The sequence below is a fragment of the Camellia sinensis genome, chromosome 9 (assembly GCF_055761805.1).
Source record: "Camellia sinensis isolate YWXY chromosome 9, ASM5576180v1, whole genome shotgun sequence".
NCBI lineage: Eukaryota > Viridiplantae > Streptophyta > Magnoliopsida > Ericales > Theaceae > Camellia > Camellia sinensis.
In genome coordinates this window covers 8,761,260-8,905,438 of record NC_138969.1, presented here as the reverse complement: position 1 = coordinate 8,905,438, position 144,179 = coordinate 8,761,260, and the positions used below count along the sequence as shown (strand labels likewise).

Genomic DNA, 144,179 nt, shown 5'->3' with positions numbered 1-144,179 from the left:
TGTCATAACCACAATCTCTTCTGAATTATACGTCATCATAAGTCCTGCCTCAACAAGGGGGAACACTAGCTATTCTGTATCAATTCTCTAGACACTCTGAACTGAAAGGAAAAACAAACAGCATTTCAGCCCAAACAGATCAATCACTGGTGTAGCCGAACAACTGCACTCTATTACTGATCACTGTTCCCTAGAATCACTGTCTCCAAAACTGAAGTTGATACCCGCAGATAACTGATTTCTCGACAACACTGATACTGGTGCCCTCGGGCCCGATACTCAAATTTGCAAACTGATATGTACGTTCCTGTAGAGATGCACTCTAAAAGCACATAGCAAATAAAGAGAGCCAAAACACCCCTATGGAGGGGTAGGGTTTCCCTGTCCTATTTTGTCAGGAGCTAGGATTTCACTATGCACGCAGCAGTTTTCAAACAACCTAACGTCGGGTAAGCAACCTGTCCTAGCTTGGAATGGTCACTATGGATCCGAATATGCACTAGGTCGAATGGTCGAAAAGGGTGCCCCGATAAAACCGAGGTTTGTGTTCCCATACTGTCAGAGCCCACAACCGGTCAGCCTTATGGTCATGTCTTGACAAGACTAGCCTCCGGCAAACCGTTCAGGAATGGCAGATGGCAAACACGGTGTCCTAGGCGCACCAATGCACATGCAATGCAAAGAAACACAAAAATGAAATCAAAATAGGATATCATGAGTTCGAGTCAAGCTCTCTAAAATCCCCAGCAGAGTCGCCAGAAACTGTAGACGCGCCCGCGAGGGGCCTCGCTACAGTTTGGACTCGATTTTTGTCACGGTTCTTAATCTGAACCAAAGAGTCCAAATCCGACAAATCGTTTTGAGAAACAGATTTTTGAAAAGAAGTGCCAAACATGGACTGCTTTGCCAGATACAGAGTCGCCACCTAAATATTTTTTTATGGGGGAATTTAGGAAACCCTGACTCGGTGCCAAAGGCCACGTGTCCGTCATCACCGAAGTTGCCTCGGCTCGGGAGCTTGGGTACGATTGGGGAAGGTCAGCTATGAGCACCCCCTCTCGCCCGATCTGAAGATCGGCCTCTACTAACCATGATATCCGTTTTTGAAAACGTTATGTGTTCTTAATCCGGTTGTTAGCCTAGAATTACTATGTTATGCGCACAGCAAACAAGTCTAGACTAGATTGCCTAATTTGGGAATAAGCACTGCATATCTGTTTGTTTTGAAAAAATGTTTTGGAATTTGCTACTCGCAAGTAGGCTAAAACACGGATTTCAATGAGCTATTCCAACTCAGACAACCCAACCTTCACCCACAGGCATTCAAGCAGTTATAGCACATAAGCAGCTAGCTTCATGGTAATCATGCTATCATGGCAACACTCACACGCGTGCAAGGGTGCTAAAGCATAAATACTTACATCGTACTCCGTGCCAAAACAAAGAACTCGTTAACAATCAATGCATGATCCAAGTCCATGTTTAAATGTCTAATGCAACGCATACGGAATGTCACTAGAGTAGGCTCGGCTATTCTATGAATGACATGTGAAAATGCACAAGTAGCATGTATTCAAGTTAGATTTGAAATACTATGCAGTTAGCATGATGCGCCGAGCCCGGTGCATGCAATACTGATGAATGATGCACGCATGCATAGTATAAGGTATGCTAATTTGAACATGACCTATTACTAACCATCAAAGCAGGTAAGTAAAAGGGAGAAAGAAGTGGGGGTTGGAAGACATGCACACACTCACCCACATTTATTACAAATTTGCCCTCGCTCGGAGGGACCAAAAGAATAATACAATTCGAATAATGAATTAACTATCCTGGCTAATTAATTATTACAGGCCAACTAAATTAATTAAACAAATTAATTAATTTAAGAAAACAAGAAAAAGGGGCCTCGGGAAGAGGGCTCAATGCACGCGCGCTCGGGTCTTGCTCGGAAGTGCACTGCCATGCATAGGCTGCCTCTGTTTTCCCTGCTCTGCCTCTTTGAAGACTTCCAAAGTCTCAGAATTGCTTCCCTAGACATTGGGAGACACCACCGGCTGAGGAGAGTGCCGACCGGCAATCTATCTGTGGCCGATGGATTTATCTTCAGCCGATGATCACACCTTACTGTCGGCGGCCATTCTCCTCAGCCGGTGGTGTCTCCCAATGTCCAGGGAAGCAATTCTGAGACTTTTGAAGTCTTCAAAGAGGTAGAGCAGGGAAAACAGAGGCAGCCTATGCATGGCAGTGCACTTCCGTGCAAGACCCGAGCGCGCGTGCATTGAGCCCTCTTCCCGAGGCCCCTTTTTCTTGTTTTCTTAAATTAATTAATTTGTTTAATTAATTTAGTTGGCCTGTAATAATTAATTAGCTAGGATAGTTAATTCATTATTCGAATTGTATTATTCTTTTGGTCCCTCCGAGCGAGGGCGAATTTGTAATAAGTGTGGGTGAGTGTGTGCATGTCTTCCAACCCCCACTTCTTTCTCCCTTTTACTTACCTGCTTTGATGGTTAGTAATAGGTCATGTTCAAATTAGCATACCTTATACTATGCATGCGTGCATCATTCATCAGTATTGCATGCACCGGGCTCGGCGCATCATGCTAACTGCATAGTATTTCAAATCTAACTTGAATACATGCTACTTGTGCATTTTCACATGTCATTCATAGAATAGCTGAGCCTACTCTAGTGACATTCCGTATGCGTTGCATTAGACATTTAAACATGGACTTGGATCATGCATTGATTGTTAACGAGTTCTTTGTTTTGGCACGGAGTACGATGTAAGTATTTATGCTTTAGCACCCTTGCACGCGTGTGAGTGTTGCCATGATAGCATGATTACCATGAAGCTAGCTGCTTATGTGCTATAACTGCTTGAATGCCTGTGGGTGAAGGTTGGGTTGTCTGAGTTGGAATAGCTCATTGAAATCCGTGTGTTTAGCCTACTTGCGAGTAGCAAATTCCAAAACATTTTTCCAAAACAAACGGATACGCAGTGCTTATTCCCAAATTAGGCAATCTAGTCTAGACTTGTTTGCTGTGCGCATAGCATAGTAATTCTAGGCTAATAACCAGATTAAGAACACATAACGTTTTCAAAAACGGATATCATGGTTAGTAGAGGCCGATCTTCGGATCGGGTGAGAGGGGGTGCACATAGCTGACCTTCCCCAATCGTACCCAAGCTCTCTAGCCGAGGCAACTTCGGTGATGACGGACGCGTGGCCTTTGGCACCGAGTCAGGGTTTCCTAAATTCCCCCATAAAAAAATATTTAGGTGGCGACTCTATATCTGGCAAAGCAGTCCATGTTTGGCACTTCTTCTCAAAAATCTGTTTCTCAAAACGATTTGCCGGATTTGGACTCTTTGGTTTAGATTAAGAACCGTGACAAAAATCGAGTCCGAACTGTAGCGAGGCCCCTCGCGGGCGCGTCTACACCTACTTAAACTGTAGCATTTATTGTGTATATTTGCTTCATTACAGCTTTCTTTGCATGATCATAAGTTATGTTCGGCATCTTGCATGTCTTTTGCATTTCGACCCTGCTTATGGGCACATCTCTTTGTTTATCTCACCTGTTTGTCCAAGTCCTCGGCCTTGTCAAAAATGGGTCGTCTCTAGGCTTTGACATTCACTCCCGTCACTTATGACTTTTGAGTTCTGTCAAAGAGGGGCAACTGTAGACACCCCATTTTTGACCGACCTTAAGACTCAGACGTCACTGACTGAGCGCTTGGTGATTGCGCATGTTGTGCTCGGTTAGACGTTTCGGAGGTTTGGCTGAGAGCCTTGCCTCTGGGTCTCTAAACTCTTTTGTGCTTCGGCTCGGTCTGAGGAACGCACTCTGTTTCTCTTCCCGGAGGGAGGGAGAGGTCTTGTAGACCATCTCTCAGTGGTCGTAGACTACTTTTCGTGGTCGTAGGCCATTGTTCCCGTTTGGAGACTAGTTTCCGATTTTTGAAGTCGTCGGCCGTGCACCTCGGTTTGGGACCGGTTAACATTCTCCGTTTTGCACGTTTTTTGGAACACACCTTGTTTCCTCTATCTAGAGGGACACTGTAGTCCAAGAGACTACTTTTGTGGTCGTACATCACTTTTTGTACTCAACAGCCAGCTTTCGAGGCCCCCGGTCGCGCGCTTTGCCTCCCAAACTCTCGTTTTGCATCCGTGTTGGTTCATTTTTGGCATGAACCTTGTTTTCCTTGTTTGGGAGGTGGTACAAGGGTGGGAGACCACCTTTTCTCCTTGGAGACCGCTTTTCCCCGCCAGCCAGTTTTCTTGTCGGGAAACTGGTTTTCTTGATCTTTCGACCACATTTACTGGTCTCCCACCACACTTTAGGCTTGCTTTCAGTGTGGAGACCATCAATACCCTTGGCCGACCACTTTTTATCTGGGAGACCACTTGTCCTGGTTGGCTGGCCAGGGAAAGTGGTCGGCCGACCACCTTTTCTGGTCAGCTAGTTTCCTCCTGTTTTGTTAGATTGTGTGGATCCCAGCTGTGCCAGCTGGAAGGCACAGACTGTATCCTCCATACACGTGTATGGAGGATTTGCATCCAAGCTTTTAGTTTCTTGAGGAAGCTTTAGCTTCAAACCTCTATAAGAGAGGCCCTCCCTCTCCTTTGCACAGGTTCTGAAATTTGCTAAGGCAAAAATATATATATATATATATCTCTGCATCTTGGGTTCAAAGTATGTATTGTTCTTGACCTATTGCACCACACCTCATAGCCATACACCTCCACTATTGATCTGAGGTTCTTGGAGGGTATTTTCAGAGGTTGAAGAGTTGGTTTTTTGTCCCAAAACTTGCTGGTTTTGTTGAGCTTCAAGGGTAACTCATTTTCTCTCTTTTTAACCTCTATCTTGATCATTCTCTTAGCCATACCTGCATGCATATTTAAGCTTTGTTGTCAAATGAAAAAAGCTTCATATTTAAGTGTTTTTCATGTTTGTTTAAGGCTCTTTTGGTGTTGAGGGTCATCTACCCTCTTGCATGCTCTATTTAGCCTTGTTTTGTGCCATGCCATGAGACCTTTGTGTTGATCTTTGCTTGGCCTTTTAGCCACTGAAATCCAATGGATTTTTAGTGGTTGGCATGTGGTTTTGAGGGCCTAAATTAGAGAGGGGAGACCCTCTCTCTTTTGGCCTTGTTTGTTTGCATTTTTGGCCTTTCAAAGGAGCACATACTTTCATACTTCCAAGGCTTGGTTCAGGCCCTTTTTGGTGACTTTTGGGACCTGCCTAGACTCTATCTATGGCTGGTTTGGTCACCTTGTGTTTGCCTCTTGCATGTGTAGAATAATCCCTTTCATGGCTTATCAAAGTAGCACCTCATTCTTGCATGTATTGGTCATGTCTCAGTGGGTTTTTGGCCATCATTTGGCATGCCATGATTCTGTTTTTGGCTGGTTTGGTAGCCTCTCATATGCTTCATATGCTTGTAGTGTAAATCATGTTTACTAGCTTGAAATGCATAATGTTTTGGCCCTCTATTCTAGCATATTTTGGCAGTGATCCAAACTGATTTTGTTCATATTTTGGGCTTCCTTAGCTCTATTTTGAGGCCTCTTGGTCAAATGATGCTTGCCATGCATGCTTGTAGTGTAATAGCCTTGCCTAGCTTTGAGTTTTTGAGGTCCCTTGCATGCTCAACTTGAGGTATTTGCATGTTTTGGCATTATGAGGAATGTTATTTTAGAGCTTATTTCTTGGTTATATTCTCATGTTTGTCACTCTTTCAATGTGCTTGAGAGTTGCATTATTATACCCCATTTGTAAGCCATTGCATGAGCTTCATTTTTGTGCCTTTCAAGCTATCATCGTAGTTCACTTTTGCCCCTATTCTGGCCTGCATAGGGCCTGTTTGGAGTTGGTTTGGCCATTTGAGCATTGCCTTGCATGCCTATAGTGTAATACACTTCACTAGTTTTGGTGTTTAAGCCATTCAACATGCATTGTGTGAGTTGTTTACATCATTTGGAGTCATTTTGTATGCCATTTTAGAGTTGGAACCTATGTCCTTGCACTCCATATTTCATCCTTTTCAATGCGTTTGGAAAGTTGTGTTTTATGCCTTAGGCTTGGGGCCATTGCATTGGGCATGTTTGCATGAGTTTTGGAGCCTTGTTTTCATCATCTTTGGCCACTGATTTGGGTGTGGCTGAGGCCCATCCATTTTAGTTTAAGTCCATTTTGCATCGAGTATGCCATTGTAGTTCATAGCATTGAGTATGCCACATTGTCGCATGATTGATCATTGCATTGTGCATGCCTTGTTCATCTCATTGTGTATATTAGTTCCATGTGCATTGTGTATGCTAGTGTCATGAGCATTGTGCATGCCATGTAACTTATAGCATTGTGTATGCTAGTTGCATGTTTGCATGTTATCCCTTGCATGTTGGCATCACTTAGTTGCATTACATTAGGATTGTATGCTAGAGTTGCATTCGTGCATGCCATGTTTGTTGCATTGTGTTTGGGATAGGAGTTAGCCCGAACACGAGAAACGAGGGATGTCTCGTACTCAAAGTGACGAAACGTGCCTCGATTCCTGGTCGCCAACATTCTTGACTACCTATGATGGAGTTGTTGGCTTTAGGTGCTTCTATGTGCATTCATTTCACATTGTGTCATACAATTCGGCTCCTTGGTCATCATGCATCGAAATGCGTGATTGGTGGCCCGGGGGTCGAAGACTACACTCCCTTGAGCTTATGCAATGATGAGGAGAGTGGTCGTGCGCACATGTGTTGCAAATACTTTGTTGTGCATCTCTCTTTCCCTTTGTTGCATAAAACCAGAAACCAGGAGAGGAAACTGGTCAGCCGACCAGATTTACTGGCAGGCCGACCACTTTTTTTGGTTTCCACCACAAAAGGTGGTCGGTAGTTGGTCTCCCATGCCTATAAGCTGGTTGGCAGCCTTCCCACAGATTCCCAGGGTGGAGTTTAATCTCTTTGGAGCTTTGTGCAAGTTTCTGAGATCAATTGCAAACAAAGGCGAGTTGGGGCGTCACAAGGGATTTCCGAACAAGGCAATTCAAGCATGCATGCGTCCTTTGTCATTCAAAGCAGAGCTAAGGTAGCCCATATTCATTTAGTTTGTATACTCATTTTGATTGTTTACTTAGTTAATGTTGTGTAATAATTAGCTGTAGCTTATTATTCATTTCGTTGTGTAATAACTAGTTTAATTAGATTAGCTTAGGTTAGCTAGTTGGTTTTGTATTATTTATTCGGATCCTCCGTCGAGAGGGCGAATTGTGTAATAAGTGTGTTTGTGTGTGCTGCATGTCTTCCAACCCCACATCTTTCTCCCTTTTATTTACCAGCTTACGATGGTTAGTTTTAGGGCATGTTTCAATTAGCATCCTTATGCTTCGCATGTTTGCATTCATTTATCTATCTTGCATGCACCGGGCTCGGCACATCATACTAACTGCATTGTATTTCAATTCCGAGTTGAATACATGTTATCTGTAGCATCTCATATGCCATCTTAGAAAAGCCGAGCTTATCTTAGTTGCATTTTGCATGTGTTGCATTAGCCATCTTAACATGAACTAGGATCATGCATTGATTACTAACTAGTTTCTGTTTTGGCTTGGAGTACTCGGTGAGTGTTTATGCTTTAGCATCCTTGCATGTGTGTGAGTGATTGCCATGATAGCATGCTTGCCATAAGACTAACTGCTTATGTGATATACCTGCCTGAATGCCTGTGGGTGAAGGCTGGAATATTTAAATTGGAACAATTCATCGATTGCGAGTTTTAAGCCCACTTGAGAGTGGCAAATCACCATGTTTTCTAAGCCCACTTGAGGGTGGCAAAATCCGCATTTTAGCCTACTTGCGAGTAGCAAACCGCTTTCAAGAACAAATATGAGATGTTTTGTTCCAACTTAGACGGTCCAGTCTATACTTGTATGTTGTGCGCATCATGTAGCAGTTCTAGGCTAATAAACCGGAATAAGAGCACATATGTTTTCAAAAACAAGATATCATGTTTAGTAGTGGCCGATCTTTGATCGGGCGAGCAGGGGTGCTCATTGCATGACCTTCCCCAATCGTACCCAAGTTCCCGAGCCGAGGCAACTTTGGTGATGACGAACACGTGGGCTTAGGCACGATTCAGGGTTTCCTAAATTCTCCCAAAATAAAATATTTAGGTGGCGACTCTGTATCTGGCAAAGCAGTCCATGTTTGGCACTTCTTTCTAAAAATCAGTTTTTCAAAATGATTTGCCGGACTTGGACTCTTTGGTGATTTATCAATCTCATATTGCACTTTGCGAGATCAGGTTAAGAACCGTGACATTGAGTCAGAATTGTAGTAAGCCCAATGGACAAACCGGGATTTTCCCGGGACGCTCGGGGCGCATCTATAGGAGCGGGGGGCAGAAGCTCACTCGTCTTCCGTGCTGTGGCATACCGAGCTAGCTGTGCGCCTCGGACCGAAAATACAGCGGGGTACTCTATCGCTTCCTCCGGGCAAGTCTGATCATGTCCGAACTGGCACCAGAATCGGAACGAAAAATAAAAGACACAATGTGTCAGGCCAATCAACTGAATCCTGGGCTGGCGGGTCATGCTGTAGCTCATCGCTGGTAAATTAAGCCAGGGGCAGCGCCAAGCAATGTTGAGAGCAGACAAACTGCACATCCAGTCGCACCACCATCCCTCATCAGGGGTATCGACTAGACGTCATTGGAAGAAATAGCTGCCAGCTGAATATGCTGGGCATGAGTCCACAACCTTCAATTTGTCCATCAACCATACCTGGGGAGGGATGAAAAATGAGAGATTAAAGAATAGAGAGGTGTACGTTGAGAGAAAAAGTGAGAAAAGGGTTTTGAGACAAAAACCGAGCCTGAGGGCCGAGTGATGTGAGAAATATTTGTGAGATGGGATGGGAAACATTACCTGCAATAGTAGTGGACTCCCCGCGAACCTAATCGTCTCCTGGTGATGAAAAGCGTCCAAACCCATCAATGTCTCAGCTAGCGTCATGGCGATCCAGCTCTTGCCATTTTCTAAGCCCTCGGCGACCTCAATCAAATGAGTTCTAAACCCTCCAGAGCTCGGGGCAAGTAAGAAATGAGACAACATGCACAAGCAAAGCGCATGTCGCCGATAACCCTGCCAATGATGATCGCCGCGGTCACCGGCATCAGAAAACTGACGAATCAAGGTTGGAATGTCCAGATCCGTCCTAAGGCTTGGACGTAGCCGAACCGGAGTTGAGGCAAGATTTCTTCATCACGCTTGGATTCCATTAAAGCTTGGAAGTCCTCAAAAGTGGGACACATCTCTTGTCTGCCAAAGCTAAAGACGTGTGTTACTGGATTCCAAAACCTTGCCGCAGCATGAAGGAACGAAAAACGCAGCAGGGTGCAACTCAACATGAATAGTGCATTTATGCTAAAGCCCTTAAAATTTAGCTTTTCCGAGCCATCCAAGTTGGCGATCCAATTTGTGAGATTTTGGACAAGAAATGCTTCCATTTGATGCAAAAAACTGAGCTGAAATGGAGAAAACTATGAAGCTGGGGCTTTTGTAGAAGATAAAGTGTTGAGTGGAAGACAGGAGTCAGCATTCTGGAGGTGCTTGCCATTTCTGGCCGATCGGCTAATAATGATGGCCGATGGCCATTTCTTGTGGCCGATGGCCTCTCCTCTTGTTCTCTGAGCTGTCTATATGTTGAAGATGTTGACAACTTGTCACTGGTTCCACTTCAAATGCCTTTCGGTGATGATTTTGCGAAGTCGCGCCTGTGTTACTTCAATTTGTTTATCGAGTTGTTGTACTTTTGTTTATCGAGTTGTATTTTGTGTTCTTTAAGTCCTTGTCTTGCTTATCGAGTTGTATTTACATTTGGTTAGCTTGTCAATTTCTTTGTTTTGCGTATCGAGTTTTTTGTTGTTAGTTGGTTCACTACCTGATTAATTGCAATCTGAGTATTTAGTTTTCAAAACAAAGTTCAATCTCATTTACATTGTTATGTAATGTGATGCGATGCATAGAATGTACAAATGTAACACTTTTTCATCGAAAAGAGCTGTTTCATTCCATCATGTTTCTCTTTTGCAAAAGTACGTAGTTTTGAAAAAAAATAAAACCTGCCAGAGGCAGTACAATGTGCAAAACTACTAGTACAAAGAAAAATAAAGCAAAAAAGAGGAGAAAAGCAACAAAATGTCTGATCGGCGCCAGTCGCCTCAAGTGCAGGAGTCCATCCTCGTCCTCTTCCTGGACGAAGGTCCAGGATCGCCGCCGTCACCTCCGTTGTCTGAGCCATCTCCAGCCTTATCCTGAGACGACTCTGCCTCCTCGTCAAACTCATCATCATCTGGGGTAGGCTCCCGCGAACTGCCCTCGGTATGAGTACGCCTATGTCTGCCCCGGCTATGTATCGTCATCCCTCGTCCTACTCCCCCTGCTCCTCGGGCAAGCACAAATGGTCCTGCTGGAGCACCCTCTGCAGCCGGTATCTGGAATGGGGCCTGAAAAGAACAATTGACAAACGCATCAGTTATGTTATTCAAAGTCGAGTATGAATACCGTATACAGTGTATGAGTACAGTGTATGAATGTTGTGAGCAGCGTATGAATACCGAATATAGTGTATGAATGCTGTGAGCAGCGTATGAATGCCGTGAGCAGTGTACGAATGCTGTGAGTAATGCCGTGAGCAGTATATGAGATACAGTGTGTCAGTGTCGTGAGTGGTATATGAATGCAGTGTATCAAGCGTCGTATTGATAATGAGATGTATCAGATCAGTATAGAACAGATTATGCAAAGTTTTGAGACTAAGGTCGAAAGAACTTACCGAGATACCGTAAATGCTGAGCAGGTCCATGCTCCTCTGCAGCATCCCCATCATTGAGGCCGTCAGCTCCAGTAACTGTCCAATGTACTCAATCAAAGCCTGCAAAAGTGTTGAAGTGATTAGTATTCTGCGAGATATCAAATGAAATGAAATGACTGTACAGAATGCAAAGTATAGTACATACCGGGATCGACCCGCGAACTTCGACTAGCTCATGATCAGCCGGAGGAGGAGCGATGGGTATCTGGTAAGTCTCCCCACCCTGTCCTCGGCATGTCATGGTAGTGGGCAGCTCTGGCCACTCCACTCCGTGTCCCCTCCAAGAACCACTCTGGTCACGGGCCTAAGTCGCCCTTGGCACTCCTGCTCCTGCTACTGGCACTGTAAGCCTCTCCCTCTCGGCTCGACGAGCACTAGCCAGAGGTCACATAAGATAAGTCTGGATAAAGACGGTACAGTCGCCCTTATCTCTGAAGAAGTCTGAGTCCCAGCCAATCGTGCAATCCATCATCTCCTGCAGAGTGTACCTTTCGGTGGCCCTCATATGGGTAGGAGGTGGCCTCGGGACTATCTGCTCTGGTAAGCCAAGGGTCTGACGCAAGAAGCGCTCTCCAAAATACCAAGCCCGACAGACCGAACCCTCCAGCAAAACCCCAAATCAGGCAGTCGCCCGAGCACCCCTGTACTGGTCTCTGACTGTATCAGGAAACGCAGCCCAGGGCGGCCAGGTAATCTGTAAATGATATACAGTTCATTATCTGCTGTTGAAAGTACAATATAAAGCAAAACTTAATTGAACTATAATGTTTGAAATACCTCTGCTACGGTAATGGTGTCGAAGTATCTGCAAAAGAATAGGAAAGACTCATGTGGCCTCCGCTCGCACCTCACATCAAACCGATGATGAGAGTATGGGACAGCAAGGGGCATCTCTACATCCAGCACTGGAGCAAGCCTCGGAAAGTAGGCATACACCCACAACTACAGAATGTAAAAGGGCAACAATGAGTATGCTTATCAGTAAGGCAGTATGCAGATAAAGCAGAAACCAGATAATGGTGTGCAGTGTATAGCCAGTGTAAAGCAGATTGCGTGTGTGCAGTGTACAGCCAGTGTAAAGTAGATTACGTGTATCCAGTGTGTATGGTGTACAGATAGCATAAAGCAGAATTGTAAAACAAAAAGGGAAAATGTACCTCCCAGGCTTGCCAGTAGCCTCCGAGCAGATGTCCGCTGTAGCGGGATGAAGAGCTCATGTATCCGTAGAGTGTGGCTAAGCCTGCGCCACCCCAGTCGTAGCGCCGGATCCGCATCATGTCCACCAATGCACTCAGCAGATATAGGGCAACGGTGTTCGCCCGGTCAGAGAATAAGGTGGTGCCCAGCAAAAACATGATGAATCCTCGAGCATACTACTTCACCTCCTCGCGAGTCGTAGGCGCCTGTATCCGAAACTAGTCCTTGAACCAAGAACACCTCATGAACCCTGGCCAGGAGAGAGGTGGCCGAGCGCTAAGCAAGTAGATCTGGGCAGCATCCCACTCACCCATATCGGTGTCAAAGGTAATCGAATCACCCCCTACTCCGATGCCAGTGAGCATGGAGAAGTCGAAGGGAGTCATCGTCATCTCCCCTGTAGCAGAAAGGTGGAAGGAATCAGTGGTGTTCCACCACCTCTCCACCAGTGCACCTAGAAGGGGCCTACTCGCAGTGAGGCGTGAGAGTCCCATGTAGAAAGTGCCGAAGCCGGCCTGATCGACGATATGGCGAACCGCGTCGGGCAACTCCATGTACCAACCTCGGGCGATGGTGTTCCCATACCCCCGGAAGGCATGGGAATCTCCCTGTGTTTAAGACAAACAGATGCGAAGGAGTGTCAGAAATACAGTGTTTGAATGTGTTCAGAATTGATGAAAATGTAGTGTGTGTGCATGTGTTCGAGTTTACACAGATATCGGATGTGGGTGTGTGCTCACGGTGAACTAAGTATGTGTTTTACAAGTGTGTTTGTGATGATCAGTTAAAGAACAATATTGGCTATTCAAGATATCTGATCAACATTGCAGAAAGTAAAAGTGGGATAGAGTATACCTCAGCGGTGCCGTAAGAAATGTGCGACTCTGGCTCGCGTAGCAGGAGCTCCAATGGCGCACCTCGTGCGTAACTCCTGAACTGGCGGATGCTATCAGGAGGCAGTATGTGTATCGCGGGCCGGTATGTCGCCGAGTTGAAAGGTCGAACACTGAGAGGTAGGAGATCGACCTCGGGATCTGTGTCCATCTCTGGGGGAGTCCCACCCCATGGAAAATCGTCCGCCATCTCGAGAAGGGTGCAAAAGTGGTCAAAGATATGGAAAATGTGTGAAAATGCAAAAAGTCAACCAAAAGTCAACCCTGAAGGGTGAAAAAACGGAGGAAAATGACAAGACTCGAAAAAGGGCACGGGAATCAAGGTAAACTCGGGGGAAACAAACCCCAAGTGGTGGAAATCGGGAATGTGGCACCGAAATCGTGTTTTGTTCGGTTCAAAGTGTTTGGAACGAAGAGGTTTTTGCGAATCGGAAGTTGCGGGAGGCTCGAAAACAAAGGAAAAGCTCGGATCTAAGGGTGGAAAATGCCCTAAAGAGAGAAAGCAAGGAATTTTGGCTAAGGAGAAGTGAGGAAATAGGGTTTGGAACCCTATATTTAAAGACACGAGGCAAAATGTCAAAATTGACCCGAATTTGCCACTTTTGGCCAATCGGCCAAGTTGTTAGCTGATCGGCTAAATTGTTGGCCAATAGTCTCTTTTTGTGGCCGATGGCCTCCTGTTGTGGTCGATGCATCTCCAATGCCCTTGTTTGGGTCAGTTCTGTTGATTGGTACCCTCATCTCTCAAGAAAGTGCAAGAAATTATACTTTTGAAGCTTAACCGGCCTTCGTGTTGACCTCGAACTGTGTCTTCTGTGTGCGGCACTCGATACGCACAAGATGTATCCTTTTTCGTATCCTTTTGTATATTACGAGATTCAAAAATTGCTTTGAATGCCTTGTACTACAATGTTTTGTCATGCTTGTAAGGTGCGCATTTGTTATACGTCTTTTCGCTCTTGCATTGAGCATGCTTCATCTCATTTTAAAGTTGCATCTCAACATCGTGAATAACATGCCTTTACCATGCTTCCGTTGAACATATGCCTCTCTTTGTTGTCGCATTGTTATCCACATTGCTTGCTTTGTCGCGCATGCTTTACTTACATGTGTTTATGCACTTCTTGGCTTGCGTTGTCGCGCATGCCTTTCTCGCATTGTTATACACATCGCTTGTGTTGTCGCGCATGCTTTACTTACATGTGTTCATGCCTTTCTCGCATTGTTATACACATTGCTTGCGTTGTCGCGCATGCTTTACTTACATGTGTTTATGCACCTTTTGGCTTGCGTTGTCGCGCATGCCTTTCTCGCCTTGTTATACACATCGCTTGCGTTGTCGCGCATGCTTTACTTACATGTGTTCATGCCTTTCTCGCATTGTTATACACATTGCTTGCATTGTCGCGCATGCTTTACTTACATGTGTTCATGCCTTACTCACATTGTTATGCGCATGTCACTCGCATTGTCATGCGCACGTCACTTGCATTGTCATGCACATCCTACTCGCATTGTTATACACACGTCACTTGCATTGTCATGCACATCCTACTCGCATTATTATGTGCACATTACTTGCATTGTTATGCACACTTTACTCGCGTTTTCACGCACGTTTGACCTACATTGTTATGCGCCCGTTTCGCTTGCGTTGTCATGCAACCTTTTCACTTGCATTGTTATGCACGTTCTATCTACATATGTTTCTACTCTATTGTATCTGTCAAAGTTTCTTCTTGTGCAGGCACGATATTGTATGTACGGTTCATTTGAAGATGGTGAAACCAGACGATATTGTATGTTCGGTTCATTCAGAGAAGTTTCGATTCAGTTTGACTGCTACCTTTCTCCACTCACGTGTCGCGTTTGGACGTACCCGCACTGTTAAGTGCATCGTGCTTTCTTGCACAACCTTTCTCTACTCGCGTGCTGCGTTTGGACGTACCCCTTCTCCACTCGCATGCCGCGTTTGGACGTACCCGCACTGTTAAGTGCATCGCGCTTTCTTGCGCAATTTGGCATGCGTTTGGACGTATCTCTCTCCTCTCGCGTTTGACACGCGTTTGGATGACTGCGCTTTCTTGCACAGTTCTTTCCTCTCATGCGTGTGCCGCGCTGAGAGAGGCTCTCTTTCCTCTCGTGCGTGTGCCACGCTGAGAGATGCTCTCTTTCCTCTCATGCGTGTGCTACGCTGAGAGATGTTGTGTTTGAGACTCTAGGTGTCCTCGGTAGTCGCTTTTAGTCTTCTCCGCGTGAGACGTAGTGAGAATTGCATAATTTTCTTATATCCTTTCTGTTGAAATGTGTAGGACTATCTCTTTCTTATTCGCTTGCTTAAACTGTTGTATTTATTTTGCATAAATGCTTCATTACAGATCTCTTTGCATGACCATAAGTTATGTTCGGTATTGTGCATGTCATTTGCATCTTGCCCCTGCCTACAGGCGCATATCTTCGTTATCTTGTATGCTTGTCTAAGTCTTCGGCCTTGTCGAAAATGGGTCGTCTCTGGGCTTTGACATTCATTCCCTTCATCTTATGACTTTCGAGTTCTGTCAAAGAGAGGCAACTGTAGACACCCCATTTTTGACCATCCTCAAGACTTGGATGTCATCGTTTGAACACTCGATGATCATCTATGCTCGTGTTCGTTTTGAGTTCCCGAATGTCTCGACTGCGCGCCTTGCCTTAGGATCTCTCAACTTGTTTGTTTTGTGCTTGGTTGTGAACCAAGGACTTGTGTTTTTGCTTCTGAGGGAAGAGGGTGGCTTGTTGGCCATCCCCTCAACCCATCGGCCAAGGCCTTGTGCCATCGGCCTTGTTTTCTTGCTATCGGCCATAAGTGTTGGCCGATCGGCAGTCTTTTTGATCGATCGGCCATATTTCTTGGCCGAGACCTTTTCATATGCTTTTCGCAGATATTTTGCGCCAGCTGTGACAGTTGGTGAGCATAATTCTCATCATCCATACACGTGTATGGAGGGATTGCATCAAGACTCAAGCTTGTTCAACAATCTTGAGAATTGAAATTCTATAAGAAGGGAGGCCCCTCTCCCTTTCCAGAGGTTCTGAAAATTAGAGATAGAAGTTCTATATCTCTCTATATATATTTTACCTCTCTCTCTCCATTTGCCCTTGTTTGTGCACAAAAGTGTAAATTCTTCACACTATTGCACACAAACACCTACTAGAACACCATCCTTTTGTTGCTGAGGTACTAAGGAGTTGGTTTTGTGTTTTTGGGTTGGTTTAAGCTCAGAAAATCTGTTGGAGTTGTGTTCTTGAAGGTGGTCTTCAAGGGTGAGAAACTACCTTTTAATCCCTTGCTTTGGCTTAAACTTTTAGACCTACTTGCATGCTGATTTAAGCTTAACTTTCTACTGTAAAAAGTTCTGATTTTTCTTGCTTGTGATGTTTGTTTAAGGTCACTTTTGTGTTGGGGGTAGTCTACCCCCTCTTAGGCCTTGTTTGGCCTTGTTTTGAGCCATCCCTTTTGGCTCTTGTTCTATCCTTTGCATGACCTTTCTACCACTGAAATCCAAAGGATTTTCAGTGGTGGAAAGGTGGTTTTGGAATCTTGAATAGGAGAGGGTCATCCCCTCTCCTTGTGTCTTGTATGCTAGTATAAATGGCGCATAATGGTAGCATGTTTGCTTAGCTTATTTTGGCTCCATTTCAGCAAGTATTTGGTGTTATTTTGCCATGCTATACCTCTGTCTAAGGTTGGTTTAATAGCCTCTTGCATGCACCATGTACTTGTATTGCAATCCTCTCTATTGCCTTAACATGCATCTTGTGTTTGGATCATCATTCTTGCATGTTTTGGCTCAACTCAAAGAAGCTTTTAGCCTTGTTTTACCATGCTTAAGCTCTGATTTGTGTTGTCTTGGTCATGCATGCCATGCTTTGTATAACCATAGTGCATTCTAGCTTGTTAGATTTGAGTGTCCAAGTCATTAGCTTGGATTACTTGGACCATTCTCATGATTTGGCATCATTTGTAATGATATTTCAGTGCATGCTTCATGGTCATACACTTGTGCTTGTCACTCTTTTAATGCCTAGGAGAGTTGGTGTTTTATGCCTTAAGAGTGGATCATTGTGCATGTCTCTATGCTTAGGCCTTTAGGATGCTATCTCCGTGGGTTTTTGGGCTTATTTTGACATGCCATAACTCTAGTTTTTATTGGTTAAGTCATGTCATGTTTGGTTTTAATAGGTGTAGTGTAACACCCCCTTGTTAGCCTTGCATGCCTCATGCTTTTGGTCTTTTGTTCTAGCTTGTGTTGGCTAGGTTCAAGCATGCTTTTGGTCTTGTATTGGCCTACCTTGGGACTGTTTTGGTTGCCCTTGGCCCTTTGGGGCTTGCTTTGTATGGCCATGGTTTAAGTCCCTTCGCTAGTTTCAAGCTTTGAGCTTTCTTGCATGCTATGCTTGTGTTATGTGTGTGATTTGGCATCATTCCTAACATCATTTCAGAGCATGTAGTGTTGTCACACTTGCATGCTTTTCACTCTTTAAGTGCTCTTGAGAATTGTCCTCTTTATGCCTTATTTCTTGGGCCAATTGGCATGCATGCTTGTCTTGCATTTCATGTCATCAATTCATCATTTTGGCCACTGATTTGGGCATGATTGAGGTATGTCCATTTTGGTTTAAGTCCATCTTTGCATGTTGTTGCATGCTTGTCTTTGCATGTTGTTGCATGCTTGTTCCATTTTGTTGTTATTGCATGCTTGGTACATTGCATGTTTGCATGTTTAGGTTGCATGGCATTTTGCATGCTTATTGCATTGCATGATTTTGTATGCTTGTTGCATTGCATTGTGTGTGCATGCCTTGACTCTTGATCAAACATGATAGAGGTTAAGGTCCCTTATGTGTTTTTGTGCATTTCATTCACATTGAATTGTGCGACTCGGCCTCTTTGGCCATCATGCATCGAAATACGTGATTGATGGTTTGAGAGTCGAGCACTACACTCTTTTGAGGTTTGAACATGATAAGGGGTGTAGTTGCACAACATTTTCTTGCAAATGTATTTCCATGCCTCTGTGTGTACTCTGCTGCAGCAAAAGGAGTAGTTTGCAGGAAGAGATGATCGATCGGCTATCTGGTGTGCCGATCGGCTAACAATATTTGGCCGATGGACTCAAAAGTGGTCAATGACCCATATACCTTGGCCGATGACCATACCATTTGGCCGATGGCCTCTCAGCATGTCCATAAGGTGGATCAGAAGTGTTTCAGAAGTTGGCACAGTTTTCAGAAGTCTAAAACAGTGCAAACAGAGGCAACATGAGGCATGGCAACGGATTTCCGAGCAAAACCGATCGAGCATGCATCTCTTCCTCGCCTGCGAGGCCATTTCAGTATTCATGATTAGTTAGTGTAATTTAATCATTTAATTGGTTTTGTAATATTCATTTACTTAGTGTAGCTATTTGTTTCAATTTGGATTGTAATAATTAATTAGCTTGTTAGTTAATTAGTTTTGGTGTTGTAATAATTAGTCTAATTAGATTATTAGATTAGTTAGAATAACTTAGCGTAGCTGGCTTGTATTATTCATTCGGACCCTCCGTCGAGAGGGCGAATTTTGTTATAAGTGTGCGTGAGTGTGTGAATATCTTCCAACCCCATGTATTTCTCCATTTTTCTTAACCGCTTACGATGGTTAGTTCTAGGTCATATTTCAATTAGCATTCCTATGCTTGCATTCTTGCATCCATTCATCTGTCTTGCATGCACCGGGCTCGGCGCATCATACTAACTGCATTGTATTTTAAATACATTTACTTGAATACGTGTTCAACAGCATGTTATCAAGTTGCATCTCACATGCCATCTTAGAATAGCCGAGCCTATTTTAGTTGCATTTTTGCATGTGTTGCATTAGACATCTTAACATAAACTAGGATCATGCATGATTTCTAATTAGTTATTGTTTTGGCTCGGAGTACACTGTAAGTGTTTATGCTTTAGCATCTTGCATGAGTGTGATTGCATATTGCCATGGTAGCATGCTTGCCATGAGGCTAACTGCTTAAGTGTTTAACTGCCTGAATGCCTGTGGGTGAGGGTTGGATTACTTGAATTGGAACAATTCATCAAAATGTACGTTTTAAGCCCACTTGAGAGTGGCAAATCACCATGTTTTCTAAGCCCACTTGAGGGTAGAAAATCCACGTCTTAGCCAACTTGCGAGTAGCACCTTCAAACCATTTTCAAACAAACATGAGATGTTTTGTTCCAACTTAGGCGATCTAGTCTATATTTGTATGTTGTGCGCATCACGTAGTAAGCTAGCTAATAAACTGGAATAAGAACACATGTGTTTTCAAAAACAAAATATCAGGTTAGTAAAGGCCGATCTTTGATTGGGCGAGCAGGGGTGCTCATTGCATGACCTTCTCCTCTCGTACCCAAGTTCCCTAGCCGAGGCGACTTTAGTGATGACAGACATGTGGCCTTAGGCACGAGTTAGGGTTTCCTAAATTTTCCAAAACAAAAACATTTAGGTGGTGACTCTGTATCTGGCAAAGCAGTCCATGCTTGGCACTTCTTTATTAAAATCAGTTTTCCAAAATGATTTGTCGGATTTGGACTCTTTGGTGATTTATCGGTCTTGCATTGCACTTTGCGAGATTAGAATTAGAATTGTGACATTAAGTCCGAACTGTAGTATGCTAATGAACAAAACGGATTTTTGCGCCACTTCGCAGCGCAGAGCCGGGACGTTCGGGCACGTCCACACTTTCCAACAAGACTCCAAGAAACCCAAGGATCCAATCAACATCTTAGAAACTAAATTCCATACCTATATAGTCACATAAACATGTTATCACATAAGCACATAACATTACACTTTAGTCTCTAAGAAGCGAGACAAACCCATTGTAGTACTAACCACTTCTCACGTACCCAAAGTATTTAAACCCGGTACACTCTAATACCAAGTTGTCACGCCCTCAAAATAAACCCACATAACTCAATCATTCATGATATCCATAGTCATAGGAAAATAAAATATAGTCATCCATCAGAGTATTCTTTACAAAAAGTATTACATGTTGACAATAAAAGTAAATGCCCTACGGGCTTACAAACTTTCCAAATCAACACTTGGTTTTAACAAAAGAGAGTTCTAACTCTTAACATATTAAGCCATTGGCTTGAATTACATGTAATACAAAAGATAACCACAAAAATAAGCCTTCAGCTTCTAAACCTCCCAATCTACATCCTTGGAGGCGGCATATCACCTACACCTGAAAATGATGTCCCATATAGGGTGAACCAAAGCCCAGTAGAAATAACTAAAACATTAGCATTTGACAAATGTTTAACTCATATAAATGAACGCACATCTTTTCCATAACCAATCCATAGTCACAACCACATTCCAATCCCTTTCTGTTTCATTATCCAAACCAGTTCATAGATATGGTTCATTATTTATCCGAACAGTTCAAAATGAGATTACCACTCATACTATCAACACTTCAATCATAATCAATTTAAAATGAGGCTACAACTCATTTTATTAATACTTTAATACTTCAATTCATCTACGTTATGCAAACGCAATTAAGATTTCGTGACTTTCACCTTGGACACTCCGGCCAACTTAGTTATCAATGGAGTCCATCCCCTATCTCCTCTTAGACAGGTTTGGAAATACATCCCCTATCTCTTCCCAAACAAGATACATATGCAATGTATTTAAACGCTTATCATATACAATGATCAATTTAAAACACATATAGAATGTGTTAATCCAACCGTCATATTCAATGACATATTCCAATTGATTAGTTTCAATTTGCCTAATCATCATGCAATTCTACAACAATCATGGCTACCCTCCACCGATAGCCCAAAACAGTTATTTCTAAACAAATAATTAAATTTATCAAACAGGTAAATTAATACATTTTCATAGGTGAGTGATTAATCAATCCAACTACACCATTCAACCTCATAATTTCCCAATTTCATGATTTCCAACTCAATTTCATATTTCTACAAATTATCAAATTAATTATCTAAGTTCAGTTAGGGCATTTTCCCCATTTTCTCAACTTCAACCCTAAGGCTCGATTTCATCAATCTAACAACAATAACCCCATTTTCCAAGGTCTCACACACACATGGCACTCAACAATGGAAAACCCCTCTTTATATATAACAAATCAAACCCTAACTTTTCAAGATTTCCATAACTTCACCATTTATACAAAATGACTAAAATTTATGTTAAAACTCATAACAAGGAGTAGTTTATCATTACCTCAAAGCGGAAGCTCAAGAAGATGAAGAGTAAAATTGAAAGATGCTCCAAACCCATAACTTTTCGGATCAAAATGGAACCCACACGAAGCTCTACCTTTCTTACAAAGAGACTAGGGTAGAAGACCACTAGAACTAGGTGTATTTGTAGAAAGAGAGTGTGTATAGAGAGAGAGTCGGATCTAGGGTTTTGAGGGAAAAATGGGATGAAAAGTTGAAGAAGAAACACGCTGCTGCAACTGATATACTCGAGGCTCGCTCGAGCGAAGAAGTGGTCGCTCGAGCGACCAGACACAACGAACACCTCGCTCGAGCGCAAGAAGCCTCGCTCGAGCGCACAATTGAAAGCTTCAGGTCTGCAACTCAGACGCACGCTCGAGCACAAGAGTTCTTGCTCGAGCAAAGGAACACGAAACATAGAGCTCGCTCGAGCGAGCTCCGCTCGAGCGAAGATTACCAACTTTCAAGTCCAATCTGGACGTAGACGCACGCTCGAGCGCAAACGTGCTCGCTCGAGCCAAGAGACACATCAAAAAAAGTTCGCTCGAGCGCAAGAACCTTCGTTCGAGCGAAGAAGCAAAAATCCAAGGCTTGCTCAAGCGCAAAAAGCCTCGCTCGAGCGAAGATGCCAATTTCTGGGCAACAACCATTCGTTTCAATTCACAACCAACCTGTTCCAAACTTACCCAACACATCCCAAAACTCAAATGCAAGGAATTAAAGGATGGAAACAAGATATAGACAGCAACCAACCACTACGGAACTTAAGTCCGAAACACAATATATAACGGGAAAAATCGGGATCGCTATAGTTCTGGACGAATTTTAAACAGAATCTGGTCCATATTGCGTCTCTAGAGGAAATTTTACAACTTTTAATTCTTTTTTTTTTTTAATATTCTAATGTTCTTAATTTTGGATATTTAGAATAATTTAGTTGCATCAAGCCCTTTTTTCTCTGTCAAACCTTCAAACAAAAAAAAAAACCTCTTTCGATTTTTAATATATTTTGATCCACATAATCTGATTTGCTTTTGGAGTTGAATCAACTGCATTATTGGTAACCATTGGAAATAAGAACCTTAAAATGAAATTGGTGGGTATTAAATTAACTCAAAATTTAACATGATCACAATTGCCGTAATAGTTTAAGTAGTGACTTTGGGCAAATTATAACCACTTTTCTTGTATACTCTTTTGTTATGAACGTACTTAAAGTTCAAATTCTTGGTAACTGGTGAATTATGTGTTTGAATAAATTGGTATTGGTCATCAAATGCTCTATAGGTCTTTTGATTTCTTTGTTTTTAGAGGATCTTTGTTTTGATTCACATTTGTCTCTGATTTTCCCGACATTGAAGAGACAATTATTTATGTTAATTGTTTTACCAGCAATCAAGATCTTATGAGGAAAACTATTGATCAAATAAGATGTTTAATATAGTTCACAATCCGAATTCTAAATGCTTGTCTGTGTTGCCATCATATCTACAAATCTTAATTGTGTGGGACTTGCATCACTACTGCTACATTTATTAAACAGAACAAAATACTTGAATTTTTTCCTCTCTCTCTCTCTCTCTCTCTCTGTTTTTTATTTATTTATGGGTCTCATTTCTAATTTTTTGTGCTGAGAATATTTCTTATACATAGTTTTTGGCTAAAATCAACCATATAGTGTACATATGAGAACACTAGACCACTGAGCCATCCAGATATATATGCATATACAAATAGATTAAGTACCTAATTCAATTTCAGAATGATCAATCTAAAGCCACCAAAATGATCAAGCATCCTTGGCATCGTTGTTGCCGCCTATGATCGGTCAGGTTGTTTATTTCGTGATGGCACTGCCTCTCTAGTTGCCAATCTCGGTACTTTTCTCATACTTCTCCTCCTAAATTTTGATAACCAGATTCTTGATTTTATTTCATTTCATTTATGGGTATAGAATTCATGAGTCTATTGATAGGATTACAGGAAGCAAATTTCTTAGGTAAAATGGGTACCTCTGCTACAGAGTTTTTGTGTTAAAACTCAATTATCCTTGAGTCCTTTTCTTAGGCATGCTTGTTTTTTACTTTTTTTGGGGGGGTTCATTTTCTATCTTCTCTTCTTTTGAGGAGGTGCCTCTTCTCTAATATGCTTTTTATATATCTTAGCAAATTTGTTTCCTATAAAATATTAACTAACTGAGCTGTGAGGTAGCCCAAAAAAGAAATGTACGATTTAGAAGTAAAAATATTGCCTCTTCTTCCCCTAGTAATATAAGTCGACAAAATTGAAACTTAAAATGACCTCATTTCAACTTTTTGGTGTCAGTAGGCTAAAATAATACCTTCAAGGATGACAAAAATGAAAATCTCACCGCTTCATGCATAGTAAAAATCCTTTTTTGAGAATTATTTGGCAATATCAAAATGTATATTCTGATTGAGAACATCTTGAAATAAGCTGGTGAAAATCTAAAAGTAGATATTGATAGTGCAAAGAGCAATACGAGGAAAAAGTAAAAGAAATGTGTACTTCCATTTTGAAACAATTTGGTATTATGGCATACCTTTGGGAATTACTGGCAATATTTGCTCCTGAATATGTAATATTTGTGAAGCAACCATCACATGGCTTAATCCTAGCCTATTATGGCTTATCTTTTGGCAAAATGAGAGGCAATTACAAAACAACTCTGAAGCCTATGTAATTCCCTTATTTAGTCCACTAAATCTGAAAGTAATGATTCCTTGACCATCTACTGAAGCCTTTTGTCTAGACTTTTTGATTGTATTATAATATGGATGTGAGACTAATTTGGGTATTACTGAGCTTGGTGAGAATCATGAGATGGATGACAAAGTTGAGGACATAATTGGGAAAGTATGTGCAGATGTGAGAAAGCTTATGCATGTTTTGGTTACGTTTTTGGTCTGATGAGTGGTAAATACTTGTGCCACTCTCTCTCAACAAAGTCCCTTGAGTAGTAGTTATCATGGGCATGGCTGTAGTGGACCATAAATGTTTTCAGAGACATATGCATGGGATTAGTGTTTGGTGCAACATGATGCATAATAAATTTGCAAATATGGTAGATCTGTCAGTTGGTTGGGCGTAAGTAAAAAATCTATCCTTCGATGTCAAATCATTATTTGTTTGCTTGAGGGGTACACAAATATTGACCCTATTTGGTGTAGCATGAGAAAATCATAGTTTTCTCCTCTTCATTTCCCTTAATTTTTCCCCATACCACAAGGAGCAGACTCAATGTCAACTACCTTCTATGTGGTAATCTTTTAAAGCCAGCTTGTAGAGAATCATGGTTGACCCAAATGATTCAACTGTGAAGACAAGCCACAGTACCACCTGGCATGTGTTGAACTAATTAGAACGAGTGAGGAATTGGATCATTTCTAGAACAATTTATGTGTTTTAGTGTCAAATCTTTGAAATAACTTTCTTTTATCAAGCTTTATTTTAGCACCTTGCAATATAATACTAAGGTAGCATCTTCTAGTTGTAGATTTGCGGCAGAGGGTTTTCATGGCTTACAGGAGCAAGTGATGAGTACATCTTCTAGAAGCCATAAAATGGTGGTTCGTGTACAACGCATTGAAGCTGCACTTGCTCCACTTGAGAAGGTCATACTAGCCCAAAAAAGCCACTTACATTTTGCTTACACGGCTGGTATGGCTCATGCAACTGTTTTTAATCTTTTCAATACTAGTGTCTATTTCTATATAGATATAAGTATCTAAATCATTTGTAAGCTTGTTTTCCGAAGACAATATTTTCGATTTCATTTCATTTTTTTTCCAATAACCACACTTGTTCCTTGAAAGGTGATCATTCGGCGGGTACGCTATGCTTTTGTGATTTAAGTTTGTTGGGATATGACTATTGACAGCTTAGAAGATGTAGTATAAGTGCATTTAATAAGAAAGTGCCATCTGCGACACTGTAGACTGGTCCAACTTTTAAACCTAACACTTAGTTGTGGATTTATTTATGCTTAACTTGATTTTGTAGGCAACTATTGATCCTCAATGTTAGGTTTTCTTTTTACTACATTAATTTTGCTAGTTTTTCATGTGCTTCATGGAATGCAGTTGCTTTGCAGGTTATAATTGGCATTCTCATCTCCAAAATGAGCAAAATCATTTTATTTACGGTGACTTGTCAAACTTTATTATGGATTCCTATGAAGAATGTAGTGATCCACCACATCTTCAGATGCAACCCTTTTAAGTACGCGATGATAACTTCGCATATCAATATTGGAGCTTATTGTTGATATTAAAACAAGCTATAATTTATATGTTTTTTTATTTGTATTGTCGATACTTTTGTTTTGCTTTAGATACAAATATAAGTTCCTGAATATAAAAAATTATTAGTATTGTTGGATGATGTTTTATATATTTTTGTAAGGAATATTTGGTTGACAATTGTAACAGGGTACATATATACATATGATTTTGTGATTGTGATTGTGAATGTGGATGTGGATGTGGATGCGGATGTATGTGGATGTAAATGTATTTTATTTTAGAAAATATTAATAATTTATACATGGAATTAATTAATAAAATATATATTAATTTTATGAAAATAATTGTATTGCAGCAATAATAAACCGTCGTTAATGTAATCATCATTTCCTTACATTTTATTAGCGACGGGTTAACCTGTCGTGTATGCATATTAGTTCAAATCTTTAACGACGGTTTAAACTGTCGCAAATATGGTATTAATTTAATTTTACTTTTTTGCGACATTTTAGACCGTCGCTAATAATACTTTTCGTGACGTCAAATACCGTTGCTAAAAAAGTTTTGGCGATGGCAACCAACATCGTCACTAAAAGTGAAATTTTTTCTCCTTTTTTTTGTGTCAGGTTAAACCGTCGCAAAAACCATTAATTAACAATCGCTACAAGAAAACGACGATTTGTAACCGTCGCAAATATTTTTTGTCACGCTCCCTTCTGCCACCCCACATTTCCCGTCGCTACGCTGTCGCAAAAAGTCTTTTGCGACAATATGTGAACCTTTTGCGACGTTTACAACTGTCGCAAAAGTTTTGATTTTTAATAGTGAGTTTGTGATCTTAATCTTATCATGTTTGCCACTTCGCTAACTATGTCAGGGATCGAGCTACCCAGTCAACTCGCGGGGGTCAAGGGTTGTTTTTTTCTGCTCCAGCGGTCATTCCTACGCTTGAGCATAGACCCTATTTAGTCACACGCGTTTTAGTCAGTCCACTCGAGCGACCATTTTTGCGCTCAAGCGGAGATTGCAGATCTGTTTGCTATAAAAGCTGTGGTTCAGTCAGGTTTTAGGGCACGACTTCTAGATCTTCTTCTTGGGTATTAGGGTTTTCATCTGGAGCTTCTTTGCTTGTTTTCCTTTCATATCTGTGAGAGTTTAATCAATAATTGAGTGGATTATATCAAAAGGTTTATTTGTTTTGTTTTATTCACAAAAGAGAGATTTGTTTTTTGGTGGATTCCGGAGAATTTGGGCCTGAAGCTTTGGTGGATTCTGGAGTGGCTCATCGTCGAGATTTGACATCGGCGTTGTGGATTCAACGTTGGGCAAGACAATTTTGAGGTGAAGACAGGGCTAGAAGAGACACATAGAGGTCGGTTCGATTCGGGCGTGAATTATTCGCTAGGTAATTGAGAGTACACTTGTGTAATTCCTTTATGTCTTCTTAGTGGATTGTTTTGTGACTTTTGCCTGTGGTTTTTTTATCACAATTGGAGGCACTTCAATTGTGATTTTTTCACGTAAAATCATTGTGTTGGTTTGTCTTTGATTGTTTGATTGGGATTGCTATTTACTAGTTAAAATTGATACATAATCACAAATCAATATCTAGGGGATTTCTAGATTTTTCAAGAAGGCAAAAAAATGAGTTGTTTTACTCATATAAAGAGAATATTATACTCCCATCCCATTTAGTGAGGAGCCTTGTGAGAGTTTCAATATCTCATACTAATTTTCTTGATTTTCTTAATTTTAAACAGTTAAGAAAATCTTTATTGGCTAACTTTTATTTGAAAATTTCACATCGAAAAAAGAAAGAAAAAGTGAATTGTTTTGGTTGGAATACAGTGAATTGTTTAGATTGGAAGTTTTTATCATAGTTCAGGTTGATGGTTCACCAAACTATACGGTGAAAATTGTGGGTGCTGATTTCGGACCACACTGCCAAACAGGAACACAGCAAGAGAGCACAGGCAGAATAGATCACGCCCGAACAACCTGTCACAAAAAGATAAGACTCCGGTGGTGGTTCGTCCACCCGGGGGCACTCCGATGATCAAGTCAGTACTCAGTTATCTCTCAAAGATAGCAAATAGTGCTTAACTCACAAGCCAGAATATAAAAAGCCTACCTTAGACCCACGAGGGTGCCTTACTTTTATAGCCAGCACTAACCTGATCCCTATAGAAGCCTAACTTCAATGGACTCTGGCTCAATGCTCATCTTGGACTCCCAACCAGATAGAGATAAACTCCCTAAGAGCTTTATCTTTATCCAGATTGAGGTCCTCCCCCATTCTAGGACTTTTGTCCATTATCTGCTCATCTCGGATTTTGGTATCTCCGCAAATAACCTCGGCTTATCCAAGATCACCTCGGCAACATGACCTTCACATGTGGTACCTCGGCTGACACTTCGACGTCACCTTGGCCACGTGTTGTCATTCACAAAATATGTCCCCACAACTGCCCCCTAGGTTCTATTACCTCGGCATCCTGAGGTGATAGAACCTACATCATTTGTTTACTTTATTCTCTACGACCGAGATCATCACACGTCGGCTTGACATGACCAAGACTCTGCAGTCTACTTTATCAATGACCAAAACCAAGAACCAAGTTCTTCAAGTTCCTTAACCAGTACCGTTCCTCTAGTTGAGGTTCTTACTTCATCAAATCAAAAACTTCAAGAGTTCTATCTGCGCATGAGCTGTCACGCACAGTTTTCTCAACCGCTTCATCCACGCGTCCTTCTCTTATTGATTCATACTTGACACACGCCATCAGGTCACGTCGTTTCTGCGCACGTCGCTTGACAGACACGTCGTCCAAGGTATATCATTTATGGTTTGTCGCCTTTTCGCGTTTTAAGAAAACTTCTCCCACTCTCCGTCTCTTCACTTTGCATTCCTACATTCTCTCAAAGTCTTCTCTCTCTGCAAAAAACCTCCATTTTCATTCCTTCAAAGCTTTCTGCAACTGCTCTGATTACCTCCTCTGGCGAACTTTTTCATCGTCCGTTTGTGACCACTCACGTTGTCTGACTCCGGCGATATCCGGCGTCATTCTCTTCGGTAAGCCACCATTTTTCCCCTTTTCAGTCTTTGATTTATTTCAAACTCTATTGTATGCTTATACGTTGTTTGCTGCCATTGTGAATCTGTTCATGTTCTTGAATCTTTGCTTATGTTTTGAATTTTATCATTTGGGTATCAAATGTGCCTGTTTGCGACTTAGTTCTTTTTCAATCTGTCATTGGGTCTGTACAGACGAACTGTTCATGCACTTGAGACTTTAGGAACTTTACCATTATTCTGAGTTTTTGCACATCTGCACACACTCACTCACTGTTCTTGAATTTCTTGAGTCTGAATCATGTTTTCTTTTCTGTTTCTCTTTGCCTTATTTTCAAATTCTTGCCATTGATTCTCTGTTTCCATATAGATTTAGGCTTGGGATTTGAAAAAGAGATCACATACTTAGGAAAAAATGAACCAAAAACCCTCTTAGATCCAAAAAAACCCTAGAAGCTGCCAGATTAGGGTTTAGTCGAGGTCCTTAAACCCACACCAAACATTCATTTCTGAAATTTTGTCCTAGTCTTCATCAGCCGACATCATGGGTATGTTCAGGTGGAGAGTAGACTCCCTAGAAAAAAAATAGAGTATTTTCGTCGAGAGTTCTCCATCCCAGCCGATGTTCACCTTAGGTTGGCTGGGGAGGAGGACTTCATCATGCCTGATGGAGATGCCATGCCCTTCCCAGTAGTAGCCTTCATAGAGTGTGGACTCCGATTTCCCCTAGACATTCTCTTTACGGAGGTCCTTCACTATTATAAGCTCAACCCTATGCAGTTAGCCATCAACTCATATTGGGTTATCATTGGCATAATAGAACTAGCACACCGAGAAAAAGCTAGGATCACTCTAGCCGACATTCAATTTTGTTATACCATGTGTGGCCTCAAGTCCGAAAAAGGCTACATATACTACCTAAAGCCTAGATCCACGGCCTTTAAACTTATTGCCGACCTCCCAAACTCCAACAAGGGTGCTGGAGATGATTACTTCATCTTCTCGAGTAACTGGGAATTCTCACCTGATGAAGACCTCCACCTCTATCCCTTGAGCCGAACAGTGTTTGACGAGGGTGATGGTAAGGAATGAGTCATTCTTCTAATCACACTTCTGTTTAGGACTTTTCAAATTGATATAACTTCGTCTAAATACTTTTGCCTTCTTATTTATTTATTTTTTTTGCAGCTCTCCCCCAGCCGGCAAAGGGATTTCGTCAATCCTTCATTCCCAGCCGAGATCTGAAGAGGCTGTTAGATCTCTCTCTGCAAAAGCTCAAGGTGCCTCTTCTACTGAACTACATATCAACCTACAAGTCAGCCTTGCCAGACGTACCTCGCCGAAGCAAGACTCCCCCTTTCTGCCACAACACCACCAACAACTTCATCTCCAAGGCCAGATCAGGCCTCCACTTCTGACCTAGTTGATTAACCATCTATCTCAGCCCTTCAACTAATTCCACCATCCCAGAGCCAACGCCGACACCGAGTTCCAATCTCTGCCCCTGCTGGCAGAACCCGTAGCCGCAAACGCTGACTTTCTAAGTCATTGACCTACGACCCAGCAAACCCACCTACTGCACTTCCAGTTATCCACTTTGGCACCAAAGTAACTGTAGTCGCCACCGTTGAAAAGATGGACCGAAAACCAGCCATTGTTGAAGACCTCATTGTTGATATCCCTGAGGTTGTGACGGTGCAATCCTCGTCCTCCCCATTCCAACCAAAGCCAAAGCCAAAGCCAAAAAGAATGAAGAAGGTCAAGGCTAAGGCCACAGTGACTCAGATTGATTCGAAGGACACTGTGTCAATATCCAAATTGGCTGAGGTAAAAAAAAGTCAAACGGTTGCCGAGAAAAGGCCAGCCGAGGTCGATAGACCCGACTCCCAACCATCCAAAAAGCCAGGGTCTGAGCAACCTGAGGGTAGCCACAGCTACCCTCGTAATATGTGATGACCAAGCCTTTCCTTTCTTCTCCTCTCCTTTCTTTCATCTCTTCGTCCTTCTTTTATTTTGTTTGAACTTGGAACGCTCGGAAACTATTTTCAAAATTTGAGTTCTTACTCTTGTATTGCTCGGTGACGAATCTCACTTGTTCCAAAAGGAGTGCGATTAGGTCCGGAATGCCCGGGAAGCGGATCGGAAAATTTTGGGCTACTGGGCCAGGGCCGCACGTACGGGGGCCCCAGGCCGCACGTGCAGGGAGTGAGGCCATACGTGCGATGAAGTCTGGGGTTCAGAGGGTCGCATACTGCCTAAAAGGCACGTGAGGGATGAGGTGCGGGGGTCCGTCGCACGTGTGGAGAGAAGGGCCGCACGTGCAGGAAGAGGCACTCTGCACGTGCGGCAGACTGCAATCTGAAACTCTGTTTTTTTTTTTTTTTTTTTTTTGGCCGAACTTGTATCACATTTTAGGCTCTCTCCTCTTACTCTAAACCCCTTTTCCCTCATTCTTCTCTATAGAAAACCCTAATCAAGCTTCCAAAACCCTTGATCTCTTGAAGTTCCTTGGGTCTAGATCCATATTCCCTCTCCAATCTTGAAGATCAAAGGCTAGAGCTTCATTTGGTGTGGTGGGAGTCAAGCTCTCTCATCTTTGATTCTAGGGTTCCTTCTTCCAATCTTCTCCAAAACATTGAGGTAGGGATTTCTTGAGTCATATATACATGTTGTGCTATCTATATGATGATTTAAAAGCTTTTTTTGTAGTTTTTGAGTTGATTTTGATTTTACTCCAAATATAGAAAAAGTTTTGAAGAAATGGGTCTTGATCTCAATCTTTTTCCCTATCCATGAGAATGTTCTTTTTACAAAACTCAAGAAAATGTGATTTTGATTTGGTTTCACCATGAAGTGGAAGAATGTTGGTTTTTGATGAAAACCTTAGAAATTGGGGATTTTGGAAAAATGTGAAAATATTCATGGAACTTTTCTTTTCTTTTGACTAAAAGGTGAATGAGTAGAGAATCATAATGTGTTTTGCAAAAAGATGAGGATGCTCTTGACATATTGAAATGGAGAATTGCATCAAGAGCCTTTACTAAATAAATGATGTGTATATATAGGTATATAGGTGTGGGATGATAATTATTTTGTACCATGGAATGGTGAGAATATTGAACATGGTCAATTAATGTTTGAAAAATACTACTTGTGGCCTTAAAGAGGCAAATTGATTGGAATTGTGCATGTTGGAAAATTGTTATTGTGTGTTGAAGACACATGGATATTTTGTGAAATGGCTTTGAAGAGAAGAAATGAGAAATGGGATTGATCTATATTGTTATTGATATACATATATATATATATATTAAGAATAAAAAATGCTACGAAAGGGTAACTATTGCATCATGTTTCTTAATTTGATCTTTTTTATCATTCTTGTGCATCTTGGCATATGTTGGAAAACTTTTACTTTGAAAGATTATATTATAGTGAGAACCATGGTAATGTGAATGGGGGTAAATACATGGTAAGTCCGGATAGAGGGTGTAGATAAACTTGATAAGTTGGCCTAAGTGTCCTTGGTGAAAGACCAGAAAACCACGCGGATAGATGTCGAGCCTTCCGGTTAATACCAGTAAAAATGACAGTTTGGTAGCACTCGTAGAGTCTACTTGCAGACACCAACCTAGGGATTACCAGTGTCGTATTTACCGCCCCTACTAATTAAAACTGGAAGTTTGAAATGTGTTGAGATGGCAAGCTTTCATTGGAAAAATTGAGATTGCAAATCCTTATTGAAATGAAATTTTCTTTAGAAGAGCATGGCATAGCATGAGTATTTATATTTTATTGAGATGTGGCATAACTGTATATACTTTGTTGGAATTCTCTACTGGCTTTGTGCTCACCCCTATGGAATTTGGTGCAAGTAAAGATGTGGTGATCCCGCCAAGCTAAGGGCGTGGATATGTTTGGTGAAGAGTAGCTTAGCTCTTATTTTGTTGTGATATTTTTTTTGTAAGCCAAGGGCTAAAGTGTTTGGGTCCGAGAGACCATTTTGTGCAATCGGGCTATTGCCTTGGAAGATGTAAGCCCTTAGGGGCATTTTATTATTTTGAAAATTTGATGCCGCACTTGCTATAAATTCATGTAATTCTTTTATCATTGAATGTATGTCCGCATGTGAAATCTTGTATAACCCTCTTGTTTACTATGTAAAGATGGAAGGATTGTTGTTATTGTTTAGTGAATGTTAATCAATGTGGGTGGTTCATGTCGGATTATTCCGGGGCGTTACAACTTGGTATCAGAGCTACCGGGTTTGATTACTTGGGGCTCACGGGAAGTGGTTGCTATACCACAATGGGTTCATTTTGCATGATTAGGAAATGTTTTGTCTATGTGATTATGTGATAGCATGCTTATGTGACTATGTGGGTATGGGATTAGACTTTTGGGATGTTATTTGCGCCTATTAGATTCCTTGAGGTCTTATTAGAAGGGTACCTGATCAATACTCATTCTACTAAGAATTCTTGATTTTTCGTGGGACGAATCTCATCACTAAAGGATAATTCGTATGTGTTTATGTGACTACATGCTTATGTGGAGTGGATTGAATTGTTTGTGTGTTAGAATGTATACAATTGTATTAGTTTAACGTGTGAGACAAGTTACGAGCACATTTGGAATTATGTGCTAAGTTATCTATTTTATTCCTTAATTAGGATGTCGGGAAGGATTCGAACACGAGGAGCTAGAGGATGGATGAGTAATAGGAGTGTCGGCAGGGGCATGGCGGTTCCCCTAGCACCTGTCGTTACAGTATCGGCTGTCGGCAAGGAAGTTGTACGCGAGGCCGTGAGAGTGGTGCAAGATGCTCTAGCTCGCAATGAGGGGGACAATGGGCATACCCACAAGCTTACTAAGGAGTTTCTTCGCTCCAATCCACCAAAGTTTTTGGGAGAGACAAGACCACTAGAGGCGGAGAGTTGGTTGGAATAGATTACCAAGACTCTTGACATGCTCGGAGTCGAGGACGAGGGGTTGAGGGTTTCTTTGGCGACCTTCCAATTGAGAGGGGATGCGAATTATTGGTGGAAGTATGTGAAGGGTACCGTAGGTGCCACGTGGGTTGCATTTACCGAGGCCTTCTTGGCCAAGTATTTCCATCCTTCTGCTCGGGAAAGGTTAAGGGAACAGTTTGTCGAGTTATGCCAGGGTGCTACTCCTTTGGCCTAGTTTGAGATGAGGTTTACTAGTTTGTCGAGATTCGTTCCAGAATTGGTGTCAACAGAGGAGCGCCGTTGTTATGAGTTTGAGAGGCGGTTGCGTGAAAATATCCGGGAGGAGGTGGTAGAATCTATGTGGAAGAATTATTTCGATCTGGTTGAGGCGGCGGCCCATCCAGAGGCCGTGGTTGGCAGTGTTGATCGAGTTAGAGAGGAGGCCACTTCGGTAACTCCTACAGTTCATAAGCACACTAGACTTAGCAAAAGGTGGAGGCGAGCGCATGCTCACTCCCAGGCTCGGTCCTTGTCTTCATCAGGGGTTTCGAGCCCGTCCGTCAAGGGATCCAGTGAGGTTTAGGCTCCAAATCAGGTCCAGAGTTGGGAGATTGTTGTTTGTTTTGATTGTGGTCAGCAGGGCCATGCTAGACGTTTTTTCCCTTTGCGTGTAGATCCTTCGGGTGATTATGAATCTAGTCGGACCTTGTCCCGTCAGTCCAGTTAGGGACGTTATCAGTATCAGGCCCGAAGAGGTCAGGCTTCGGAAGCTTCGCGGGGGTCGACTATTAAACCAGCACAGTAGTATTACCCTTGAGAGGGACTTTTGTTTTAAAAATCTATGTTATAAATTGTGAGGCTTTTGTGATTGATTGGTGTGTTGTAGGATGCTAAGGCACTGTAGTTATGTGTTGTGTATGTATGGTTGTTTGTTACCCTCACGTGTGGGGGCTTGCTAATGAAACTTAAATTCCTTGTTATATATGTGTGATGAAATGTGTAAATGGAATTGGTGATCCTAGTACTATTGTGTATCAACTGTTGAATTTTGTGATGGTCTTGTGATGGCCTTTGATTTCTATTTCGTTTAGAAATTATGGATGGGGATTGAGAAGTCTGCGGAATTGTTGTGACAAACATAGTGTTAGGATGAGGGCCAAAATTTTAAAAGCTTTTTGTGTTAAGTTTGAGGAATTGTGAGACCTTAGAGTTTTGTGAAGATTGGTGGAAGTGACGTAGGAATGTCTAAGGGGGTATGAGGTTTACAGCTTGGGTAGTGAGAATGGTGCTTGTGGATGCTGCTTAGTGTTTTAAAATTTTTGGTTTGTGAGTTCATTTGGGGTCCTATCGACCATGAATAGGGTTAGTGTTGTGTCAAGGGTGATCGTGAGTTAATAAAGGTGTGTGTGGAATGAGCTTGTAGTGTTGTTAGGTTTTGGTGGAAATTTGAGTGGGGAAAAGAATTTCGTGGATAGATACTTGAAGTATTACTAGAGCAACGAATGGTTTGTCTTCTCAAGTGATGAGTGTACCGTTGGTAAGAATTGTCTTAGGTAACCCGGATCGCATGATCGTCGTTGACCTACTCGGTCTTGTGTTGAGTATAAGAGTGTGTTGGCCACCTAAACGTGTGAATAGAATTCCTTTGGGAATGGTATGTAGGTGTTTGAAGACCGGGAGCGGAAACTCTCGGGTGATTAGTTAAGTTGAGTGGTATCAAGGTAGGTGACAAATAGTCACCTTAGAATGGTTTAGATGTGGGTTGTAAAGTTGAGCTTTTGGAAAATTAGCACAATTTGGCTAGAAGGCGGCATGGTGCCGTGGGTTGTGCCTAGAGCGTTGGGCCTTGCATTTGTGTGTGGTTATCGGTGCGCGTCTCTGTGTAAGCTTTTTTTTTTACCATGAATCGAGGTAGAGTGTTAGCTTCTGGATTAGGAATACTCATAGGCTGTTGGGTACCGTTGTTCTTTTTAGTTAATGTTTGTGTTACGAAACTTTCGGAGTTTGGAAAGTTATGTGTGTTGCATTGTTCCATTTAACACTGTGATTATTTCTAATTGTTGTTGTATTGGAAGATGTGGTTGTCTCATTGTGAGAACACTGTAAGTGTGACGGATGTGATTGGGTGATGGTGGGAATTCACCGGGTGTAGTCGAGAAGATAAATTGATAAGTGATTGTTGGTTTTTGAAAACATTCATGGCATTTATATATCAACTAAAACCCTTGGGGTGAGATTTTAAGGCTTGTTTTGGGAAAATAATTACAAAAGAAATGATTTTACTCGAAGTTTACAACACAAATCCTTCATTGGAAAACAACATGAAGTCAAATGAAATTCTGGAGAAAATGTATAAAAAAAAAAAGAAGAAGAAGAGAGATTTTCTTTTTTTTAAGATGACAAAAACAATTCCTATTTTAACTAGTTTATGTGATCGTGTCGTTATCTTGTGTGGTAATAATAATGTTATTGGCTGAACGGAATGGTATAGTTGTTGTATTTCTGTTAATTAACATTGTGGAAATGCTATGTTAAGTTGTTACGGTTGTGTCATCACCATGTGGGTGATAGGTGTTGTTGGTTAACGGCAGGGATCCGCCGGTTGTTACGGTGGAGCGGAAATTCAAATGAACGAATTTTGGATTTTTGCTTGAAAGGAAGAAAATGCATTTTTGACTTGTGACCGGTGTGAGTTTGGAACACCTTTGAGAAAATGTTTTGCATGTAAATAGATGACTTTTATCAATAATTGAGAAAATGATGAAAACCTTCTTTTGGAATTGAGTTGTTACTTAATGTACCCTTATAGTTGTGATGGTGTAACCACCTTAATTGTAATTCTAAATCTCGAGTTTCGTACATTTAGTTATGTGGATTATTAGGCGTTATAAGAACTTGTTAGATCAGAGTCGTGTCGTGGGCCGAGTTTTGTTGTAACTTTTTCCTTAAATGAGGTAACCAAGGATCTAGTTTACATCTTGTTGGAGTGCTGGGCATGGAGAGTGTTTGGGTTAATGGTGGTGGATACCCGGGCATGCGTGCGGTTGCCATGGTTGTCTGTTGTTCTTGTCTCATAGACCCAGTGAGTGGTGTGAATCGAAGAGAAGCCTGTGACCCTTTCCTTGTGTTCTTGACTAATTCGGTATCCTTGGCGTTCTTAGAGTCGAGGTAATACTCCAAATTTGGTTGTGGCCAGAAGTTGGTGTTATGTTTCCTTGGTTGGTTGGGAGGTCTTCCTTGGCACCGTTTGAGGCCGTGTATGGCCGACCTTGTAGGTCACCAGTTTGTTAGGCCAAGGTAGGGGATGCGCCATTGTTGGGTTTGGAGATTGCTAGGGAGACAACCGAGAAAATTGCTCTCATCCGAAAGAGGTTAGCTATGGCCCAAAGCCGATAGAAAAGTTATGCTAATAAGAGGAGACAACCTTTGTTCTTTGAAGTGGGCGATCGTATGTTCCTTAAGATCTCACCTAGGCAAAGTTTGATGAGGTTTAGTAAGAGTGGTAAGTGGTCTCCGAGGTTCATTGGACCTTTTGAGATATTGGAGAGAATCGGGAAAGTGGCATACCGGTTAGCTTTATCGCTACAACTTTCGGGGGTCCACAATGTGTTTCATGTGTCGATGCTTAGAAGGTACGAACCCAACCCTTCTCATGTGTTAGATTGGGTTGATTTGGAGGTAGAAGAAGATGCCTCTTATGAGAAACGACCGGTCCAAATCTTAGACACCCGAGAATAAGTGTTACAGGGTAAAACTATACCGTTAGTGAAGGTGTTGTGGAGACACCATGGGGTGGAAGAGGCTAAAAGGAGGCGGAAGTCCACTCCAAGTACCCGAATTTGTTTGAGTCTGCTTAGATGTTTGTTTAAATTGTAATGAATCCCTGGTGTTGAAGAGAAAAAGTGTTAAGTTGTTGATCACGTGTAATATAAGTGTTGTTAATCAAAGTGTGAGATTGTGGAAGATCAATATTATGGTAAAGGATGTTTTATTCCATGTGCCTTATAAAATGATTGTTGTTTTGATTGAAATGATGATGAAAATTGTGGTAAATGTTGATTACTATAAATGTTGCAACTCGATAACGTTGTTAAGAATGACTATGTTGTTAGAGCACTCTTATCTGGTGAGTTTACTTATTTTCGAGGAGTTTGTTTTAAATTTTGGGGACGACATTTCTTATGGTGGGGAGGTTGTGATGACCGAGCCTTTCCTTTCTTCTCCTCCCCTTTCTTTCATCTCTTCGTCCTTCTTTTATTTTGTTTGAACTTGGAACGCTCGGAAACTGTTTTCAAATTTGAGTTCTTACTCCTGTATTGCTCGGTGACGAATCTCACTTGTTCCGGAGGGAGTGCGATTAGGTCCGGAACGCCCGGGAAGCGGATTGGAAAATTTTGGGCTGCTGGGCCAAGGCCGCACGTACGGGGGCCCCAGGCCGCACGTGCGAGGAGTGAGGCTGCACGTGCGATGAAGTCTAGGGTTCAGAGGGTCGCACACTGCCTAAAAGGCACTTGCGGGATGAGGTGCGGGGATCCGCTGCACGTGCGGGGAGAAGGGCAGCACGTACGGGAAGAGGCGCTCCGGACGTGCGGGGAGGGGCGCCGCATGTGCGGCGGACTGCAATCCGAAACTCTATTTTTTTTTTTATGTTTTTGGCTGAACTTATATCACATTTTGGGCTCTCTCCTCTTACTCTAAACCCATTTTCCCTCATTCTTCTCTCTAGAAAACCCTAATCAAGCTTCCAAAACCCTTGATCTCTTGAAGTTCCTTGGGTCTAGATCCATCTTCCCTCTCCAATCTTGAAGATCAAAGGCTAGAGCTTCATTTGGTGTGATGGGAGTCAAGCTCTCTCATCTTTGATTCTAGGATTTCTCCTTCCAATCTTCTCCAAAACATTAAGGTAGGGATTTCTTGAGTCATATATACATGTTGTGCTATCTATATGATGATTTAAAAGCTTTTTTGTAGTTTTTGAGTTGATTTTGATTTTACTCCAAATATAGAAAAAGTTTTGAAGAAATGGGTCTTGATCTCAATCTTTTTCCCTATCCATGAAAATGTTCTTTTTACAAAACTCAAGAAAATGTGATTTTGATTTGGTTTCACCATGAAGTGGAAGAATGTTGGTTTTTGATGAAAACCCTAGAAATTGGAGATTTTGGAAAAATGTGAAAATATTCACGGAACTCTTCTTTTCTTTTGACTAAAAGGTGAATGAGTAGAGAATCATAATGTGTTTTGCAAAAAGATGAGGATGCTCTTGACATATTGAAATGGAGAATTGCATCAAGAGCTTTTACTAAATAAATGATGTGTATATGTAGGTATATAGGTGTGGGATGATAATTCTTTTTGTACCATGGAATGGTGAGAATATTGAACATGGTCAATTAATGTTTGAAAAATACTACTTGTGGCCTTGAAGAGGCAAATTGATTGGAATTGTGCATGTTGGAAAATTGTTATTGTGTGTTGAAGACACATGGATATTTTGTGAAATGGCTTTGAAGAGAAGAAATGCGAAATAGGATTGATCTATATTGTTATTGATATATATATATATTGAGAATAAAAAAAATGCTACGAAAGGGTAACTATTGCATCATGTTTCTTAATTTGATCTTTTTTATCATTCTTGTGCATCTTGGCATATGTTGGAAAACTTTTACTTTGAAAGATTATATTATAATGAGAACCACGGTAATGTGAATGGGGGTAAATACATGGTAAGTCCAGATAGGGGGTGTAGATAAACTTGATAAGTTGGCCTAAGTGTCCTTGGTGAAAGACCAGAAAATCGCGTGGATAGGTGTTGAGCCTTCCAGTTAATACCGATAAAAATGACAATTTGGTAGTACTCGTAGAGTCTACTTGCAGACACCAGCCTAGGGATTATCAGTGTTGTATTTACCGCCCCTACTGATTAAAACTGGAAGTTTGAAATGTGTTGAGATGGCAAGCTTTTATTGGAAAAATTGAGATTGCTAATCCTTATTGAAATGAAATTTTCTTTAGAAGAGCATGGCATAGCATGAGTATTTATATTTTATTGAGATGTGGCATAACTGTATATACTTTGTTGGAATTCTCTAATGAGCTTTATGCTCACCCCTATGCGATTTGGTGCAGGTAAAGATGTGGTGATCCCGCCAATCTAAGGGCGTGGATATGTTTGGTTAAGAGTAGCTTAGCTCTTATTTTGTGGTGATTTTTTTTTGTAAGCCAAGGGATAAAGTGTTTGGGTCCGAGAGACCATTTTGTGCAACCGGACTATTGCCTTGGAAGATGTAAGCCCTTAGGGGCATTTTATTGTTTTGAAAATTTGATGCCTCACTTGCTATAAATTCATGTAATTCTTTTATCGTTGAATGTATATCCGCATGTGAACTCTTGTATAACTCTCTTGTTTACTACGTAAAGATGGAAGGATTATTGTTATTGTTTAGTGAATGTTAATCAATGTGGGTGGTTCATGTCAGATTATTTCGAGGCGTTACACAATATGACCTGGGCTCCCGAAGTCATGGTGGATAACGGACCCTTGACAACCGGCGACAGCGCAATGAATCTCGAAGTCGGCATAGCCTTGTCAACGGCTGTTCTTCTGCCATAAGATTTGAACCACATAGCCGAACTGCATGAATATGAAAACTTTGCCCTTATGATGCAGCACTCGGTCTTGGTAAGTCTCTTTCCTACTCTTTTTGTAATTTTTTCATACTTAGTCAAATTTCACTAATCTGCTTTACTTCTTGCGGCCATTCATCATGCTCACTCGCATGCTGTTAAGACCAAGATGACAAGAAAGGAGTTGGCAAGAAAAACCAAAGAAACTGCCAAACTCCTATCCTGACTCAACCACGCCGAGGCTAATAATCGATCCCTGTTGGATCAAGCTAAGGCTGCCAAAGCTACTCAGGATCTGGTCGAGGATAAAAAGCCAAAATGGCCAATGACGAAGCCGAGGCCGCCAAAGCCGATCTTGAAGCTACCGAGTCCAAGGCAACTGACTTAGAGACCAGACTTCAGGAGGCCCTTGACTCAAAGGAGGCCGAAGTCAAGGCTACCGACGAAAAATCTTTTGAGGAAGGTCAAGCTGCCGTCCAAGATCAATACAGACAGCAAGTCAACCTGGCTTACAACCGAGGTTATTACATTGGTTGGACGGTGGCGCTCAACAAATTTGCTGTTCCAATGGATTCCGACCTCTGAGACATTAGTCAACTTCGAGTGCCTTTACCTCCAGAGCCCAAGGACTCCAGCAATGAAGCCAATGAAGATGACGCCAAAGATGGTGAGGCTGACGAAGTGGAGGAGGAAGCTGCCACTGATGCCAAGTCTCTCAGCCTCAATGAGTAAATAGACTTGACTCAAGATGAGGAGGAGGACTTGGTTTCCAAGGACGTCTCCCCCAAGCCATGAACCTCTGAAGCCGAGGTTTAGTGTGCCAAAAAGGAGTCTGGATCAGACTTTGCTAGAAATAAATGTCGAGATAGCGGCCGAAAAGAATGCAGCACTGAGTTTGAGAAATCACCAACCAATCCTAATACTTAGGATATTTCACCTTTTCTTTCTATTGTTTCTTCCTTTGGCTGTATTTTGTTTTGTCTGAACAATGTTTAGCTTCATATTTTGGCCGATGTGTCGCTTTTGTAATTGAACAAATAATCTTCTTTGAATGCAAGTCTCCATCTTTCTTCTAAGTGTTTGAATGTTTGTAGGCTTTACTGCTTTCTTTCATACTTAGAATATTTTTGTATTTTTTCAAAGTACACCTTAACTGTGCAATCTCCACGGGGTAAAGTACCTCGGATATATCTTCTGATTGTTTATCTCGGTCTTGGCTTAACACGTAAAAATATTTTGAGATATTTTTACAAGTGTTATTTCTTCAAACTTGCCACTTCACTCTTACTTACTGTCTTTCATCAAGACTTCTGTTTTCTATCCTTAACAAGTTTTGGCAACCTAGTCATCTCGGCAAGTACGTATGTCAGGGTACATCTTTCAATATTCCCTCGGCTTAACTTCAACTTGTAAATTTTCCTGTAAAATTTCAACAAGTCCCAAGCACTTTAAACTTTTACTCAACATTCTCCAGCTCTCTACCCCCTAATGTGAACCTAAGTTTCACTTATGTTCACATTAAGCACGTATAATCTTTCACCAAAGTCAAATTCAAATAAAGACTAGTCGAGGTTCTCAACCTTGGTTTCTCTGTTAATGCACTTAGTTCCATTCCAAGTTTAATTTTGCTGACATAGCAAGCCTAATTTCAATTCAACTTAGTTCAACTCTATTATATACAAATATAATTCAACTCTGCCATACAATAAGTCTAAGTTATTTGTCATGTTTTAATTAGAAACATCGCCAATTTAGTTCAACTCTATTATATGCAAGTATAATTCACCTCTGTCATATAATAAGTCTAAGTTATTCGTCATGTTTTAATCAAAAACATCGCCAACTTAGTTCAACGCTATTATATGCAAGTATAATTCAACTCTGTCATATAATAAGTCTAAGTTATTCGTCATGTTTCAATCAGAAACATCACCAAAGGATTGGTTAGTCCTATCACACAAATTTCACATTCTTGAAAAATCAGGCTAAAAAATTTTATTACTACCTCGGCTAAGAAAATTATGACATAAATTTCGAAAAACAAAAAAGTCTAATGATAGAAAAACTCTAAGTTGCAAGTGTTCCACGGTCTTGGCAACTCTTTACCTTCACTATCCTCAAGCCGATATGCCCCATTGTCGGCGACCGAAATGATTCTATAAGGCCCCTCCCAATTTGGGCCCAGCTTTCCCTCCCTCGGATCTTCCTTGTTGCCGACCACTTTCTTTAGCACCAGGTCCCTAACTTTGAACTCTCTTGGGTTGACCTTTTTATTATAAGCCCTAGCAAGTTGTTGCTGGTATGCCCCCAATCGAATTGGTGCTCTCTCTCTTTTCTCCTCAAGTAGGTCTAGATCTCGGGCCAGGAATGCCTCGTTAGTTCCATCCTCTATTCCTTGGGTTCTAATCCCTGGGATGCCGACTTCCAGTGGTATAACTACTTCTGTGCCATAGGCCATGGCAAATGGGGATTCTCCAGTTGATCTTCTCAGCGTAGTCCGATATGCCCAGAGTACATTGGGCAACTCTTCCATCCATTTTCCCTTTGTTCCTTCCAGCCTCTTCTTGATCCCATCCAAGGTAGTCTTGTTGGATGCTTCTGCCTGACCATTACTCTGAGAGAAACTTGGAGTGGAGTAATAGTTCTTGATTTTGTACTTTGCACAGAAGCTTTTGACTAGCTTACTGTCAAATTGTGTACCATTGTCTGCTATTATTGCCCTTGAGATCCTAAACCTGGTGATGATGTTCTTCCATATGAAGTTCTTCACATCAATGTCCCGAATATTCGCAAGGGGTTCAGCTTTTACCCACTTTGTGAAATAGTCAGTTACTACCAATAGGAACTTCCTTTGTCCAATTGCTTGGGGTAGTTGCGCAACAAGATCCATGCCCCACTGGGAAAATGGCCAAGGGCTAGACACTGGGTTCAAGTTTGTTGCTGGTTGATGTATCAAAGGCGCAAACCTTTGACACTTCGCGCACTTTCTAACATAGGCTTCAGCATCCTTCTGCATGTAGGGCCACCAGTACCCCTGAGTAATGGCCCTATGAGCAAGTGATCTGCCCCCAACATGGATTCCACATACTCCTTCATGTATTTCATACACGAAGTCTTCAACTGGGATGGGATGCACACATCTCAAAAAGGGACCAGTAAAAGACTTTCTGTAGAGATGTCCTTCTGCTGTCAGGCTAAACCTAGCCAACTTCAGTCTGGTCTTGTGTGCTTCTTTGCGATCATCTGGCAGCTTCCCATCTCTAAGGAACATTACTATTGCATCCATCTAACTTGGGCCCATTTCCACACACATTGCTTCGTAATCTGTGATCAGGGGTTCCATACTTGGGCCTAACAAATAATCAACCCTTATTGTCCTTGCCTCTCCTAATTTCATTGCACTAGCCAGGTTAGCCAAGGCATCGGCATGGCTATTGTCATCTCAGCTAACCTGCTGTAGTTAGCAGTCCTGAAACAAGGCTAGCAGTCTAACAACCTCTTTGACATAGGCTATCATTCTTTCATCACGGGCTTCATACTCGCATGTTGCCTGGTTCACAATAAGCTGGGAGTCACAGAAAACCACCACCTCGTCAGCTTCCATTGCTGCTGCCAACTTTAATCCTGCGATCAGTACTTCATATTCTGCTTCAATGTTTGAGGCTTTGAACCCCAAACAAATAGACTGGTCTAACATTAGTCCATCTGGAGATACCAACACTACTCTTGCCCTGCTCCCTGACGGTTTGAACTCCCATCAATAAACAGGCGAAAGGAGTTGCCGATGTAGATATCGCAGGGCTTGAGTTGTTCTTCTTTCTTCTGATTTACTTTGGGGTTTTTCATTCCTGGCTGGGTCTCTTCTTGTTTCCCTGGACATCCTAGGCCGCGGCTCACCGGAGCCCGACGTGGGATGGCACCTGGTGTGAACTCGGCCACAAAGTCGGCCAAAACCTGGCCTTTGATTGTTGTTCTGGGCCTGAACTCTAAATCGTATCAACCCAATACCACTGCCCATCTGGCCACCCTACCTGTTAGATCTCCTTGCTGTAGCAAAGACTTTAAGGGGTGCTTAGTCAATACCACAATCTTGTGGGCTTGGAAATAATGGTTCAACTTCTTTGAGGCCATCATTAAGGCCAATGTTAATTTCTCCAGGGGTAAATACCTGGTCTCTACGCCTGCTATGGTCTTACTCACATAGTATATTGCCCTTTGTTCTCCCTTCTCTTCTCTAATTACCACTGCGCTCACTGCATATTCCAAAACCACCAAGTATAAGAATAGCTCCTCTCCAGATACTGGATTTGAGAGAACTGGAGCTGTGGTCAAGTATCTTTTCAAGTCGGCCAAGGCGACTTCACATTCCTCTGTCCATAAGAAGTCTGTGGCCTTTTTCAACAGACTGAAGAATGGTTTATACTTATATGAACTTTTGTTTATGAATCTGTTCAGGTCTGTTGCCCTTCCAGTCAACATCTGCACTTGTTTTATCGACTCTGGGCTTTTCAAATCTAGGATAGCCTTGATTTGATCTGGGCTTGCTTCAATGCCCATTCTGGTAACCAAGTATCCAAAAAACTTACAAGATCCAACTCCAAATGCATATTTCAAAGCATTGAGTCAAAGTCGATATGTTCTAAGGCTATCGAAAATTGTCTTCAAGTCGGCCAGGTGGTTCTCAGGTTCTCTAGTCTTTACGAACATATCATCAATGTATACTTCCACTGTTTTGCCAATTAGATGTCTGAACATCTTGGTCACTAGCCTCTGGTACGTTGCTCTTGCATTTTTCAACCCGAAAGGCATCACTCTGTAACAATACAGCCCTTTTGGGGTGATAAATGCAGTCTTCTTTTCATTAGAGGGGTACATTGCTATCAATGGTACCCCCTGTAAGCGTCCAGGAAGCTCATCCTTCTACGCCCTGAAATGACATCCACTAATTGATCGATCTTGGGAAGTGGAAAACTGTCTTTGGGACAGCCTTATTCAGGCTAGTAAAGTCCACGCAGACCCTCCACTTCCCATTCTTCTTTTTCACAACCACAGTGTTGGACGGCCAAGTAGGGTAATTTATCTCTCGGATGGCTCTGGCCTCTAACAATTTGTCCACTTCCTCCTTTACTGCCTCCACATGAACAAGCATCAATCTCCTTGCTCGCTGAATGACGAGTTTAGCCGACCTATCTACGTTCAGTCTGTGGCATGTAACCTCGGGGTTAATGCCAAGTATCTCATAGGGCGTCCAGGCAAACACCTCTATGTTTACTCACAAGAATGCTTCTAACTCCCTTTCCTTCTTCTCGGCCAAGCCTGAGCCGAAAAAGAATAAGCGCTCTTCATCCCCTTGTTGGACCAGAATTTTCTTTAAGGCTTCCTCGCTTTTTTCAGCTGGCTCTTTGCCGATGTCATCCAGGACCTTCATGTCCTTGTCCTCAATCTCTACCTCTCGCACGTTGCGGGTGGATATCATTGCTGCCATGGAGCAATTTTTTGCCTGCATCTGATCCCCTCTGACCTCCTCAATTCCATGCTCTATTGGGAACCGCAGCAGTTGGTGCAGTTGTAAAGGAACAACCCTCATTGTGTGCAACCATGGCCTTCCCAAGATAACATTGTAAGGGGAGGGGGTGTCAATTACTGTGAACTCTGTGCTTACCTTCTTGGTGCCTGCCTGCACCTCGAAACTTATTGCTCTCAGGGGCCATGTCGGCGTTCCATTGAACTCAACCGTTAGACTGTTGGACTGCTCTAGATCATCTCGGTGAAGACCGAGCTCCCTGTAATATGTGACATACATGATGTCACAAGAGCTACCTTGGTCAATCAAAATGTGCCTTACCTGGCATTCTCCAATCTTGAGGGATACCACCAGAGCACCGTTGTATGGATGCTACACCATGTCTAGGTCAGTTTTAGTAAAGGACACCATTGGTCCTTGGTACTCGTCTATGTGGACGCGCCCGAACGTCCCGGGAGAATCCCGTTTCGTTCATTTGGGCTTACCACAGCTCGGACTCAAATGTCACGGTTCTAAATCTAATCTCACAATGTGCGATGTAAGATCAATAAATCACCAAAAGAGTCCAAATCTGGCAAATCATTTTGGAAAACTGATTTTTAATAAAGAAGTGCCAAACATGGACTGTTTTGCCAGATACAGAGTCGCCACCCAAATATTTTGTTTTGGGAGAATTTAGGAAACCCTGACTCGTGCCTAAGACCACGTGTCCGTCATCACCAAAGTTGCCTCGGCTCGGGAACTTGGGTACGATTGGAGAAGGTCATTTAATGAGCACCCCCGCTCGCCCGATCAAAGATTGGCCTGTACTAAGCATGATATCTTATTTTTGAAAACACATGTGCTCTTATTCCGATTAATTAGCTAGTCTTACTACGTGATGCGCACAGAAAACAAGTATAGACTAGATCTCCTAATTTGGAACAAAGTATCGCATGTCTGTTTGTTTGGAAAATGGTTTGAAGTTTGCTACTCGCAAGTAGGCTAAAATGCGAATTTCAATGAATTGTTCCAATTCAAGTAATCCAACCTTCACCCATAGGCATTCAGGTAGTTAATCACATAAGAAATTAGCCTCATGGCAAGCATGCTAACATGGCAACATTAACACACATGCAGTATGCTAAAGCGTAAACACTCACAGTGTACTCCGAGCCAAAACAAAGAACTAGTTAGAAATCATGCATGATCCTAGTTCATGTTAAGATGGCTAATGCAGCACATGCAACAATGCAACTAAAATAGGCTCAGCTATCTAGAATGTCATGTGAAATGCAACTTGGTACATGTATTTAAGTAATGTATTGAAAGTACAATGCAGTTAGTATGATGCGCTGAGCCTGGTGCATGCAATACAGATGAATGGATGCACGCATGCAAGCATAAGGTATGCTAAATGAAATATGCCCTAAAAACTAACCATCGTAAGCGGTTAAGTAAAAGGGAGAAAGAAATGGGGATTGGAAGACATGCATCATACACACGCACGCTTATTACAACAATGTGCCCTCTCGAGGGAGGGACCGAATAAGAAGCTAACTAGCTAATCTAAGCTAATTAAACTAATTATTACAAAACAAATTTAAATAGCTAAACTCATTAACTATTAAAGTATAAAACGAAAGCGTAAACTAGCTATCTAAGCATGGTAGCTAAGGAAAGCAGTAAAATAGGAGGTTCTCAGAGGGAGAAGACTGGATGCATGCTCGGTCGCCTCGTTCGAAAATCCAATGTGATGCCTCGATTTGCCTTTGTTTTCATCTGCTCTCAGAAACTTGCACCAAGCTCCAGAAAGCTGAAACTTCACCTTGGGAATCCTGTGGGAGGGTGGCCGACCACTTTTGGTCTCTCTAGACACCTGCCGACCACTTTTGGTTGTTGAAAAACCAGAAAAGTGGTCGGCCAGCTGGTTTCTCTGGCTGGCCGGCCAGTTGTTGCTGTTGAACTGCAATTTGCTGCAACAGAGAGCAAGAAAGGGCATGGCAATGTATTTGCAAGATGTGTGTGCACAACCACCCTCCCTATCATGTCATGAACTTAAGGGAGTGTCGGTTCTCAACCCTCGGGCCACCAATCACGCATTTCAATGCATGATGGCCGAGAGGCGAAGTTGCACAATTCAATATGAAAATGAATGCACAAGTAAACACATAAAATCTAAAACTCTATCATGTATGATCAAGAGTATCGGCGACCGGGAATTGAGGCACGTTCCATCACTTTAAGTATGAAATGTCCCTCATTTCCCGTGTTTGGACTAACACCTATTCCAGACACGATGCAAGCAAGAAACATGGCATACACAATGCTATGTAATGCAACCTTAGCATGTGAACATGCAACTATATGGCATACTCAATGCAACTAGCAACCTAGCATACACAATGCAAGGCATAACATGGCATACACAATGCAAAATGCTAAGAACTAGATGGCATACTCAATGAAAGGTAATCATGGGGGTTCTTAACACAATGTAATGCATGCATGCACAATGCAATGCAACAAGGGCAACAATGTGCAATGCACCAAACATGCAACAACATGCAAACCATATACTCGATGGACTTAAACCAAAATGGACAGACCTCAGTCATGCCAAAACAGTGGCCATAATGCTAAAATGAAGGCATCGAAAACACATACAAGCATGCATGCCAATTGGCTCACCAACTAAGGCACTAAGGTGCAACTCTCAAGAACACTTAAAGAGTGAAAAGCATGAAAGTGTAGCAACACTAAGTGCACTGAAATTAGACAAGAAATGATGCCAAATCACTTAATCAACACAAGCATGACATGCAATGGTCCTTAAAGCTTAAGAGAAGCAAAGAGGACTACACATGAGGCATGCAATACATGGCACAAATGCATGAACTAAGCATGGACAGAGCTCAAGTAGGTCAAAATAAGGACCTAAACATGCTGAGACGAGGGCTCAAATACCTAGGCATGCAAGCATACAAGCTAAGGCATAAGCTAGGCAACAATGCATAACACTCAAAGGCACTTAATTCATGATTGAGGTAGGAACATGGCAATGCTAAATGCTCTGAAATGTCATGTTAAGTGATGCGAAATCATGTACACAACACAAATGAAGCATGCAATGGTGCTCAAAGCTTGAGGCAAACAAGAGCATTTGTACTACAAGTATACAAAACATGAAGTGTATGACCAAGGCAATCCAAAAAAGTCCTAGAACATGTCAAAATGATACTAAAACATGTATGGAAGGAAGCCCAAATGTGCTAGCATGAAGGGCATAAGACATGGAATATGCAAGGCAAATAGGGTGGATTACACTACACCTACTAAGACCAAGCATGAGATGACTTAAGCAATAAAAATCAGTGTTATATCATGGCATAATAACCCCAAATAAACACTAAAATGACAGCTCGCAAGCTTAGGCATGAAGGCATACACAATGGTTCATGTTAAGGCATAAAGGGGCAAACCCTCCAACGCATTGAATAAGTGACAAATGTGAATGCATGGCCATAAAACATGGACTGAAATCACATAATAAATGATGTTAAATCATGCAAATAGGCCAAGTAATGCATGCTAGAGGACTCAACACACAAAGCTAACAAGCTAGGTTGAACCATAGCTATACAAAGCAAGTCATCCATGACCAAAAAAACTAAAATCAGACCTTAAACATGCTAAAACATGAACAAAGTCTTCTCAGAGCTAAGCCAAAAGCATGCTAAAATGACATGTTACAACATGATGCATGTTAGGCTATTTCATGGAACTACACTGCAAGTGTATGGAGCATGCAAGGGGCAACCAAACCAAACCAAAGCAGAGTCATGACATGGCAAAAAATCACCAAAAACATGCTGAAATAGAAACAAAACAAGCTAGAATGACATGCTATCTCATGAAGCATATAAAGCTAGTTTGTGTGATTTACACTACAAGTGTATTGACCATGCATGAAGTGACCAAAGCAAGCAAAAATAGTGGTATGCCTTAGAAAAATAACCAAAAATACATGCTAAGAACAAGCCAACACAAGCTTATCAAAGGTGCTCAAACATGAGGCAAATGAAGCTAGTATACACAATACAAGGAGAGGGGATGACCCTCTCCTATTTAGGACACCAAAAATACCTTTCCACCACTAAAAATCCTCTGGATTTCAGTGGTAGAAAGGTCATGCAAAGGCTTCACCAAGAGCCTAAAGGGATGGCTCAAAACAAGGCCTAAGAGGGAGTAAATCACCCCAAACGAAAAAGTGACGTAAAATAACTATTTTAAGCACTTAAAAACAGAACTTTTTCTCGTTAAGAGCTAATCTTAAAAATAGATGCAAGAAGGGCTAAAAGCTTAAGCAAGAATGGGAGATTTAAGGGCTAAAGACTCACCCTTGAAGACCTCCTTTATAACTGCAACTCCAGCAGCCTCTTTAAGCTTAAACCAGTCCAAGAACACCAAAAACAACCCCTTAGCACCTCAGCAACCAAAGGAAGGTGTTTGAGTGTGTGCTTGTGTGTTAAACTAAGACAAATCTACACTTTTGAAGCACAAAAATGAAGAACCAAGCAAGATAGATACAAAACTATATGTATCTCTCTAAGGGCAATTTTCTAAACCTAGAGAAGGGAGGAGGAGCCTCCCTCTTATAAAAGAGGAAAGGCAAAGCTTCTAGGAGAAGCTAAGCACCAAGGCAATCCCTCCATACACGTGTATGGAGGATGGCCCTAATGTCCTCCAGTTGTGCTAGTTGGAGGAAAATATCTCCAAAAAGGTGTCAAAAGCAGCCGACCACTTGAAGTGGTCTCTGAGAGCAAAAACTAGTCGGCCATGGTGGGAGAGAGTCCAGGGCATGAAAACAATGCAGTGGTGTGGTGGCCGACCAGAAAAGATGCCCCAAAGACTAAGAAAGCCAGTTGTCCGACCAGAAAACTGGCTGGTAGAGGAAGAAGTGGTCGACCAGGAGAAATACTGATCTCCCATCCTTGTACCACCTTCCAAACAAGGAAAACAAGGTTTGTACCAAAAACAAACCAAAACGGATGCAAGACGAGAGATCGGGAGGCAAAGCACGTGGCCGAAAGCCTCGAAAACTGGTCTACGAGCATCAAAAGTGGTATACAACCACAAAGTGGTCTCTCGGAAAACAATGTTCCTCTAGGCAGAGGCAACAAGGTGTGGTTCAAAAATCACGCCAAACGGAGAACGTTAAGCGGTCTCGAGACAAGGCGCGCAACCAAAGGCTCCAAAAATCGGAAACTAGTCTCCAAATGGGAAAATTGGTCTACGACCACAAAGAGATGGTCTACAAGACCTCTCCCTCCCTCCGGGAAAGAGAAACAAAGTTCGGTCCACAAACCGAGCCAAAGCACAAAAGAGTTCAGAGGCCCGGAGGCAAGGCTCTCAGCCAAAACTCTGAAACCTCTAAATGAGCACAACATGCACCATCACCGAGCGCTCAATCGATGACGTCTGAGTCTTAAGGTCGGTCAAAAATGGGGTGTCTACAGTCTACCCTAGACCTCTTTTGCTGGACCTGATACACATGTTGTAAGTGCTTTACACTCTAAGTCTCCCTACGTACCTCGTTCTCATTGACCTTCGAGTGAATCACATTGATCACTCGAGATCCGTCTACTTGCGGTTGCGGTGCTGGTGGAGGTGGTGCTACCGGTGCTTGGGGCAGCCTTGCTTGCTCTTCCCTTGTTCTGGCCTCATTACTAGATCCCTTAAATGACTTTGTCTTACCAGATCTTCCAAATGTGCTTTTAGGACTCTATAACCCTGTGTTAGGTGTCCATCTTCATTGTGGTAAGCACAGTGCTTTCCTAGGCTTCTTTCCATGAACTCGCCGGGAATCTTTTCTGGCGCTCTATAATACGGTTGGTTCCTGATTCTTTCCAGAACTTTATAAACCGAAATCCGGAATACGGTGGTGACTACCTGTGCGGCCCTCAATCCTGTCTCTTGCTTGTTATATCCAGTATTACCTCGGCCTCGCTTCGGCGAGCCGTTTCTCTTCTCCTGTTTCGACGCCTTTGTCCTTGGCGTGTCTTCTTCCGCTCTCGCATACTTCTCGTTCTTAGCCATGAGTTCCTCTATACTTTTTGGCAGTGTCTTTGCGAGTGACTTTCGAAGCAGGCAATCATCGTTCAAGCCATTCTTAAAAAATATGACTGCCAACTCTTGGTTGCACCCTAGTATCTGGTTAAAAACCTCATAATACCTTTTGGCATAAGCTCTGTTGCTTTCATCCTTGCCGATTCTCAGAGCCATTAGGAAGTCTTCCCTTAACGGCCACAGTTTGTTTGTAACGAACTTGGCCACAAACATCTCGACCAGGCCTTCCCAACTTTTCACAGTTCCTTTCGGCAACTTATGAAACCAATCTGATGCGATTTTTCCAAAGGATGAGGGGAACACCTTGCAGAGCAATGGTTCGTTCCTGGTATACAGTGCCATTAAGTTCAAATATAAGCCAATGTGAAAGTTAGGATCGGACTTACCGTCATATATCTGGAATCTCGGCATGTGGAACCTTTTCGGAGCCTCAAACTTGTCCAATTCTACTAAGAGCGGCGTTCTCGGTTTGACCGGAGACGTGACCTTGGCGTCTTGTTGCTTCCTCTGGAGGTAGTCCCTCAAATCCTCCTTAGCCCGTCCAGGAGCTCGGCTGTCAATGGATTTCAGCCTTTTTGGTGCGCTGCTCCCGGTGTCGTTTTGAGTCCTCTTGGACCTCCCTTCATTCATCGTGCCAAAACAAAGCTCCTTCCCTTGAACATACCGATGTTCCTTGACGTAAGTTTCCTTGGAACAATGTGTCTTCTGAGATTCTCCTCTCATCGATTCCCCTCGCCCAACCTCCCGCGAAGGCCGATGTGAATGCTCCTTTGCCATGTCATGCTGAGGGACTGTAGGGATTGCTTTCTTTCTCCCTTTCTGGGCATCGTTCTTGGCCGCTGGAATCAGCGTGTCCTCCAATGGAAACGGTGGTCGCATGACGTTGTTCTACATCATGAAATTGAAACTTGATTGCAGGTCTGCCAACTTGTTTGCCATTCCCTTCATCTCGCCGTCATCCCTCCTCAGGCATCTATCTTTCCATGCCCAAAGGTCGCTTTCGTTGTAATACCCGCCTTGACATGCTTTCTTCGATACGTCTCCCTCTTGGCCGATGTCTTTTTCTCCCGGATTCTTATCCCGAGGTTCTTCATTATAGTTGTCCTTCTTAACGTTTTTCCTATTCCCACTAGGGATGTCGTCCCCAATCTTTTCTTTTTGCCCATCATTGGCCATCTATTCTCCTTACGTTCCCACAAACGACGCCAAATTATGGGTGCTGATTTTCGACCACACTGCCAAACAAGAACTCAACAGGAGAGCACATGCAGAATAGATTACACCCAAACAACCTATCACAGAAAGATAAGACTCCAGCGGTAGTTCGTCCACCTGGGAGCACTCCAACGATCAAGTCAGTACTCAGTTATCTCTCAAAGATAGCAAATAGTGCTTAACTCACAAGCCAGAATATAAAAAGCCTACCTTAGACCCACGAGGGTGCCTTACTTTTATAGCCAGCACTAACCTGATCCATATAGAAGCCTAACTTCAATGAACTCTGGCTCAATGCTCATTTTGGACTCCAAACCAGATAGAGATAAACTCCCTAAAAGCTTTATCTTTATCCAGGTTGAGATCCTCCCCCAATCTAGGACTTTTGTCCCTTATCTTTTTATCTCGGATTCCGATATCTCCGCAGATAACCTTGGCTTATTTGAGATCACCTTGGCAACATGACCAAGACACGTGGTACCTCGTCAGACACTTTGGCGTCACCTTGGCCATGTGTTGTCATTCACAAAATATGTCCCCACAAAAATATACCTCTCTAATATGAGGCCAACTTATATAATTTAAAGGCTTTTTTTAATAATTAATGTTATTATTATTATAATAAAAGGGTTTTGCAATTTGGAGGCCGTCACCCATCTCCCCCAATTGGGTCCATCTTGCTTGCATGATTACAATTAATTATATTTTTAAACAATATTTTGCTCCAAATGCAATGATGTTAGTTAATTCTACGATTATAACCACATGGATGATAATGTAACAAAGCACATGTCGGAAAGGAGAAGAGGTCAGTTGATTGATTTTGATTTATTTTCAGATTTTATTAACAACATTCTGAATAAATTAAAATTTGATTTATTTTGAGCGAGACTATCATTTATAATCACGTAATTTTATTGTATTTAATTTTTAAAAATAAATAATATATAGCGATCCTGGTTTCGATCCTTCTTTCACGTTTTGCCACTTCGACTGGGCCAGTCGGGGGTCGAGCTGCCCGGTCAGCTTGCGGGGGTCCAGGGGCAGTGCCTTGGCAGGGTCCAGGGCAGCACCCCTCGAAACAAAAAGGAAAAATGCATTCGAAGTTGCTTGTCCGCTCGAGCGTCCATTTCCTCGCTCGAGCGGAGAATGTTTGGTTCCTGAATTTTGACCTGTCTACAAAAGTACTGGAAAGGTGTATTCGACGCTCGAGCGGGAGTCTGTGTCTGACGCTCGAGCGGGGAGTTCCACGCTCGAGCGGACCATGTTATATCAATCCGTAAAGTTGATGTTTTAGATCACTTTTTCAGATCTCTCTCTCTCTCTCTCTCTCTCTCAAACTCTCCAGAATTCCAGATCTAGAGCTTCTCTCTTTAGAAGTCATTTTCTCTCTTTGATTTCTTCAAATCCATTGGGTTTTAGACTTAAGTTCTTCACCAAAGTTGTATAACTTCTCGAGGGCTTCGTTGTGTGCGGTGGAGATTGAGTTTCGACACCGGAAATTTTGGGGTTTCATCTCTATTTTTCTTCAATACTTGAGGTAGGGATTTTTTACACTCTAATATGGTTTTTAGCTTAGTCATTTGCTATTGTGTATAGATGATGAGATATGGTTGTGGTTTGGACAAATATAGGATTTGGGTGTGAAATGAAAATAGGGGTTTTGATGAATATGCGATATACGAGTATGAGGATTGAATATAAGATCATGTTGTGCCAAAATAGTTGATTTTAGTGTTTGGGTTGATATTTGCAAAGAGGGAGTTTTTGCCCTAATTTTGATTAAATTATTATTTTATAGAAATAAATGGGATTAACATTGAAAATGTGAAATTGGAAGGTTGTGGTTATAAATGGTGATATTGGATATGTAATATCTCACCTATAGAAGTTTTGAATGAACCATTTATTTTGAAATTGAACATCTCTTTAGAAATAATTGTATTGGACTATCGGTGGAGGATAGTTATGATTGTTGTAGAAATTGCATGAGGATTAGGCAATTTAATGCTAATCCATTGTTGGTGTCACTGAATATAACTATGTTTATAAATACATTGTATATGTATGTTTATTGGGAGGAGAAAGGGGATGTACTCCATATATGACTATGTTTATAAATACATTGTATATGTATGTTCATTGGGAGGAGAAAGGGGATGTACTCCACATGTGATTATGTTTATAAATGCATTGCATATGTATATTTGTTTGGGAGAAGAAAGGGGATGGACTCCATTTAAAGCAAGTTGGCCGAAGTGTCCTGCGTGAAAGACTCAAAATTTTATATATAAATGGGTACCGGTTCCTTCGGACGAAATATCCGTAAAATAGCAGGTTTGAAGTGTTTATGTGTATTTTTTGCATTGTTGGAAAACCATTGAGTTGTAGTCTCATTTTGATTGTTGAAAGATAATGAATTTAACTCATGAATTGAGTAGCATATATGAACTTGAAATGAATTGAAGAAAAATGGAAATAAGGTTTGGTCTTAGTGGCATATGAATATGTAGGCCTTGTGGATACTTCCGTATCGGTATTGTTTATGTACGTGGTATTTATACATTTGCTAAACCTCATATATTGTGTTAGATTATTTCTACTGGGCTGTTGGCTCACCCTATACGGGAATACCATTTTCAAGTGCAGGTGAGATGCTTCCTCCAAGGCAATAGCGTGGATGGAGTTTTGGGAAACAAGAGCTTCTTAATTATGTCTTGTTGTGTGTATGTTTTATCATTTGTAAAACCAAGAGCTTAAAATGTAACGAGTGAGACTCAATTTGTGTAACCAAACAATGACTAGGAAAGATGTAAGCCTACATGGCATTTAACTGTTTGTTAAACACTGAACTCTGATGAATGCAAGTATCGTATTTCTGTTATATTATTCCGCATATGAGTTATCTTTACTGTATTATTTTGGGGGCATTACATAATATATATAATTTTATAAATAGATCATATATGTTTATTAAAGATAAATATATTGAAATCACATGAACATGACTTTATAATGAATTTGATTTTTTTTTTTTTAATATGCATGTGAGTTTACAAAATGATCCAGTATGATAAATTCACCAACTTAAACTATGCCTGTTTAATTCTCATTGACACGCTTTCATTTACCTTTTATTTTAGAACCCCATATCGGAAAAAGAAAGAAAATGTGAATTGTTTCACTTACATAAAGTAAATCTTATGCTTCCATTTATATGAGCAAAAAATAGATTTTTAGTAAGAAGCCCTATGATTAATATCTCATACTCATTTTTTTTTTCTTAATTTTAAACAATTAAGAAAATCCCCATTGCTTCCATTTAAATTTTCTTTATAATCTCACATAGTTTTGATTTTAAAAATAATTTTGTATGAGATTTTGAAACTCTTATAATATTTAAATTTAAAATAATTATAATTTCACATCGAAAAAAGAAAGAAAAAGTAAGTTGTTTCACTTATATAAAGTGTTACAATCCCATATCAAGAAAAGAACGAAAAAGTGAGTTGTTTCACTTTATATAAAATGAATCTTATAAAGGGAGTTTTAAGAGAGAAACCTTTTAGAAGGTCCAAACCCTCATTCTAAAATTATTGAATTTTCTTAATTTTAAACAATTAAAAAAATTTCTATTAGCTAGTTTCTATTTATCTTTTATTTTACAATCTCAAATCTCAAAAAAAAAAAAAAAAGTAAATTGTTTCATTTACATAAAGTGAATCTTATGATTCAACTTACATAAATTATTGAAATTTCTTAATTTTAAACAATTAAGAAAATTCCCATTGGGTAGCTTCCATTTAACTTTTATTTTACAATCTCACATCAGGAAAAGAAGGAAAAAGTGAATTGTTTCACTTATATAAATTGAATCTTATGCTCCCATTTATATAAGCAAAAAAAGATTTTCAATATCATTTTTTGTTTGTTTGTGTGTTTAAGAACACATGTACAATACTCCTAACATATTACTCGTGCTATGTGAAGGTGCAACCTGAAGGTGCTTTTATAAACACAGTTTCAATTTGCAATCTAATGTGCACATCTATTTAATTTTTATTTTACAATTCTCCATCAGGAAAAGAAAGAAAAAGTGAATTGTTTCACTTATATGAAGTGAATCTTATACTCCCATTTATAAAAGTAAAAGAATATTTTTAGTAAAAATCCTTATAATTAATACCATTTTTTTTCTGATTTTCTTAATTTCAAACAACGAAGAAAATCTCCATTTGTTAGATTCCATTTAACTTTTATTGTACAATCCCACATAGACGTTTTGATTTTAAAAATAATTTTGTATGAAATTTTGAAACTCTCATAATATTTAACTTTCAAATAAATACAATCGCATATCGAGAAAAAAAAATAAAAAGTGAGTAGTTTTACTTATATAAAGTGAATCTTATACTCTCATTTAATATTATAGTATTGTGCATGTTTCAATTCAAGATGATTTTTAATTAATTAATTTTGTTGTAAATTGGTTAGTCTTTTGACTTAGCCGATTAAGCTAAATCATTTTCTATTTAACTGATTCACTGGTTGAACCACGGTTTTAGTTGTTTTATCAAAATATGTTGCTTAGATTTGTTTGATTTGAAAAAATTAAGATTGACCTTATTAAAAATTGAACGATTGAGATTGCTTGATTAGAAATAAACTTCCCGTACAAACAACTGTTAACTTTTATTTTACAATCTCACATCAGGAAAATGAGGAAAAAATGAGTTGTTTCACTATATAAACCTTATGCTCTCATTTAATATTGTAGTGTTGTATATGTTACAGTTTAAATTTTAAAATTAAAATAAAATTTAAAAGTTTTAATTAATTAATTTTTGTATAAGTTAGTTGGTCCTTTGACTTAGCCAAAAGGGTGAACCATTTTCGGTTTGACTGATTCGCTGGTTTAACTGCGATTTTAGCGGTTTTATCAAAATATATTGGTTTAATTTGTTTGATTCGAAATAAATTAAAGATTGACCTAATTAAAAATTAAACGGCTAAGATTGCTTGATTCAAAATAAGCTTCTCGCCCAAACAATTGTTAACTTTTAAACAATTAAGAAAATCTCCATTGATTAGCTTTCATTTAACTTTCATTTTATAATCTCACATTGAGAAAAGAAGAAAAAAGTGAATTGTTTCACTTACATAAAGTGAATCTTATACTCCCATTTATATAAGTAAAATGAGATTTTTAGTAAGAATCTTTATGATTATCTCATACTAACTTTTTTAATTTTCTTAATTTTAAACAATTAAGGAAATCTGAATTGACTAGCTTCCATTTAACTTTTATTTTACATAATATAAAAAATTAAATATAATTATCATATTTTTATTAAATAATATATTATTTTATTCCGTGCATAGTACAAATGATATGCTAGTTTAAAACATAAAGGGCTAGTTTGGCATACCCCAAATAATTCAAAAAGTCAAAAAGTTACTAAAAAAATTAAAAAGTTATCACTATTCACCAAAAACAAAAAAAAAAAAAAAGTAATACACAAAAGTTATTACAACTCAGTCTGACGTCCCACAGACTTTTGCTGATTGTTTTGAAAAAATTGCATAGGGGGGGTGCACAAACAACACGGTGTTATTCGGCCTGTCGGGGCCATCACGGGTCAATTTTTAAAATCTGAACCGTTCAATGTGTAGAACTCATCGAGTACTATATGACTGTAAAATATCACGTTGATCGGATATCGCTAACTGCATGATCAAATCAGTTTTGTATATAAAATAATAAAAAAAAAGGGATGGTGTTATAGTTAACGGTTGAAAAAAAAAACTATTCAGATTAAATAGCTATCGATATCCGATCAACATGATTTTTTTCAAGTATATAGTACTTGACGAGTTCTACACATTGAACGATTCCGATTAGCAAAACGGGACCCGTGGTGGGCCTCCACAGGCCGAACAGCACTGTTCAATGCAATGCCCGAAAAGGAGACAACCATTTTTTATATCAAATCACTCTGCCCAGACGGTACGGGCCATACTGCCTACTCTCCCTAACTTCTCCTACACACTAATTTATACAATTTTTTAATGCACATTTTTTCGTAAAAAGTCAAAATGTTAACCCAAACAATCATTTTTTTTCCTCAACTTTTTAGTTGAAAAAGTCAAAAAGTACACTCATTTAGGACATTCCAAACAACCCCAAAGCAAATAGAGTATATTCAATCCACCAATTTTAACAAAAAAGTGTTTCACAAAATGCTCTAAATTTTAGAATACCTAGTAATTAACTAGAACCTACCAATTAAGTTAATAGTATAAATTTTTCTTTAATGCTAATATGGTAAGTGAATAATTAAATTAAAATTTATTAATGATGAGTAAACATATAATCCTACATTTATGAGTTATATCATTTATTAAGATTTTAGGCCTCCTTTCTAATTAATGGTACTAGCATATTACCCATACTATGTACAGGAGTTTATAATTTAAAATGAGTTATTGTGAAAAAAATTGTATATGGTTCTCCTTATCAAATAATTATATATACGACTATCTTATATGTTCATTTATAAATTTTTCAACTATATATTCATTTCTAAGAGCAACGTGATATTACTTCCAATGATAATACTTGTCAAGTCTCCACCCTTCACCAATCATCATCTCTCCAATTTTCATCTCATTTTTATTGACCACATCGACTCTTATTTAAAGCACCTTTACACGATCACCCTTACTTTAACTTCATTTCCTTACCTTTCTCCCTTGTCGACCTCTACCCTTATCCGCAATCTCTCTTCTCTAATCTCAAGTTGTCTCCACCCTTCATTCCATTGTTTGACCATTAAAATTATGTTAACCATTAATTGATAATAAATTAGTTGAGCTGGTATAAATTCTCAAATAAACTCGAATTTGGCTCGTATAAAATAATGAATAATTTTGTATGTGTTGTATATACAAATACTAAAAAATAAATAAAATGAACAAAAATAACCTTTTAATTTTCGAAATTTTTGTAGTGCTTTTATGATTATTGTTATTTTTTTTTATCTATAAAATCATAATGATGAAATTAGTTGATGAGCTTTATTAGATTAAAATCATACATGTGAGAACAACAAAGATAGCTAAATACATGTGTATACATATATACAGATAAATTTACATGGTTTAATATATAACAATTACATATTCATAACTCAGTACTACTCTTCAATTTTCAACTACATCAAACTTAGACTATTAGCATTGAGAGAGACTAACCTTTTTACACACATAGATTTGCAGAGAGTTGGTTGGCCTCGGGAAAGAGATTGAATATAGAGTTTGCTTACATTGGATTTTTAGGTTGTTTAGAGTTTCTAAAGATTTAAGTCTTTTATCATTTTTAGGAAGGAAATATGGGAAGAAATCAATACTTCTCATATTAAGTGGGGTACATGTTTTTGAATTTTGAAATAAAGTATAGATAATTAAAGTTTATTGTTATAATAATAAATGAACTAACTAATAGATCTTTTTTTAAGCATTGATCATTTTTATTTTTTTATGTTTTTAATTGACATGATTTTCTACAGGATATTTAAAAGATAATTAGAATTTTTTTTCCTCTCTCTTTCTCTCTTAGTTGGGTTAACCAATAGAAAGTTTCTAATTATTTAAAAATATAAAAATTCATGTTGAAAATTTGGAGCTCCTATATAATATATATGGGAGTATAAGATTCACTTTATATAAGTGAAAGAACTCAATTTTTCCTTCTTCTCTCGATGTGAGATTATAAAATAAATCGTATCATAGACTAATTAGAATTTTTATTTTAAAATTTAAATTGTGTTGAACTGAACTATACACAACACTAAAATATTAAATGCAAGTATAAGATTTACTTTATATAAGTGAAATAATTCACTTTTTCTTTCTTCTCCAGATATTGGATTAAAAAATAAATCATAGACTAATTAGAATTCTTATTTTAAAATTTAAACTGTCATGAACTGAACTATGCACAATAAAATTTAAAAAATTCACTTTTTCCTTCTTCTCCCGATATGAGATTGTAAAATAAATCATAGACTGATTAAAATTTTATTTTTATATGGTTTAATGGAAGCTAGTCAATGAAGATTTTTTTAATTGATTAAAGTTAAGAAAATCAATATGAGAAATCGCGGTTAAACTGGTGAATCAGTCAATCCGAAAATGGTTTAAACTAATCGGTTAGATCAAAAAACCAACTAACTTATACAAAAATTAATTAATTAAAACTTTTAAATATTATTTTACTTTTAAAATTTAAATTTTCTTAAATTGAAACATGCACGATACTACAATATTAAATAGGAGTATAAATATTGCTTTATATAAGTGAAACAATTCACTTTTTTTATCTTTTCTCGATGCGGGATTATAAAATAAAAGTTAACAACTGTTTAGGCGGAGGGGTTATTTATAATCAAGCAATCTTAGTCGTTTATTTTTTAATCATATTAATCTTTAGTTTATTTCGAATCAAACAAATCTAACTATTATATTTTGACACAACCGCCACCAAACAAATCTAAACCATTATATTTTGATAAAATCACTAAAATTGTAATTAAACCAATGAATTAGTCAAATAAAAAATGATTCAATTCAATTGGTTAGGTCAAAAGACCAACCAACTTACACAAAAATTAATTAAAACTTTTAAATTTTATTTTAAAATTTAAATTATATTAAATTGAAACATGGACAACACTATAATATTAAATGGGAATATAAGATTCACTTTATATAAGTGCAATAACTCACTTTTTCCTTCTTTGCTCGATGTGGGATTATCAAATAAATCATAAACTAATTAAAGTTTTATTTTTATATGGTTAAATGAAAGCTAGCTAATCGAGTTTTTTTTAATTATTTAAAATTAAAAAAATTAAGAACATTAGTACGAGACTGTGGAGCTTTCACACGCCTTCTCATTAGAAATTCTCTTAGAGTTTTCTTTTTATATGATTAAATGAAAGCTAGCCAATAGAGATTTTTTTTAACTGTTTAAAATTAAAAAAAAAAAATTAGTATGAGACTTTGAAACTCTCACAAGTCTTCTCACTAGAAATAACATTTTCCTTATATAATAAGATAAGATGTTTTCCAAGGTTTTGTAAATTTTGCAAATAGTCTCCAAAAAAGTTCATGTGTGCTTTCCTAATATATTCTCAATCATTCTCCCATAATATTTTTAAATATTTTTAGAATCCATTCAGTGTGTTTGGTTTCAGTTTTCTGAATTCAGTTTTCTGAAAATTAAGTTTTTTATTTTTTGTATTTTTTTTGTATTTTTAGTGAATATTTTTAAAATTTGAAGTAATTTTTTTACTTTTTTAGATGCAGCTTACTTAGATGTATCTAAAATAGTAAAATATTTGTGAAAAAATATTTTAAAAAATTAATAAATACACAAAAATACAAAAATGTATTGAATTTTTGTTTTTTTTTTTTTGTATTTTTTGGTATTTAGTGTATTTTTTAAAGCTTTTTTTCACAAATATTATACTTCTTAAGTGTATTTATGTTAGGTGTGTCTAAAAATTAAAAAAAAAATCATTGAAAACATTAAAATACAAAAAATAAAAAAAAGTAAAATTTTTTGAAAATTATTTTCTGAAAACTGGAAACAAACAAGCTGATTTATTTTTTGTTTTTTGTTTATATTTTCTATAAATCTCTTAAAATAAATTCATAAAGTTTCATTAAGTTTTCAAATAGTTTCTGCTGTATTTATCTTCAGTTTCTTTCCCTTTAACAATTCTAAGGCCTAGTTTGACATACCAGGAAAAATTTAAAAAGTCAAAAAGTTATTTAAAAAAGTTAAAAAGTTATCATTCTTTACAAATTAAAAATATAAAAAAAATTAATTTACACAATATTTTAATACAAAAAATCAACGAGTTGATAGGTACTGAATTTTTGTACATATATATATATATATATATATATATATTCTTTAAGTTGGAGGGTAATGTTGGACCCGTAGGGGCCTACCACGGGTCCCTTTTTGAAAATCTGAACCGTTCAATGTGTAGAACTCGTCGAGTACTATATATGCTTATAAAAAATCACGTTGATCAGATATCGCTAATTACATGATCAAATCAGTTTTGTATAAAAAATGGATGGCATTATAGTTAACGGTTGAAAAAAAAAGTAATCCGATCAGATAGTTATCGATGTCCGATCAATGTGATTTTTTACAAACATATAGTACTCGACAAGCTCTACACATTGAACGATTTTGATTAGCAAAACGGGACCCGTGGTGGGCCCTCACAGGCCGAACACCTCCAATTCAATGCCCGAAAAGCATAGAACCATCTCCTAGCCTATACATATCCCACGCTGTCCCTTAATTCATCGAACCGTACAACCTATTCTATCCCAATCTTCTCCTATACACTAATTTATTCAATTTTAAAAAGTCAAAAAGTTATCCCAAACAACCATTTTTTTCCTCTACTTTTTAATCTAAAAATTCAAAAAATACACTTATTTAAGACACCCCAAACAACCCCTTAATATTATCGAGCCAAATCATCACCATAAATAAATAAAATAAACATCTCGATTTTTTATATAATTAAAAAAAATTATTCTCAAAATATTTACCTTTTTTTTCATCTAACAAAAACAATCAAAAAATTACTAAAAAAAAGTTAATTCTTAAATGAGGTCCTAGGCTCCTTGGAGTTCTGATATGTGGAGTCACCATTGGTATTTAGAATTAGGTTACGTCCCATTATGAAGAATTTTGTGTGAAAATTTTGTTCAAAAGAAAAAGGTACTAAAGCGAAGTAAAGTAAAAGAAAAGTGTATTGTTGTGAATTTTGTAAAATCTTGTATATAATTTTTTGGTAAGATATTCCTGAGATTGAGCTTAAGAATCTGTGAACCGAGTACGGAACATCCTTTTTTAAGAATTTGCTATCCTTTCCCTGATGTACCCCTTGTAGGATGAATTGTTTTAGTCTCAGCTCCCATATGAGAAGAAGGAAACCCAAAGAACTTCCTATTTTTTTAATTTCTTCATCGGGCTTGGAAAAGACGTGGAGTGCACAAGCTCCTGACAAGAGGGGCGACTGAACGGAAGACTCTTTCCATGGCGAAGTCACCATTGGGTCTATTTATTATTATGGTAAATCGGTGTATCAAGATGTCAATTTGAGATCTTATTTTGGTAAGATATGTTTTAAAAGAAAACTTGTCCTGATGAAAAAGTTATTGGCTTATGTATCTGTTAGTAGACATTTTTTAAGTAATTGATTTGTCCAATTTAATCTAGATTGAAAACTTAAGCTAAAGAATATGTCAAATATCGTTTGCTTTGTAGCACATTAAAAATTCAGTACAAGTTAAAAAATGACTCGCATAATGTCTGGGAAAATGAAGCATAACTTGATTTTTAAGCAAAAATTCTCAAAATCATTGAAAGACAGAGCATGTCAAGAGAAGAATTGGCCCAAACAGATAATCCAAGAAAGCTGCAAATGAACCATATAGGGTTTCAATACATGAATAAGAATCACTGCTTCTAACATAAAAATAACAATTGTATCAGATCAACACAACACATCATGTCTTTGTAAGATCTCAAACTAGTCCAGAAACATAGGTCTGAATCAAGATAACAATAATTCATGACGCCTCCGCGGCGGGTTGGGTCAACCCAAAGCTCACCAACAACTTACTAAGAGATTCGGGAGAGCTAACCTGGTACTTCACTTTCCCCGAAGAGAGGAAAACCTCAGCCAGTTCAAGCTTATCCGAAGTAAGACTGGTGCTGTCCATAGTCCTACTGAGCACCTTCAGCACAAGCTGTACCGCCTCTTCTCTTGTGATATCATCCTTGTAATCCTGCTTAAGCATCGACTGCGCAGCCTGGTTGTTAGCACCAATTGCCGCAGCCTTCCAACCACCATAGTTTCCACTCGGGTCGCTCATGTAAAGCTGAAACTCGTAGTTCTTATCCCATCCCGCAAACAAAAATGATACACCAAATGGTCGAAGCCCACCGAATTGTGTGTATCCTTGTTTGGTGTCACATAGAGATTGAACCAACTGTTCAACTGGCATTGGTTCTTGGTAAGCATACGTGTAGCGCTGAGCTTGGACCCGGGCTGTGTTGATGAGGATGTTGGCATCAGACATGATTCCAGCCACGGCACATGCAACATGGTCATCAATCTTGTACATTTTCTCGGTGGATGTTGAGGTCTGTAGGAGTTTGGAAGTGACTTTCTTTTCTCCAACCAGTACGACCCCATCTTTTGATAGTATCCCTATGGCAGTCCCAGCATTTCCAATTGCTTCCATTGCATATTCAACCTGGTACAGACGACCTTCTGGAGAGAAGATTGTTGTGCGGCTGTCATACCTTCGAGACATCTAACGTATAATACAAGAGTGGAATCTCAGTAGATTAGTTAGACAGAAAAAAAAAAAAAAAAAAAAAAATGGTGTCATTGAAGATTTATTTTATAGATGCAGGATAATATTGATTCCATGTAATGAATTCCATAGCAACCAAGCAGAAATCAAGGATGGGAAGAACTATCATTTAAAATGTTTTGACAGTGTATCTAATATATTCTTTTCTTTATGATGAGAGTGCCCTTTTCTAGAGAAAATATTAGATTATCCTCTTTCAATGGGAAATTAAAATGCTTAATAAGACTATTGTATTGACCATTGAAAGTAACTAAGTTTAAATTAAAGGAGAGCTAGTTTGATCAAGCTGAAATTTTTTAGCATTGAATTTCTAGTTCTGAAATACTAGAGTAATGAATTTTTTTATCTGAAAATTTTAAGATAAATGTCAGTTCAGAATTTGCAAAATTTGGCAAAACATGACTACAAACATTATACTTATCAGAATTCATGGACGTTATGCGACTATATCCTCTAGAGACCAATATCGCTCACAGCCCTTATATGAAGTGACATATCAGGAACTGAGAGAAAAACCACTATCATAATTTAATACTCACACACAATATGTATAAACCTACAGAATGATATAGAAGTTCAACTGCAAGTTCTAACAAATATGAGTGCGAGCTCCCAAACTCTGTAACTTTAGTCACCAGAATCACCCCGTCATCAAAATTATGATAAACAATTAGACAATGTTTTATTGTTTCCTTTGGGTGCAAAACAATTTACTAGGCATTCCACTATGGGGGATCAAAACCCTTTATCACCTTTTCCCAACAAACTATGATGCACGGACACAAGACACGACTTAGACACAGACACAACACGGACACGGAAATTTTCAAAAACTGGAGGATACGACACGCTGGGGACACATTTAATATATATAATTTTATTTATTTATTATATATCTAAATTTTTTTTAAAAAAAACATTGGTTCTTATAAAATTACAATAATAATAAAATTAATAAACACATTACCTAAATTTTTTAATAAAATTGATTTTTTTTTAAATAAAAATAATTTGTTTTATAAATTTTAGGTTCAACAAAAACATGGATATAAAAAAATAATAATAATAAAAGAAAACAAAGGGAGGGAAAGAGACATCAGTAAAAAAAATGAAAATAAAAACGAAAGAGAGGAGAGAGAGACAGAATCAAAAGAGGGAGGAGGAGGAGGAGAAAACGAAGAGAAGAAGAAGAATACAGAAGACGAAAACAAGAAGAACAGCGAAGACCAAGCGCAAAACAGGTTAGGGTTTGTAACGCCCTCAAAATTAACCCATTATATATATATCATTGACATGCAATATTTAAAGAAAACGATTCATTAATTCATTCATCAGAGTATTACTAAAAAAAAGCGTTACATGTAACATCAAATTAAATGCCTTACGGGCTAACATCTTTCCAAGCCAACACTTGGACACAGAATATGAGTTCTAACTCAAATACAAATAAAGCCCTAGGCTTGAATGTTTACATGTAATATCAAATAAATAAATAACAACTAAACTAAACAGAGTCTTCAACTCCAATTCCTTCCAAGCTAAATCCTTGGAGGTAGCTTATCACCTGAACCTGAAAATGATGTTCCCATAAAGGGTGAGCCACAGCCCAGTAGAAAAATACTAAACCAAATATAAGCATTGGATAAAGCTATAGCATTCAATAGATGGTTAACCAAGATAGTCAATTATAACTTGATATTGTCTCATGACACTAATGTCTATGACATGTTTCAATTCCCATTATTATCAATATGGCTCAGAACCTAGCCAAACTTACAACAGTGAACTATATATCACATTCACATTACTTCCAATATCAACAACACAGATGAGACTCAGGCTCATATCAAAACACTTCGTACTTCTCATTTGATACACATTTTAGTGCTGTATCAATAACATGTAAAAACACTTCAATATAATAAGCGCACATAATAGTGATGCTAATGGAGTCCATCCCCTATCTCCTCCCAAACAAAAATCCGGTTTAGAGGTCCATCCCCTATCTTCCCCTAAACCGTGGAGTACATCCCCTATCTCCTCCCAAACAATATGCATATGCAATGCTCAATCAATACATGTATTTTCTGTATTAATTCAATAGTCTAAATTTTATGACTTAAACAAATTGATTAGTTTCAATTTTCCCTAATCCACATGCAATGTCTACAACAAACACGACTATCCTCCACCGATAGCCCAAAACAGTTATTTCTAGACTGGAAATAAATATATCAACAATTCAATAGGCGAGTGATTTTAATTATCCAACTACACCATTTAATCAATGAATTCCTCAATTTCATGCATTTAACCAATTTCCCCAATTTCCTTAAATTAATTATACAAATTAATTTATTAATACAACTAGGGTTTTTCTCAAAATTACCAAAGTACTCCCAACATATCAAAATACCAAAACTTATAACAAAACTTATACGATGGAGTAGGAAATCCCTACCTCGAAGAAAATAACCCGAATGGAGAAGACGAAGATGAATACCCAAATTCCAAAGTGCTCCAAACCACCAAACGTTCAGATTGAATGAAAGCCCTTGACTCACTCTATCTTTTTAATAAAGGACCAAGGTTAGATACTCACCCCAGGTAGATCAATTTTTAGAGAGAAAGCAGGTTTAGAGAGAGAGAGAAAGAGAGAGAGACTCTCAAGGGGCAGTTTTCTAAAAGTTAAGAAAGAAAAGTAGGTCAAAAAGTGATCCAAAAAGTGAAATCTCGGACTGATGTAGTCGACTCCCCGCTCGAGCGTCAGACACAGACTCACGCTTGAGCGTGAAAAGAGCCGCTCGAGCGTCGATTGCACACTTCCAGAAGTTTTGCAGGCGATGGTACCCGCTCGAGCGCCAAACTCTCCGCTCAAGAGGAGGGACTGCAGAGTAAAGTACTGTGAGATGGAAAAACACGCTCGAGCGTCAAAACTCCCGCTCGAGCGGATAAGCAACAACGAAGAGCCCGCTCGAGCGTTAAAACTTCCGCTCGAGCGTGAAGGCCAAAAACTGGACATCACCTTTTGGTTTCAAAGTGCAACCAACCTGTTTCAAACCTGCCCATCACAACCCAAGATTCAAATACAAAGAGGAAAGGCTAGAAGTGATAATGATACAAAAACAAGTCCATGGAACCAAGTCCAGAATACAGTATACAAAGGAAGGAAAAACCGGGATCGCTATAACCTCCCCCCCTTAAAGAATTTCGTCCCCGAAATTAGGTACAAGAAATTTTTTTTTTTTTTAAATTTAACAGTTTTCAATACATGTGATTCCCATTTCCATATCATATTCAATCTCATGATACAACTCTAATTCTACCACACATTTAACATATGCAGTGTTACACTAAACTTCCATTAACCAAAACATAAGCTATGTTTCACAACTTAAGTTATACTCAATACGCTTAAGGTGCAATATTACAACAAATTAAGCAACATATGCTCAAGCATCTACAAATAGATCCAGATATTTCTCTCGGACCTCCAACTCGCGTTCCCAAGTAGCTTCCTCCACCCCGTGATGTTTCCACAAAACCTTTACCAAAGGGATGGTCTTGCCTTGCAAAATTTGATCCCGTCTATCCAAGACCCGAACCGGTCTCCCCTCATACGAGACATCCTCATGTACCTCTAAGTCGGTCCAATCCAATACATGCGATGGATCCGGCTCATACTTCCGGAGCATACTCACATGAAACACGTTATGTACTCCGGATAACTACGGCGGCAAAGCTAAACGATAAGCAGCCTCGCCAATCCTCTCAAGGATCTCAAAAGGGCCAATAAATCGAGGGGACAACTTCCCGCTTTTCCCGAACCTCATTAATCCCCGCCTAGGTGATATCTTCAGAAAGACATGATCACCCACCTCAAACACCAAAGGTCTCCTCCTACGGTCGGCATAAGATTTCTGACGACTCTGGGCTGTAACAAGCCTCCAACGGATAAGCTCAACTTTCTCCGTCGTTTCCCTTACCAATTCCGGACCCAGCAAAGGTGCGTCGCCCACCTCGGCCCAGCAAACTGGAGACCTACACGGTCGGCCGTACAAGGCCTCAAATGGTGCCATACCGATACTAGACTGGAAACTGTTGTTGTAAGCAAACTCCACTAATGGCAAGTGCCTCTCCCACGACCCGCTAAAGTCAAGAACACAACCCCGAAGCATATCCTCAAGGATCTGAATAGTACGCTCGGATTGCCCATCAGTCTGAGGATGATAAGCTGTGCTAAAGGTCAACTTAGTGCCTAAGGCACTCTGCAAGCTCTGCCACAATCTGGCAGTAAAACGAGGATCTCTATCTGAGACGATCGTCACTGGGACCCCGTGCAATCTCACTATGTCTCGAATATACAAGTCGGCAAGATGGTCTACCGAATCTCTCACGCGCATAGGAATGAAGTGCGCCGACTTAGTCAACCGGTCCACAACTACCCAAATGGCGTCACTACCCCGCTGAGTCCTCGGAAGGCCTACAACGAAGTCCATAGTGACATGCTCCTACTTCCACTCGGCAATAGGCAAGGGTTGTAACAAACCCGCTGGCCTCTGATGCTCGGCCTTCACTTGCTGACAAGTAAGGCACCTAGACACGAAAGCTGCCACATCTCTCTTCATACCTCGCCACCAAAACTGGCGACCTAAATCCCGATACATCTTAGTGCCTCCCGGATGCACCGCAAGGCGTGAATGATGGAACTCTCGGAGTACCTCCTCTCGACAAGACTCCGGCACAAACAGACGGTCTCGGTATCTCACACTGAGGTCGGAATACACCGTCAAACCCTTCTCAACCTTCCCACTGGAAATCTTCTCACGGAGGGATTCTACCTCAAGGTCACCCCCCTGAGCCTCTAACACTCGAGTCACAAGTGTAGGCTGTGCAACAACAGAAAACAAGGCCGCAGCCTCAACGGATTCGCTCAGAAGTAAATCGAACTCCCCAAGTGCACCCAACATCTTCCACTCCTGAATGGCTATACTAGCTATGTCACCAACAGGTTTCCTGCTAAGGGCGTCGGCCACCACATTGGCCTTTCCCGGATGATAATGCAACTCGAAGTCATAATCCTCAATGAACTCCATCCACCTCCTCTGCCTCAAGTTCAAGTCTTTTTGTGTGAACAGATATTTCAGACTCTTATGATCCGAGAATACCTCGAACCTCTCACCATAAAGATAATGCCTCCAAATCTTCAAGGCAAATATCACAGCTGCTAACTCTAAATCATGTGTAGGGTAATTCTTCTCGTGAATTTTCAACTGACGTGAGCCATAGGCAACCACTTTCCCTTCTTGCATCAACACACAACCCAGACCCTCTCGTGAGGCGTCACAATAGACTGCATAACCCAACCCTTTCTCCGGAATAATCAAGACTGGAGCAGTGGTCAGTCTAACTTTCAACTCCTGGAACGACTTTTCACAAGTCTCACTCCATACAAACTTAACTCCCTTCCGAGTCAAACTAGTCAAAGGTGAAGCTAACCTGGAGAAATCCTTCACAAACCGGCGATAATACCTAGCTAACCCCAAAAAACTGCGAATCTCAAACACACTCTTAGGCTGTGCCCAATCTTGCACTGCCTCAGTCTTGGATGTATCAACAGACACTCCTTCCCCAGAAACTACATGGCCTAAGAACTTGACCTCTTCTAGCCAGAATTCACACTTCCCAAACTTAGCATAAAGCTTATGGGCTCTAAGTAACTCAAGCACCACTCTCAAGTGTTCCTTGTGCTTCTCCTCAGAAGGTGAATAGATAAGGATGTCATCCACGAAGACGACTACAAAACGATCTAAAAATTCCCGGAATATCCGGTTCATCAAATCCATAAAAACTGCCGGTGCATTGGTGAGCCCAAATGGCATCACCAAAAACTCATAGTGACCATACCGCGTACGGAATGCCGTCTTCGGAATATCCTCCTCCCTGAATCTTAACTGATGATAACCCGATCTCAAGTCTATCTTTGAGAAACAATGGGAACCCTTCAACTGATCGAACAGATCATCTATACGAGGCATAGGGTACTTATTCTTAACCGTAGCCCGATTCAATTTCTGGTAATCTATACAAAGTCTCAAAGCACCACCTTTCTTTTTAACAAAGAGGGCCGGTGCTCCCCATGGTGAAACACTAGGACGTATAAAGCCCTTATCTAGCAACTCCTGGAGTTGGATCTTCAACTCAACTAACTCGATTGGGGCAAAACGATAAGGTGACATAGAAATCGGCGCCGTGCCGGGCACTAAGTCAATAGAGAACTCAATCTCTCTGTGAGGTGGCAAACCAACAAGGTCTTCGGGAAAGACATCCGAGTACTCACAAACCACCCGTGGCAACACAATCTGGGTCTCATCACACTCACTACTCAAAAAGCTAGCAAGTAAACCACTAAGCTCACTCCGCCCTCGCGAATCATACCCCGGTGGCAAAACACTACCAACCCGGTCCCCCAGAAAATGAAAACATTCCCCGCTCACGGTACAACAAGTGACCCTCTGGTGGTAGCAATCAATAACTGCCCGGTATGACGATAACCAGTCCATACCCAAAATAACATCGAAGCCCTTCATGGGCATAACCACAAAAGGAAACGGAAGCCTATGATAGTCGACCTCTATAACACAACCCCTAACACCTTGTTTCAAGATCAACTCACCCCCAAGAGGTGACACTACACAAATAGGAGATGCTAACTGTGCTAACTCCAACTCCAAAACAGATGCAAATGCAGCAGACACAAAGGAATGAGATGCACCTGTATCAATCAAAACACTAGCAACCGAGTTGCAAAACAAGAAGGTACCTCTTACAACTGATGGTGCCGGCACAAGATCCTGCGCGGTAACAGCGTACACGCGCCCAGACGACCTCTGATCAACCTGCTCACCCCTAGGAGCATAAGATTGCTGCACCGACTGGGACGATGAAGCCCCCTGATTGGCCCTCGAGGCCTGACCCGACTGTGCTGGCTGATGACTCTGAATCTGCCTCAAACCAGATGCACCAGGTGTGCCACTCAACTGCGGGCAATACCTCTTCATATGCCCTGGCTGACCACATTGATAACACGAGAGTGGCTGGCCTCTACCCTGACTCTAGCTCTGAGATCGAGCCGAAGATGATGCTGCTCTCTGCACTCCTCCCCTCTGAGGACAAACTGGAGACTTGTGGCCCAGCTGGCCACACTTGAAACAGATAATGTCTCCCTGACTGCCTTTCCCCGAACTAGCACTCAGCACAGGAAAAGTCGATCTAAAAAGGCTACCCTGAGACTGCTGAGGATTAAAACCCTTCTGTCTCCTACCATCACTCTGACCATCCTGACTTCTCTTGGAGCCCTTCTGTCCTTCCTCCTCCTCCTGCATCATGATTTCCATGTGGGCCGCAGCATCAACCATACGCCCATAATCCCGAATCATAGTTCCCCCAACTCGCAGCTTGAGACCACGCCTCAACTTCTTCTCAAACTCGATACAACGGTGTTCCTCAAACGCCACTAACTCAGGTGCAAACCTGGACAAGCTAGTAAATGCAGCCTCAAACTCGGCCACTGAAGAACTCGACTGCTTAAGCTGGCAGAACTGGTCTCTCAGCTTCTCCCTAACTGTTGGAGATAAGAACCTCTCCTGGAAAGCATTTACAAGCCTCCCATGTACCTCCTATACGACCCTTAGTGAACTTCCACCACTGACCCGCATCCCCCTTCAGCTGGAAAGATGCCAAGGTCACTTTCAACCCCTCGTCTTCGATGCCAAGCATCTCAAACGTCTTCGTTGTCTGTTCGAGCCATTCATCTGCCTTAAGCGGCTCTTTAGGATCACCCACAAATTCATCCGGGTTAGACCGGAAAAACTCCCTCTTCAGAAAGGAAGGTCCTGCATCCGCAACAACAACCCGAGCTTGATTCTCAGCTCTGAGAATGCCTACTGACTCCCTGAATGCCCCTGCTATTTCTCGAGCTAAAGCGCCCATAGCCTGCTGGCCTACTGGCTCGGCCACATTGGCCTGGCCAACTCCCTCCTGTACTGTAGGAATCTCCTCTGGCACAGGCACCTCCTGCCTACCCAGCCTACCACGCCTACCGCGTCCTCGTCCTTGTCCTGACATCCTAATAAAGGAAACAAAGACGTTAGCACATTAATAAATGTGCCGAAGCTAAACACTCGCGTCCTAATACATTGGACAACAATAATTCATTCCACATAAGCACATAATCACATAAGCACCTACGAACTTCATTCCCGGATGATGATAGTTCCGAAGCGTTACTATAGTTCCTGTTGGAAGCAGCATTGATCAAGTGCCTTTCCAACAAGACTACTAGAAACTCAAGGGTCCAATCAACATCCTAAGAACTACATTCCATACCCAGATAGTCACATAAACATGTTATCACATAAGCATATAACATTACACTAAGTCTCTATCAAACGAGACGAACCCATTGTGATACTAATCACTTCCCACGTACCCAAAGTATTCAAACCCGGTACGCTCTGATACCAAGTTGTAACGCCCTCAAAATTAACCCATTATATATATATATCATTGACATGCAATATTTAAAGAAAACGATTCATTAATTCATTCATCAGAGTATTACTAAAAAAAAGCGTCTCATGTAACATCAAATTAAATGCCCTACGGGCTAACATCTTTCCAAGCCAACACTTGGACACAGAATATGAGTTCTAACTCAAATACAAATAAAGCCCTAGGCTTGAATGTTTACATGTAATATCAAATAAATAAATAACAACTAAACTAAACAGAGTCTTCAACTCCAATTCCTTCCAAGCTAAATCCTTGGAGGTAGCTTATCACCTGAACCTGAAAATGATGTTCCCATAAAGGGTGAGCCACAGCCCAGTAGAAAAATACTAAACCAAATATAAGCATTGGATAAAGCTATAGCATTCAATAGATGGTTAACCAAGATAGTCAATTATAACTTGATACTGTCTCATGACACTAATGTCTATGACATGTTTCAATTCCCATTATTATCAATATGGCTCAGAACCTGGCCAAACTTACAACAGTGAACTATATATCACATTCACATTACTTCCAATATCAACAACACAGATGAGACTCAGGCTCATATCAAAACACTTCGTACTTCTCATTTGATACACATTTTAGTGCTGTATCAATAACATGTAAAAACACTTCAATATAATAAGCACACATAATAGTGATGCTAATGGAGTCCATCCCCTATCTCCTCCCAAACAAAAATCCGGTTTAGAGGTCCATCCCCTATCTTCCCCTAAATCGTGGAGTACATCCCCTATCTCCTCCCAAACAATATGCATATGCAATGCTCAATCAATACATGTATTTTCTGTATTAATTCAATAGTCTAAATTTTATGACTTAAACAAATTGATTAGTTTCAATTTTCCCTAATCCACATGCAATGTCTACAATAAACACGACTATCCTCCACCGATAGCCCAAAACAGTTATTTCTAGACTGGAAATAAATATATCAACAATTCAATAGGCGAGTGATTTTAATTATCCAACTACACCATTTAATCAATGAATTCCTCAATTTCATGCATTTAACCAATTTCCCCAATTTCCTTAAATTAATTATACAAATTAATTTATTAATACAACTAGGGTTTTTCCCAAAATTACCAAAGTACTCCCAACATATCAAAATACCAAAACTTAGAACAAAACTTATAGGATGGAGTAGGAAATCCCTACCTCGAAGAAAATAACCCGAATGGAGAAGACGAAGATGAATACCCAAATTCCAAAGTGCTCCAAACCACCAAACGTTCAGATTGAATGAAAGCCCTTGACTCACTCTATCTTTTTAATAAAGGACCAAGGTTAGATACTCACCCTAGGTAGATCAATTTTTAGAGAGAAGGCAGGTTTAGAGAGAGAGAAAGAGAGAGAGACTCTCAAGGGGCGGTTTTCTAAAAGTTAAGAAAGAAAAGTAGGTCAAAAAGTGATCCAAAAAGTGAAATCTCGGACTGATCTAGTCGACTCCCCGCTCGAGCGTGAAAATCCCCGCTCGAGCGTCAGACACAGACTCACGCTTGAGCGTGAAAAGAGCCGCTCGAGCGTCGATTGCACACTTCCAGAAGTTTTGTCGGCGATGGTACCCGCTCGAGCGCCAAACTCTCCGCTCGAGAGGAGGGACTGCAGAGTAAAGTACTAGGAGATGGAAAAACACGCTCGAGCATCAAAACTCCCGCTCGAGCGGATAAGCAACAACGAAGAGCCTGCTCGAGCGTTAAAACTTTCGCTCAAGCGTGAAGGCCAAAAACTGGACATCACCTTTTGGTTTCAAAGTGCAACCAACCTGTTTCAAACCTGCCCATCACAACCCAAGATTCAAATACAAAGAGGAAAGGCTAGAAGTGATAATGATACAAAAACAAGTCCACGGAACCAAGTCCAGAATACAGTATACAAAGGAAGGAAAAACCGGGATCGCTATAGGGTTTCTGTCTATTTCTTTCCCTCGATCTGTCTCTCTCTTTCCCTTGATCTATCTCTCTTTCTCTCGATCTCTTCCCTCAATCCGTCTCTTTTTCCCTCGATCTGTCTCTCTTTCTCTCAATCTCTTCTCTTGATCTCTCTCCTCCCTCGATTTGTCTCTCTTTCTGTCTCTCTCCTCTCCAACAAGTTTGCTTCTTCGATCCACCTCGCGTGTCTGAAACGTGTCATCACGTGTCCACCGCGTGTCCGACTGGAAAATTCCAAAAAAAAAACAAGAGGACACGTAAGGAGAGTGTCAGACACATGTCCATAGCGTGTCTGTGTCCAACACTCGTACACAAGCCTCGAGGAGGTGTCCGTGCATCATAGCTAACAAGCTTCATAATCTTGGAACTAAAATTAAAGCAGATTTTCAAAAATAATAAGAAAGTATCCACTCACAAACTTAAGGGGGGAAAATGAACATCAATGAGATGATGCACTCGTATTTTCATCAACTACAAGAATATAGGCAAACACAAACTAGGTTCTGCACAGAAACCAACCTAAGATGTGACAGGCAACCAGCATCCAGCATGTTATGCAATATTGAAAAAAAAGTTGTGTCAGATTTTATTTAGCATAAAAATTCTACATGAATATCATCAGTTTTCCTTTTGTCCTTGCCAAGCTAAAGATTATATAGAGTGGTCCACAACATATTTCAAAAAATAAAAAAGAATTTAGCAAACATACTGTTGTTTGTTGTATCACAAATGCCATGGAATCTGTCCCCAAGAGAGAAAGTCCTGTCTCATATTTACTTTATTTGAGTGACCGAATTCTAGTGAATTAGCCACTCAATAATTAGAGTTCTGGTTTTTTGTGGAGAAAGAAAACAACTTTTTAAGGTAGAGAAGACCGAACTTCTAAACTAAAACAAATTTTTGTCTCTTTTGTACAGCAGGTTGTACGAGTTGGTTTCTCCATCCTTAGACCAAATTTTGGATTTTGTAGAGGCTTTTGAATAGGTTTTTGATGTATAGCTTGTGATATATTTTATTTTGTAAACAATTTACATTCCTTTTGTCCTATACATATCACCTTTATTTATCCCAAAAAAATAAAAAGCCACTCAATGAGTAGAAACATTCTCACCAGAATTCATTTCTCCAAAGTAAATGAAATTCCTCCAAATATATAAAATCTTTTGTAACTAGCCTACTATTTCATTTTGAGGCCAACAAGTTTCTCACATAAAAGGGCATAATCCATTTTCTCAAACCAACCAGTCTTACCCTATTGATCAAAGGAAAAAAACACAAATCTTTAGCTTATCATTACAATCCATGATTCCCACTTGTCATCTCATCAAAAAGAATACTCAAGCTGCCACTGTGGACATCTTTTTATGTCATCCTGCTCTCTGCAGAGTCCATCTTTTTAAGTCTACCAACAGTAGGGGAGGATGAAAGTTGGAAAGTGAGTTATAACCAAAAACAGAGAAGTACACAAACAGGAAAGGCGTACCTTCCATTACAAGAGAATGAAAAACTCTACAATCATTAAATCTAAGAGTTAATACTCAAAAACATACTAGGAGATTGTCCAAATTCTACAAATCGAAATATTAGAAGCAGAAGGCTTAGACTCCATGAAGCAGAGAAGATTTAATCCTAACATCATATTTGATTTGTTGCAAAACTTAGGCTGGGGAGGATGAAAGTTGAAAAAAGTTAGTTGGCAAGGGCATATGTTTTAACAGATGGAAAATTAAAGGAAATAAAAGCGACCATTGAAGGATAAATATAGAACTGGAAAACACAATTTTGTTACATTCTTTATCATCTCCATTTTGAGATCATATACAAAGAATCCAATTGAAAATACAAAAACCAAATTTCTAGTTATTCCTTAAAGTGGCAATGATATGAATGATTTTACTAAGGAAAAAAAATAACCTTAGCAAGATGAAAAAGAGGAAGAAAAAAAAGAAGAAGAAAGAAAGAAACAAAGGGGTTAAGCAGCTTCTATGCTGACTGAAAACGCCAGGAGAAAAAAAAAATGAAAAATCCGACAAAATTATTAAACTCATAAAGCAAACTTTTAGACCTCAATTGAAGCTAATGGATAATAAAACTTAATATCATTAGCCAATTTAGGACTGTTCGACAGGACAACTAAATACCATAAGATATGTTCTGATAGGAATGAAAATCCTGATCTAGTATTTGAAAGTTTGGTTCTTTTAAGCACATTTCTTTATCTCTTTATTTATTTTGTGGACACAAACAGAAACTAGAGACAATTGTTTTAGAAATAATAATTTTGTGTCATGGAATCTTAACAAATTTATTTATTTATAATAAAAAGAAGTAAATTACAACTATCCTCTAGCAATGATCTTTACCCAACACTACCCCCCAAAAAAAAAACTCTTGACTACGTGGTCGTGCCAATCATAGTCAATTTTCAACAAATTTAAGAGATCTCAAAAGGGTTTTAAACCCAAAAAAAAAAAAAAAAAAAAAAAAAAAAAAAAAACTATAGGGCAAATTTCACTTTAGTTACTCCCTTGTGGTTTGGCCCATGTGCACATAACTGTTGTCATTTGAAAATAAGCACATAATCCTGTGTAATTTGTAAACTAAGGTCCATTGTTAAGTCTGTTAATGGCTTAAGCAAAATAACTAAAATACCCTTGTAGATAAGTAGCTTCATTATATAAACCAGAGACATTTTTGTTATTTTTTAAGAGGCAAAATTCAGTTTACTTCATGTGGGGGGTTTATCCAGACATTTGGAAATGAACACATAATTCCTTTTAAGTCCTGGCATTTACACGTGCGCTAACTAGGCCGAAATGCCTATTGGTGTGCACTTTAGCGCATGAACTCCAAAGTGTTATCTGCTTATGGAGTAAACTGCACATGAAGTAAAGCACAATGGGTAAAGAAATTTTCCCAAAACTATATTATAGTTCGTGTTTATGGGAAATCAACAAAATTCTCATAAAAGCATTAGGCTTTTTGTTTCATTTTTTTTGGGAACAATAAAAAATAAAAAATGAAAGACCCCAGTTTCCATAATCACGCGGAATTCCAGTTAACAAACATTGAAAAGAAACAATCACATCACATATATATATATATATATATATATATATATATATCTAATTTCTCATCGATCTGGAGACATTATCGAAAATCATAAATGAATTACCTTTTGGATTGAAGCGAAAGAGAGATCTGGAAATAGAAGCAGAGAATCTGAGAAAACATGTAGAAAATCACGAGACATTGGATACAAAATTGAAGATACAATCGCATATTAGAGAGAGAGAGAAGGATATACATGCCTGGGGGAGATATGGAGAATTATCGCCAAGCAAAGTGAATAGAAGTAGTAACGATGGAGGAAGTGTGGTTTTAGAGAAGATACCTGCTGCTGCTGCTGGTGTGTTTCTTGTGTAGAGGGAAAGCTACTGGTAATCTACACAAGAAACACACTACTTACCGGTAGCTTTCCCTCTACACAAGAAACACACCACCACCACCAGCAGGTATCTTCTCTAAAACCACACTTCCTCCATTGTTACTACTTCTATTCACTTTGCTTGGCGATAATTATCCATATCTCCCCCAGGTATGTATATCCCTCTCTCTCTCCCTCTCTCTAATATGCGATTGTATCTTCAATTTTGTATCCAACGTCTCGTGATTTTCTACTTGTTGTTTTCTCAGATTCTCTGCTTCTATTTCCAGAACTCTCTTTTGCTTCAATCCAAAAGGTAATTCATTTATGATTTTCGATAATATCTCCAGATCGATGAGAAATTAGATATATATATATATATACGTGTGATGTGATTGTTTCTTTTCAATGTTTGTTAATTGGAATTCTGTGTGATTATGGAAACTAGGGTTTTTTATTTTTTATTTTTTATTGTTCCCGAAAAAAATGAAACAAAAACCCTAATGCTTTATGGGAATTTTGTTGATTTTCCCACCCCCCATTCTGTTGATTTCCCATAAACACAAACTATAACATAGTTTTGGGCAAATTTCTTTACCCATTGTGCTTTACTCCATGTGCAGTTTACTCCATAAGCAGATAACACTTTGGAGTTCATGCACTAAAGAGTACACCAATAGGCATTTCGGCCTAGTTAACGCACGTGTAAATGCCAGGACTTAAAAGGAATTATGTGTTCATTTCCAAATGTCTGGATAAACCCCACACATGAAGTAAACTGAATTTTGCCTCTTAAAAAATAACAAAAATGTCTCTAGTTTATATAATGAAGCTACTTATCTACAAGGGTATTTTAGTTATTTTGCTTAAGCCATTAACGGACTTAACAATGGACCTTAGTTTACAAATTACACAGGATTATGTGCTTATTTTCAAATGACAACAGTTATGTGCACATGGGCCAAACCACAAGGGAGTAACAAAAGTGAAATTTTCCCTATAATTTTTTTTTTTTTTTTTTTTTTTTTTGGGTTTAAAACCCTTTTGAGATCTCTTAAATTTGTTGAAAATTGACTATGATTGGCACGACCATGCAGTCAAGAGTTTTTTTTTTTTTTTTTTTTGGGTAGTGTTGGGTAAAGATCATTGCTAGAGAATAGTGTTGTAATTTTCTTCTTTTTATAACAAATAAATAAATTTGTTAAGATTACATGATACACAATTATTATTTCTAAAAAAATTGTCACTAGTTTCTGTTTGTGTCCACAAAATAAATAAATAGATAAATAAATGTGCTTAAAAGAACCAAACTTTCAAATACTAGATCAGGATTTGCTTTCCTATCGGAACCTATCTTATGGTATTCAGTTGTCCTGTCAAACAGTCCTAAATTGGCTAATGATATTAAGTTTTATTAGCCATTAGCTTCAACTGAGGTCTAAAAGTTTGCTTTATGAGTTTAATCATTATAAACAGATATACAAAGTGACATTCCCAATCAGAGTGACATTCTTTTTCTAAACAGATATACAAAGTGACATTCCCAATCAGATATACAGATCAACAATAAATAGATATACATTATAGATCTGTTTTGTAAACAGATAAACACAAAAATAACAGATCAATAATAAAACTGACATTACAGATAAATAAATAAACAGATATACATTCCCAATCAGAGTGACATTCTGCTTCATGAAAAATATACAAAGGGGCATTCCCAATCAGAGTGACATTCTTTTTCTAAACAGATATACAAAGTGGCATTCCCAATCAGATATACAGATCAACAATAAACAGATATACATTAATGATCTGTTTTGTAAACAGATAAACACAAAAATAACAGATCAATAATAAAACTACCATTACAGATAAATAAATAAACAAATATACATTCCCAATCAGAGTGACATTCTGCTTCATGAAAAATAATAGATCTATTATTTATCAACAGATCAACAGATATATTAATGATTTGCTTGAATAAAATATAAAATAAACAGATCTATAAAATGAATATTAACGATCTGTTTATGAATATTAACGATCTATAAAATAAAATAATAGATATGTTTATATTAATAATCTGTTTATATTATATATAAATAATGATCTGTTTATAAATATATTATATATATAAAAAAATAATGATCTGCTTCAAATTCATAATAAATAAATATATTATATATAAAAATAATAATGATCTGTTTATATTAATGATCTGCTTCATTTCTGTTTCATTTCTGTTATTAAAAATAATCCTTCAAATTTATAATAAATAAATATATAAACAGATATATTTTATATATTTATATATAATAAATAAATTTAGAGGAAAAAAAAAACAGAGGTTGAAGAAAATATATATACACTCAGATATATATATATATATATATACATATATGTAAACCCTAGATCCAAATCCCTAGAGAGAGAGAGATACCTAAATAGAGAGAGCAGCGACGGAGGAGTGGCGGTGAGGGAGGAGCGGTAGTGAGGGAGAGAGAGCGGCAGCCCCGTCGTATGTGAGAGAGAGAGAGAGAGAGAGAGAGAGAGAGAGAGAGAGAGAGAGAAAGAGGGGGGAGGCGAAACAATAAACAGCAGAGGCGGTAAGGGAGGATCGTTGGTGACGGAGGATCGCCGGTGAGGAAGGCACGGTGGTGAGAGAAAGAGGGGAAGACCAAACCAGTGGCAAGCAAGAGAGAGGAGCGGAGCAGAGCAGCGCCGTGTGAGTGGGTGTGTGTGTCAAACCTTAAACAAACACAAGCATATATATACCGAGGGTCAAAATGGTAATTTTACCTCAGAGACTAAACGGGGCAAGGCCGGGGCTTAAACATCTATCCCCGTCCCCGGCCCCGATATCATCGGGGATGAACTTTTGAATACCATCCCCGGCCCATCGGGGATATTTTTCGGTGAATAACCACTGAATTCGGGGTCGATGGGTCAAGTCCCCGTCGGGTCGGGTTCAGATTGCCATCCCTATCTATGTATTAGGGGTGGGCGCGGATCGGTTGCGGCCACGAAACCTCCAATCCGCCATCCGTCCGCCAGATTGACGGATTGGAAAAAATCAATCCGCATCCGTCCGCCAATCCGGCGGATGCGGATTGACGGATTGGCGGATGGATACGAATCGGTTTGGCGGTTTAAAAATTTACAAATTTTCAACATAAAATTGTACACTTTCTAAAAAACACAACCTGAACATAATTCAATTGTGCATTGCACTTCCTAAAATACTGCCAAAACATAGGTAAGCAAAAGATAGTGCAAGTGCACAATTCATATATTTGATATACTGCCAATCTGCCAAACCAAAAACAAATAATTCAATTCACATTGGTTTTTAATTCATATATTTTTAATTCACATTCAATTCAAAAACAAATAATTCAATTTATAAAACTAAATCAGTTCCTAAATCAATCAATTTATTAAATCAATTTATAAACACAAATTTTTTATGGAAGCACTCTAAAACTAAACCAATCAGTTTATAAAACTAAATCAATTCCGAAGCAGTTCCGAAATCAATCAATTTATAAAACTAAATCAGTTCCTAAATCAATCAATTTATTTTAAGTTCCTAAATCACTTCCTAAATCAATTTATAAACACAATTTTTTTATGGAAGCACTGTAAAACTAAATCAACCAATTTATAAAACTAAATCAGTTCCTAAATCAATTTATAAACACAAATTTTGTATGGAAGCACTGTAAAACTAAATCAATCCATTTTTAAAACTAAATCAGTTCCGAAACAGTTCCAAAATCAATCAATTTATAAAACTAAATCAGTTCCTAAATCAATCAATTTATAAACACAACTTCCTAATTAGTTCCGAAGTAGTTTCTCAATAAAACTAAAATTGAACACAACACATACAACAAACGAAATTGAACCCAAAATTCAAGAGGCGGAAATGTTGAATAAGAGGTAAAAAACAACACGTACAGAGAGTGTGACATAACAGAGAACAGGAGAAGACAATGGTCAGTGTACAACAGGAGCAGTGACGAGCAGATCGTAGGAGAATACCGTTCGGTGTAGATCGATAGCCAATCGCCGTTCAGTGTAGTAGATCGTCGGTCGACTGTTTAGTGTAGACCGCTGGACGAGGACGACGATGGGTAGGGTTTTGGGGGTAGAGAGAGAGCGGAGAGAGAGCGGAGAGAGAGGGTGTGTGTGTCTCTGCGTCTGAAATGAGGATCTAGGTTTAGGGTAAACTAAAGAAAAGGGCTGGCTGAAGCGTAAAAAACACGCACAAAAAAGAGGGGTCATGGTCGGGTCGGGTTTTGTGGATATAATGGTGGATCACCGGCCACCCGACCCGAATCCGAAAAATCAAGAATCCTGAACCCGCACCCGTCCGCTGCATACCACACATCCACCCATTAGGGGTCGGGTCGGGGTCAGGCCGGGCGAATTGGGTGGGTCGCTGGATCCGCTACACAATCCTACTATGTATGTTTATTCGCCTGGAGCGGTTCAATCCGGTCTAATATGTTTTTTTTTCTTGGGTTACGTGGTAAGAGATCCAATCTAACTTACGTCCATCTCAATTAATTCTTTTTTCGAATTCATGTTGGGATTAGAAAATTCATAAAAAATTATTTTCACATAGTTTGGTCCTAAGAGTTAAATTCCAAGTAATTGTATGGATGGTATACCTACAAATTTGGTTAGGTCCCTGCAATCTAATTTTTATTAAAGCTAAAATATTTGAAAAATATATATATTAACACTTTTTTGAAAATCTTAGATTTTAATTAAGAAGTAATTACAAGTTATCAAATAATTTTTTTTTTTACTTTTATGCACATTTTTCTTAAAAATTAAAAAAACATTACTAGAAAATCAATTCCCAAACACCTCCAATGTAATAGTAACACCACATAACTTCAAATCAAGATTGCTAGAGTTGTGGGATGGCAGGCCCCCTAAACTTCTTAAAATTAGTTAATTAATCCTGCATTTATAAATTATTTTATATTACACATAGAATGACTTCCTAAATTTCTTAAAATTTCTCTATTAATAACTCCTATACTGCATAAGTATTCTTGCAATGCATATAAGATGGCTCTAAACTGTTTGTTACAGTTACATTACAACAAAAATGAAAGTGTAAATTAAAATTGTTCAAATTTAAATTACAAAAACTAAAATAAAAAAAAGACATGTAATTTACCCATTATTTTTTATTATTAAATTATCATAATTCTAAACCTATTTAATCATTATTTCTTCCATTAAATTAAATTGCTCCCATTATTGTTATGGTGATAACATTACATGATTTTTTCATTTTACATTTATATCAGTAGCAATGACAATATGTGAGTAATAGTATGGGTCAAGGACCCTACTCCACTCCCACCTCACCCCCTGGTCTATTTAGCTTTACAAGTTGACATTTTTAGCATTAAATTCCAATAATTTGGTTTTATATGTAGCCCAATTGAGTAGAGAGAGAACGAAAATGAAAAATAGAAATATATAAAAAAAATAAAAAAGATTACATCCTAAACTGCAAGTTCTAACAAATATTTGAGAGAAAGAGAGAGATCTGAAAATGTTTACAGGCATTGAAATGCATTGCACAAGGGAAAGAAAAAAGAGGGAATTTATACACAGGTATAAAGATTACATACAAGAAAGGATTTACCAACTAAAAACACTTAATGTGCAAACACCAAGACCTAAGATATAAATCTTGATGGATCGAAAGGATTTTGGGTTTTCGAGACTCCATTTTCATTGGAATTACAAGGAAGCGGCTCATAAAAAAATAAATACATAAAACAGAGAAAATGATGGTTCTGATGGGTATATATATGGGCATATATATATGTATGGGGGAGGTAAGGACTGTATTGGAATTTGAACAATAATTTTCGATGAAATTAGCCAAATCTGTTTGAATTTGGATGGGTGGGTAACAGAAGGGGGTATCTATTTATTAGTTTCAAAAGTAAGGGAGGTTTGTGTAATTTTTGAAACTGCAGGGGAGGTCAGGGTAATTTACCCAAAGAAATAAGTAATATGACAACAATACATAGCATTTCAACAGAAAATTGAAGTTTAAGAATTGAAATAACAAGTAATATGACTATCTGAAGCAAAATCTTACATTTTCTTTATAGGTAAATGTTCAAGCAATCCTTTAACAGATGTGAAGGGCACAACAGTTTGTTATGCAGGTTTATTCATACCACTTACGAGTTTGGCCAGCATTTGCAAATGAAGATAGTTGCCCTTCCATAAGATGATGCAATATAAAAGACAAACAACGAAATTGAACACTGGATCCCTATGATGATCGGCCTTCTTTTTCCTTTTCTTCTCTTTCTCGCTTCGTTCTATTTTTATTTTCGTTGGATTGAAATGTACGGAATTGGTTTCTTGGTGTTTTTTTTTTTTTTTTTTTTGGTGTTGTATTTCGATTGTTCCGAAGGGTGTGCGGGTGAGTCTGGAGTGCCGGGAGCGAAACAAAATTTTAGATGGCTGGGCTTGGGCCGCACGTGCGGCCTAGGGCCCCGCACATGCGAGGCTGGGCCGCTCAAGTGGTGGGCTAGGCCGCTCGAGCTGTAGAGGCTTGGACCCAGAATTTTGCATACTGTCTAGGGCGCTCGAGCAGAGAAGTGAGCCGCACGAGCGATCAAGGTGGCCGCACGTGCGGCGAGGAAGGCCGCACGAGCGGCCAAACAGGCAGTCCGAGCTCTATTTTTATATAACATTTTGGTCTGAATATTTCATCCATTATACACACTCCTCTCTCACTCTAAACCTTATTTCTCTCCCCCTTCTCTCTAGAAAACTTCTCCAAAACACCAAAACACTTTGATTGTGCAAATATTGAGTCAAGATCATCAACATCTTCCTCTAAATCTTGAAGATCTAGAGCTAGGATCTCTCATGGTGTGGTAGAGGTTGAAGGATTCTTCCATCAAAAGCTAGGGTTCCATCTTCTCTCCATCATCAACACCTTGAGGTAGGGATTTCTTGAGTTATATATACATGTTATGTAAGATTAATGATGATTTAAAAGTCTTCTTGAACTAGTTGTGTTGATTTTGGGTTTTACTCCAAATGTTGAGGAAGCTTGAAAGAAATGGGTTTGATCTTCATCACTTTCCTATCCATAAAGATGTTCTTTTACAAAATTTATGGAAAACATGATTTGATTGGGTTCTCACCATGAAGTGAAGAAATGTTGAGTTTTTGACAAAAACCCTAGAAATTGAGGATTTTCTTAAAATGTAGAAATGCCTATGGAAGTTTTTTTCTTTTCTTGTGATTGAAAGGTGAATGAGCATTGATTTTGTGATGTAGTTGCAAATAACGACTTCTTAATGTATGTATAAAAATGGAGGTCCACCTTTAAAGTCCATTGATAAATATATATGTGTAGAGTTGTAACGTGGCACGTTGTCGAGTGCCGTAGATGATGTAAAAATGTTTAATTTTAATGTGATGGGAAATGAAATGAAAGATGACATGTTGAACATATTGAAAGGCTTGGACATAATGAGTTAGTGTTGAGAAATTGTGGTGATGTGTTGAAGACACATGATTATTTTGCAAAATGAGAAATGCATTTGTGAAAGTGAGAAATGTACTTGTTTATTATTGTTGTTAAGACATTTTGAAAATAGAGAAATGTTATGAGATATTAATTATTGCATCTCATTTCCATTTGATTTAATATCATCAATGTGCATGAAGTGAATTATTACCATTGTTGCATTCTCATCATGTTTACTTGAGAAAGATTATATTGTAATGAGAACTAATGGAAATGTGTATGGGGTAAATACGTTGATAAGTCCGGATAGGGGCTGTAGATGAATTTGATAAGTTGGCCTGAGTATCCAGGGTGAAAGACCCGAAAGCCGCGCGAATAGGTGTCGAGCCTTCCGGTTAGCACCGGTAAAAATGGCAGTTTGGTAATGCTCGTAGAGACTACTTGCAGACACCAGCCTGGGGATTACTAGTGTCGTATTTATCACCCCAGTTGATTCAAATATTGAAAGTTTGAAATTGATGAGATTGATACATATTATTGAGAACATGGTGACTTTAAAATGTTTCATTGAATATTATTAAGAACATGATGATTTTGAAATAGTACATTGAAATAAAATTTTCCTTCAATATTGGCACTTGCATGGCATTCCATATGCATTTTTTTTTACGTTGATGGATTTGGCATAACTGTATATACTTTGTGAGGAATCTCTACTGGGCTTTATGCTCACCCCTATGGGAATTGGTGCAGGTAAGGATGTGGTGACCCCGCCAAGCTAAGGGCGTGGAATGTTTTGAAGAAGAGTGGTTTAACTCTTATGTTGTTGTGATACTTTTTTGTAAGCCAAGGGCTAATGTGTTTGGGTCTGAGTGACCATTATGTGTAACCGGGCTATTGCCTTGGAACTTGTAAGCCCTTGACGGCCTTATTCGTTGTGATTTAATGATTCTTGTTACATGTTATTGACTCATATACTAGTTGTAAATAAATGTATAATGGCATGTGAGAATACTTTTGTAAACATTCAGAATTATGTAAATGAAACTAGTTAATATCACATTTTGGGAATGAGTTGATGTTATAGCTATGTGGGTTTATTTTCGGGGAGTGACAATCCCACCTTGTTATGAGTGATTCCGACAGAACATGTGAACTCAATTTCCTTCAAAACTTGCATCCTAAGTTCTGCAACAATTAGGGCCCCACAAGCTAACAACTTATCAAGGTGATCGGCATCACTCCTGTGGAGCCATTCCCTCACATTGTCTTTGTGATCACTTCTATCCTAGATCCAACACCAATATTAGAATAGCAACTGTTGGAAATGCAAAATGAACAGGCATGGAATTAAGTCATTCAAGAAAAGAACTTCTTCAATTATTCCCTCACCAATTAGTTTCTTGGTAGAGAGATTTACATTAATTATCTGAAAATATTCTGATACAATAGAATCTAATCCAATGTGATTACATGCTATAAATTAATTATCTGAAAATATTGATTATTTGTTATCTCAATTTTTCAGATGAAACGTTCAATTTGGTATACATTCCTCAACAAAGAACAATTCTAACGTATGTGTAGCAACAGCCAAAACTGAAATCCAATAACATTGCAGATACTTTATAAACCAATGCAATGTTTCTTTGATTATCTAATTAATATTACAAAAAAATATAAAATAAAATTCTCGGATTTGTAACGTACTAAATAGCATGAAAATCACCAACCTAGAACGCCAAAAGAACTTCCACTGCCAGATAAAGCCTATCATATGCTTAAAACTTAAAAGATTGAACCTTCTTGAACTTCCAACCCGCAAATATAGTACTCATTCGACATCAATTGACAATTCCACGTCATACTCCAACTTAAATGTCCCAGAGAAAGCCTACCAAAAAAATTTTTGGTGTTTGTCAAGGAAGCCCCATTAATTACCTCATTAAGACTCAAGATATGAGATTTTAGAGCTTCTTCATCAATTTTGTCCAAGCTCTCTGGAGGATTTGTTGGGATCTGGGATCCCGCCCAAGACCTTATAGAAATCATTGCAAGCAGAAAAACACACCCACACACAAGGAGACACAATATTTTACGTGGTTCGGCCCAATGCCTACGTCCACGGGAGAGTAACCGGTTATCACTATACCAATGAGGAGATTACAGAAAGATTACAATAGAGGAGGAGCTCACACTCTCCTCACTCAGCCACTCACCCGTCTCCCTCGCTCACACCGAGGGAGACGGTCTCTCCGCCTCACATCTCTCACTCTCTTTGTTGTCTCACGGTTTGCTCACTTACTCCACATTGGCCTCTCCTCTCACCCTCCATTTATACACATTGGAGTAGGTGGGAGTGCCTTTGGGCAGCCTCCATTCTTGACTCTTCAAGATGGTTGGTGGCCTCCAAGGTGGACTTTGGTTGGTTGCCTTCCCATTGTTGCCAACCAAACTTGACTTGGATGATCACCACACATGGGTGAATTCAACAAATCACCCCCTCAACCCATGTGAGGTGATCCACTGCACACACTGCTGCTAATCTTGTCACGCCCAAATTCAACATAGTCTGCATCTCTTCACTGAGACGCTGCATCCCCTGAAGCTAGAGATAAAACACCAGAGATACAAGAGGAGGAGGGAATCTGACATCCTCAACTCAACTCACACCACTCTCTGATTTGGAGAGAGCCACTGCTCCTATCTCCCACAGATCTCTTCCATGCTTCCTGTCTCGGATGTCTATACCTGCTATCCTTGAACTTGCGCAACCAAAATATCCGACACCCCCTGATTGGATGTCCTGCACCCCCTGCTTGGATGCCCTTGACTGTCATGCATTACCTCGCAGGACCAGTCATTGGAGCAATAGAAAACTCGTTGTTTATCTCATCAACGTCCTCTGTCTTCTTTGCTCGGAGCTTTTCCTCTGAACTTTCAGCCTTTGCCCTCTGCACTTCTGAACAACCTCCTGGCGTTTCCACATACGCTTGTTGTCTGTGCCTTTGCAATCCCTGATTTTCTGTCCAGTAGATTGATGGTTGACAGTAGCTCCATCTGTCAAAGCATCGTCAGCTATGCAATTCCTTGCATAGTGCCCGTACCCATGGCTTCTGGTCTCCTTGCGTCGAGCTCGCCTGAGAGATCCGCATCAACTCTATCATCTGCTGCCATGGAACTAAAGAAACCACCATAGAGAAATAAGACTTGCCACTCCTTGGCACGCACTCTTGCGTTTTACCTGTCTCAATTTCTCTGTCTGGAAGTTCCTGTGAACTGTCAACAACCCGCTGCTGCACACTCTTCTCGCGCCTCTGTACGACACTCTAGCGTACCCTTGCACTGTTGCACGTCTGCAATTGTACTTCTGCGCTTAGTATGCTCCTCTGCAACTATTGTTCTACATGTCCACATACCATTAGTACCTTCTCGTATACAGTAGCTCCAACAGCCACAGTATTTCCCTGAGCCTGTACTGGTTGCCAAATCATCTATCCGTCGATGAATGGTCTTCTCTTTTGATTGAACCAGATCCTCCGATCACCTCAACAACCAGGAAAGTTCCCAGGAAAGACTGGTGGGGTCACAACCGGTCCCACTTAAGAACCAGTCTCCTTAGACAGTGTCTTTTTGACAGAACTTTCCTAGACCTTTGATCTTGAGATAATCATGTCTGCAATCCTCTGATCGCCCCTGACCAATCCTGATCTCCCTCGATCTGCCATTTGATCAAGCCTGATCTCCTCTGGTCTTCAATGATCTATATCAATCTGTATCTGGTTGTCCAATCTGGTCAGAATCTGCCCATTCTAACCTCTTCAGTGAATCCGCAGCGTTCCACAATATCCGGCAACCTTCCTTTGAGTATTGAAGATGACAAACACCCATGTTTTGACAATCTTTCCAAACCGTTCAGAATTTCACTATTCTGACCTCGCGGTTGCGTCCGGAGCGGTCCGTTTAGCTAGGACCAACCTTCGCTGCACTTCCAGGGACCTCACTGAAAACTTTCCCCGAAAACTGGGCCACACCACAATTTTCTGAAAATGTTGGGCCAAATTGCAATTTTCAGAAGTTCAGGGAATATTCCGTGTTCCAACAGAATATTCCGTCCACTGTCCCTAACGCCGTCTGCCACTTTAATCTGCCTTCTTTTTACAGAAACTCCATCTCCAAAATCTGACCGTACGGATGTGTCCGGAATACTCCAAATAGTCGGAAACCACTATTGGATCACCAAAAACGGACTCCAAATGGCTTCGATCTGGCCAAAACATTTTGTACGCCTCAGATCTGCGGCTGCACCGTAGCCGCGAAACACAGGATTCCTCCTCCTGCGGATGACGTGGCAGCTGACGTGGCTGCTGACGTGGCACGCGCGTGCCATACACGCGCCTCCCCCCCACTCGTCTTCTTCCTTCATCCGCGCGTGGGGCGCGTGCCTGCGACTGGGCCGACGCGCCGGCTGCCTCCACGGCGCGTGGCGGCGCGTGCCGAGACTGGGCCTCACGCGCCTTCTTCAGGTGGCGCGTGAGGGCGCGTGGAAGCTCCTCTGGGTGTCTGCTTTATATGGTTGGACTCCTCTTCTCGAGCCCTTGCTCCTGGTATGCTCAAAATCGGATTTCGAGCAACTTGATTTCTGGGCAGTTTCGAGCACCACACTGTTTTTGTTCCGAAACGCCACCGACGAGGCTCTGATACCAATTGTTGGGATCTGGGATCCCGCCCAAGACCTTATAGAAATCATTGCAAGCAGAAGAACACACCCACACACAAGGAGACACAATATTTTACGTGGTTCGGCCCAATGCCTACGTCCACGGGAGAGTAACCGGTTATCACTATACCAATGAGGAGATTACAGAAAGATTACAATAGAGGAGGAGCTCACACTCTCCTCACTCAGCCACTCACCCGTCTCCCTCGCTCACACCGAGGGAGACGGTCTCTCCGCCTCACATCTCTCACTCTCTTTGTTGTCTCACGGTTTGCTCACTTACTCCACATTGGCCTCTCCTCTCACCCTCCATTTATACACATTGGAGTAGGTGGGAGTGCCTTTGGGCAGCCTCCATTCTTGACTCTTCAAGATGGTTGGTGGCCTCCAAGGTGGACTTTGGTTGGTTGCCTTCCCATTGTTGCCAACCAAACTTGACTTGGATGATCACCACACATGGGTGAATTCAACAGGATTTTCTGCTAACATTGCTTCAGCAGCATCACTGAGATCAAGATACACTTCATCAATTGAAGCACGCTCACATCTACCCTTCCTTGCAAGAATAGAAACCGCCTGCAAGTTTAAGCTTACTCAGCCATGAGCTCCTTTTCATAGTGAATTTCTACATATAACAATCTTAGAACTGTGAAGATCACCTATGAATTCTTTAAACCTCTGAACCCGCATTTCGGTAGATGCGCAAGTCAGCTTTACCACGAGCAACTGGGACTTGGACAAGTTGGATTTGTGGGCAAACTTGCTTCGCTTCATCACCTCGCATTGAACTTAAAAAAACGACATAATAGATTTCACCAGTCAAAGAAGATCCAGTCATACATGAAGTACTCAGAAAATATAAGTAACGAATACTTACCGCTTCAACCCATATTTACGGGCCTCATAGCTGACAGCAATCAAACCCCCACCTTTCCAGGAGTTGTACTGTACCACAGCAGTGGGCTAACCCCTTAAATGGGGCTGTTTGCGTTGCTCCACTACATAGGCAAAACAAATACCAATTAGCCTGACCAAATCAGGGATCCCATATCACAACATTGTTGAATTCACCCCATGTGAAGGGGAAATTGTCTTGTGAACACACCTTGGTTGGTCAACAAGGAAGTAGGCTACCAACCATGTCAAAGAAGGAGGCTGCCGAAGTCAAGCATGGAGGCTACCCAATGGCACTCCCACCTACTCCAAGGTGTATAAAATGGAATGGTGATGGTGAGTTGTAGACAGGGCAAATGGCAAAACACATTGCTGAGAGGAAGGCACAAAACAGAGAGAGCTAGTGAGAGCTATTTTCTGTTTGTCAGAGAGTGTGAGTGAGTGTGTTATATAGAGAGACAGTGAGTTGAGAGTGTGTAATCTCCTCCATTTGTTGATATATAACAACATCGCTCCCGTGGACGTAGGCCGGTTATCCGAACCACGTTAAAACTCTTGTGTTTTTGCTTGTGAGTGTCCCCTGGTGTGCCCACGATCCGCAACAATTGGTATCAGAGCCCGGGTGGAGAAAAATCGAGTTTTTTCCGAAAGTGTCCAGATTTCGAAGTGGTCGAAATCCACTTTTGAGCATACCAGGAGGAAGGTCAGGAGGAGAGGAGTCCAGAACAGCAAAAACAGAGCCCAGAAGCCTCTCCACGCGCTCTCACGCGCTCCTAGAAGTTGGCGCGTGAGTCACAGTCTCAACACGCGCCCACACGCGCCGTTAAGGCACCCGGCGCGTGGTCCCACTCTCATCCACGCGCCACACGCGCTGACGGAGGAAGAAGACGAGTGGGGGAAGGCGCGTGTAATACACGCGCGTACCACGTCAGCCGACACCTCAGCCACGTGTCAGACACGTGTCAGACACGTGTCAGCCCAGTCAGCCTGAGCCGCTGACCAAGCCGGGTTGACCAGCCGTCAAGCCGCCGTTGACCGCGCCGTCTGCGCCGTTGACCGAGCCGTTGACCTGCCAATCCGGAGGAATTATCTGGTGCTTCTCAGGCGCACCAGATTCAGCAAATCTGAACCGTTGAAACTGTTTTGGCTAGATCTAGGCCATTCGGAGTCCGTTTTTGGCGATCCAATAGTGAGTCCCAACTATTTGGAGTATTCCGGACACATCCGTACGGTTAGTTTTTGAATCGGAGGCATTCAAACTCTTTTGGCTAGATCTAGGCCATTCGGAGTCCGTTTTTGGCGACCCAATAGTGCGTTCCAACTATTTGAAATATTCCGGACCCATCCGTACGGTCAGATTCTTACATCGAAATTTCTTTAAAAAGGGAAGAAATTTACAATGGCAGGAAAAGGCGCAAGTTTCATGATTGAGCCTTTTAATGGTAGTAATGACTTTACCCTGTGGCAGCAAAGGGTGAAAAACATTTTAACACGAGAAGGTCTGGTGAAAGCTCTTCTCAAAAAGTCCAACAAACCGGAAGACATAAAGGATGACAAGTGGGAGGAGTTGAGGGAATTGGCAAACAGTACAATTCAGTTGTATCTCGGGAACAACACACTCCGGGAAGTCATCAGTGAAGTAGATCCGGCGGAGCTATGGGCAAAGTTAGAGATGAGGTACAAGTCAAAATCTTTGACAAACCGGTTATCTCTAAAGAGGCAGCTATATACACTTAGAATGCCAGAAGGTGCGAACCTCACAGAACATCTGGACGAGTTCAATAGGATCACAATGGAATTAGACACCATTGGAGACAAGACCCAGGAGGAAGATAGGGCTATGATCTTGCTGGTCTCTCTACCTGCATCATATGAGCATCTCAGGACAACTCTATTATACGGGAAGGATGCTCTTGGACTGGATGAGGTGATTGCTACGCTCATTTCTCATGAGTCGATGAAGAAACAGGAAGGTAGCAGTAGCAAACACCCAGAAGGAAATGCCATGGTTGCCTCAGAAAATGAGCAAGGCAGAGGTAGGTCCAATGATAGACGGGGTAGATCCAAATCAAGAGGACGTTCGCAATCAAGGTCAGGCTTCAGGAGAAAGTGTTATTACTGTGATCAGGAGGATCACCTCATAAAAGACTGTGCAAAGCTCAAGGAGGACAAAGCACAAAAGGAACAGGCGAGCTCATCAAATGTCGCTGCTGCAGTAAATGCTAAGGATGAGTATGCATTTACAGTTTCGTCGAGTGTGACGAAACCTGACTGGATCTTAGATTCCGGAAGCACATATCATATATGCATGGATAAGAAACTTTTTTCTACCTACCAAGCCAAGGATGGAGGTATTGTTCGAGTGGCTAACAACACTGTGAGTAAGATTGTTGGCATGGGAACAGTACGGCTGAGAATGGAAGATGGAAAAATTTTCACGTTGGATGGAGTCCGACACGTGCCAAGACTGAAGAAGAATCTAATTTCCTTAAGTATGCTAGACATGAAAGGTTATAGCTTCACATCTAGCAAAGGAAATCTCAAAGTCATCCATGGAGATACGGTGATGCTACATGGACGACTGGAGGGGAATCTGTACAGGCTTGTGGAGAAGGTTGTGACAGACGGAGCTACTGTCACTTACCGGGCAAGACGTACAAGACATGCACAGAAGAGACATAGGGCCCAGCAGACATGGCAACCAAAGTGTACAAGAACGCATGGAGGCAGTTCGGAGGTGCACAAGACGGAGCCATTGCGGCCAATTTTAAAGACAGCTCAGAGCAAAGAGACCAAGACAGCAAAGCATGTCCCAGGAAAGAAAGTTTCTTTTGCTCCTGAATTAGAGACATATTGGGATCTCTCCAAGACTGGATGGAAGGGAGAGATGCCATCTCAAAGAGTTGCAAAGTAAAGCTTTGCATGGCACCCCAGTGAGGGGGTGCCGGGCACTCCAGGCAAGGGGGTGCAAGCATCTCAGTGAAGAGATGCAGACTTTGTTGAATTTGGGCGTGACAAGATTAGCAGCAGTGTGTGCAGTGGATCACCTCACATGGGTTGAGGGGGTGATTTGTTGAATTCACCCCATGTGAAGGGGAAATTGTCTTGTGAACACACCTTGGTTGGTCAACAAGGAAGTAGGCTACCAACCATGTCAAAGAAGGAGGCTGCCGAAGTCAAGCATGGAGGCTACCCAATGGCACTCCCACCTACTCCAAGGTGTATAAAATGGAATGGTGATGGTGAGTTGTAGACAGGGCAAATGGCAAAACACATTGCTGAGAGGAAGGCACAAAACAGAGAGAGCTAGTGAGAGCTATTTTCTGTTTGTCAGAGAGTGTGAGTGAGTGTGTTATATAGAGAGACAGTGAGTTGAGAGTGTGTAATCTCCTCCATTTGTTGATATATAACAACATCGCTCCCGTGGACGTAGGCCGGTTTGCCGAACCACGTTAAAACTCTTGTGTTTTTGCTTGTGAGTGTCCCCTGGTGTGCCCACGATCCGCAACAAACATAAGAAAGTCCACAACGAAAATTACGTTATTCTCTCTTTTGGTGAGCCTTTGGCCATCATTATTTAAAGAAAACTGAAAACAATGAAATGGGAGCTCTGCCAGAATGGTGTTCTTGCACTCAACTGCAGTGTGACATGCAAACAAAAATAGGGAAAACATATGATAATTGGCAAGGGTTTGCGAAATCATATTTGATTTCAGTTAATGATAAAAAGATTGTCTCTTCATCTAAACTAAACTATATTCCATTTATGATGTAACGAAACCGAAGTCAATTTCTGTTTGATATGCATTTTTAACCCACGTGTATTATTTACAATTAAAATCATGATGCAAAATTGGGTTTTATGGTTTCAAATGTTACATGCTTGTGAAATTGCTTAATTGGATTATAATGCAAGAGTTTGATAATGAATAACAGCGATCAGTTAAATAATAATTAGAAGAAATGAACAAAAATAGCATCATGAACTGCACAGCCTGCATCGAAGCATACATGTTTTAGTTCTACAAGACTCCAAGGTAATGTTTGGTTCACTGGAATGGGATGATCATTCCATCAAAATATCCATTTCCATGCATGTTTGGTTGACCAAAAAAAAAAATTAAAAATTACACTACAAATAGAATCATCATTTACCAATGTAACGGAATGATCATTCTATTATATTCCAATTTCCATCTCACTTTCCAGTGAACCAATAGAGCATAATAGTGTCAAGAATTAAAGACAATGGTCATGTATAACATCTTTATAAAATTGCAGAATTGGGTTCATATGGTTTTGCATGTTACATGCTTGTAAAATTGCTTAATTGGGTTAAAATATGAAAAATAGTTTGATTAGGAAAAACAGTGATCAGATACTTAATAATTTCAATAAATAAACAGAAAACAAAATTGAAGTTGTATGTTTGTAACCCAATAAATATAGAAGATCAAAGGGAAAATGTTGGGTTTCGCCATTGAATTCGTTGAAACAGAACACTTCATTCTAAGTGCCCTAAAAACCCCGACAATTAATTAAAACAGAGAGAGAGAGAGAGAGAGAGAGAGAGAGAGAGGAAACCTCGAACATAGAAACAGTCCATGTCAAGGTGAGCGATGACCCTTGCAACAGATGATTCGGGTCGTGCCACTGGCATCTTCTCTCTCTCTCTCTCCCTCCCTCCCTCCAATTTCAGGTGATACAATCAATGTGAGACAAGAAGGAAAGGCAAGACATTTTCTCTGTTTTTTTTTTTTTTTGAATTTTCAGAATTTATTTTGATTTTTTTAATTTAAATTGGTAAAAATAAATAAATACTCATTATTTTTATATAATTTTTTTAATAAAGAATGATTTTTAAAATATTTAAAATATGATTTTTAGTGTTTCTTTTTTTTAGATATAAAAAAAATAAGTTCTTAGAATTAGTATTAGCAATCGTAGAAAAAAAAATGATAAATTACAAACACACTCTATAAGGTTTACTTAAATTATAAATTATTTCTGTGATTTTGAAAATTACATTATGTCTTCTAAGGTTTCTAATTTCATAACAAATAAGTACTATTATTAATAATTTATCAAGTTAATTAACAGTTTTTAATAATATTAAAATTTTATTTCATTTAATAATTTAAATAATTTTATTATTGTATAGGTGAACAGTTAGAAATTTTACTTTTTTTAATTAATTCTGTTAAATAAAAAATTCTGACAGTGAGGTATTAAAAATTTTCTAAACCACATGGGGCAATTCGTATTTTAAGCAAATCTCAAGGGGTGTATTTGTAATTTATCCTTAAAAAAAAAAAAGAAGAAGAAGAGAAGATAATATATATAGATTTAAAAGTAAAAAATGTTCCCCTTTTTACTACTTGCACACACATTTTTTCTCTTATGAGTACACTTACCATTTTAAAAACAAATATATACATATATATATATATATATATATATGATTTTTTACCTTTAAAATTATCATTTACAACAAAATGAATGATAATTATATGTGAGGATAAAATGATAGTAATAAAATTCTTGATTGCCAATTGGGCTCCTTCAAAAATTGGGCTAGCTTGGCCTACCCATTTCCAAATTCCTAAGCCCTTCCCCTAAGCCCAGTATTCAAGGACCAAGGGCCTGAGATTGGGCTTTAGGCTTGAACGTGAGGGCTTTTTCTTTTTCTTTTTTTTGGAAATTTTCAAATTATAGTGTAAATTACAAATTCATAATATAAAAAAATTATGTTAATTTTCTTAACTTTCTAGTTACTCATTTATTAATTTTAGTGCTGCTTATTATGTTAATTTTAGTGTCATTACCACCCCTACCACCACTACACAATCATCACCACCGATAGAGATGGTCACATGTTGGATTTTGGACGGGTTTATAGAAATCCGTGCCGGCCCCGTATCATATCAAGAGCGGGGCAAATCGGGAAGTAACGGAAGGGGTGGACGCTAGAAGGGAAGCAGGTTAATTTTGTAAATTGAAAAATAAAAACATTAGTATATTACAAATAATAATACTTAATAAGAATTGTATTATATAAAATAGAAAATAAATGAACAAAAATTAATATTAAGTATAATTTAATGTTTTAACTTTATTATAATGAAAAATAAATAACTAATATATATTATATACATATAAATATATTTAATAAATATAACTGGGGTAGGGTTTGGGTGGAACGGGGCGGGGGAAACAAAACCCGTCCTGTCACACATCTTAATCAAGGCAGGGAAAATTCGTGCGAGATGAGGCAAGGGATGTAGGTGCGAAGTAGGACAAAGGATGTAGTACAGAGCAGGGTAGGAGAAAATGACCATCAAAAATCGCCGCCATTAGTCCATTACCTCTGCCTTCACCAAGTCTATCCTACCTCACATAAGTAACACCACAGCTATCTTCCTACTACACAACCATTATTGTCACTATCATCACACACACTGTAACACCCCACTTTTTATTTCTCGAAGTCATTACCAAATTCATTAACTTAATTCAAGTTCAAAGATAACATGCGGAAATAAACTCTTTAGTCCCATGAGTAGAAATAAATAACAATTCTCTCATCCGAATGTAAATTAAATACAACATGAGCATACTAAATAAAATACCTGAAGGCTTACATCATTAAAGAATCAAGAAGAATGGTGTAACCCTTTTACATATATGGCATTCCGCCAACACAAAAGAGGCCCTGTGGCCAACAAATAAGAAGATCCAAATCTTGTAGCACATCCTGCTTAATACCTGAAAAAGATTCAACAACGTGGGATGAACATATAGTCCAGTAGGGATCTCAACATGGCCCTCAACAATAACAACTTACAGATAGCTATGATCATGAATGCTCCATCTCATACTAGAATAATAATGTGGCAGTTTATACAAAATATACATAAGTATGAACTTTTCTCGAAAACAGCCATTCATTCAACGCTATAAGCGATTCATCTTTCATTTCATTTCATTATCCCTTGTTCCCAAACTTTCATAACAATAACAATTTCTTAGAAAAATCAATTTCTTTAAGCCCATTACCTTTCTCCCATTTTCCATACTTACAACAGATTTTTTCTTTTTCAAAATATACTTTCAAATACCCAATTTTCCTTCATACTTTCCCAAAATCTCATAATGGCATTTTGGTTTGTTTCCAATACATTCATATCTATACATGCATGCCTTCAATATAAGGGAGATAACAAATCATCAACATGTATAAAATTAACAAATAAGGCAACTCGGCCCTCCAAAACTGTAACCATCACAATCCATGATATACTCAGATACACTGAGACAAAACAATAAAACTCTGCTCTACCGGCTATATGCACAGTAAGCCAAGGATACAACTCTTACAACGGTATGCCATTTTACCAGGTGCTAGCTGGAAGGGTGTGGTTGTCACGACCCAAACCCGCCCCTATGGGTTTAGCACCGTAACCGGCCAGTAATCCGAGATTACCAAAAGCCTGCTTAACAGTAATACAGTAAAACAGAGTACAGGAGCCTGACGGAAGCCAATACAGTAAATAAACAATGTCCAGTGAGCCGTGACAGTCTGTATGCCAAAAAGACTTTTCATATACACATATACACAGTGCAGAACAGTATGTACAACATTTATAAACATTCAGATCAGGGACCTAATCCCTATTAAACAGTACAGTAACAGTCTATACAGCCTATACAGTCTACAAAACAGTTACAGAGACAGACGGGGGAAATTAAAACACCCCTAAGCCATAGCTTGACAGGCTCGAAACCTCGCAGTGAGACACAGTGGTTGGCTTGACAAAACTGGAGCTTACCCCAACGCTTCTAGCCGCGGTCTGGTGCCTGTACACCTACATATATATATGAGCAGTGAGCTAAAGCCCAGTGAATAACATAATGCGTAAAGAGGTTTAGAATGAATGCCCTTACAGTAATGAAAATAGTTCGTTAAATCAGTGTTTCAGTCGTTCAGTCAGTACAGTCATATGTGGTACATCCATTAGCATAACAGTACAGTAAACAGTAGGTCTAGAAAGACCAAACAATCAATAATGGCCATCAATCAGTAAACAGTAGTGGTTCCAACAAGGGAACCGATAGAGATCTCTATAACAGTAACAGTCAGTAACAGTAGTTGCTAAGGATGCCACAATACAGTTCAGAATAGAGGACATACATTCATTCTATTAACAGTATCAATTCAAAAACAGTACAGTTCAATTGTTCAGAAGATAATCATTTTTGAACATATCTTTACACAATTGTTACTCACAGAGTTTTGGGTTACAGTTAGGCTAGAGCGCGTCCCCAGTCGCCAACCCTACACAGTTTACAAATTGAACACACACTAAGCTACACAGTTGGGAAAGATAATAATTTAATCCCTAATTTGCCTCAGTGTGGTTCTACATCTATACCCTCGTTAAGATGCCTTAAACTATGCCTAAGAATGCCTAGGATGAAATGAGGATGCAAATATGCACTTTAAAAGTATTTTCAGAAAACAGGGGTCCCGCTTGAGCGTAGGTTAATCCGCCCGAGCGGACATACAGGCAAAGGTTTCCGCTCGAGCGCAGACTCAACCGCTCGAGTGCAGACTCAACCGCTCGAGCGTACTTCAAAACAGTCAAAAGTGCTGGATAGGTGAAATTCACGCTCGATTGGGCGCTCGACACCCGCTCGAGTGTAAAACACAAGGTCCCGCTCGAGCGTAAATTACCCCGCTCGAGCTGAGCTAAAAACAGAACAAAATGCTGGGAGCACGATTTTCACGCTCGAGCGCCAGTCACCCCGCTCGAGCGTGAGTTCAAAATCTGGAATTCCCAGATTTGAACCTCAAGCTCAAACTCAACTACAAATGTATCAAATTCGATTCCTTTGGGCCCATTTCTTGGAAAACACTTCAAAACTCATAGTTTAACATGATTCAAAGCTCAATTGTAAAAATCAAAGCCCAAAGGTAGTTCAAATAATTCCAATTTCAAACCAATTTTCATGAACAAGATGAACATGCAACATGCATGAAGTTAAACAACTTACAAGCCTCAAATACATGCTCTATTGAGCTAATATCTTCAAAGACAAGATGAATTCATGGACTTAACATAAATATGAGCATGCATGTGACAATTTACCATGGAATCAACTCAAAATTCAATAATATAGGCATGCATGCATGAATTCAGCTATAATTTGACATGTTAGAACTAAGTCATGACTTGGCTCCTCAATTAGACATGAACCATGCAAGAATCAACTTAAAGACACAATTAAGAGGTTGAATTCCTTGCCTAGATCTTCAATTACAAGTGTAGAAGTTCAATTCGGCAAATCTCCTACAATCTCTTCAAGTCTATCAAGCCAATTCTCTAGAACAATTCAATTCTCTTCCTCACTCACTCTTGGTCGGCTCGAACTCTCAGAATGGCTGAAGAAAATGTTTGTCTAAGTGTGTACAAGGTTCAATATGTTGAGGTAGTGGGCCATCAAGGATGGCAAGTTGGTAAATACATGTACTTTGTAATACAATGTTATTTAATCTAATTTAACCATACCAAATCAAATTTCAGATAAATACACCATAAAATCATATAAATCCCAATTAGCGTAAAACACTAATCAATTTCCGGTTCGGCCGCCGATAAGGCCTTCAATTTGCAGTTTAAACATAAAAACATGAACAGATAATCAAACAGGCAACAGATAGAAATGCAATATAACAGGTATACTTAATCAATTCAATTTCAGATTCTAGTCAGTCAGTCCCGTATTTCAATCAGTTCAATTACTAATCATAATCAGTCACAATTTAGCAGTGATCGGTAGTTTATCGATAAACAGTGGTGAGGGTTGTTACAGTCTCCCCTCCTTAAAAAGAGTTTAGTCCTCTAAACTCGAGTTACCTTCGTTTTGGAAGAAAACAGGATTCAGTGGAAACAGTTCAGGATATCTTTTAGCCATGTCATCTTCCCTTTCCCAAGTGGCATACACGCCACCATGGTTTTGCCAGTCGACTTTCACTAACGGGATCTCTTTGTTTCTCAACTTCTTGATCCGTCTGTTTACAATCTGAATAGGCCGTTCCTCGTAAGTGTAGTCATCACTCAGCACTACACGAGTAGGCTCTATCGCATGGAAAGGATCCCGGAGGTAATCCCTCAACATAGAAATGTGGAAGATGTTGTGCATATGCTTCATTTTAGGAGGAAGTGCAACTTGATACGCCACCTGATTGATTTTCTCAATAATCTCATACGGTCCGACATATCTTGGCGCTAACTTGCCTTTGACTCCAAAACGAGTCTGGCCTTTCATCGGTGTCACTTTCACAAAAACGTGATCACCTACTACTCATATTCTCTGTCTCGTTTTCTGACATCAGCATAACTTTTCTGCCTGCTTTGTGTAGTTTTCAGTCTCTGTTGTATCAGTTTCACTTTCTCAGTCATTTCATATACAATCTCGGGCCCAAGCAAAGGCCCATCTCCAACTTCTGCCTAGCAAATCGGAGATCTACATTTTCTTCCATATAATGCCTCAAAAAGCGCCATACCAATGCTCGAATGAAAACTGTTATTGTAGGCGAATTCAGCTAAAGGCAAATGGCTTTCCCAGTTTCCCTGAAAATCAAGGACACACATTCTCAGTAAATCCTCCAGAGTCTGGATGGTCCTTTCTGATTGGCCATCTGTCTGAGGATGGTAAGCACTACTCAGTCTCAATTCAGTACCCAATGCAGTCTGTAAACTTTGCCAAAATCTCGATGTAAACTTCGAATCCCTGTCAGAAACAATGGACACAGGCACTCCATGCAGTCTAACAATTTCATCAATATAGAGTATAGCCAATTTGTCCGCATTATAAATTGTCTTAACAGGTAAGAAGTGAGCATATTTAGTCAGTCTATCAACAATAACCCAAATTGAGTCCATACCTTTACTGGAGCGAGGCAATCCCACAATAAAATCCATGGTGATATGTTCTCATTTCCACTCCGGTATGGGTAAGGGCTGCAATAAGCCTGCGGGTCGTTGATGTTTGGCTTTAACTTGTTGGCAATGAAGACATTTCGATACAAAATCAGCAATTTCTTTCTTCATTCCCGGCCACCAGAAATTCAATTTCAAATCTTGGTACATTTTCGTGTTCCCTGGATGGATAGACAGTTTTGAATTGTGGCCTTCGTGCAGAACTCTTCTTTTTAGTTCAGTATCATTCGGTACACACAGTCTTTCTTGAAATTTTAGTACGTTATTTTCAAATTTGAAACCCGGTCTTGGTTTAGTTTCCCTTTCTTCGATGATCTTCTTCAAGAAGTCATCCGATTTTTGTTTCTCTTTAATTTCTTCAATCAGTGCCGGTTGAGCAGAAATAGCAGCTATGGTTCCACATTGTTCTCGCAAAACAATTTCAATTTCAGATTTTTCAAGGTCACAAAGCAATTCTTTCTGCCTGGTGAGCAAACAGGCTAAATTTCCAATCGATTTCAAGCTCAGTGCATCGGCAACGGTGTTGGTTTTCCCGGATGGTACAAAATCTGTAGGTCATAGTCTTTAATCAGTTCTAGCCATCTCCACTGTCTCATGTTCAGTTCTTTCTGTGTGAAGAAGTATTTCAGACTCTTGTGATTTGTATACACCTCACATGTCGCCCCATACAGATAGTGACGCCAGATTTTCAATGCAAATACCACTGCGGCAAGTTCCAAGTCATGGGTTGGGTAATTCTTTTCGTGCAGTCTCAGTTGTCGGGAAGTATAAGCAATAACTCTCCCATTCTACATTAAAACATATCCCAAACCCTTATGAGAAGCCTCACTAAATACAGTAAAACCATCCGTACCTGAAGGTAGGATAAGAATCGGTGCAGTTACAAGTCGAGTTTTCAACTCTTGGAATGTTGATTCCCTTTGGTCAGTCCAGTCAAATGATATCCCCTTCTGAGTTAACTGAGTCAACGGTAAGGCAGTTTTGGAGAAATCTTTGACAAATCTTCTGTAATATCCAGCCAAACCCAAAAAGCTTCGGACTTCTGTCACATTTGTTGGTCTAGGCCAGTTTATTACCGCTTCAACTTTCTGTGGATCAACTGAAATTGTATCTTTGCTAACAACATGCCCCAAAAACATAACATGATCAAGCCAAAATTCACATTTAGACAGTTTAGCATAAAGTTTCTGTTCTCTTAGGGTCTGTAGGGCAAGTCTCAGATGATGTTCATGTTCTTCTATACTTTTGGAGTAAATCAGTATGTCATCAATGAATACTACAATAAAGTCATCAAGGTATGGTTTAAAGATTCTGTTCATGAGGTCCATAAATGCAGCAGGTGCATTGGTAACTCCGAAAGGCATAACTAAAAATTCGTAATGTCCATACCTTGTTCGAAAAGTAGTTTTGTCAATGTCTTCTGGTTTAACTTTCAACTGATGGTATCCTGATCTGAGGTCGATCTTAGAGAACACTTGAGCACCCTGTAACTGATCAAATAGGTCATCAATATGTGGCAATGGGTATTTGTTTTTCACAGTTACCTTGTTCAGTTCACGGTAGTCAATACACAGTCTCAGTGAGCCGTCTTTCTTTTTCACAAACAAAACAGGTGCACCCCACGGTGAAGTACTGGGCCTGATGAACTTCTTATCTAATAGTTCCCGCAGTTGCACTTTCAATTCTTTCAATTCAGTCGGAGCCATTCAGTAGGGAGCTTTAGATATTGGCTGGGTACCCGGAATCACATCAACAGTGAATTCAATCTTCCTGTCAATCAAATCCCCTGGCAGATTATCTGGAAAAACATTTGGGAATTCTCTGACTATGGGAATACTGTTCACATTAGCATTATCATCAGTAGATACAGTCAATACAGAACACAGATACCCTTTACATCCCTTCTTAATCAATTTACAAGCTTTCACAGATGAAATCAAATACAGAGGAGGTACTACTCCACTTCCATTAAACACAAATTCAGGCAAACCAGGTGGACGGAAAACTACTTGTTTCATTACACAGTCTATAGTAGCATGGTATTTTGTTAACCAGTCCATTCCCAATATTAGGTCAAAATGATCAATGTTCAGTAGTAGTAAATCAATATACAGATGTGCATCTCCAACAATAATTTCACAAGCAGGGTACATATATGCACAAGTCATGGATCCCCCAACGGGTGATGATACAGCTAACAGATAATTCACGGGTTCTAATGGTCTATTCAGTTTTTGCGAAAAAGCATGCGACACATATGAATGCGTAGGCCCCGAATCAATCAGTACATAACCATTTTGAGTACAAATAGAGAGAATACCTAACACAACGGTCTCGGTATTCTGCACGTCTCCCGGTACTATGGCGATCACTCGGCCCTGCCTCATGGGCTCTTTCCCGGTGGCTTTGGGGTTCGATTTTGGTACAACAGTTGATGCTGCCACGCTTGGTGCAGCTTTACTATTGGCTTGTGGAGCGGAGGGGCAGTCTTTAACCATGTGGCCCACCTTGCCACACCTGTAACAGGCTCCAGATATTTTGTAACAGACCCCTTTGTGCTTCTTGCCACACTCAGAATAGGGTGGTATGAAACCACTCCCTTGGCGGGGGCTAGTTGTTGACCCCGTATTCTGTTTCTTGTTCAATGGGTTATGCTTGCCTTTCTTGAATTTAAAACCCTTCCTTTTACCACGCCATTCAGACGCTGGTGTTTCAGTTTTTAGTGCCTCGATGTTCGATTCAGCCATCAAAGCTCGGTCAAGAACATTTACATAATTCAGTAGCTTCAAAACATTAATTCTGTCCAGTATTGCAACATTAAGGCCGCCTTCAAACTTTCTGGCCTTCTTATAATCAGTGTCCACCATGTGTGGTGCATATCTAGCAAGCTCGGTGAACTTTGTTTCATATTCAGCAACGGACATTGTGTCTTGTCTCAGCTGTTCAAATTTAGTTACTTTTCTGTCCCTAACACACTGAGGGAAGTACTTTTCAAAGAAGGCTCCTTTGAATTGAGCCCAAGTCATTACAGTGTTGTCATCGCGGATAAGCATCCACCACCTTCTGGCCTCTTCTTGCAAGGTAAAGGTGGCTAATAGTACTTTATGTGCTTTAGAGCATGGAAACACTTCAAATAACTTTTATGTCTCAAGGACCCATGCTTCAACTTTTAACGGTTCCAGGCCTCCCTGAAAGAATGGCGGTTTCATCTTGCTGAACTTATGTGTCAGTGCAATTATGTCATCATTAACAGGTGGCTCTGGCTGTACTGGAGGAGGTGGGGGCTGTGGGTTCTGTTGTCACCCTAATCTCTCAGTTATGAGCTCCATCATTCTCTCCAGTCTTGCCATTCTTTCCTCAGAGGATGAGGATTCAGATTCATTTGCAGTTCTTGTATTATCCATTTCACTATAAGCAGTTATAGCAATTATAAACATAAGCAGTTGCATACTTAAACAGTTTATCACATTAGCATATATTCAGTTGTGTCATAGTCACACATACTTTAACAAGTTCATGCAATGCCCTATCGCTTTTCTAGGACATCCTATAGCTCATTTGGACATGTGTGTGCGGTATAACTCGTGGTTAAGTATCGCTCTGATACCACTCTGTCACGACCCAAACCCGCTCCTATGGGTTTAGCACCGTAACCGGCCAGTAATCCGAGATTACCGAAGGCCTGATTAACAGTAATACAGTAAAATAGAGTACAGGGGCCTAGCGGAAGCCAATACAGTAAATAAATAATGTCCAATGAGCCCTGACAGACTGTATGCCAAAAAGACTTTTCATATACACATATACATAGTGCAGAACAGTATGTACAACATTTATAAACATTCAGATCAGGGACCTAACCCCTATTAAACAATACAGTAACAGTCTATACAGCCTATACAGTCTACAAAATAGTTACAGAGACAGACGGGGGAAATTAAAACACCCCTAAGACATAGCTTGACAGGCTCGGAACCTCGCAGTGAGGCGCAGGGGTTGGCTTGACAAAACTGGAGCTTACCCCAATGCTTCTAGCCGCGGTCTGGTGCCTGTACACCTACATACATATATGAGCAGTGAGCTAAAGCCCAGTGAATAACATAATGCGTAAAGAGGTTCAAAATGAATGCCCTTACAGTAATGAAAACAGTTCATTAAATCAGTGTTTCAGTCGTTCAGTCAGTACAGTCATATGTGGTACATCCATTAGCAAAACAATACAGTAAACAGTAGGTCTAGAAAGACCGAACAGTCAATGATGGCCATCAATCAGTAAACAGTAGTGGTTCCAACAAGGGAACCGACAGCGATCTCTGTAACAGTAACAGTCAGTAACAGTAGTTGCTAAGGATGCCACAATACAGTTCAGAATAGAGGACATACATTCATTCTATTAACAGTATCAATTCAGAAACAGTACAGTTCAATTGTTCAGAAGATAATCATTTTTGAACATATCTTTACACAGTTGTTACTCACAGAGTTTTGGGCTACAGTTAGGCTAGAGCACGTCCCCAGTCGCCAACCCTACACAGTTTACAGATTGAACACACACTAAGCTACACAGTTGGGAAAGATAATAATTTAATCCCTAATTTGCCTTGGTGTGGTTCTACATCTATACCCTCATTAAGATACCTTAAACTATGCCTAAGAATGCCTAGGATGAAATGAGGATGCAAAGATGCACTTTAAAAGCATTTTCAGAAAACAGGGGTCTCGCTCGAGCATAGGTTAATCCGCTCGAGCAGACATGCAGGCAAAGGTTTCCACTCGAGCACAGACTCAACCGCTCGAGCGTACTTCAAAACAGTCAAAAGTGCTGGATAGGTGAAATTCACGCTCGATTGGGCACTCGACACCCGCTCGAGCGTAAAACACAAGGTCCCGCTCGAGTGTAAATTACCCCGCTCGAGCTGACCTAAAAACAAAACAAAATGCTGGGAGCACGATTTCCACGCTCGAGCGCCAGTCACCCCGCTCGAGCGTGAGTTCAAAATTTGGAATTCCCAGATTTGAACCTCAAGCTCAAATTCAACTACAAATGTATCAAATTCGATTCCTTTGGGCCCATTTCTTGGAAAACACTTCAAAACTCATAGTTTAACATGATTCAAAGCTCAATTGTAAAAATCAAAGCCCAAAGGTAGTTCAAATAATTCCAATTTCAAACCAATTTTCATGAACAAGATGAACATGCAACATGCATGAAGTTAAACAACTTACAAGCCTCAAATACATGCTCTATTGAGCTAATATCTTCAAAGACAAGATGAATTCATGGACTTAACATAAATATGAGCATGCATGTGACAATTTACCATGGAATCAACTCAAAATTCAATAATATAGGCATGCATGCATGAATTCAGCTATAATTCGACATGTTAGAACTAAATCATGACTTGGCTCCTCAATTAGACATGAACCATGCAAGAATTAACTTAAAGACACAATTAAGAGGTTGAATTCCTTGCCTAGATCTTCAATTACAAGTGTAGAAGTTCAATTAGGCAAATCTCCTACAATCTCTTCAAGTCTATCAAGCCAATTCTCTAGAACAATTCAATTCTCTTCCTCACTCACTCTTGGTCGGCTAGAACTCTCAGAATGGCTGAAGAAAATGTTTGTCTAAGTGTGTACAAGGTTCAATATGTTGAGGTAGTAGGCCATCAAGGATGGCAAGTTGGTAAATACATGTACTTTGTAATACAATGTTATTTAATCTAATTTAACCATACCAAATCGAATTTCAGATAAATACACCATAAAATCATATAAATCCCAATTAGCGTAAAACACTAATCAATTTCTAGTTCGGCCGCCGATAAGGCCTTCAATTTGCAGTTTAAACATAAAAACATGAACAGATAATCAAACAGGCAACAGATAGAAATGTAATATAACAGGTATACTTAATCAATTCAGTTTCAGATTCCAGTCAGTCAGTCCCGTATTTCAATCAGTTCAATTACCAATCATAATCAGTCACAGTTTAGCAGTGATCGGTAGTTTATCGGTAAACAGTGGTGAAGGTTGTTACAGTGGTACCTTAGATTCTCAGCGCAGTCAGTTCTCCAGGTGCTAGCTTGAAGGTAACGATACCTCTGATTATAAGCGCAGGGTATAACACCAATAATCGCAATACAACAGAGTATAACCAACAAGTGTAATACATACACATAAACTATCAAGATACATAAGCAATGTGTTAAAGTATATGAACACCTACGTATGTGTGGAGTACATTCCCTATCTCCTCCCACACAATTATACATATATAATGTATCATAGCACTTCATTACATACAATGTTCAATCAACACATGTGTAATGCATACACGACAATTCAACACAACCATGTCATCATCCACCGATGACCAAGGACAAAACCTCTAGATGCATGATTTTAATACATCTATTATAAAGACTCAACTCTCATGAGATCTTAAACCCAACAACGACACTAGTACGATAGGTGAGGTAAAACCCCCAAATGTGTGTATTCAACACTCATGATACAACAATTTAATTCTCATATTCATTTTCTAAAACTCACATAGAATTAACATTTCATTTCCCATTTCCAAGATCGACTTCTAGGATTTTCCAATTCCAAAACCCCTTTTTCATTTCATAAAACCAATATCATTCCTCTCATAACTTTCCAAATCAATTATGCAAATTAATTCATAACAGTAAATTAGGGCTTTTCTCCCTCGTTCTCAGTATTGATCAAAAAGGCTCAAATACCAACAACAAACAACAATAACCTCATTTGAGACTCAAAATACATATGTATTGGCCCAAAGTACAAAACCCCTCTTTTAATTTATCAAATCAAATATAAATTAGGGCTTTTTCTTCTTTCAACAATGATATGCTAATTTACACCCCAATTAGTCCAAACCACAATCAATGATAACAAACCCATTTTCAAACAACCAACCCTAGGTTCACCCCCATGATTTTTAAACAAACCCAACATGGATATAATTTTCATGCAATACAAAACTACCACATGTCTATCTATAGACGAAGCATTATAGAAGAACAAGGAAATCACTACCTCAAATTCGGAGCTCAAATGGAGAAGATGATGAAAACTCAAAGTGCTCAAAATCCCAAGATTTTAGGATAGAAATGTAGCCCAAGCCAAGCTCTACACTTTTTACAAAGACGCCAACGTAGGAGATCACTCAAACTAGATCAAACCCTAGTGAGAAGTTGTGTTTTAGAGAGAGAGGCTCTCCAATAGAGGTTTTGAAAAGTAAGAGAGAGAAAAGGAGTTTAAAAAGTGATCCAAAAAGTCGAACTTCGGATTGATATACAAGTCGTCCCGCTCGAGTGTGGAACTCCTCGCTCGAGCGTCAGACACAGTATAGCGATCCCGATTTTACCTTCATTGTTTAATTGTAATATATGACAACTTTTCAAAGATTTTGCATGATTATACTAGATTCATCTCATTAGTAAGATACATGTACATCAATTAGATGGTGACTAATCATTAATACCTATTTATACAATGTATAGAAGACTAATGCTAATACATTGAATGTGATGGATTTATTATGAATGAATCTTAGAGTTGCATTATGTTTCTATTATGAATATGTAGGATACATTAATCTATCTAATGAATTTATTAATATAGAAGATGCATTATGTATTATGAATGTATGAGATACATTAATCAATTTAATAAAGTTCATTGAATGAATAACTTGAGAGTTTCTCTCTTTAGACTACATCTTCTCTCTATAAATACATCTAGTTCTAGTGATCTTCTACCCTAGTTCCTTTGTATTGAGTGTGGAGCTTCCCTTGATCTTCTTTTTAATCTGAAAGTTTGGCGATTTGGAGCACTTTGGTTTTTGGCCTTTATCTTCTCCATTTGAGGTAGGGATTTCTTTGTTCTTTTTCAATACTCCGTCTATAGATAGACATGTGGTAATTTTGTATTGCATGAAAATCATATCCGTGTTGGATTTGTTTTAAAATCATGAGGGGAACCTAGGGTTGGTTGTTTGAGAATGGTTTTGTTATTATTGACTGTGGTTTGGACTAATTAGAGAATAAAATTAGCATGTTATTATTGAAAGAAGAGAAAGCCCTAAATTATATTTTGATTTGGTAACATAAAAAGGGTTTATGGTTGAACAATGTTGGTAAATTTCTATTGTTAATATGAGTTGTGTAGAAGGTGTTAACAGTTAAAGGATTAATTATGGTATTGGAGTTATTTTGAAATGAACGTATTGAATCAAGTTGGGTTATGGCTTATTATCCATGGAATTGATTTTGTAAAATGAAGAGAATGTAATTGGTTTTGTGAAAAGGAAAAAGTGTTTTTGGAATAAGTGATGGAACATGTTGACTTGAAAAATTATGAAAGTTGATCTTGAAAATGGTAAATGAAATGTTAACTCTATGTGAGTCTCAGAAAATAAATTTGAGAATTGAACTATTGTATCATGAGTGTTGAATACACACATTTGGGGGTTTTATCCTTACCTATCGTACTGGTGTCGTTGTTGGGTTTAAGGATTGCTTGAGAGTTAAGTCTCTTTTATTAGGTGTACTGAATACATGCATCTAGAGGTTTTGTCCTTGGTCATCGGTGGAGGATGACATTGTTGTGTTGAATTGTGATGTATGCGTTACACTTGTGTTGGTTAAACATTATTGAATAGTTTATGTGTATGTATTACACTTGTTATTGATGCTTTGTTGTATTGAGGAATTTGTATATGATAATTGTTTATATACATTGTGTTGTGTGGGAGGAGATAGGGGATGTACTCCACGGTTTAGGGGAAGATAGGGGATGGACCTCTAAACCGGAAACTGTTTGATATTGATACAACACTAAAATGTGTATCATTTGTGAAGTATAGAAGTGTTTTGGTTACTCAACGGTTTAGGGGAAGATAGGGGATGGACCTCTAAACCGGATTTTGTTTGGGAGGAGATAGGGGATGTACTCCACGGTTTAGGGGAAGATAGGGGATGGACCTCTAAACCGGAAACTGTTTGATATTGATACAGCACTAAAATGTGTATCATTTGTGAAGTATAGAAGTGTTTTTGTTTGATATTGATACAGCACTAAAATGTGTATCATTTGTGAAGTATGGAAGTGTTTTTATCTGAGATTGATACAGTACTAAAATGTGTATCTATTATGAGGTATAAAATGTTTAAAATGAGTTATTATTTCGCTTATCGCTTGGCGTATCCTTAGCTTACTGTGCATATAGCCGGTAGAGCAGAGTTTTAATTGTTATCGTCAATGTATCTAAGTATGTTATGGGTTGCGATGGTTACAGTTTTGAAAGGCCGAGCTGCCTCATTTGTGGATTATATACATGTTGATGATTTGTTATTTCCCTTTTATTTAAGACATGCATGTATTGATATGAATGTATTGGGAACAAACCAAAATGCCATTTTGAGATTTTGGAAAGTGTGAAGGAAAATGGGGTATTTGTGAACATGTTTTCAAAAAAGGTCATTTTGTTGTAAGTACGGAAAATGGGGGAAGAGTAATGGGCTTGGTGAAATTGTTTTCTAGAACTGTTATTGTCATGAAAGTTTGTGGAAATGAGTAATGAAAAGGAAATAAAGATGAACCGCTTATAGCGTCTAATGAAATGGCTGTTTTCGAAAAAAGTTCATACTTATGTATATTTTGTATAAACTTCCACATTACTATTCTAGTATGAGAATGAACATTCATGATCATAGCTATCTGTAAGTTGTTATTGTTGGAGATCATGTTGAGATCCCTACTGGACTATATGTTCATCCCACGTTGTTGAATTTTTTTCAGGTGATAGCCAGGATGTTCTACAAGGTTTTGGATCTTCTTATTTGTTGGCCACGGGGCCTCTTTTGTGTTGGCGGAATGCCATTTTTGTAAAAGGGTTATACCCTTCTTCTTGACTTTTAATGATGTAAGCCCAAGGGCAATTTATTTAGTGTACTCATGTTGTATTTACTTGCATACGAATGAGAGCAATGTTATTCACTTCTACAAGTTGAATATACGAGTTTATTTCCGCATGTTATCTCTGAAATGGAATTAAGTAAATGAAATTGGTAATACTTTGAGTAATAAAAAGTGGGGCGTGACACACAGACTCACGCTCGAGCGTCAAAAGCGCCGCTCGAGCACCAGATGCACACTTCCAGAAGTTTTGCAGACCATGGTCCCCGCTCAAGCGTCAGACTCCCTGCCCGAGCGGAGGAACAAAAACGAAAGGTCCCACTCGAGCGTCAAAACTCCCGCTCGAGCGTACGACGACCTGCAAAGACAAAATACTGGGACATGAATATTCACGCTCGAGCGTCAAAACCTCCGCTCGAGCGGAGAAACAACAACAAAGGTCTCGCTCGAGCGTCAAAAGCCCCGCTCGAGCGTGAAGGCCAAAATCTGGGCAACAACCTTTGGTTTCTAAACACAACCAACCTGTTCCAAACCTGCCCAACACAACTATAGACTTAAATACAAAGAGTAAAGGATGGAAATGAAAATAGAACAACAACATAACCACAGAACCAAGTCCGAAATCCAATAATCAAAGGAAAGGAAAACCGGGATCACTATACACACTCCACCACATCACCACCATCACAATGTTCCCGTCAGACCATCATTACATATATAAAAATATAAGAAAAAAACTAAAAAGTTGATAAATTTGAAAATTTTGTTTTTTTAATCAAATAACTTGATTAAATTTCAATAAATAGATTTTTAAATTTTAAATTTTAATTATTCAATTTTCAATACTCAGTTTTTCACATTTTATATTTTAGTTTTATCAAACATAATTCAAATCCCTTTTCCGTAATTTATTTGAAATAGTTAAAAATTGATATGATATGTTTGGATTTACTTTTATTAGCTAGTCTCAAGGGGCCACATAGGCAAAAGTGCATTACTTCTAAAGGATATCACCATATATAGTGAAGGATATTTACAAGAGGGGAGGGGCAATAATAGATGTTAAAAATTTTGAAACAGAATTCATTTTAAGAGAGTCATCTCACTATGTATTTTCTTAATTACATATAGAGTTTTACACAAAGTCAAACCTAATTTAAATTATACTAACTTCACCTATTTTATATGGACTCTATTTGACAAATATTTCTTTTCCATATATTTTTCATGGCAAATTGAGATAATTCACAAACCCAATACCAATTTTGCGTTTCACGTTTTTCTTCTTAATTCTTTCAAAGGTATTAGGATTTTTTTTTTAATGCTAAATTACTTCCCTTTTTCTTCTTCTTATTTTTCCATGCATTATTCTATACTAAATACTAATTCTATAGTATTCTATATTATGAATTTGTTATTTAAATTTTATAGTGATTCTATATATGAAATTATAATTCATTTCCTAGATATTATTTTATATAATCACAATTCAGATGAGGAAAAACCTTAATAATAATGATACTCTCGAGAAACTTCTAAAATTTAGACTTCCTGCTTGTGTTACTTTTTCAATTGTTGAACGATAAGTTCTTTTATGTTTTAACATCATATTATAGATGATTAATCACTTTTACACTAAGATATATCAATCGGTTGGATGTTTTCATAATTTTTTCTTTTTGGGTTTAGATATTGTTATGTGATTTTTTCTTAATTAGTTGTTGTTGAATTTCTTTTATATAATTGATATTTGAATTTAATTAAAAGTGTTTATTTTACAATCTTGTAATTCAATATATATATATATATATATCATATAAATTCATTATATGATAATCCAACTACAAAATATTTATATTTAAGTGTTTTAATAAATTTTATATATTTTTTATTTCTGCATATTTTTATTTTCCAAATGAATATAAAAGGAAATTAAATAATTAGAATAACTTTTAATTTCATGTTACTAATTCTTCTTCTAATTTAACTATTATTTTTAATATCAAAATGAGTATTTATTTTACTATTTTATAATTTAATATATGTCATACAAAATTATTATATGATAATTACACTTTTATGATACGATAGAACCAAAAATATCAAAATACACAAATAATTTAACTAAAATTAATATATATATATATAAGTATTCAAGTAACAATTTTATTGAATGATAGCGTCAATATTATTAAAATAAATAATTAAAATGATTATTTTATAATACACATTATACCATCAAATATTAAAAAAAAATAACACGAATTGCATATAATGCTATTATAATAATCATATTTATGTATCACATTTTGTTTGTCAAATTGTGTGTCATAGTAATGTTGATTATGCCTTTGTTACTAGGGAAAAGGCTATCGCACATGCCCCTAAAAAAAATATGTAGTATGTTCTTTTATAATCACATTACAAAAATGTGTAGCATGAATCATAAAATGGTATAATTTTTATTGTCACAAAAAAAAAAATTTTACTTATTACAAAAAAAAAATGATAATAATAAAAATCACAATATAAATAATATAATGTTAAAAAGTGATAACTAGCAGTTTTTTACCACAATGATTTATCACTAACATTGTAAAAATTTGTTACTTTCTCCACAAATTTTTTTCACTTTCTTGTGATTGAGAGGTGTTCATATAAAAATTTGTTTTATTCATGGATTATGTAGAGATTTGAAAACAGGAGGAAAAAAAGAAAAAAGAAAGAAAAGGTAGGTAAAATATAACTAAGTCCCTTATATTTCACACATCGTTTTTCTTTTTCTTTCCAAATTCTTTTTTGAATCCATAAACCAAACATAATTTTAGAGTAAATTACACTCACCTCTCTCGAGATTTGAGAAAAATACAGTTAGTCCCACAAGTTTGACATAATTACAATAACCACTTTTTTAATAAGGTTGAAGTAATTAAAACTAATGCAGATATTGGATAAATATTAAAATAAACGTAGATAAATATGCATTTTAGTAGAAAATAGATGCTAACATCATCTTTTTATCTAAACGATTCACGAACTACTGATAAAAAATGATACGAGTGTTATTTCAATTAAATCTTTAAGAGATGCTTTGATAATTATGTCAAAAATGTGAAACTACCTGTATTATTGTTATTATTTTTTAAAATTTCAATAGAGGTACATATAATTTACCCTCTTCCTTATTGCTAATTTAATATTTTCACATGATATGAGCAATTTATGAATAAACTTGGTTAGATTATAACTCTGTACGTCAAAATATGCAAGAACAATTTTAAATGTATAGAATTTGTAATCCAATATATACAAATAAAATCAAAAAATTACAATTCAATGAAACAGACATTAAGAAAACTTATATAAACATAGCGAGTGCACCCTGCCTCCAGGGACGGAACCAGGATTTCATTACGGAGGGGCTAAAAGAAAATTAATTTTTTTCACCATATACATAAAACACACATCTATGTATATATGATATATAAATTATGTATACATAAAAAAATTTTTAAATACCATAGAAGTAATTTCTAATAGGATGAATAAGTTTTTTTTTTTTTTAATGTAAAATATAAAGAGAATTTAAAATGGAAGAATAATGACATATATATTTTATATACTGGGGGCCATTTTACATATAAAATGATGTATGTATTTTTAAAATTCTATGATAAACAATAATGTTCACAGAAATAAGGAGGTCACGCCCCCCATAGTCTTCTCCTAATTCCGTCCCTGCCTGCCTCTTTGTGTTACACACCTGTTTTACTAATTCTTTAAAATCCTATATCTCGAATTAAAATTTCCTCAATAAAACCAAATAAAGTGTCCATAGCGTAACATATGCACATGCCGAGGCACAGAACGTGGGAAAATTATTTGGTCGTGGTCTCAAGGCAAATACACGTGTTGCAGTAACAAAATTTTGATTAGTTAAAAAAACGGTAAATTATACTTATATTTCTTGAAATTTGGATTTAATACATATCACTTATTGACTTTTGAAAAATTATATTAACTCCTCTTTCATTGTAATTATTTAAAACAGAATGAAAACATTAAATTCATGAGTTCCCTTTTTTTACTTTGCTTTACTTTCCTTATTTTTTTCCTTTTCTTTGGTTTATTTTTATAAAATATAATTTCTTTTATTTTTTTACTAGAAGTTGTTAGTAAGTGAGTTTGTGAAATGTGATTATTAATCACATGAGTGAGAATATAATTTTTAGAATGTCAAAAGATGAGATAAAATTAGACTAAACTTTGAGAGCAATATAATTTATTCTTAAAATAATAAAAACTTGATATTTTTTTAATTTTCAAAAATAATTTAACAAGTGCAATATAACGAATCAAGTTTTTGACTCATTGCCACGTTTTGGTTAATTTATTTCAATCTAATAGCTATAATGATGATTGGCATTCAGCTTATTTAATTAGTGATATTTTGTATTTTAGTTTTCTATAATATTATCAAGCCAAATCATCACCATAAATAAATAAAATAAACATCTTGATTTTTTATATAATTAAAAAAAAAATTATTCTCAAAATATTTACCTTTTTTTTCATCTAACAAAAAAAATCAAAAAATTACTAAAACAAAAGTAAATTCTTAAATGAGGTCCTAAGCTCCTTGGAGTTCTGATATGTGAAGTCACCATTGGTATTTAGAGTTAGGCTACGTCCCATTATGAAGAATTTTGTGTGAAAATTTTGTTCAAAAGAAAAAGTTACTAAAGCGAAGTAAAGTAAAAGAAAAGTGTATTGTTGAGATTTTTGTAAAATCTTGTATATATTTTTTTGGTAAGATATTCCTGAGATTGAGCCTAAGAATCTGTTAACCGAGTACGAAACTTCCTTTTTTAAGAATTTGCTTTCCTTTCCCTGGTGTACCCCTTGTGGGATGAATTGTTTTAGTCCCAGCTCCCAGATGAGAAGAAGGAAACCCAAAGAACTTCCTATTTTTTTAATTTCTTCATCGGGCTTGGGAAAGACGTGGAGTGCATAAGCCCCTGTCAAGAGGGCCGACTGAACGGAAGACTCTTATTATTATGGTAAATCTGTGTATCAAGATGTCAATTTGAGATCTTATTTTGGTAAGATGTTTTAAAAGAAAACTTGTCCTGATGAAAAAGTAATTGGCTTATGTATCTGTTACTAGACATTTTTTAAGTAATTGATTTGTCCAATTTAATCTAGATTGAAAATTTAAGCTAAAGAATATGTCAAATATTGTTTGCTTTTTAGCACATTAAAAATTCAGTACAAGTTAAAAAATGACTCGCATAATGTCTTGGGAAAATGAAGCATAACTTGATTTTTAAGCAAAAATTCTCAAAATCATTGAAAGACAGCATGTCAAGAGAAGAATTGGTCCAAACAGATAATCCAAGAAAGCTGCAAATAAACCATATAGGGTTTCAATACATGAATAAGAAAAGTTCACTGCTTCTAACATAAAAATAACAATTGTATCAGATCAACACAACACATCATGTCTTTTGTAAGATCTCAAACTAGTCCAAAAACATAGGTCTGAATCAAGATAACAGTAATTCATGATGCCTCCGCGGCGGGTTGGGTCAACCCAAAGCTCACCAACAACTTACTAAGAGATTCGAGAGAGCTAACCTAGTACTTCACTTTCCCCTAAGAGAGGAAAACCTCAGCCAGTTCAAGCTTATCCGAAGTAAGACTGGTGCTGTCCATAGTCTTACTGAGCACCTTCAGCACAAGCTGTACCGCCTCTTCTCTTGTGATATCATCCTTGTAATCCTGCTTAAGCATCGACTTCGCAGCCTGGTTGTTAGCACCAATTGCCTCAGCCTTCCAACCACCATAGTTTCCACTCGGGTCGTTCATGTAAAGCTGAAACCCGTAGTTCTTATCCCATCCGGCAAACAAAAATGATACACCAAATGGTCGAAGCCCACCGAATTGTGTGTATCCTTATTTGGTGTCACATAGAGATTGAACCAGCTGTTTAACTGGCATTGGTTCTTGGTAAGCATACGTGTAGCGCTGAGCTTGGACTCGGGCTGTGTTGATGAGGATGTTGGCATCGGACATGATTCCAGCCACGGCACATGCAACATGGTCATCAATCTTGTACATTTTCTCGGTGGATATTGAGGTCTGTAGGAGTTTGGAAGTGACTTTCTTTTCTCCAACCAGTACGACCCCATCTTTTGATAGTATCCCTATGGCAGTCCCAGCATTTCCAATTGCTTCCATTGCATATTCAACCTGGTACAGACGAGCAAGGATCCTCCCCTTCATCTCTCTCCTTCATTCCCTCCTTGCAGGGGCCTTCGGGTCCACTTTGAGGCCCAATTTTGATAATCTGAACCGTTCATATTTTAATATTTATTCAGTATATCATACCTGTAAAAAATCAAGTTGATCGGATATCAGAAAGTATGCGTTCAAAAAATTGGGACTACAAACTACTTTTTAATAAACAGTTTTCCGAACACATACTTTTTGATATCCGATCAACTTGATTTTTTACAGATATGATATACTGAATAAATCTTAAAATATGAACGGTTCGGATTATCAAAATTTGGTCTCAAAGTAGACCCGAAGGCCCTGCAAGGAGGGAATGAAGGAGAGAGATGAAGGGGAGGATCCCAATTCGGTACAGACGACCTTCTGGAGAGAAGATTGTTGTACGGCTGTCATACCTTCGAGACATCTAACATATACAAGAGTGGAATCTCAATAGATTAGTCAGACAGAAAAAAAAAAATGGTGTCATTGAAGATTTATTTTATAGATGCAGGATAATATTGATTCCATGTACTGAATTCCATAGCAACCAAGCAGAATTCAAGGATGGGAAGAACTATCATTTAAAATGTTTTGACAGTGTATCTAATATATTCTTTTCTTTATGATGAGAGTGCCCTTTTCTAGAGAAAATATTAGATTATCCTCTTTCAATGGGAAATTAAAATGCTTAATAAGACTACTGTATTGACCATTGAAAGTAACTAAGTTTAAATTAAAGGAGGGCTAGTTTGATCAAGATGAAATTTTTTAGCATTGAATTTCTAGTTCTGAAATACTAGAGTAATGAATTTTTTGATTTGAAAATTTTAAGATAAATGTCGGTTTGGAAGTTGCAAAATTTTTGCAAAACATGACTACAAACATTATACTTGTCAGAATTCATGGAAGTTATGCGACTATATCTTCCAGAGACCAATATCGCTCACAGCCCTTATATGAAGTGACATATCAGGCACTGACAGAAAAACCACTATCATATTTTAATACTCAGACACAATATGTATAAACCTACAGAATGACATAGAAGTTCCACAGCAAGTTCTGACGAATATGAGTGCTAACTACCAAACTCTGTAACTTTAGTCACCAGAATCACCTCGTCATCAAAATTATGATAAACTATTAGACAATGTTTTATTGTTTCCTTTGGGTGCAAAACAATTTACTAGGCATTCCACTATGGGGGATCAAAACCCTATATCACCTTTTCCCAACAAATTATGATGCACGGACACAAGACACGACATAGACATAGACACAACACAGACACGGAAATTTTCAAAAAATGGAGGATACGACATGCTGGGGACACATTTAATATATATAATTTTATTTATTTATTATATATCTAATTTTTTTTTAAAAAAAACATTGGTTCCTATAAAATTACAATAATAATAAAATTAATAAACACATTACCTAAATTTTTTAATAAAATTGATTTTTTTTAAATAAAAATAATTTGTTTTATAAATTTTAGGTTCAACAAAAACATGGATATAATAATAATAATAATAATAATAATAATAATAATAATAATAATAATAATAATAATAATAATAATAATAATAATAATAATAATAGAAAATAAAGGGAGGGAAAGAGACATCAGTAAAAAAAAGAAAATAAAAACGAAAGAGAGGAGAGAGAGAGACAGAATCAAAAGAGGGAGGAGGAGGAGAAAACGAAGAGAAGAAGAAGAAGACAGAAGACGAAGAGAAGAAGAACAGAGAAGACCAAGTGCAAAACATGTTAGGGTTTCTGTCTATCTCTTTCCCTCGATCTTTCTCTCTCTTTCCCTTGATCTATCTCTCTCTTTCTCTCGATCATTTCCCTCAATCCGTCTCTTTTTCCCTCGATCTGTCTCTCTCTTTCTCTCAATCTCTTCTCTTGATCTCTCTCTCTTCCCTAGATTTGTCTCTCTTTCTGTCTCTCTCATCTCCAACAAGTTTGCTTCTTCGATCCACCTCGCGTGTTTGAAACGTGTCATCACGTGTCCGATTGGAAAATTCCAAAAAAAAAAAAAACATGAGGACACGTAAGGAGAGTGTCAAACACGTGTCCATAGCGTGTCCATGTCCAACACTCGTACACAGGCCTCGAGGAGGTGTCCGTGCATCATAGCTAACAAGCTTCATAATCTTGGAACTAAAATTAAGGCAGATTTTCAAAAATAATAAGAAAGTATCCACTCACAAACTTAAGGGGGTAAAATGAACATCTATGAGATGATGCACTCGTATTTTCATCAACTACAAGAATATAGGCAAACACAAACTAGGTTCTGCACAGAAACCAACCTAAGATGTGACAGGCAACCAGCATCTAGCATGTTATGCAATATTGAAAAAAAAGTTGTGTTAGATTTTATTTAGCATAAAAATCTTACATGAATATCATCAGTTTTCCTTTTGTCCTTGCCAAGATAAAGATTATATAGACATGGTCCACAACATATTTCAAAAAATAAAAATGAATTTAGCAAACATACTGTTGTTTGTTGTATCACAAATGCCATGGAATCTGTCCCCAAGAGAGAAAGTCCTGTCTCATATTTACTTTATTTGAGTGACCGAATTCTAGTGAATTAGCCACTCAATAATTAGAGTTTTGGTTTTTTGTGGAGAAAGAAAACAACTTTTTAAGGTAGAGAAGACCGAACTTCTAAACTAAAACAAATTTTTGTCTCTTTTGTACAGTAGGTTGTACGAGTTGGTTTCTCCATCCTTAGACCGAATTTTGGATTTTGTAGAGGCTTTTGAATAGGTTTTTGATGTATAGCTTGTGATATATTTTATTTTGTAAACAATTTACATTCCTTTTGTCCTATACATATCACCTTTATTTATCCCCCCCCCCCCCCAAAAAAAAAAAGCCACTCAATGAGTAGAAGCATTCTCGCCATAATTCATTTCTCCAAAGTAAATGAAATTCCTCCAAATATGTAAAATCTTTTGTAACTAGCCTACTATTTCATTTTGAGGCCAACAAGTTTCTCACATAAAAGGGCATAATCCATTTTCTCAAACCAACCAGTCTTACCCTACTGATCAAAGGAAAAAAACACAAATCTTTAGCTTATCATTACAATCCATGATTCCCACTTGTCATCTCATCAAAAAGAATACTCAAGCTGCCACTGTGGACATCTTTTTATGTCATCCTGCTCTCTGCAGAGTCCATCTTTTTAAGTCTACCAACAGTAGGGGAGAATGAAAGTTGGAAAGTGAGTTTATAACCAAAAACAGAGAAGTACACAAACAAGAAAGGCGTACCTTCCATTACAAGAGAATGAAAAACTCTACAATCATTAAATCTAAGTTTAATACTCAAAAACATACTAGGGGATTGTCCAAATTCTACAAATCGAAATATTAGAAGCAGAAGGCTTAGACTCCATGAAGCAGAGAAGATTTAATCCTAACATCATATTTGATTTGTTGCAAAACTTAGGCTGGGGAGGATGAAAGTTGAAAAAAGTTAGTTGGCAAGGGCATATGTTTTAACAGATGGAAAATTAAAGGAAATAAAAGCGACCATTAAAGGATAAATATAGAGCTGGAAAACACAATTTTGTTCCATTCTTTATCATCTCCATGTTGAGATCATATGCAAAGAATCCAATTGAAAATACAAAAACCAAATTTCTAGTTATTCCTTATAGTGGCAATGATATGAATGATTTTACTAAGGAAAAAAAATGACCTTAGCAAGATGAAAAAGAGGAAGAAAAAAAGAAGAAGAAAGAAAGAAACAAAGGGGTTAAGCAGCTTCTATACTGACTGAAAACACCAGGAGAAAAAAAAAATGAAAAATCCGATAAAATTATAATGATTAAACTCATAAAGCAAACTTTTAGACCTCAATTGAAGCTAATGGCTAATAAAAAAAACTATAGGGCAAATTTCACTTTAGTTACTCCCTTGTGGTTTGGCCCATGTGCACATAACTGTTGTCATTTGAAAATAAGCACATAATCCTTTGTAATTTGTAAACTAAGGTCCATTGTTAAGTCCGTTAATGGCTTAAGCAAAATAACTAAAATACCCTTGTAGATAAGTAGCTTCATTATATAAACCAGAGACATTTTTGTTATCTTTTAAGAGGCAAAATTCACTTTACTTCATATGTGGGGTTTAACCAGACATTTGGAAATGAACACATAATTCCTTTTTAGTCTTGGCATTTACATGTGCGTTAACTAGGACGAAATGCCTATTGGTGTGCTCTTTAGTGCATAAACTCCAAAGTGTTATCTGCTTATGGAGTAAACTGCACATGGAGTAAAGCACAATGGGTAAAGAAATTTGCCCAAAACTATACTATAGTTCGTGTTTATGGGAAATCAACAGAATGGGGGTGGGAAAATCAACAAAATTCCCATAAAAGCATTAGGCTTTTTGTTTTGGGAACAATAAAAAATAAAAAATGAAAAACCCTAGTTTCCATAATCACGCGGAATTCCAGTTAACAAACATTGAAAAGAAACAATCACATCACAGGTATATATATATCTAATTTCTCATCGATCTGGAGATATTATCGAAAATCATAAATGAATTACCTTTTGGATTGAAGCGAAAGAGAGATCTGGAAATAGAAGCAGAGAATTTGAGAAAACAACAAGTAGAAAATCACGAGACGTTGGATACAAAATTGAAGATACAATCGCATATTAGAGAGAGAGAGAGAAGGATATACATACCTGGGGGAGATATGGAGAATTATTGCCAAGCAAAGTGAATAGAAGTAGTAACGATAGAGGAAGTGTGGTTTTAGAGAAGATACCTGCTGCTGGTGGTGGTGTGTTTCTTGTGTAGAGGGAAAGATACCGGTAATCTACACAAGAAACACACCACCTACCGGTAGCTTTCCCTCTACACAAGAAGCACACCACCACCAGCAGGTATCTTCTCTAAAACCACACTTCCTCCATCGTTACTACTGCTATTCACTTTGCTTGGCGATAATTCTGCATATCTCCCCCAGGTATGTATATCATTCTCTCTCTCTCTAATATGCGATTTTATCTTCAATTTTGTATCCAACGTCTCGTGATTTTTTACTTGTTTTCTCAGATTCTCTGCTTCTATTTCCAGATCTCTCTTTCGCTTCAATCCAAAAGGTAATTCATTTATGATTTTTGATAATATCTCCAGATTGATGAGAAATTAGATATATATATATATATACCTGTGATGTGATTGTTTCTTTTCAATGTTTGTTAACTGGAATTCCGCGTGATTATGGAAACTAGGGTTTTTCATTTTTTATTTTTTATTGTTCCGAAAACAAAAAGCCTAATGCCTTTATGGGAATTTTGTTGATTTTCCCACCCCCATTCTGTTGATTTCCCATAAACACGAACTATAGTATAGTTTGGGGCAAATTTCTTTACCCATTGTGCTTTACTCCATGTGCAGTTTACTCCATAAGCAGATAACACTTTGGAGTTTATACACTAAAGAGCACACCAATAGGCATTTCGTCCTAGTTAACGCACGTGTAAATGCCAAGACTAAAAAGGAATTATGTGTTTATTTCCAAATGTCTGGTTAAACCCCACACATGAAGTAAAGTGAATTTTGCCTCTTAAAAAATAACAAAAATGTCTCTGGTTTATATAATGAAGCTACTTATCTACAAGGGTATTTTAGTTATTTTGCTTAAGCCATTAACGGACTTAACAATGGACCTTAGTTTACAAATTACACAGGATTATGTGCTTATTTTCAAATGACAATAGTTATGTGCACATGGGCCAAACCACAAGGGAGTAACTAAAGTGAAATTTGCCCTATAGTTTTTTTTTTTTTTTTTTTTTTGGGTTTAAAACCCTTTTGAGATCTCTTAAATTTGTTGAAAATTGACTATGATTGGCACGACCACGTAGTCAAGAGTTTTTTTTTTGGGTAGTGTTGGGTAAAGATCATTGTTAGAGGATAGTGTTGTAATTTTCTTCTTTTTATAATAAATAAATAAATTTGTTAAGATTACATGATACAAAATTATTATTTCTAAAAATATTGTCAGTAGTTTCTGTTTGTGTCCACAAAATAAATAAATAGATAAAGAAATATGCTTAAAAAAACCAAACTTTCAAATACTAGATCAGGATTTTCATTCCTATTGGAACCTATCTTATGGTATTCAGTTGTCCTGTCGAACAGTCCTAAATTGGCTAATGATATTAAGTTTTATTAGCCATTAGCTTCAATTGAGGTCTAAAAGTTTGCTTTATGAGTTTAATCATTATAAACAGATATACAAAGTGACATTCCCAATTAGAGTGACATTCTTTTTCTAAACAGATATACAAAGTGACATTCCCAATTAGATATACAGGTCAACAATAAATAGATATACATTAATGATCTGTTTTGTAAATAGAGAAACACAAAAATAACAGATCAATAATAAAACTGCCATTACAAATAAATAAATAAATAAACAGATATACATTCCCAATCAGAGTGACATTCTGCTTCATGATAAATAATAGATCTATTATTTATCAACAGATCAACAGATATATTAATGATTTGCTTGAATTATATATAAAATAAACAGATCTATAAAATGAATATTAACGATCTGTTTATGAATATTAACAATCTATAAAATAAAATAATATATCTGTTTATATTAATGATCTGTTTATATTATATATAAATAATGATCTGTTTATAAATATATTATATATATATATATATAAATAATGATCTGTTTCAAATTCATAATAAATAAATCTATTATATATATATATAAAATAATGATCTATTTATATTAATGATCTGCTTCATTTCTGTTTGTAAAACTAATCCTTCAAATTCGTAATAAATAAATATATAAACAGATATATTATATATATATATATATAATAAATAAATTTTGAGGAAAAAAAAAATAGAGGTTGAAGAAAATTTATATACACTCAAATATATATATATATATATACATATATGTAAAACCTAGATCCAAATTCCTAGAGAGAGATACCTAAACAGAGAGAGCAGCGACGGAGAAGCAGCAGTGAGGGAGAGAGAGTAGCAGCCCCGTCGTGTGAGAGAGAGAGAGAGAGAGAGAGAGGGGAGGGGAGGCGAAACGGTAAATGGTAGAGGCGGTAAGAGAGGATCGGTGGTGACGGAGGATCGTCGGTGAGGGAGGCGTGGTGGTGAGAGAAAGAGAGCGGGAGACCAAACCAGTGGCGAGTGAGAGAGAGAGGAGTGGAGCAGAGCAGCGCCGTGTGTGAGTGAGTGTGTGTGTCAAACCCTAAACAAACACAAGCATATATACACCCAGGGGCAAAACGGTAATTTTACCTCAAGGACTAAATGAGGCGGAGCCGAGGCTTAAACATCTATCCTTGTCCCCAGCCCGAATATCATCGGGGATGAACTTTTGAATACCATCCCCGGCCCGTCGGGGATATTTTTCAGTGAATAACCACTGAATTCGGGGTTGGGGGGTTGTGTCCCTGTCGGGTCGGGTTCAGATTGCCATCCCTGTCTATGTATTAGGCAGTGTTTTGAAAAGCGCGCTTAGGCGCGCGCTTAAGCCCAAGGCAACATGAAGCGCAGTATTGCGCCTCAAGCATGGCTACGCGAGGCGACATGGGCAAGGTGCAGATGAGGCGACGAAGCGCACGCTTTATTATAAAGCTCGAGGCGTGCGCTTCATGCGCTTCAAATATATTTCACTCCAACAGCCCCCATTTGTTTACTGTGTGGATACCCACCTGGGATGACATCTCATTTACATTATAAAATGATACAAACGTGGGTCAACAACAGAGCAAAAACATTTAAAAAAGCCCTAGTGGAGAAGAAAAAGAAGAAGTGATGTGAAGAAGAGTATAACACACGCCAAATACACAGGTTCTCTTCTCCTCTTCTCTCTTCTCTGGTTCTCTTCTCTTCTGGTTCGACTATTCTTCTCTTCTCTCTCTTCTCTGGTTCTCTCTCTTCTAGTTATACCTTTTTTTTTTCTTCTTCTGATTCGATTCTTCTCCTCTTCTCCTCTGGTTTGATTCTTCTCCTCTTCTTCTCTTCTTTTCTTCTCTGCCTCTGTTATACCCTATTTTTTTTTTTTGGTTCTTTCTTTCTTCTGGTTTGATTCTTCTCCTCTGGTTCGATTCTTCTCCTCTTCTCCTCTTTTTCTCTTCTCATCTTCTCTGCCTCTGTTATACCCTTTTTTTTTCTTCTTTTCTTCTTGTTTGATTCTTCTTTGACTGTTCTGGTTCTTTTTTTTCCTCTTCTTCTACTTTGACTGTTCTACTTCTCTTCTCTCTCTTCTCTGGTTCTTTTCTCTGCCTCTGTTCTACTCTCTTTTCTTTTTTTTTTTGCTTTACTGTGTTGGTCTTCTTCCCTTCTCGTCTTCTTCTCCTCTTCTCTGCTCTGCTCTAATTTGTTCTTCTCTTGCTTTGTTTTTTTTTCCACCTCTATTCTACTCTGTTTCTTTTCCCTGTCAAAATAATAATAATAAAATGAACACTGAATCAGTGCTTATAGTCTCAATAGGTACATACATAATAAATGACAACACCCGAGGGTGGAAAAAAAGATCTGGCATGAAAGTATGCAACAATGGTAAATCCTAAAAATCTAAGCAAGTTCAAGTGTAATTTTTGTGGAAAAAAGATGAATGGGGGTGTTTTCCGAGCTAAGAAACATCTTGTTGGAGGGTATAGGAATGTACTTAAATGTCCTAGATGCCCAACTAATGAGGTGGCTGATTATATGGCCAAAAAAAAAAGCAACTGAATGATCAATTGAACTTGATGCCTGACTTTGATGAAATGGTCAACGAAGAAGATTTTGAGGATGAGGATAATGTTGTAGAAATCTCTCCACATGGTAAACAGCCTGTTCCTATTCAAGGTTCTACTCGAAAAACTACCTCTGCTTCTATTCAATTGAAACCTAAAAAGCCTAGGAAGATAAGGCCCATGGATTGTTTCTTCACACCTGAGCCAGAGTTAGTGGTGCAAAAAAAAAAAAAAAAAAAAAAGAAGGCAAGGGAAAGCAAATTAAAATTGATGAAAATGATCCTTATAGAAAATAGTTAATGGAGAGGTCCTATGTCAGAATTGCAAGATGGATATATGATACTGGAATTTCATTTAATGTAGTCAATAATGAAAGTTTTGCACCAATGATTGAAGCCATAGGACAATTTGGTCCAAGTTTGAAACCACCAAGTTACCACATGATACGGATTCCTTATCTCAAGAAAGAAGTGAATCATGTCCATAAGTTGATGAAGGAGCACAAAGAGGATTGGGCAAAGTATGGATGTTCTATAATGCGTGATGGGTGGACGGATAGGAAGCATAGAACTTTGGTTAATTTCTTAGTGAATTGTCCTAGAGGAACCATGTTTCTTGAGTCTATTGATGCATCTTGTTACTCAAAGGATGCAAACAAGATTTTTAGCTTGCTTGACAAGTTTGTTGACAAAATTGGAGAAGCTAATGTGGTCCAAATTGTCACCAACAGTGCTGCAGCAAATGTATTGGCAGGTAAAATCCTCTAGCTCAATAGCAAATAGTGTGCTTTTGTTTTGGTTCTATTTGTTTAAACTAGTATGTTATAAACTTGTAAGTTGTAATCTTATAGGGAAGTTTTTGGAGGCAAAGAGACCCCATTTGTATTGGACACCTTGTGCAGCCCATTACATGGATTTAATGTTGGAAGACATTTTCAAATTACCCAATTTTAAGAAGACATTTGAAAGGGAAATTGGGGTACACGATTATATTTATAATCATCCATCTTTGTTGAATATGATGAGGAGTTTCACTCAATTGAAGGAGTTAGTAAAGCCTGCTAAAACCCGATTTGCAACAGCTTTCTTAACTTTGCAAAGACTTTATCAACAAAGGAACAACTTGAGGAAGATGTTTACTTCGGAGGAGTGGACCAAAAGCAAATGGGCGAAGGAGCTGCAGGGTAAGAAGATAGCTCAAATAATGCTAATGCCTTCATTTTGGAATCATGTTCACCTTGGCCTTCAGTTTTCATGTCCTCTTGTTCATGTACTAAGAATGGTTGATGGTGAAGAAAAGCCTCCAATGATATATATTTACGAGGCTACGGATAGGGCTAAAGAAACTATTGCAAATGCATTCGATGGAAAGGAAGAGAAGTATAAAGAGATCTTTGAAATCATTGATCAAAGGTGGGACATTCAATTGCATCGCCCTTTGCATGCTGCTGGGTTTTATTTAAATCTTAGTTTGTTTTACAAAGATCCAAATGCTACAAAGGACAAAGAAATCATGACAGGCCTATATCAATGTATATCAAGGTTGATCCCAACACTAGAGGTCCAAGATAAAGTTTGTGCAGAATTAGCTAAGTATGAGAAGGGTGAAGGACTTTTTCAGATTCCTATGGCAATTAGACAAAGAAGTACAAGGGTACCAGGTAATCATTTACAATGTTCTATTCTAGTAGTCAATACCTTTTACTTCAAAATGTTTGCTAAGTGCTAACTAATTATCATGATCAGCTGATTGGTGGAGTTCTTTTGGTCATAAAACTCCTGATTTGCAAAAATTTGCCATCAAAGTACTTAGTCTTACTTGTAGTTCATCTAGCTATGAGAGAAATTGGAGTGTGTTTGAACATGTGAGTACCCGTTGTCAAATCTAGTAGTGAATTCCAAAAACAAATTCAGTTATATACAAATTTAAATGTTTTTTTATTTATTGTTGCGGCTTCACAGCAAAAAACGAAATAGGCTTGCTCAAAAACGTCTCAATGATTTGGTGTTTGTGAAGTATAATAGAGCATTGAAGCGTCGGTACATGAAACATGCCAATATTGATCCCATCTCTTTGAAAGACATTGATGAGAGCAATGAATGGTTGATTGGGAGGATGAAGAATGAGCTTGTGTTTGATGATGATTCTTTGGGGTGGGATGATGTTGTTGTAGTTGTTGGAGTTGAGGAGAGTAACCAAAGAACTAGATCAAGCACAACTAGGACAACACACCAACAACTTGTAGATGAAGAAGATGAATGGGAAGATGAAGATGAGGCTGAAGAGAAGGATGTGGATGGATACAAATCCAATGATGATAATGATGGAGGAGATGAAGTTCTTCATGCTGATGATGATGTCTATTAAGTTTTGAGTATAATTATGCAACTATAGGACTTATATATTTTAATTTCCTTCTTGAACCACAAGTTAGAAGCTTAGTTGCATTGAATTATGTGGATGATGATTTTAGTACATAAGGTTTTTGGTGGATGTGAATGTCATACTTTATACCTTTTGTTGGATATTATGCTTTTTAATATACTACATATATTTGTTATGTTAAAAATTTCGCCTATTTTATAATTTTGCATTGCTTTTATCATGTGCGCCTCACTTTGGTGAGGTGCGTGCCTCGCCTCGCACCTTGTGCTTAGGCTCCAGGACACCTTATCGCCTCGGTGCACCTGGAGCCTTTTAAAACACTGGTATTAGGGGTGGGCGTGGATCAGTTGCGGCCATGAAACCTCTAATCCGCCATCCGTCCGCCAGATTGGCGGATTGGAGAAAATCAATCCGCATCCGTCCGCCAATTCGGCGGATGCGGATTGACGGATTGGCGGATGGATACGAATCGGTTTGGCGGTTTAAAATTTTACAAATTTTCAACATAAAATTGTACACTTTCTAAAAAACACAACCTAAACATAATTCAATTGTGCATTGCACTTCCTAAAATACTACCAAAACATAGGTAAACAAAAGATAGTGCAAGTGCACAATTCATATATTTGATATACTGCCAATCTGCCAGACCAAAAACAAATAATTCAATTCACATTGGTTTTTAATTCATATATTTTTAATTCACAGTGAATTCAAAAACAAATAATTCAATTTATAAAACTAAATCAGTTCCGAAGCAATTCCGAAATCAATCAATTTATAAAATTAAATCAGTTCCTAAATCAATCAATTTATTTGAAGTTCCTAAATCAACTTATAAACACAAATTTTTTATGGAAGCACTGTAAAACTAAACCAATCAGTTTATAAAAAAAATCAGTTCCGAAGCAGTTCCGAAATGAATGAATTAAAAAACTAAATCAGTTCCTAAATCAATCAATTTATTTTAAGTTCCTAAATCACTTCCTAAATCAATTTATAAACACAATTTTTTTATGGAAGCACTGTAAAACTAAATCAATCAATTTATAAAACTAAATCAGTTCCTAAATCAATCAATTTATTTTCAGTTCCTAAATCAATTTATAAACACAAATTTTGTATGGAAACACTGTAAAACTAAATCGATCCATTTTTAAAACTAAATCAGTTCCGAAACAGTTCCGAAATCAATCAATTTATAAAACTAAATCAGTTCCTAAATCAATCAATTTATAAACACAATTTCCTAATCAGTTCCGAAGTAGTTTCTCAATAAAACTAAAATTGAACACAACACATGCAACAAACGAAATTGAACCCAAAATTCAAGAGGCGGAAATGTTGAATAAGAGGTAGAAAACAACACGTACAGAGAGTGTGACATAACAGAGAACAGGAGAAGACAATAAGAGGAAAGAAGAAGAGAAAAACAGAAGAAGAGAAGAGAATAAGAGGAAAGAAGAAAAGCAGAGCATACCGTCAGTGTACAACAGGAGCAGTGACGAGCAGATCGTAGGAGAATACCGTTCGATGTAGATCGAAAGCCAATCGCCATTCAGTGTAGTAGATCGTCGATCGACTGTTTAGTGTAGACCGCTGGACAAGGACGACGATGGGTAGGGTTTTGGGGGTAGAGAGAGAGAGAGCGAAGAGAGAGACGAGAGAAAGGGTGTGTGTGTCTCTATGTCTGAAATTAGGATCTAGGATTAGGGTAAACTAAAGAAAAGGGCTGGCTGAGGCGTAAAAAACCACTCACAAAAAGGGGTCACGGTCGGGTCGGGTTGGGTTTTGTGGGTATAATGGCGGATCACCCGTCACCCGACGCAAACCCGAAAAATCAATAATCCTGAACCCGCACCCGTCCGATGCATACCACACATCCACCCATTAGGGGTCGGGTCGGGTCGGGCGGATTGGCGGGTCAGTGGATCCGCTGCACAACCCTACTATGTATGTTTATTCGCCCGGAGCGGTTCAATCCGGTCTAATATGTTTTTTTTCTTGGGTTACGTGGTGATATATCCGATCTAACTTATGTCCATCTCAATTAATTCTTTTTCCGAATTCATGTTGGGATTAGAAAATTCATAAAAAATTATTTTCACATAGTTTGGTCCTAAGAGTTAAATTCCAAGTAATTATACGGATGGTATACCTACCAATTTGGTTAGGTCCCTGCAATCTAATTTTTATTAAAGCTAAAATATCTAAGAAAAATATATATATTAAAACTTTTTTGAAAATCTTAGATTTTAATTAAAAAGTAATTACAAGCTATCAAATATATATATATATATATTTTACTTTTATGCACATTTTTCTTAAAAATTAAAAACACAATACTAGAAAATCAATTCCCAAACACCTCCAATGTAATAGTAACACCACATAACGTCAAATCAAGATTGCTAGAGTTGTGGGATGGCAGGCCCCCTAAACTTCTTAAAATTAGTTAATTAATCCTGCATTTATAAATTATTTTATATTACACATAGAATGACTTCCTAAATTTTTAAAAATTTCTCTATTAATAACTCCTATACTGCATAAGTATTCTTGCAATGCATATAAGATGGCTCTAAACTGTTTGTTACGGTTACATTACAACAAAAATGAAAGTGTAAATTAAAATTGTTCAAATTGAAATTACAAAAACTAAAATAAAAAAAAAGACATGTAATTTACCCATTATTTTTTATTATTAAATTATCATAATTCTAAACCTATTTAATCATTATTTCTTCTATTGAATTAAAGTGCTCCCATTATTGTTATAGTGATAACATTACATGATTTTTTCATTTTACATTTATATCAATAGCAATGACAATATGTGAGTAATAGTATGGGTCAAGGACCCTACTCCACTCCCACCTCACCCCTTCGTCTATTTAGCTTTACAAGTTGACATTTTTAGCATTAAATTCCAATAATTTGGTTTTATATGTAGCCCAATTGAGTAGAGAGAGAACAAAAATGAAAAATAGAAATATATATAAAAAAAATAAAAAAGATTACATCCTAAACTGCAAGTTCTAACAAATATTTGAGAGAGAGAGAGAGATCTGAAAATGTTTACAGGCATTGAAATGCATTGCACAAGGGAAAGAAAAAAAAGGGGATTTACACAAAGGTATAAAGATTACATACAAGAAAGGATTTACCAACTAAAAACACTTAATGTGCAAACACCAAGACCTAAGATGTAAGTCTTGATGGATCAAAAGGATTTGGGGTTTTTGAGACTCCATTTTCATGTGAATTACAGGGAAGTGGCTCATAAAAAAATAAATACATAAAATAGAGAAAATGATGGTTCTGATTACTTTCGACTTGCTTATGTATTTTTCGTGGGCAAGAAATAATGAGCAATACTAGACCCACGTTTGCCAATATTAGCTACCCGCTTTTGAGGTCGGAGCCACATTTGCAACTCTTCCTAGATTTCAGGTGGTAACTCATTAACCACAGTAGGGTCAATCTCATCAATCTTGTAATCCCACACATCCCTTCTCATATCATCTCGATCTAAAATTGACATGCCACTATGTGTTCCCGTCTGTGTAAGCAGGTTCTCTTTGCGTAGCTCAGCTTCAATTAGTTCAGAACTGCCAATTGTTGGAACAATCTTCTGTGTAAATAAAATAATTAAAACAATTCAAACAAAATAAAATAAAACTTACAGTATTTATTTTGTAGAACCGAATAAATAATTCAAAGACCAAGTCGAGTGTGTGACACTCTGTCCTTAAGACATATTCGCCCCGCTACGGTGCTTACGGTTGAGTGGCGTCTATCTCCCAGGATACAATGATCTTCACAAAATTGTTGTAGCACACCAAACAAATTTGTACGGTGAACCAAACCTTGTGTTCTATACTCTCTTTGATTTTTTCTAAAACTATAATGAAGATTAAAATGCAAAATAAAATCTGGACAGCAAAGATGGGCTTTGCAGACTGATTTTCGGATCCCAAGACTGCTGGAACAGTAGGTATTTATAGGCAAGATATTCCTGTCCAAACAGGTGTGAGTCTGTCCAACAGATTCATATTTGAATTTGAACAGATATCCAAACTGTAACAGTTATCTAACTGCCCAGAATTGCTGTATGACACTGTTTGAATCTCCCTGGGCAGATTTAAATCTGTCCTGTTATGAACAGATTGGAAAAACAGTTTGGGCTCAAAAATCTATTATGGAATAAAAGGAAGAGACACAATTGTTGGACAACAATTTGAATTTCAATTTAAATTTCAAAACTTAAATTAATTTTTCCTGCAAGAATTTATTAAAAAAATTCAAATAAATTTTGTCCAAAAAATTAATGTTAGACCCGACCCAACCCATCACCCACACCTGCGCCCGCGCCCGGCGCGGCACGGCTCGGCTCGGCTCGGCCAGACGGACGGCGGCGGCAGTGCGCGCGCATGTGGTGGTTTGAGCTATGGTTCACTTTGTTCATAACTCCTCCCTTCTACAAACTTGGGATGCCCCTTGGGGCCCAAGCCAAGTGTTGTAAGCTAGAGATTATATACACAAATAAACTCTTTTAAAGTTTCAATGTGGGATAACCCTTTCCAAAGAAACCCACATTTACTTCCTTAAATTTCCTATTCCACGAACCTGAAAACGACGTCATGTTCCCATTCATTCATAAATGGTTTTGAAAAACCGTCTTCATCGTGTAACTTACCATGCGGCGAGGAATACTTCACCTCTTCGGACCCACCCCAAAATACGTTTGGGGCCCACTCAATTTTGGGCTCAAAGTCGGCCCAAAATAAGCCTATGTAAACCAATTTTCCAACAATCCCCCACATGAATGGAATTTGACGGAGAGAAAATGCAACAACATGATCTAAAACAGAGAGTACAGAAATTGAAAATATTTTGCAAAGGATAGGTAGCTTTTGGCTTTGAACCTTCCCTTGTGAGACACTATCGGATTTACTAGTTAATCAGTGAACATGATGTCTTGAACTGTTCAGCCGTTTGTGTAAACCAAGACAATAGAACTCACACAGTATATCTCCAGACATAGTTTAGTTCTCACTATTGTGTTCATTTTGGCCCTGACTTTCATGAGTGCTCTAGAGAATTGTAGCCCTTACAAATCTCATAGAACCGGCCCAGTTCACACTCATATAGGTGATTCTTATGAAGAGTATCCTGCCATACTCCACTAGGTATACCTAAATATAAGAATCATTAACAGTATTTCTTAACCTAAAACTCTGCAGTCATCACTATTTCAACATAGAAATGGGTAGGAGTTGAACTCCCCAGTGATTCTTCTGAGTCATACACAACTCGGTTGTCTCTTTGAACCTAGATCTTGGGATCTCCAGTCAACTAGGTTGGGTTGCCGTTATGGTAACTCTTATTTTATAGGCTTAAGTCCCATTTTCCTCGATGAATTCTCAACTAACTCTCTTGCTAACCCTTTGGTTAGTGTAACGCCCTCAAAATAATACCATTAAACCCATCAATAGAGACATGCATGGATGTATAAAAGTTCCACATTCTTCCATTCATCAGAGTTCCATTACCAAAAGTATTACATGTTAACGACAAAAGCAAATGCCCTAAAGGCTTACAGCTTTCCAAGTTAACACTTGGTTACAACAAAAGAGTACTAACTCATTTACACATTAAGCCCTTGGCTTGAATATACATGTAATACATCAAGAAACTAACAACAAAAGTCTGCCCGCCTCTAGCCTCCCAAGCTACATCCTTGGAGGTGGCATGCTACCTGTACCTGAAAATGATATTCCCATATAGGGTGAGCCACGGCCCAGTAGAGATATGCTAAACACAGTATGAGCAATGACTAAGGCATTAGCAATTGATAAATGTTCAATTTTCATAAACCAATTCATAATCCATTTCCATTTCTTATCAATTTCACAATTTCTATCAATGGCTCAGAACCTGGCCAACCACTTATATGAGACAACGACTCATATTAAACATTTCCCCTCATACAATAGATAAACACATTGGTTATATCAGCATCTCAACAGATACGCATACAAGCTATATCCACATTCAACAGATATGCATATTAGCTATATCAACACTTCCAATGACAAGCATATGAGCTATGTCAACACTTCCAAAGATAAGCATATGAGCTATATCAACACATTATCTGACAAGCATATGAGCTGTATCAGTGGAGTCCATCCCCTATCTCCTCCCACACAACATCCGTTTTAGAGGTCCATCCCCTACCTTCCCCTAAACCGTGGAGTACATCCCCTATCTCCTCCCACACACACAATGCATATATACACAAAGGTCATATACACAATCAATCAATACATAACGTTAATGTATTCTATCAACTGTCATACTCTATGACATATCCAATTGATTAGTTTTAGTTTGCCTAATCATCATGCATTGTCTACAACAATCAAAACTACCCTCCACCGGTAGTCCAAGCAATTATTTCTAAACAGGTAATAAAAGCTCCAACAGATAAAATATCAATGTTTTCAAAAGCGAGCGATTTATAAATCCAACTCCATCATTTCACAACATAATGAGCCAATTTCATTATTTTCAACTCAATTCCATAAGTTCACAATTTTCCCAAATTAATTATACCAATTAATTTTAAACAACAAATTAGGGCTTTTACCCCCAACTCTCGATATTAACCCAAAGGTTCCAATATCACCAACCAACAATAATATCATCATTTTGAAACCCAAAATACATATTATGAGCCCAAAATCATAAAACCCTTTTTACACATTTTGAAACCCTAAGTCCCAAAATTCCCCAAGTTCAACACTCTATCAAAACAACTAAAAATCTAGGTCAAAGACCATAAGAGTGAGCAGGAATCCCTACCTCAAAGGATGATAACCAACGGGGAAGATGATGAAAACGAACTTGCTCTAAATCACGAGTTTCTCGGATCAAAAGATAGCCCTCGACGATCAACAACTCTTTTGTAAAGGCCAAAGGTGAGGAAATCCCTCCTACTAGATCAATACCTAGAGAGAAGGTAGAGTTCTAGAGTGAGAAGCTCAACAATGGTGTTTTTGGAAAAATAAGAGAGAGAAGAAAAGTGAAAAAGTGATTTAAAACTGCCCCACAGCCAACAGATATACGACATTCCCGCTCGAGCGGAAAACACAACGCTCGAGTGTCAAGAACAAAAACTAGGTCCGCTCGAGTGCAAAAAGGCCCGCTTGAGCGCCAAGACACAAGAATAAAGTACATCCGCTCGAGCGTGAAAACCAGTCTGCTCGAGCGTAGATTTCCCCCTCCCAGAACTTATACCCAGAAAGTACTACCCGCTCGAGCGCCAACCGACCCGCTCGAGCGCTACCGCTCGAGCGTAAACAAACTCGCTCGAGCGTAAAAATCACATCTGCAGAAGTTTTGCAGGAACACGAAATACTGAAGGTATGCAATCCCCGCTCGAGCGCAAGAAGACCCGCTCGAGCGGATCCCCTAAAAATTGAACAACAAGGAATTGAAACCAAGGCCTAACCAACCTGTAACAACCCTGCTCAAAACATCCTAAAACTCAATCAAGTGGAATTAAAGGACGACAACAAGATAGATACCACTACCAACTTTACGGAACCGAGTCCGGAATACAACAGAACAGTAAAGGGACAACCGGGATCACTATAACCTCCCCCCCTTAAAGAATTTCGTCCCCGAAATTAAACACAAGTTTTTCAAAAACAGGTTTTCTCCATTCTCAATAATATTACAACAAAATATTAAACAACCCGACCCATTACCGGTCAATTCCATCTCTTTTCAAGAGGCATTTCACAACAAATATTACAAGTGCATTATCAACATGCAATTTTCTTCCATTTCCAACCATTTCCAACATACATGGTTCACTGTTCATATCATAATCAATATACATGATACAACTCCAATTCGACAATATAGTCAACATTTGCAATATCATAATCAACTCCCATATCAAGGTAAGTTCTACAACATACTTTCATTAAACCAAAACATTAACAATGTTTTACAACTTAAGACATATATAAAGCTCTTAAGTCCAACAACATTACATAATCTAAATATCAGATTACTCATCAATAAACAAGTCCGGATATTTCTCGTGGACCTCCAACTCACGTTCCCAAGTGGCTTCCTCCACTCCGTGATGTTTCCACAAAACCTTTACCAAAGGGATGGTCTTGCCACGCAGGACTTGATCCCGCCTATCCAAGACCCGAACCGGTCTCTCCTCATACGAGGCATCCTCATCTACCTCTAAGTCGGTCCAATCTAACACATGCGATGGATCCGGCTCATACTTCCGAAGCATACTCACATGAAACACGTCATGAACTCCGGACAACTGTGGCGGTAACGCTAAACGATAAGCAACCTCGCCAATCCTCTCAAGGATCTCAAAAGGCCCAATAAACCGAGGGGATAACTTTCCACTCTTCCCAAATCTCATCAAACCTTGCCTAGGTGATATTTTCAAGAAGACATGATCACCTACCTCGAATGCCAAAGGCCTGCTCCTACGGTCAGCATAACTCTTTTGACGACTCTGGGCTATAGCAAGCCTCCTACGGATAAGTTCAACTTTCTCCGTCGTCTCCCTAACCAACTCCGGACCCAACAAAGGTGCATCACCCACCTCGGCCCAACAAACTGGAGACCTACACGGTCGGCCGTACAAGGCCTCAAACGGTGCCATACCGATACTAGACTGAAAGCTGTTGTTGTAGGCAAACTCTACCAATGGCAAGTGCCTCTCCCACGTCCCACTAAAGTCAAGGACACAACCTCAAAGCATATCCTCAAGGATCTGAATAGTACGCTCGGACTGCCCGTCAGTCTGAGGATGATAAGCCGTATTAAAGGTCAACTTAGTGCCTAAGGCACTCTGCAAACTCTGCCACAACCTAGCAGTAAAACGAGGGTCTCTATCTGAGACGATCGTCACTGGGACCCCGTGCAATCTCACTATGTCCCGAATATACAAGTTGGCGAGATGATCTACCGAATCTCTCACACGCATAGGAATGAAGTGCGCCGACTTAGTCAACCGGTCTACAACCACCCAAATGGCATCACTACCCCGCTGAGTCCTCGGAAGACCTACAACGAAGTCCATAGTGACATGCTCCCACTTCCACTCGGCAATAGGCAAGGGTTACAACAAACTCGCTGGCCTCTGATGCTCGGCCTTCACTTGCTGGCAAGTAAGGCACTTTGATACGAAAACAGCCACATATCTCTTCATACCCCGCCACCAAAACTGGCGACCCAAATCTCGATACATCTTAGTGCCTCCCGGATGCACCGCAAGGCGTGAATGGTGGAACTCTCGGAGTACTTCCTCTCGGCAAGACTCCGGCACAAACAAACGGTCACGGTATCTCACACTCTGGTCGGGATACACCGTCAAACCCTTCTCAACCTTCCAATTTGAGATCTTCTCTCGGAAGGACTCTACTTCGAGGTCACCTCTCTGTGCCTCTAACACTCGAGTCACAAGTGTAGGCTGCGCAACAACAGAAAACAAGGCTGCAGCCTCAACAGATTCGCCCAGATGTAAATCAAACTCGCCAAGTACACCCAACATCCCCCATTCCTGGATGGCTATACAAGCTACATCACTAATGGATTTCCTATTGAGGGCATCGGCCACAACGTTGGCCTTTCCCGGGTGATAGTGCAATTCAAAATCGTAGTCCTCAATGAACTCCATCCATCTCCTCTGCCTCAAATTCAAGTCTCTCTGTGTAAACAGATACTTCAAACTCTTGTGGTCCGAGAACACCTCGAACCTCTCACCATAAAGGTAGTGCCTCCAATCTTCAAGGCAAAAATCACTGCTGCTAACTCTAGGTCGTGTGTAGGGTAATTCTTCTCTTGCATTTTCAACTGTCGTGAGCCATAGGCTACCACTTTCCCCTCTTGCATCAGCACACAACTGTAGACGCGCCCGCGGAGGGGGACTTCGCTGCTACAGTTCGGACTCGCGATTTTTGTTATCGCGGTTCTTAATCTGAACCAAAGAGTCCAAATCTGGCAAATTGTTTTGAGAAACAGATTTTTGAAAAAGTAGTGCCAAACATGGACTGCTTTGCCAGATACAGAGTCGCCACCTAAATATTTTTAAAATGGGGAAATTTAGGAAACCCTGACTCGGTGCCGAAGGCCACATGTCCGTCATCACCGGAGTTGTCTGGGCTCGGGAGCTTGGGTACGATCGGGGAAGGTCAGCTATGAGCACCCCCTTTCGCCCGGTCCGAAGACCGGCCTCTACTAACCATGATATCCGATTTTGAAAACGTTATGTGTTCTTATTCCATTTATTAGCCTAGAATTACTATGTTATGCGCGCAGCAAACAAGTATAGACTAGATTGCCTAATTTGGAAATAAGCATCGCATATCCGTTTGTTTTGAAAAGCGCTTTGGAATTTGCTACTCGCAAGTAGGCTAAAAACACGGATTTCAATGAGTTTTTCCAACTCAAACAATCCAACCTTCACCCACAGGCATTCAAACAATTTAAACTCACATAAGCATTTAGCCGCATGGCAAGCATGCTGTCATGTTAACATTCACACGCATGCGGGATGCTAAAGCATAAATACTTACATTGTACTCCGTGCCAAAACGATAAACTAGTTAGCAAACATGCGTGTCCTAGTTCATGTTAAATTGCCTAATGCAACACATACAGGATGCAATTAGATAGGCTCGGCTAACCTAAGCATGGCATTATGAAATGCGATCAACTATCACATATTCAATTTTTGAATTGAAGTACAAATGCAGTTAGCGTGATGTACCGAGCCTAATGCATGCAATACAAATGCATGGATGCACACATGCATAGCATAAGGTATGCTAAATTAAATGTGCCCTAATCTACCATCATAAGCAGGTAAATAAAAGGGAAGAAAGAAATGGGGATTGGAAGACATACACACCACCCACGCACACTTATTACAGATTTGCCCTCACTCGGAGGGACCAAATAAATATTACAAATTAATTAACTACGCAAGCTAATTAATAATTACAAATTGCCTAATCAGCTAAGCAAAATAACTAAAACTAAGAAAAACAGGAAAATCACCTCGGGAAACGCGCCGCCATGCATAGGCTGCCTCTGTTTTCCTTCCTTCACTCCTCTGGAGGCTGTCAAAACCTCAGGACTGCATCCCTGGACACTGGGGAGTGCCACCGGCTGAGTGGAATTACCACCGGCAGTGGTGTGTGGCCATCGGCACAAAATGAAGCTGTCGACAGAGGAATTGTTGCCGGTCGGCACCTTACACTGCCGGTCGGCAGAGTGTTCCTGCAGAATCTGCAAATGACAGCAACAGAGGGCAAGGCAAAGCATGGCAGCACAATTCAAGGCATATATGCACCAACCATGTCCCTTATCATGATAATGACTCAAATGGGCATGTGCCTCGATTCTCGGACCACCAATCACGCATTTCCATGCATGATGGCCCAAGGAACCAAGAATGCAACTTTGATTTCAAATGCAGGCAAACCAAATCAAATCAAACAAGGCCCAATTCCTATCACTAAGTCAAGGAACAAGGCATGCATGCAAGATGCAATGCAACCTAAGCATGCAAGCTAAGGATGCAACATGGCATGGCGATACACTTATGCAAGCATGCAAGAAAACATGAGGCAATGCTAGCCAATGAAATGGTGGGCTTAGGCATGGTTTAGGCAGCCCCAATAAGGCCTAAAACAAGGGCCAAAGTACCACAAAGAGGGACCAAATACACATGCACACATACATATGTTGAAAGGCTAACACTTAAGCACAAATTGAACAACCCTCAAACACATTTGAAAGGCGGAATCATGGACTAATTAGCATGCAACATAAGCATTGAAATCATGCTAAAACATGGTGCCAAACCAAGCAATAAATCAAGCCAAGCATGCAACAAATGGCCCAAATGCTCAAAGCAAACCAATAGAGTATTGAACTACACTTAGCAAAACCAAACATGGCATGAACTTATTGACCAAAAACAGAGTTTTGGGACATTAATACAAGGCCTAAGGACAACTTAGATGGCATCCAAATGACTCAAGAACAAAGGCATGCATAAACACTAAAACATGGAGCATTGCTACACAAGCTTATGAGGCATTAAAGATGCATCCAAGGTAAACATATAGGCATGCAAATAGGACTGAAATGACATGGTGGATGATCCCAAATCACCAAATCAATGCAAAGATGTCATGCTATACATTCATATGCTCAAGGCTAACAAGCCCAAATACAAAGGAGCTATACCAAGCATGCCAAAATCAACCCAAACACTTATGGACAGACCTAAAACATGTCAAGATAAGCACAAAATCTTCACAAATGTAAGCCTAAAACATGCTAGAAACAAAGGCACACAACCTAAGGCATGTTAAGGCATAACAAGGCATTACATGGCAACTATGCCAAGCATGCATGGGGTACCAAAACCAAGTAAAAACAGAGGCATAACATGACATATTAAGCATAAAAAGCAGCCAAGTCATGGCCAATACACCCTCAAACATAATGCTCCCTCAAGAGGCCAAAACATGCCCTTTTCAAGGACAACAAGGAGAGGGGGTGGCCCTCTCCTTCTTGGGACTTCAAGGCATCACCTTCACCACTGAAATCCCTCAAGATTTCAGTGGTGAAGAGACCCCAACACCAAAATCCCGGAGTTCTCACAAAAGGGCACAAAATGAGGCCTTTCAAGGCCTAAGGGTATTCAAACTTACCCAAACCACAAAACACACTTAACAAACAACCAAGAGGGTCTAAAAAAAGAACTTTTTTGTATTATACACTAAGCTCAAAAACGAATTTAAGATAGGTAGAAATACAATGTAAAAATGGGGTAAAAAGAGGTGAGATTCTTACCCTTGAAGCCTTCTTCAACAATGATGCTCCAATGGTCTTCCTTAGCTTGAATCCAACACCAAAACCTCAAAATCAGTCCCTTAGAACCTCAGTTCCAAGAGGAAGGTGGAACACTAGGTGCTTGTGTGCAATAGTATGGACTAAAACACACACAAGAGCACAAAAGAGAGGGAAAGAGAGATAGAATGTGTATCTAACCCTAACCCTAGAACTCAAACCCTAACCATGGCTGT

The 144,179-nt window shown here is 38.8% G+C and overlaps 3 protein-coding genes and 1 long non-coding RNA gene across 4 annotated transcripts; 1 reads left to right on the top strand and 3 right to left on the bottom strand.

Annotated features, from left to right (window-relative positions):
* Nucleotides 1–51,373: 51,373 nt before the first annotated feature.
* Nucleotides 51,374–51,982, bottom strand: LOC145799229 (uncharacterized). Its single transcript, XM_082888766.1, has one exon. The coding sequence runs from the start codon at nucleotides 51,980–51,982 to the stop codon at nucleotides 51,374–51,376; it is 609 nt and encodes a 202-aa protein (XP_082744892.1).
* A 12,623-nt stretch (nucleotides 51,983–64,605) lies between these two features.
* LOC114284997 (proteasome subunit alpha type-4-like) lies at nucleotides 64,606–120,276 on the bottom strand. Its single transcript, XM_082886068.1, has 2 exons — nucleotides 120,231–120,276; nucleotides 64,606–65,412 (listed from the first exon to the last, which is right to left on the bottom strand). Exons 1-2 carry the CDS (start codon nucleotides 120,274–120,276, stop codon nucleotides 64,709–64,711), a joined length of 750 nt encoding a protein of 249 aa, XP_082742194.1. The 3' UTR covers nucleotides 64,606–64,708.
* LOC114281948 (uncharacterized) lies at nucleotides 92,201–97,353 on the bottom strand. Its single transcript, XR_014339359.1, has 4 exons — nucleotides 97,204–97,353; nucleotides 92,603–92,723; nucleotides 92,385–92,513; nucleotides 92,201–92,301 (listed from the first exon to the last, which is right to left on the bottom strand). It is a non-coding gene; the product is annotated as an uncharacterized LOC114281948 (long non-coding RNA).
* An 8,394-nt stretch (nucleotides 120,277–128,670) lies between the features above and the next one.
* On the top strand, nucleotides 128,671–131,007 carry LOC114284996 (uncharacterized). The gene is made up of 5 exons (XM_082888765.1): nucleotides 128,671–128,849; nucleotides 128,960–129,393; nucleotides 129,491–130,300; nucleotides 130,386–130,494; nucleotides 130,602–131,007. The coding sequence occupies exons 1-5, from the start codon at nucleotides 128,671–128,673 to the stop codon at nucleotides 131,005–131,007; spliced, it is 1,938 nt and encodes a 645-aa protein (XP_082744891.1).
* Nucleotides 131,008–144,179: the final 13,172 nt, after the last annotated feature.

Excerpts from the sequence above, each read along its gene's own strand:
- LOC114284997 (XM_082886068.1), bottom strand. The coding sequence starts at position 120,276 with ATGTCTCGAAGGTATGACAGCCGTACAACAATCTTCTCTCCAGAAG. Across the intron at positions 65,413-120,230 it reads AACAATCTTCTCTCCAGAAG|GTCGTCTGTACCAGGTTGAA; the intron begins GTCGTCTGTACC and ends TCTCTCCAGAAG.
- LOC114284996 (XM_082888765.1), top strand. The coding sequence starts at position 128,671 with ATGGTCAACGAAGAAGATTTTGAGGATGAGGATAATGTTGTAGAAATC. Across the intron at positions 128,850-128,959 it reads TTCTTCACACCTGAGCCAGA|AATTGCAAGATGGATATATG; the intron begins GTTAGTGGTGCA and ends GTCCTATGTCAG. Across the intron at positions 129,394-129,490 it reads TGCAGCAAATGTATTGGCAG|GGAAGTTTTTGGAGGCAAAG; the intron begins GTAAAATCCTCT and ends GTAATCTTATAG.
- LOC145799229 (XM_082888766.1), bottom strand. The coding sequence starts at position 51,982 with ATGGCTCTGAGAATCGGCAAGGATGAAAGCAACAGAGCTTATGCCAAA.